Below are 121,896 nucleotides of genomic sequence, written 5' to 3'. Positions count from 1 at the left end.
TGGGGCTTGACCCCAGGACCGAGATCATGATCTGAGCCGAAGGCAGATGCTTAACCGACTGAGCTACCCAGGCGCCCCTATTTATTTTTAAAGATTTTTATTTATTTGAGGGAGAGGGAGGAGTCCGATGCCAGATCCATCACAGGACCTGGAGATCATGACCTGAGCCAAAGGCAGTTAACCCACTGAGCCATCTAGGTGCCCCTCATGCAAACTAATTTTTTAAAAAAAATTGGCCAAAGGGCTAGTGGTGACAGGTGTAGGAAAACCAGCATTCTGGTGAAGGTACATTTTCTGGAGAGTAACTTTGCTCTCTTTTTAAAAATATTTTATTTTTTATTTATTTTAGAGAGAGTGGGAGAGTGCAGGAGCCGAGGGAGGGGGCCAAGCACACTCCATGCTGAGCATGTAGCCTGGTGCGAGGCTGGATCCCAGGACTCTGAGATCATGACCTGAACCGAAATCAAGAGTTCAACACAACTGACTAAGCCACCGAGGTGCTGCTAATTTTGCACTCGAGTGAAAGTTTTAAAAAATAGTGGGGTGCCTGGTTGGCTCAGTCAGCTAAGCATGACTCTTGATTTGGCAGCGTTGTGGGGCGGAGGCCAAGCTGCACTCCATACTCAGCAGGGAGTTGGTTTGACATTCTATCTCAACATCTGCACCCCCCCCACGTGCTGTCAAATAAATAAATCTTTTTTAAGATCTTATTTATTCATGAGAGACGCAGAGAGAGGCAGAGACACAGGCAGAGGGAGGAGCAGGCCCCATGCAGGGAGCCGATGTGGGACCCGATCCTGGGTCTTCAGGGTCATGACCTCAGCTGAAGGCAAACGCCCAACCAGTGAGCCACCCAGGCATCCCTGAAATAAATAAATCTTTAAGAAATAGTAAATATTTAAGCAAATAATTCTATTAACCTATCTTAAGGAAGCGTCATTCATGCCAAGACTCACACGCAAGAGTTGCACTGAGTCCTTACTCTAATCTGGCAAAAAGTCGAAGAGAACGTAAACGTTCAGTCAAGATAGTGCATGTTTCACGCACCCATTCAAGGTTTTCAAAGAGTTTTTACCGCGAAGTTTACGTTGGACGGAGACTCTCCGGGGACACGCACACAGTACACGCCGCGTATTCCTGTGGGCGTGGGTATAGCGCCAGGGGTAAAACCAAGGGCGCGTCCCAACAGGTCGGCAGCCGCCGATACTCAAGGACACAGCCCACGGGCTGCCGTTTCCCCGAAACGGTCTTTTTAAAGAGATTTACTTATTTGCGAGGGTCCGCGCCTGAGCGGAGAAGCCGAGACGCGGAGCTCCCGCTAAGGGGCGCCGGACCCCGGGACCCCGAGACGGGGACCCCGGGCCCAGGCAGCCGCTTCACCCACGGAGCCAGGCCCGCCCCGCCCCAGCTGCGTCCCGTCACCTTCGGCTCCGGGGTGTCCGCCTCCCAGGGGCTCCTCCGAACCCTGAGGTCAAAGGGAGGTGTACCCGGAGGCGGGGCCGCGGCCCAAGGGACACTGCGCGGATCTTAGCAAACATCACATTTATTTTGTGCAGTCACAAACACTGGGGCGCCCAACGAAACAAAGGGACCCCGCGGGCCGCGGGGGCGGGACGAACAGAAGGGGGGGCTGCTCTGGCAATGGCTGCCCCAGGAAAGGGCAGCAGGTGAGGCCCCTGCCCCGGCCCCGGCCCCTCGCGGGCTCAGCGGGTGGCCGGAGGCCCGAAGCGCTGCATGGTCCGCATCACCAGGGAAAGCTGGTCCAGAAAACTGATGATGGAGATTCGGAGGAGACGGGGGTTCGTAGCTCTCCAGCGGCTGGAAGCGCAGCGGACACGGCCTGTGGGACCTGGAGGCGCCGCCCCCCGCGCCCGGACACCCGCCGGGCGCCCCCGGCCCAGGCCCGCACCGCAGCCCGGTCCCCGGAAGAAGGCGGCACCCAGGCGGGGTATCCGCGAGTCCAGCGGCGCGCCCGTCCTGGGGACCCGTCCTGGGGACCCGCAGCCCGCTGCCCCTTCCCACACTTACACCGCCAGGACGCTGCCCCTCACGGTGAGCTGCTTCTCGACGGCCCCTCCGTGGGGCTCGGCGTCGGGGGCCAGGGACCCGCAGGCGATCTCTGCCTCCACGGCCGACGGGAAAGGCACGCAGAGGGCACTGGGGGCATCAGTCAAGGGACCTCCGGCACGACCTGGCGCCCCGGACCCTGCTCGGCCGCGACCCCTGCCCTGGGCCACCCCGCCCCCTCCTGCCCCTCCCCCCGCCACGCGATCGCCCCCCCCCACTTTCCCTCCTCCCCCCCCCCACCCCTGCAGCCACCTCGTGGGCGTCCCGCTCGCAGCTCGGCCCCCCGCGCGGCCCCCCTGCGCTCCCACGTGCTGGGCTGGCTCCCTCCACCGCAGCCCCGACCCGGCCGCCCCGTCCGCCGCTCAGGCACCGCCCCCCCGTCCGCCCCTCAGGCACCGCCGCCCCCCGTCCGCCGCCCCCGGCCCGCTCGGGCAGGATACAACACGTAGGTGGGGCCGCCCGTCCTTCCAGCCGTGGCGGCGGCGTCTCCGCCGGGCCTAGGGGCGTGCCGGGGCCGCGTGACAGGCGGGGCTCTGCCGAGGGCAGCAGCAGTCGCCTCGCCCGCCCCGCCGGGAGAGCCGGGGCCGTCCGCGCCATCGTCCGCGCCTTCCACGCCGCCTCCCGCGCCTGCGTCTGCCGCCTGCATGGCCGCCGCGCCCCGCCTCCGACTCCGCCCCGAGCGCCGCGCCGCGCCGCGCCGCCTGCCCGCCCTCCACGCCGCCGGCGACGGACTGAGGAGGCTCCCGGGCCCCGCCCCCGGCCCCGCCCCCGGCCCCGGCCCCGCCCCGCCCCGCGCCTGCGCACACCGGCCCGAGGGGCTGCGGGCGCGTGGCCGTTTCCCGCCAAACCGAGGCAGCGGGGGCGGCGGGGTCGCCGCGCTCCCTCCCGCAGCCCCGCCGCTCGCCGCTCGCCGCGGCCCCGGGGCGCCTGCCCTCCCCGCGGGGCTCGGGGCCCGTTGCCCCCCCGACCCCGTCCCCGCCCCCGTCCCTTCCTGGGGTGCAGTGCCCCCGGACAAGCGCTGTGCAGGGGGCTGGCAGGTGCCCCCCTGAGCGGTCGGAGGCCTTCTGGGGCTCCCCCCCCCCGGAGGCCCACGGTGACCTGCCAGCACGTTCAGGGCTCTGGGGTTTCTACGGACGCTCTACCCCCGACGGGGGCCCGAACCTCAGCGCCCCCAGGCCAAGGGTCACATGCGCCCCCCCCCCCCCCCCCCCCCGCCAGGTGCCTGCGCGCCCCTGCCCGGCAAAACGGCTGTGTAAAGGGACACGAAACGGCCCTGGCGGAGTGTTGCGTCCGTTTTCTGTGTTCCTCCTTGGGGAATCCGGACGGGGGACACGCAGCGGACCTGTATCATCCTGCTGGATGGCCCCCCCACACAGCCTGGACGGCCACCGCTTCACCCCTCTCCATTGCAAGCCCCGAGTGGAAGCCACGATCTTTCCCTCAGTTCCTTCAACAGCTTCCTGACTGCTTTTCTACTATTTTTGCTCCTCTACAGCCTATTTTCTACGCAACAGAATTGCCTCTTAATTTTTTTAAAAGATTTTATTTATTTATTCATAGAGACAGAGAGAAAGAGAAGGGCAGAGACCCAGGCAGACGGAGAAGCAGGCCCCACGCAGGGAGCCCGACGTGGGACTCGATCCCGGGTCTCCAGGATCACACCCTGGGCTGCAGGTGGCGCTAAACCGCTGAGCCCCCGGGGCTGCCCTGCCTCTTAATTTTTGATATAAGTCACAGCACATTGCGTTCTTGTTTAACATCCTAAAATGATGTCCCATTACTCTTGGAATCACATCAAAACTCCTTGATGTCATTTAGAAAATCTCTCTGGGGGGCTGCCTGTGTGGCTCAGTTGGTTAAATGGTTTCAGCTCAGGTCATGATCTCAGAGTGGTGGGATCCAGCCCGGCGGAGGGCTCCACGCTCAGCAGAGAGTCGGCTTGCCATTCTGATTCTCTCTCCCCCTCCCCCGCCCCACCCCCTCTCAAAAATGAATCAGTAAATCTCCAAAAAACCCCAACTCTGTGTGACCTGAGTTCCCAGCTTGTCCATCCTCTACCCTCAGCTGTCTGCTCCCACATTTTCTATACCCCGTGTGGCCTTTTCTTTGCTCCTGACCAAGGGTGGCCTACCCCTCCCTCTTTGCATTTTGTCTTCTATTTGGAGGACTCTGTCCACAAACTTTCCCATAGCTGGCTCCTCCTTGTCATTAGGATCTTGACTCCAGTGTCGCCTTCAAGCAGACTCCCTGATGAGCAGGGAGCCCGACATAGGGCTAGATCCCAGGACCCTGGGATCACAACCCGAGCTGAAGGCAGACCTTAACTGACCAAGCCACCTAGGTGCCCCAATTCAGGTGACTTTTTAAAACATTTTTTTTTTAAATTTATGATAGTCACACACAGAGAGAGAGGCAGAGACACAGGCCGAGGGAGAAGCAGGCTCCATGCACCGGGAGCCCGACGTGGGACTCGATCCCGAGTCTCCAGGATCGCGCCCTGGGCCAAAGGCAGGCGCCAAACTGCTGCGCCACCCAGGGATCCCTCAGGTGACTTTTAACTCATCTTTCTGCTTGTATATCCCTTCAGGGGCTATATTCTAAGGCCAAAAGAAGGCCTTCTGGGTCACCAATCTAATATATTATCCCCCGGTACCATTCAGTACATTTGCCCATTTCACTCTACTGCATAGCATTCATCATAATCTGAAATGATAACCTTGTTTTCTTCTTTATCGTTCATATATCTCTCTGGTTCCTTTTTTTGTTGTTCTATGCAGTATCTTTTTTTAAAGATTATTTATTTTAGGGAGAGAGAGCCCAAGCAGAGGGAGGTGTGGACACAGAGAAGCTGACTCCCTGCTGAGCGGGGAACCCCCACCCCAACGTGGGGCTGGATGTCAAGACCCTGAGATCAGGATCCGAGTGGAAATCAACAGTATCAAGAGGCAGATGCTTAACTGACTGAGCCACCTCAGCGCCCCCATGAGTGCAATTTCTGTGGTAGGTGGTTTGTTGTTTGTTTAATGAAAGACAGTCCTAAGTAAACATAAGGCATCACTGTCTGGACCCAGCAATCCTACATATAGGCAGCTACTTCACAAATATGGAACAGCATATGCACAAAATCACTCACTGTAACACAATTAGTCCTAGAAAACTAATGGACAAAATGTACATGCCCATCCGCAGGGAACTGGTGAAATCAACTATGGGGCATTCATACAATAGTCCTAGGCAGCAGTAAAAAAAAAAAAAAAAAGAAGGAAAATCCCTAATGAAAAATGAAATGATTTCCAGGATATATTGTTGTGTAAAAAAAAAAAAGGCAAAGTGCAAAGGAAACAGACACACACTTATTAGAAACTTAAAAAAAGGAAAAAAGAAATTAAAAAAGGAAGGAGAAACCTGAAACTAATGCAAATAGTCACCTATAGGGGGTTAGGATAGGGTAGGATTTCTTGGATCACACCATTTTGTATAGTTTTGGTTTTGGACAGAAAGTACATTTGAAAGAGTTAAAAAAAATCAGGGATGTCTGGGTGGCTCAGTGGTTGAGCGTCTGCCTTCAGCTCAGGGTGTGACCCCTGGGTCCCGGGATTGAGTCCCACATCGGGCTCCCTGCATGGAGCCTGCTTCTCCCTCTGCCTGTGTCTCTGCCTCTCTGTGTGTGTCTTTCATGAATAAATAAATAAAATCTTATAAAAATCAAATGTGAAAATTGAATAAAACCAAAACCGAATGAAAACAAACAAAACAAAACAAATTAGCCTAACTGCATATTGAAATGATAATAAAACTACACAGAGAAAATAATTCAGGGATGCCTGGGTGGCTCAGCGGTTGAGCATCCGCCTTCAGATGAGGGTGGATTCATGAGAGACCTAGAGAGAGAGAGAGAGAGAGAGAGAGAGAGAGAGGCAGAGACACAGGCAGAGGGAGAAGCAGGCCCCACGCAGGGAGCCCGACGTGGGACTCGATCCCAGGACCCTGGGATCACAACCCGAGCTGAAGGCAGACCTTAACTGACCAAGCCACCAAGGTACCCCAATTCAGGTGACTTTTAACTCAGCTTTTTGCTTGTACATCCCTTCATGGGCTATATTCTAAGGACAAAAGAATTGACCTTATTCTTCATAGGTTTGCTGTTAGAAATGATGGTGATGAGGCTACAGCAAAGCTACTTGGGGTGTACTTCCAGGTAGACTATCTGGTGCATCAGATGAGAAATATATTGATGTTGTCAAGAACCAGAATTTTCACCATTGAAGGTGAGGAAGGATTGTGATATTGGGTTGGAATTGAGGATTGTGGTGTGAACTTCAAAAATATGTATTTCCTAGTTTTGTCTGGTAGAAGAGTCTAGAAGCAGCAACACTTCGGTAGCAATGAACACACCTTACACCCAAACCTTGGCTTCTCAGTACCATCCTCTAGTAAAAGGAACCAGAGTTTCTTGGAGAAATGGCTGATGGCAGAGCCGGGGCAGGAGAAAATACAAGATAAGCCCGGAGCACTTTGCAGTGCCAAAAAGTAACTTTCTTACTTTAAAAAAAAAATGTTTTTTTGGCTTAAAACCCAAAAGGATGAGGCATGGCAAAGGACACAGGAACCGGGATCCCTGGGTGGCGCAGTGGTTTAGCGCCTGCCTTTGGCCCAGGGCGCGATCCTGGAGACCCGGGATCGAATCCCACGTCGGGCTCCCGGTGCATGGAGCCTGCTTCTCCCTCTGCCTATGTCTCTGCCTCTCTCTCTCTGTGACTATCATAAATAAAAAAAAAAAAAAAAAAAAAAAAAAAGGGACACAGGAACCAAGTAGGAAGAACCACACCTAGAACAATGTGATCATCCGAAAGAATATTAGATCTTTCAAGGAGGAGTGTGACTGGGAAGGGGGCGCCAGGGAAGGTGCTGGAGTGCTGGCGATGCTCTATATTTTGATCCGGGTGGGACAGAAAATGGGTGTATTTACTTTAAATTCCATTGAGCTGTACACTCATGATTAATGCACTATAGTCCAATAAAATTGCCCCCCAAACCAATATTTTTAGATTCTAAGGTTTTTTTTAAAGATTTTATTTATTTATTTGAGAGAGAGAGAATGAGTGGGCACAAGCATCAGGGTAAGGGGCAGAGGGAAATGAAGAAACAGACCGCCTGGCTGAGCAGGGAGCCGGACGTGGGGCTCGATCCCAGGACCCAGAGACCATGACCCGAGCCGAAGGCAGATGCTCAACTGGCTGAGCCACCCAGGTGCCCCCTAAGTTGTCGAATAAAGAAACATAAATAAATAAATAAATAAATAAATAAATAAATAAATAAATAAATAAATAAAAAGGGGGATCCCTGGGTGGCGCAGCGGTTTGGCGCCTGCCTTTGGCCCGGGCTGTGATCCTGGAGCCCCGGGATCGAGTCCCACGTCGGGCTCCCTGCTTGGGGCCTCCTTCTCCCTCTGCCTGTGTCTCTGCCTCTCTCTCAATCTCTGTGTGTCTTTCATGGATAAATAAATAAAATATTTAAAAAAATAAAAAAGGAAACCTGATGCACCCACCATGATAATGAAGAAAAGAGAGCAGGGAAAGCGGAAAGTTCTTGAAAGAGAAATGCTGCCCACTGATAATCACAGGAAGCAAGCAAGCATCAGCAAGCCCCCCTCGTGGAGCCGTCGGGGCGATTCATCCTTGCGTGGGAAAACCACTAGACTGAGGTTGTTGGGGACTAAGAGAGTCCCCCACAGATGGCCTCAGGGCATTACCCCAGACTGACTACTTGTGCTTTAGGAAAGAAAAACGCAACTTTGCGAGGCGCGACAGACAGGGTCTTGACCATGTGACCAATGTGAGCCTCCCCAGCAGGCCTGACCCCAGTGCCTCTTGGAGGTGCTGGAGCGGGGAGGGCAAAGGACCCAGCAGCTTGTCAGAGCGCTTAGGCTGAATCTAACGAGGAAGGAATCAGGCAAATCTAGACTCTGGAACATTCTACAAGGAAAGCCCTTTGGACTCTTTCAAAAATATTGTTGCTTGATTGCTTATGGAGAAGGGACAGTTTTTTTTAAAGATTTTATTTATTCATGAGAGACACAGAGAGAGAGAGAGAGAGAGAGGCAGGGACACAGGCGAGGGAGAAGCAGGCCCATGCAGGGAGCCCGACGTGGGACTAGATCCTGGGACCCCAGGATCCTGCTCTGGGCTGAAGGCAGGCGCCAAACCGCTGAGCCACCCACAGATCCCCCGAAAAGGGAGAGTTTTGAGAGACAACGGTGGTCTCCTGCTTCCTGTTGGGAAGTCTGGCTGTGCGCTATTGCCATCCGCTGAGGCAGGCTGTGGGGCCAACGTGCTCGCTGAGGGGCTGCCGTAAGGGCACCGGGGAGGGCCCTGCGTCTCCCGGGGCCCGTGTTGCCAGCACTTGGGCCATGCTGGGTGCTCAGGAACGAGTACTGAAGGGATGGAGGAGGTGTCGGCCAGAGGGCCAGGAGCTGCCTCACCCTACAGATGCGGTGTGGAGCTCGGCAGAGGGGGTGACGCACAGAAATGGGAACGGGGGTACGCAAGCTCCCGTGGGGAGTGACACAGAGAGGAGTGGTCTGGGGACAGGGCCCTGGAGCCCCCCACATTAAGAGGTCGGGTGTATGGGGGGAGGAAACCAGCAAAGGAGCAGAGGAGGACTGAACCCCGAAGGGGCGTGCAGACAGGGCGGCTCCCCGGGAGCCGGGAGGTGGGCAAGGCTGGCTGTCGGGGCCCGGAGGTCTGGGGCTGGTCACAGGGTCAGATCTAGTCCCAGGAGCGCCCGGCCCAGCTGAGCTGCACCCCTGTTGGACCTATCAGAGCTGGCGAGGCCCAGGACTTTAGCCAGGCCTGCGCAGGAGGCCTGAAGGCACCAGCAAATTGTGGGGACCGCCCAGTTGCTGGGGTACCTCCAACTCCGCGAGCCCCACCCCGGAGCAAAGGCCGCCGTCCTGAATCTGCCCCTAGTCCCGTGTGCCCCCTGGGAAAGGGCCCCACAGACATCGGAGCCCGGTGCCAGAGCATTTCCGTCTGAGAGGCCCCTCGAGCTGGGCCCCTCAGGGCTCCTGTGCTCCCCTGGTGTCATGTCACCGCAGGACGACACCGGCGCCCCCACCGCGCCCCAACCTGGGGGCAGGCAGCGGGCCTCGGGCCGGCCGCAGTGGCCAGGGTACAAGCCCAGCGGGCGGCCGCTTCCCTCCTCCTGGGCGGACGCAGCGGAGCCTGCAGGTGCGCACGGGCGAGGCAGGGGCTTCGCAGGGGTTCAGCAGGACTCCCCGGCTCCTCTCCTGACAGCACAGGGCCCTGCTCCCCGCGCCTCCCACTCCCAGCCCCGCAGCAGCCCCCCCCCGCCCTCCCTCCCCAGCCTTCCTGTCCGGCCCAGCCACAGCTACCCGCCTCTGCGCAGACAAGCTTCCAGAACGTGGGTCCCGGGTCACTGTCACCACCTCCTCCCCTCCGCACCCTGCCGCCACCTCTTGCTCCCCAACATCAGCAACGACCTTCTTGTTATCAACGCCTCTTGGCAGTACCAGACACCCGCCCCCTTCTGGAGGGGTGCTCTTGGCTTCTCATACGGGGCTCCCCTGTGGCCTAGTGTCAGGAAGCTCCTTGCCTTCTACCGTGTTCCCAGCAGGCAAACTGCCTCCAGGCCCAGTCCTCTCTTCTCTTTCCTGCACTCCCGGGGAAGCCACCTCATCCGCCCTCAGAGATTCTGGGACATCCCGTGCCCACCCAAGTCCTGATGGTCACTGTAGAGGCTGCACAGCGCTCTGGAACTGGCCGGGCCGGGGGCCCAGTCAGCTCTCCCATCAGGCTCCCAGCACACCCTGAACACCCCACTCCTGTCTCCATGTCTGTCCTCACCTCCACGTCCAAGTGGCCCGTGGATGGCTCCTCATCACCAGAGGGTTCTTGTCACTCGTGGGCCAGGAGGCGCTGGCACAAGGGACTCGACGACCGTGTCTAGGGCCTGTCGGATGCCCATCTGTGTCACTCCCCTGCAGCTAACGGTTGCTGCCTGGGGTCGCCACTGGGTCCTGGCTTTTGCAGAGAATCGCCCTCTCCTCCCTCCCGCCCACCACCCACCGCAGCCGTGGCCAAAGTGACTGGAGCATGAGCTGATTCCGACCAGTAAAAGGCCAGCGGTTATTTGCTGGGGCATCAGAGGAAGGAGCCACACTCCAGGACGGGAGGCCTAACCTTGCTGGCTGTGACCCAGGGAAACTGCAAAGAGCCATCTTTTGATCCTGAGGCAGCGGCCCGGGACGGAGGGGACACTTCCGAGCGCCACGGGAGGTAGGAAGAGACTGGGTATTTGGTGAAATGGTCCTTCTGCTGCCAAGACCCCGGGACTTCTCAGTTTTGTAAACCAATGTTTCCTTTATTGTTTAAACCAATGTCTTTCATGGTCCGACCAACTATTGGAAACCGAAAGCTGCCTGGCTAACAAAGTTCCTTTTGGATCGGAGTCAGTCTCACATTCACCTTCAGTGGGATTCAGAATTGGAGCAACAAAAATTCTCCGGACTCAAAATAAAACGAGCGCACGGGCGAGCGTCACGTACATTGGCACACACATCAGCTCCCGGGCGCGGGGGCCGAGCACTGCGTTCCCCTGTTCACAGTCTTCTGCCCACGAGGCCCAGGCGGGAGGGCAGCCCGAGGTGTCCCCCGCCAGGGAGTAGGCTCCTAGATGACCTCTAGTGCCCACGCGCCAGGCGAGGTGGGAGGATCGGTGCTGGCAGCCCATGCCCCCCGCCCCAGCACTCTGACGCCTCCTCTCAGGCCGTGAAGGGTGTGCGGCGTGAAAGGCTGGTATCCATGTGGCAGGGGAAGGGCCCACTTCCACACTGTGGGTGAACGCAGGGTGTGGGGGCCCGGCCAAGGCTGAGCGACCTCGACTCAGTCACCTGTCATCCCTAAGAGGTGAGAAATGCCCACGCCCAGAGGGACACAAGCAGGCGGAGTACCCAAAGAGCTGTGACACGAAGGGCCAGGAATCGCCCTCTGGGCCATGCTTGCTTGGCCATTCATCGGGTTTTGGCCTGTGTGCTTATGGATCACAGGGGACGGGTGCTGCAGACTTGTCACCCGGGCTGGGTAAGGATGAAGGAAATGGGAGGTTTCAAGAGTCATCCCCACTGTGCAGAGTGAACCAGGGACCAACGTGGCACCAGGAATTGCCTAAGGTCATACTGCAGAGGTCCCTGACCCCTCAACCTGCTTTCCCTTGTCAAGTGCACACTGGCCGCAGCAGCCGGGAGAGGGGGCCCAGGGTTTGGCTGTCACTTGGCATCCACCAATGCCAAACCTGTCAGAGGTCGGGTGACAGGACTGGGCAGCAGGGCCCAGCTGCTTCCCCTTTCAGGCCTGAAGAGGAGGTGCTGGAGGGCTGATTCTCAGTGCGCTAAACATGATATGCCAAAGGCCGTCTCTTGGAACCCGACCAAACAGCCCCCTTTTTCCTTTGCACCCTGAGGCATTTCTAGAAGCTGACTGCACTCAGATGCTGGCTCCCCCACCTCACTGCTGGGTACCTCGTTGTCTAAGCTTTTGCGGGAGGCATGGGAGCAAACCCACGTCAAATGCTCTGAGCTGTACCTGGCACCTAGCAAGAACCAGGTATGGGTACCCAGGTACCTGCCATTACTATTATTATTATTATTATTATTATGAGTCAAATTGCAACAAGAGAACACATTTAATGCTACATGCAGCTTGCAGCCTGGCCAGGCTCCTCCCCACGCTCTGAGGATCTTATTTGGAGAACCCCTTCTCCATAGCTTCAGTCACTTCAGGGTGCAGAAAGCGGCTCGCCAAGCGTTCGATGTCATCCAGCGTCAGGCGATTCAGGGACCTCTCATAATCCTGCGGACAGAAGGCCAGAAGGACTCAGGGGGGTGCAGCTGGGGGTGCACTCTGCCGGAGGCAGGGGATGGGCGCGGCTGGGCGGGGATGCCCCCGGCTACCCTTCTCACCCTCTGTAGCTGGTCGAGGACTCTGCTGGCATCCGCCGCACTGAAGTGGCGGGCCAGGACTTTGGAGACCAGCTGCCAGGCTGGGGCGGCTGGAGGCGGCGCCTCGGCGAGTCTGCGGGCAGCGCTTTCTTCCAGTAACACCTTCTCCAGAGGTTTGACCACTAGGTTCAGCTTGGAATTGGGCCCCACGCTGTAATCCGAGAGTCTTTTCCCATCTGCCAAAGAAAGACCGATGGAGGCGTTCCCCGCGGCGGGGTCTGCGGCGGCCGTCCGCGGAGGCTTCGGTCAGCGCCCCGAGGGCGGAGCGGCCAGCGCCCCATCCATCACCCGGCCCAGGCACCCCGTCCCCCGAAAAGCTGCGGGGCTCCCTGGGCGGCTCCGCTTCCCGGGTACCTGCCAGGGCCTTGCCCTTGAACAGCAGCCGCTGCTGGCGCACGGGGACGTTGAGTTTCTCGGAGACCAGGTGCTTCAGCGTGGACACGGGCTCGTCCTCCGACACCTGGCCGGGCCGAGGGTACGAGGCGGGGGTTGAGTCCGCGGCCCCCCCCCGCGAGGGCGGCTCTCCCGGCCTCCCCCTCCCCGGCCCGGCCCGGCCCCGCGCCCGCCGGTGGGGAGTGCGCAGGCCGGCGGGGCGGCGGGGGCCCGGCGACGCTACCTGCAGGCTGCACTCGCGGCCCTGGAGCGCTTTCACTGTCAGCTGCATGGCGTCCACTGCGGCGGGCGCGCACCCCAACCGCCCCCCGCTGCGCGCCGCCGCCCCGGGCGCGCGCCGGAACCGCCCGCCGCCGCCGGAAGCAGCGCGAGGGGCGCGCCCGGCCCCGCCCCTCGGCCCCGCCCCCGGCCCGGCCCCGCCCCGCCCGCCCGCCGGCTGCCGCGGAGGAGTCACCTTGGAGCCCGCGTCGCCGACGCCCGGGGCCCCCGGGGCCGCCCGCCGCGGGAGGGGCGGGGAGCGAGCCGGGCCAGGTTGGTCGCTCGGGAGTCCGCATGATGGCCCGGCCCCGCCAAGCCAAGCCCGCTCACTGCCCCCGCGGGATCGACGGAGCCGCCCTGCCCCTGCCCTCCTCGTCCCACGCCCATTCTAGAAGGGCAGGACAGCGGATGCATGGGGACGGGGGGCTGAGACACTGTGGTGCAGAGGTTGCCAGGCCTGCACCCCAGTCCTCCACGCCGGCCCGCGCCTTCCCACCCCACCCCCAGGCCCCAGAGGGCAAAGACTGCAAGGCACCACAGCTTGCTTCTCTCTTTTATTGAAATATATTTTCTGAGCAGTGCCCACCTACCTAACTCAGCATGGCCTCTTTGGCACTGAAAGCTGGAGAATAAAAAACGAGTAAAAAAAATAAGCCTGGATTTTTTCGTTTTTTCTGAGTGCATAGTGCATGAGAGCTGAAGGCCTTTGGTACACAAGAACTGTGGGGACAGTGGCTGGAGGCTGGGGGGCGAGGGGTGGTGAAAGCTCGACCCAGCGGCCTCAGGGGACTGAGCACAGGCTGCTGTAGATGAAGTGGCCAATCACCAAGGCCAGCATCTCCGAGGTGCCGCTCAGTGCTACAATGAAGGGGGCCTGGGAGGCGTAGTCTGCTTGAAGGCGCCGGAGGGACAACTGCAGCATGGCCAAGGCCAGCAGGCTGTTCTGCACCCCTACCTCAATGCTCACCGTCCGCCGCTGGGCCACTGGCAGCTTCAGGCAGGTGGCCAGACAGTAGCCCACCAGGAGGCCAACCAGGGGCACTGTGAGGCCCACCAGTACGATGGGCAGCCTGACGCCAGCCAGGATGAAGACCCCCATGCGGTAGGCCAGGAAGAGGCCACCCAGGAGAAGCACAAAGCTGAAGGGCTTGATGACCTGCAGCAGCAACTGGGAGAACTTTGGGAGCTTGGACTTGATCACCACGCCTGCTGCTATGGGGATAGCGATGAACAGCAGGGTCCCCAGGATCTTGGAGATGGGCACGTGGAGGGTTTCGTGGATGCTGAGCAGATGGCTGTAGATGGCGGAGGACAATGGCAGGAAGCCAGTGGCAGCCACTGTTGAGATGAAAGTCATGGAGATGGCCAGGGTGACGTCCCCTCCAAGGAGGAGGCTGAAGAGGTAGCTCCCCCCGCCGCCGGGCGACGAGCAGGTGATGATGAGGCCTAGAGCCAGGGCCTTGGGCAGCATGAAGACCTTGGCCATCAGGAAAGCATAGAAGGGCATGACCAGGAACTGGCCCAGGAGGCCCAGCAGCATAGGCTGGGGGCTCTGCAGGAGCCCCTTCAGAACCTCGAGTTCTACTTTGCACCCAAATGAACACTTGTTGACAAAGATAAGAGGCAGGAGCAAGTAGAGTATTGGGTTCTCCGAGAAGTGGACCATGTCAGTGCCAAGGGCGGTAGGGGTGTCTTCGGCAGGTGACACCTTGATGCAGAAATCTCTCCGTTCCTCAATTAGCACGGGCGGAGTCTCACGGGGGTCCATGAGCTGGATGTGGAGTGGGGCTAGCCCAGGCAGGCCTGAGTGGATGCTCACCACAAAGCCGCCCCCACCGCCCCAGGTTATGGCACTCACGTTCTTGATGGTCAGCACCTCTGTGTCCAAGGAGGTGACCTTCAGCACCGGCCTGGGCCCTGTCCTGTTGCCCTGGCCCGGGTACTGGCTGGAGATCACGATGATGCCCTCGCTCTCCTCTGGGAACTCAAACTCCAGCACAGAGCCGTCCCCAATGCTCAAGTATCGGCCCCCTGGCAGTGGCACCGTCTGGCTCACAGCTGTGCTGAGGTTGGCACTGGCTGTTCCCCGGGCCCCCAAAGGCAGGCTGACAAGCAGCAAGGAAGCCCTGAGCAGGCCTAGGGGGCCTGGGCAACCTCCCCCGACTCCCAGTCCAGGCCACCACCGACAGCTGCCCCTGCCCCTCCTGAACACCATGGCTCCTCCCAGAGGACCGTGTGTCCAGGCCCTCTGTGGCTCAGGAGAGCAGCCCTGCTGGTGCTGTCCGGTTGCCCAGAGAAGGGTCCATGGGCTGGGCTTGGCCCTGGGCTGTGTTCTCAGATGGCAGAGCTCTTCCTGAGGAGAGAAGGGACACAGAAAAGTGGCTGGTAAGGGTGAGCACCTGTTGAATGCAGAAGCAATGGGATCCGCAAGCCCATGGCTGGGAGCCCCAGCAGAGCCCGTCGGCCTCCCAGCAGAGCCCCTCGCCCCAAAGCTGGGAACAGAAAGGCAGTGCCTAGTGCTGGCCCTTGAGAGCCATTTGGCTGTCCCCTATCCCAGCACATCCTCCTCGTTTCCCATTCCTGACCCGGAGGGGCCGCGGGCAGGCCGGACCTCCAGGTCAGGCCACTGGCACCTGCCCCTCTCCCTGTCCTTTTCCAGCATAGCCAACAGGCACCAGTGTTCTGATACCGAGAGACTGAGGAGATCAATCTTTCCAGTCCTGTCACCACTAGCCTGCCCCCCACGGGCTCTGAGGGAAGGACACAGAAGGGCCACGGTGACACTGCAGCCATGATGACATCTCTGAAAGGCTGCATGGGAATGGCAAAGAGACAAGCCTGCTGAGAGCTGGGTGCTGAGGGCCGCTGACACCCTGGCTTGGGCCTGCTGTGAGAGGCCAGCAGGGCGTTTGGGTGTCCTCGGCCAGGCAGAGGCAGCTGGCAAGGTAGTGTGGGCAGCGGGTAACCATCCGGCCGGAGGCCTCGGGGGCTGACCTGTAGCACCGCCATGCAGTGGTGAATGGTGCTGCTGTGGCTACCTGGCCTCCCCCGCCTGCTGACAGTGTGAGGTAGGGGTCCTGGGCGGGGAGCAGGTCCTCTCTCCCCAGGGAAACTGCTCGAAGGGGAAGTGGGAGGTGGTTCAGATGGGACCATGTGTTTGCTGCGTGCTTTTCTTCCTCCTGTCCGAGCTCTGCCTCCCCTGGCAGCCCCTGGAATGTGAGCTTCTAGAAGCACTGTGTCACATGTGAGAGGCTCTGCTTGGGGTCCAGGGGCTCCTCCCCATGCTCACATGTGGCTCTACCAGAGCCCAGAACTTCCGGTGGGACCATGAGTGTTTGTGGTGTGGGGAGGGTGCCTCAGAGGTTCGTCCGCTTCCACTTGTCAATCTGGGCAGCCACCGTCAGCTGCTGGGCCTGGGGCCACCAGGACGGGGACACAGCAGTTTGTCATCGCCACTGTTGGCTGCCGCACAGTGCTTGTCTGCAGTGTCCCAGTGCTGGAGGAGGCCCTTGCCTCTCCGGATCCTATCAGTCTTTGGTCCTGTCCGCCTCACGTGAGACTGGAGGGCAGGGGAAGTAGGGGGTGGAGGGCAGGTCAAGCCATAAGCTCAGCCCTGGGAAAGTTCTCTCACGCCCGCATGCCGTGGCCTCTGCTGGTTTGGAGTTCGGGTCACTTACCCGGGAGGCCTTGGTCCAGCTTTGCATCCCACCGCTGAAGAGGGAGGCAGGAAAACCAGAGGGAGTATGAGAAGCAAAGCGGAGGGGAGTCACAGGGAAAAGATGACAGCGGCCGGGCCTGAAGCCGCCGGGGTGGTGAGAACCAGTTCAGAAGGGAGAGGAGGCTAGGGGCCATCCACCCTGTCCTTGCAGTACGGCTGGCGGCTTTGAGTCACTGCCAGAGGGTTCTGGCCCAGATCCCACACCGGTTCTGCTTCGGGGGCTGGAAGAGTCTGAGCCGATCCGCCCCCAGGCAAGGGAGGGAACCCCGGGCCGGCCGCTTTCGGCAGCGCGGCCGCGCGTTCGCGGTTAGGGCAGCGGGCATGCCGGCCCCGGGGCTCCTCCCCGCCCGGGAGTCCGGAAGTTGCCGGGCTGGGCACGGGGCCGGGGCGCGAACCGAGGAGGGAGGGAGCGCCGCACCGCCGCCGCCGGGCTCGTGCTGCCGTCCTGCGGTCGCGGGCGGGCGGGCGGCCCCCGAGGTCCCCGGATCGCGCTCGGGGCCCTCACGCCACTCCCAGGCCCCGCGGCCGCGCCCGTCCCCGGCCGGGCCCCGCCGCCCGGGCAGGCGAGCACGGCGCCGGGCCGGGGCCGGAGGCCGCCTTCCGCCCGCCCTTTCCGGCCCCACGCTCTCACCTGCCGCCTAGGCCCGGGAGCTCGGCGCCGCGGCCAGCGCCTGCCCGGCCGGCGGACGCCTGCGAGCTGGGCCGCCGGGGCCCCGCCCCGCCCCGCCCCGTCCCGGGGCCCCGCCCCGTCCCCCGCCGAGGCCCCGCCCCGCCGAGGCCCCGCCCCCCGCGGGAGCCGCCTCACCTCTCGCCGCGGGGGCCAGTCCCGAGCGGATGTGACGGCTGCGGGAGCGGAGCGTCGGGGACCCGGAGCTCGATGCCTTCCGGGTCGGGGGGCGGGGGCGGCTCCCCTCGCGCGGCGGGGCGTTCCGGGGCGCGGCGCCGGTCGTGCGCGCTCTGCGGCCGCGGGACGGTGCGGGCAGCGGCTGAGCCGTCAGCAGGGCCGGGGGCCCGGGCTCGGGCTCCGCCTCGGTCCACATTCCTTCGCTCCGGCCTTGACCGAGGGTCTCCTTCCACACCGGGGCACACGGGTGGGCGTGTGCGCCTTTCCCAAGTGGCGCCGCTCGCACGGGATGCAGGCCTCCCGGAAAGGGGTGCGAACGGATGGCACGAGCTGTGCACACAGGCGCTGGGGGTGTGGACGGGACACGGGGAGACAATAAGCGACGGCTCGGTGTAAGGGGACGGGCATGTCCCGACCGTTCGGCCGCAGGGCAGGTGCCCGCAGTGCGCCCGCGGGGACGGTGGCCGCCCGCTGCTCGGCAAAACCCTGTCCCGGCTGCAACGGGGACTCGTGGTCCTGAGTCACAGGCACTGGCCCGCGGGAGGGGCTGAAGACGCCTCCCTGCGACCGAAAATGAAACAAATTAGCACGTGCAGCGTACTTCACTTTTCAGACACATAATAACTAATAAAAGCCTATTAGATGAACCTTAGATATATTTTGCTTAAAAAAAATGGTTTTATGGGGGATCCCTGGGTGGCTCAGCGGTTCAGCACCTGCCTTCAGCCCTGGGCATGATCCTGGGGTCCCGGGATCGAGTCCTGCGTCAGAGCCTGCTTCTCCCTCTGCCTGTGTCTCTGCCTCTCTCACTCTATCATGAATAAATAAAGTCTTAAAAAATTGTTTTATGAAGTTCACAGGAATGCGTGCATGTCATACATAAGCACACAGACACGCAGCGGGGGAGTATGTGCAAGATGCTGATTGATGTCGGTGATGAAACCGAGTCAAGGCCCTAGTTCTAGGCTCTTCTGTAGCCTCAGAGGGCAGGTAAGGCATAAGCCATCAGTGTGTGTGGACTCTGGGCCTCAGAACATCCCCCTTACTACCCCTGCCAAATGACATTGGGGGGGTCGGAAGCAGCCTGGCACGGGCGAGAGGCCTGCGTTGGGCACAGCACAGCAAGGAACAGTGCGGTTTGCAAAAGAGCAGTGCGGGTGTGGCTGCGTGAGGACCAGCTACTAGCGGCCACGTGGAGAGGGGAATGGGTCACCCGGAAGAGCTGGGGAAGGCAACCCTAAAAAATTGGCCCTGGACAAACTTCTGTTGTAATCAGCTAAATGGAAACTGGTGCCAGGGGTCAAAGGGAGCAAATGTACTTAGGAGGCTGCTCCCCGTTACTGCCAATCACCTCTGCCCTCCCTGAAAAGCCACACTGGGCTGCTGAGGTGTCTGGCATGCAGGAATTCGGGGGCCCCTTCAGGAAAAAAAAAAAGGACGGTGAAAATTAAAGGGAAGAGAATGTTCCTAGTTGGTTTAGGGGACTGATCATTTACCCCGGAGGAGGAGGAAGGGCTCTACAAATCAGTCAAGGATTCCCACTTCCAGAAGAAAAGTCATCTGGACAGAGGGAACATAGAGAACAGATGATGGTGACAGCCTGAACAGAGACACAGTTCAGAAGGCCGACCTGCCACTGGACCGCGGAATAGGGACACAGTGGTGACCCTGGGACGTACGCTGACCTCCTGGTCTCCAGGACTTCTACGTGATAATCGGCACACGGAGGGCAGGTTCTATACGAGGGTAAGTATGGCACACATTGGGTATTGACTGAGAAGGAGTGACAACTGTCATTTTGGCCTGCCCAGCATCAAGTGACAGCACCTCAATTTTGGTGGCAGGAACCGACCCTCCTCCACACTCAGTACACAAGCTTTGCCTGTGGATCACCCCGCACAGGCCTTGGGGTGGGCACACACCTGGGGTAGCCAGTCAGAGCCAGCCACGCCGATACAAGGATCGGCCCAGATGCAGTTGGACCAACGAGACTCCGTTCCCAGGGCCCTGTACGAGGACTGTCGCGAAGGTGGGGGCTCTTTCTTCGCTGAATTATTGCTCCCCCTCTGTGGGGGAGACAGCATGCTAGAAATGAAGCGAATACAGGCAAAAGTAGAGCCAAGAAATGGAGAAAGCCCATGTCCTGATAATGTAACTGGGGCTAGAATCACTGGGGAGCATTGGGGTCCCCTATGGGAACGCTGAGGGCCCCCTCCTCTGTCATTACTTATTTTTGCTTAAGTCAGTTGGAGTTGGGATCCTGGCATCCATGACCAAAGGTGACAGAACTCATAGAGGGGGTGTGTGTGGGGGGGTGGGGTGGGGTAGGGGCACCTCCCTGGTGGATGGGGACGCAGGACAAAGCTTTATTTCTGCTGGGAAGGTCGGGCAGCCCGCGCCACACCACCACCGGCTTCCTAGCCCGGCTTGGGCCGAGTGGACCATAGAGCTGGCTTGCTGTTTCCATGTGTGTGACTGTGGCGACTCCCGGTGAGGGCACAGCCCCCCGAGGAATTAGGGACCGTCAGTGGGGCTCCCTCTTTCACTCCCAGTATGTAACCCAGTCCAGAGCCGGCCCGTGGTGGAGGTTTGGGGAAGGCCGGGCGACGGTAGCAGTAGTGTGAGAGGCACAGTGGAGCCCCCGCCTCCCAGCCTCGCAGTGTGGACTTTCAGTGAGGTTCTGTTTCACTGGGGACAGGCTACCAACCTTGGGGAACCCCACTTACTGGCTTCTAACCTTCCGGTCCCAGGGAAATTCTTTTGAACCCACCAGGGACTTTGATCTGTCCCATAAATGGGGATGGGGAGAGGCCTTTCCTGCTAGGGTCATCCTGAGGCCAGGGGAGGGAATGTGTGACGGGAATGACAGTGGCAGCATTAAGGTGAGAGGTGCCGTGGGGGGTGCAGATGGAACAGGGGCCACATGGTGGTCTCTGTGGCCCAGTAGGTACTGTTGTAACTTCGGGGGACGCTCGAAATGTTCTATAATAAAAGGTTTAAAAGGGAATACACGTAGGATTCCGCAGTCGTAGACACATGTCATTAACCATTTGTCAAACCCACGGACTGCGTAATGCCAGGAGGGGACTCGAATATCAACTCAAGTCTGGGTGATGACAATGTGTCGGTGTAGGCTGGGGACGTGGGACCTCTGCACTTTTTGCTCAACTTTCCGTGAACCTAAAACTGCTCTAAGAAAGTCTATAGGTAATGAATGTGCATAAAGCCCTCGGGTCGGGGTGAGGCTGGGACTTGACCTCTACGACCACCAGCTCCTGGGCAAGCACCTGGGCCTTCCTCGTGCCTCCGCGTCCCTGACCTCTGGGGGCCCGGCGTCATGCCTGCAGCCTCTCCTCCCGGCCTGGCCCTGGGCCTCTCACTCCTCCTCGGCTTCCCCCCTCGATACTCTCCTTTCTTGACACTTCGTTCACACGCTGGCAGCACTGGACTCCCCACATCGAGGGACTTCCAAGTGGCTGCCTCCTTTTTCTGACCGCAGGCCGGCCCTCTGCCCCTGGATGTGCCTCTCCTGCAGCCTGGTTTCTTGCTGCTTCCCACTTCATGAAGCGAAACAGCCAGAATCTTCAAGAAATGCCAAGAAGCTCGTATCACTTGAGCTTGGGAGCCCTGATCTCCTGATCTCTAAGGCGTCGGAAGCCAAGTGTTGCAGGTAGACCCCCGAGCTCTTGGGGAGGCTGTGGGGAGCGGGGGAGCACCCGGGTCGGTGGGAATCCTCACCCCTGTCTCCGCCGGCCTTGGAGGTGTCTGAGGGAGTTGGTGGGTCTCCTGCATCCCTGGAGGGCAAAGGCCTCTCTCCCGGGCAAGGCCATGGGAATGCCAGCTGGGGAGTGTCCCCGTGCCCGTCCGTGGCAGGAGCCCTGCAAACGATGGCTGTGGGAGCAGGTCCGCCAAGCCTCCAGGAAATGTCCCGCCCCGCCAGGACAACGCCACCCCGCTCCCCACTGAACGCACTTGACTCCATTGGGGCCACTCATTTATTAAGAGGTCATCTAGAAGGCGGGCCCCCTGGCAAACTGCAGGAACCATCGTCTGCTGCGCTAAGGATGGTGATGAGGCTCACTGCTGGCGCCGAGGCCCCTCCGTGCGGAGCCAGGCAGGAGCCGGGCAGGAGCAGGCAGGAGCAGGCAGGAGCCAGGCAGTCGGCCGGCTTCCCGACGCGGCCACCGGGTGTGGCGCATCGGAAGGAATCACACTGGAAACAGGATCAGCCCAAAGAGCAGCGGGTGGCTCTGGGATGGAGAGATTCTGGAGGATGTCCCAACCTGCCGCAGAGCCACTACCACGTCTGTGCAGCGTGGCGGGCGAGCACCCCGGGCCCCGGTGCGTGGCTGCGGGGGCTTGGGATCAGGTTAGGGCTCCCCCCGGGGAAGCAGCTTTGGACAAAGGAGATGGGTACCCGGCTTCCCCTGGCAAAGTGAGCCGGGGCTGGCCCCTGCAGCCCTCAGCACCTGTCACACTTGGTCCCCGGTCACTGCCTCGAAGCCCCGATGTGGTGGAGCAGGACGGTGCTCCCGGCTGGGCGTGGGCTCAGGCCTCAGCCGTGCACTGGCCCTGGCACACGCAGCCTCCCTCAGCCTGGTCCTCGCGCTCGGCCAGCTAGCCGGCCACGGTCCTCCTCGGGATGCAGCCTCCCATCTCCAGCGCCTCGGGCCATCCTTCATACTTATTGGTGTGCTTACTGTTCTTCACGTGCTGTGGGGTTTGGGGAGCGGAAGTCATGGCCTCAGCCCTCGGGTGTGCGGGACGGACAGAACTGTCAGTGCCCTTGCGCTGCTGTCACGCAAGCCTGCGGGCCCGGGGCACTCACCCTGTCTGCCCCAGCACCCAGTTTTCTCATCCGCACAACAGCGATCGCCGCACAGGCCTGTGTCCCTCACGGGTGGAGTGTGAGCACGGCACACACCGGGAAGGTAAGGAGGGACCGCGTACGTTCCTGCCCTACTTGGCCCTCAGGGAGCGCTAGAAGCTTCAGGGAGAACCAAGCCAGAGGGAGCATTTATTCTCAGGGTGCTGAGTTGCTCTTTGTGACAGAGCACAAAAAACGCCTTCCAGAAAGCACTGGAACAGCCTATTTGCCTGGTTCGGCTGTGGGGGGTGGGGCTGAGGGGGCAGCATGGCTGTCACCAGGCTAGGAGGCTCCCAAGCATGAGGATGGTGCCTGGGGCTCCCCAGCCCCTCACATGGGGCTTGACAAGTGTGGCTCCGGAGGAGCAGTGGACGAGAGGGCAGCAGGGGCTGGTGAGAGAAGGAAGTGCAGTGTGAATCGGGGCACTGGGTGGCAGGGAGCGGGGACAGGATGGAGCGTCTTGGGGGTGTGTGGGAGAAAGCTTTCTTAATTGTGAGTCTTGCCACCGTGAAAGCTCTGCCATTTACAGACCCTGGAGGGGTCCGAGTTACTGGTCTGGGTTGGGAAGTGGGGGTGCCAGGCTCTGCACCCGTACCTGCTCAAAGGGGCTCTTGTTCTGCACGCCCTTGGCCCCCACAAACACCCAGCTGTCCCGGAAGGCCAGATCCTTCACGTTCTTGCTGCCCAGATCGCTGAAAAGCTTCCTGGTCTCTTCGTTCATCCTGCCACACAGAAGGAGGAGATAGAAGCAGTCGCCGTTGGGAGGGTGAGGCTGAGGCTGGCCTTAGCAGTCACTTACTTGGTGGCCGGGTCGTCGTAGGATGCCACAAACACCAGGGTGCCTTCATGCAGTGGCCGGATAAACTTCAGCAGATCGTTGACATCTGGGGCGACAGGTCCCACGGAACATGGAGCGTCAGGCACCACAGAGCACCCCTTCCCCATCAACCCCTGTTCTCCAAACAAGGAAACTAAAGCAGGGATCGGGCCAGGGACGCACCCACCAAGCGTCACCAAGTAAGTGAAGGGACCGACTGGTGTAAGAGGCCAGGGCCATCCCTCTGACCACACGCCTGTCCCTCTCCCTGCCTTTCCCAAACCCAGGCAAGTGCTCAAGCCACAGTGAATGGACAGAGGGCGGTGCTTCAGGGGAGAGATGCTCGGTCATTCTGCTGCACAGGCAAAAAGCAGGAGGCCATGGCGGCCACTCACCTCCTGCCCACATGTCGAAGGCCCGGGCCTCGATGAGCTCACCGCTGACCCCTGGGTTGAGAGGGAGAGAGGGGTCCTGCTGGGCGAGCCGCCAGGGCAGCTCCACCCTACCACCTCAGCCCCCTGAGGTGAAGCTAAGGACACAGCGGTGGCCACTGGTGCAGACCTTCTGGAAGCTTTTCAGACACGCCTCCATATTCATGCCCACTGTGCCCCCTTCTTCGGACGGCTGCAGCCCACCCAAGGCTGTGCCGGTTCTGTGTGCCATTGGAGGCTCTCCAGGGGCTCCCTAGGAAGCACCTCCAACCTCTTGGAAGCTTCTGGTTCTTTAGGGATACTGTGCTTTTGTTTCTTGGGTCACTTCTTCTGGGGAAGCTTCTGCTGGCACAGACCGTTTCCCAGGCCTCCCTGGGCATTCCCAGCAGGGAGGCGGGGGGAAGACCAAGGCAAATATCCAGACACCTGCTCACGGGGAGAGCACGGGGCGGGGGCAGGGTGGCAGGTCACGGGCTGGCTCTGCTTCTGTGCTCTGAACCTTGATCCCACGTCACAGGGACTCACCATTCACGAGGGCGATGTTCAGTCCCCGGCCCACGTTGTCCTTGACACTGCTCATGAGCCTAGCGGGGGGAGCGGGGAGCGGGGAGGCAGGGCCCTCAGATGGCACATTCGCTCCACTCTCCCTCACAGATCCAGCTTCTGGTCCCCCCCGCCCCGGCATCCCCCGTCCAGCCCACAGAGCTCACATCCTATCTTCGAGGCAGATCTTTGGTCCGATGACATTGGCAGCTCCGCTGACCATGCGGAAGGCCAGGTGCTCCTCGGGACATGGCTGGGGCAGGCCGCATTTGTACTTCCGGGCTCGTGGCTCTGGGCAGGGACAGCAGGGGTGACCCATGGGCCTGGCCCCGGGTCACCTGAGATCTGAGGGGGGGAGGTCAGGACCGGCCCACAGGGGGTAAGAGTGGCCACAGAACAGGGATACTTCCACCGACACCGCATCCTCCTGGGGCTGGCCTCAGGGCAAGGCGACAGGACCTCAGGGGGGCTTTTCTGCCACTGGCGGGAGACAAGAGGTAGGAAGGCTGGCCTTGGCTGTGGCCCTGGCAGGAACAGAGCAGAGGTGGGGAAGGGAGCAGCTGGGAGGGCGACCGCAGGAATGCGGTGACGAGGAGAGCACCTGACCCCCATGGGCAGAGGTGGCAGGGCAGGAGGAGGGTGGCCTCCGTCACAGGTTGGACTGTAACCCATGAAACACGTGTTGAGGTCCTAATTCTAGCACCTACGCATATAACCCTGTTTGGAAATAGAGTCACTGAAGATATGATTTGTTAAAATGAGCTCATCCTGGATCAGGGTGGCCCGAAATCCAATGACAAGGGTCCTTATAAGAGGCAGAAAAGAAGACACCGAGACAGAGAGGACTGAGCGCAGACAGAGGCGCAGACGGGAGGGATGCAGCCACGAGCCAAGGATCCCCTGGGGCCCCCGGAAGCCCGAAGAGGCAGGAAGGACCCTCCTCTGGAGCCTGCAGAGGGGCTGTGACCCTCCAACAGCTAGATTTCAGGCTTCCAGCTTCCCGAACATTCCTGAGACAAGAAATGTGTGGCGTTTAATCCATCCAGTGTGTGGTAGGTTATCCCAGCTGCCCCAGGAAACGGAGACAGATCTTCACCGCAGGTGTTGGGGGCTGCTGCCGTTACAGGTCCCCCATGTGGGAAATGGCTGCAGGATTCCGAGGGGCAGCTAGGCCAGGCCGAGACTGCCTCATGGGACTGCCGGTACAATACGGACGGACAAGGCGGGCCTTGTCAGAAGGGGGCCAACGACTCGGCCACATCCTATTCCAACGTTCTGTGTAGAACGGGACTTGTAAGTGCGGACCTTGGATATTTAGGTGAGGACACCTCCCCACGCAGCGTTGAGGGCACAGCCTGGTTTCTCCCGTTTGCTCCCAGGAAGAGCCGTTGAAAACAGAATTGCCAAGCACAGAGGAACCAGAATGTGAACGCTTGGAAAATACTCGGTCTAGCGCTAGTGCGAAACGCGAGAAAGCAGGCTCTGGATAGAAGAGCAAGGCTGTGGTTGGAGGGCCGGGCATCGAGCGGGAGCGTCCAGGAGAGACCTGCAGGGCCCTCCTGTCTCACGGCTGAGCCTCATGAATCGCAACAACACAACAACAAGGTTTTTGAGGATTTTATACCGGCGGAAACGCTGCCATCGTGGGCCGACAGGGACAGAAACAGGATGGAAAGAAGCAAGGAGTGCTCTGAGGGCAGAGCAGCGGCTGCAGAGGGCAGGGACAGCACGGGCCCAGATGATTCTTCTCGGGCCCTGAATCCTGATGGCATTGGTCCTGCTGGGTTTCAGACTGGTGGGGACCGGTGATCCCTTCATTCCTCCCAGGGAATGTCTATCCTACACTTGTCTCATCAGTGTATCCTGACAGCAGGTAACTGGTTTTCTAGGTTCACAGCATGCCAGCAGCTCCAGTGGGCTGTGATGGCCAGTGTGGGGAGGGACGAATGGAGAGCAGCGGCGGTGTGAGGGCTAGGTACGGGGCGGGGCGGGGAAGTGGCAGGGGCCTTACCTGGGGTCGCTGAGTTGTCTGGGCCTGTGGGAAGAGAGTTGTTTGTGTTAGGGTGGAGGCTTCCAGGGGCTGGCCCCATACCATGAAGTCAATGTGGAGAGCCGGTCAGGCCCAGGGCCCAGGGCCTAAGCCAGACGCAAGACCCTGCTCCAGGAAAACGGTCAAGTGCAACTGTTAACAGTACTTGGCCAAAGTGCTACTAACATCAAGGTACGGAGTGCCCTCCCCATCCCAGAGTCCACCGAGGCCTGCAGGGAACAGCTGGGATGTCGCCGTCCCTAAAACTCAGCAGAACCCCCCTGTCCCTCACTCAGACTCTGACTCCAACGGGGCACAGAGTCCTATTCAGCAGGGATGGGAGTTCCCAGCTGATGCAACAGGGTGGGAGGGGGAAGACCAGGCCGGGTGCCAGGAGGCAGACTGGGGGCAGCTAGATGTGGCCTGCCAGGAGACAGAAAACCCAGGCCACCCCCACTGCACTCTGAGCCTCTGACCAAAGGCCTGCAGTGCCCACGCTGGTGGCCTCCGCAGCAGAGCAAGGCAGTGTCCCACACTCACTGATGAAGAGTTGCTGGATGCGAGGAAAGCCACTGCCAGGTCCACCCAGGAGGATGCTGACCACGATCCAGGTGAGGCCCACGGCGACAATCAGGGCCACAATGCGGAGGGGGCCTGGAGGCAGACAGACAGGGGCAAGGCCACTTCGGTTGCCAGTGAGTTCCCGGATGACCCTGGGGCCTCTCAGGACTGAGTCTCTCTGCCGCTTGGGAAGAAGTGAGCAGAGAACAGGAAGGTGGCGACTTGCCAGGCACCGTCCAGCAGGACTGAGAGGGGGATGTGAGCTCCCAGGTAGGTGGACGGGGGACACTGAATCCAGGGCTCTTGGCTTGGTCCTCTGTGGCAGATGCGGAGGAGCCTTCCAGACCTCACTGCTCGAGATGCACCAAGCATCCTTCAGGAGCCCCCTAACTTCCTGCCTTTGTGGCTACCAACCCAGGCAGATCCCACCTGGCCTGTCCTCTCTTTGTCCTGCTGGGACGGAGGACGGTATCCCTACTTCTGAAGAGCAGTTCCGGCAGCTTCTGTGAGCTGGACCCTGGGCTCTCCTCCCAGGAATCACCGTCCTCTCTCATTCGTTCGCCTCTACCTGCAACACCTCCCATTGTAAGAAAGCACAAGAGCGGCCCTTCCTCTAATCACATCCCCATGCAGCCACTGACCCGTCTCCTCTCCGTCTGCCGCTCCCAGTGTTCCCATCGCTCTCTGCCAATGTACTCCAGTGTGGCCTTGTCTCCATCACCCCACTGAAGCAGCATGTGGCCAAGGCCACGTCTGACCTTCTTGGGGCCAACTCCCTGGGTCACCTGTTGGCCTTCCTGACCTCTGTTGGCTGCGCAGGTCCTCCTGCTGGAAACACTTCCCCAGTGGCTTCTGTGACAGCAGGTTCTAACCCCTTTGGGTGGACAGTTCCCTTTCCTCCTTGCTTACATCGTCCTCCTCTATTCTCCCCTGAAAAGTTGGATGTGCCCTGGCTTCCATCCCAGGCTGCCTTGTCTGCGTGCAATGTGCTCTCCCTATAGGTGATCTCTGCTCCCGGCCTGGAATTCACCCACAGAGCAGTGAGGGTTTTCTCGCTCCAGCCCTCACTGACTTTTTTTTAGATTCTATTTATTTATTCATAAGAGACACAGAGACGGAGGCAGAGACCGAGGCAGAGGGAGAAGCAGGGTCCCTGTGGAGAGCCCGATTTGGGACTGGATCCCAGGATCTGGGATCACGACCTGAGCGGAAGGCAGAAGCTCAATCACTGAGCCACCCAGGTCTCTGAGCCCTCACTGATCTTGAGGCCACATCCTCGCAGCCAGTTCCTCGTGGGTCAGCTCTACTGGGATACGTTTTACAAAGTGCAACATCAGCAGGTGCAAACCGGCAATTCTTGAGTTTTGCTGTCCATCGTCCACCCGCAGCTGTCCCGCCCTAGCCCCGCCGTCTGTGGCTGTGGAGCGGCCGCGGGTTTGGCCCCGGTTCTTAGCCAGCCCCGTCCAGCCACTCGGGTCGGCTTCTCCTCCGAGACCACGCCCCTCCGCCACACCCCGCCCCCCTGTCCACCTCGTCGCCGCGCTCCCAGGAGCCTCCCCCACAAGTCCTCCTTTCCAGACAGCCGCCGGTTATCCGACTTGGCAAATACCGACTGCGGGAATCCTCATTTCCCAGCTGTGGAAGTCCTGGGAGGTGAACGGGTTCGCTCAAGGTCACAGAGTGTGTGAGCAGCGCCCCCCGTTCCAAACCCACTCTGTGGTCCACCCGGGCCCCCGCGGCCCCCTGGGCCTCCAGTGCGGTCCGCTCTCCAGCTGCCTCCCGTTCGCCGTGGAAGTCACTCACCTGCCAACCTCATGTCCACTGCTCCCGGTGGGTGGGGGCCGCCGGCAGGTGCGCTGCTTGGGGACGGTGCGCTCCGGGGCCCGCAAAGCAGCAGCGCAGCGCTGGCTGGGACCCAAGGATGCGCGGGGGCTTGGCGATCGCTGCGCCGCGAGCTCGGCCCAGCAGCGGGCCGGCCCTCGGGCACGCGCACAGGGGCGCTGCCAGGACAGGACGGTCCTCGGGAACCCGTCGGCTCACGGTCGTGCCCACCGGAGCCTCCGGGCGGGGAAGTGAAGGCGGTTCTCCCGGACGCGGGCCTCCTCCGAGGGCGCCCTGGGCTCGGGCCGGCCGTCACCCCGCAGGCCTGGCTGGTGGAGCGCTGCCCCGGCCGTGGGGGCGGGCGCAAGCTGGGCTGGGGCAGCCCCGTCAGGCCGGCCGCCCGGCTGCGCTCGGCGAGGGGACGCGACGGAGGTGCGCAGCGCTGCCCGGCAGGCCTGGCAATGGCGGCCCGGGCGGGGCCACGGCCCGCAGGCTCCGCCCCCGCCGTCCGCCCGGGCCCCGCCGCCGGGCGCTCAGAGGACGGGACGCGGCGAGGCCCCGCCCCGGCCCCGCCCCGGCCCCGCCCCGGCCCCGGCCGCCGCAGGGGAGGGGCCGTGCGCCTCCGGCCGGATCCCACGTCGGCTCCCGCGGGGCTCCCTCCGGCTCCCCAAAGGCGGCGGATGCCGGCCCTCCTGGGCCTCCGGGCCTGCGGCTGCGCTCGTGGCCTGCGGTCGGGGTTCTGAGGCCTGGACGAAGTGGATCGATCTGGGGGCGTAATTAGAAAGTGATTGCAAATTGAGAGGTGTGTACTGTAGACACTGGGAGGCTCGGGTCGGGTAGGGGGGACACAGGGGCAAACGGGAACGCGACGAGCCCGACGCGCCGTCACGGGGGCCCACCGTTCTGTCTGGAGGGCGGCTCCCGTGCCCTGGGACCCAGCGATCCTCCCACAGGGACCTTGTAAGGAAAGAGTCTAAAATACAGAGAGCTCTAGCGCCACGACGGCTCCGCTTAGACTCCAGGAGCCTCCCCGTTGGCAGACGCAACTTCCAGATCGAGGTAACCGGTTTCAGGTCTCTACTGCTGCAATCGGGGCTTCGTTTTTTTTTTCTTTTCCTCTCTCTCTCTCTCTCTTTTTCATGGGGTTTGGGATGGGAGATTAAGCGGACCACCCGTCAAACTCTTACACGCTCGTGGCTGCGGTCCGCGCGCCGCACCGGCGGAGCCCAGGAGAGGGAGCCGGTGCGCGCACACGGGCCGCCGCCGGACCCGGACCCGGAGCTCGGAGCTCGGGGTGTTTACATCTGGCTCCGAGCAGGCAATTCGGAAAGATCGGCTTAATGAGTCCTCCTGAAGGTCCACTGGCACACCCCGCGTCCCCACAGGCAGCACAGAAGTGATGGGATCCAGTGCCAGGCCTTCTGGGCCCCACCTGCACGACTCCCTTATTGTCCCTGGGGCTGTTTTCAATGAGGACGTAGACAGGATCACGGCCTCAGGTCCCTCCTGCCTGCGCAGCCTGAGGTGGCACTCGTCTCTGCCAGGCCCACGTACTCCCCGTACCTCAGCTGCCACTGGCTGTCCCCAAAGGATCTCATCTGCCTCTCTCAGTGTAGACACTGAAGCGGGTTGTCAGTCAAAGGGGATGGTATAGGCCCGCATGCCTCTGCTGAGTAGGCCCCCACACGGCTTGCCTCTACTCTAGGCCACCAAACCTCAGGTGACAATTGGTTTCTCCCACCTGGTCTATCATGCCTCTGCCTTTCACAGCCCACAGCTTAAATGACAGCTGGAATGACCTCAAGGACCCCTCGTCCTGCTTTCCAGGACAGGCACCAAAATGTCGTTTTCATGTCACTGTCGTCATCAGGGCCCTCGTGTGTCTACCTAGTGCCCCATTCTCCTTTCTGGCCTTCCAATGGGACCCGGGCCCCAAGGCCCTCATGTCTGGGACTCATGTGCCACATGGGGCAGGGGAGGCCCGAGTGCCCTGTCATGTGGCTCCAGCCTCTGCTCCCGGGGAGCTGGCGCCGCTGCAGCAGGTGGGCGCAGTGGCCTGGCTTCTGGAGGAGCCCAGGTCCGAACTCAGTCGGAGGCCCTCACCCCTCCGCCTGAGGTGAGGCACCAGGAGCTGACACCTAAGGGAACACTCCCCTCCCGGCCCCAGGCCTTGCCCTGGCGTTGGCATCCAGGGGTTACATGTTAGTTGAATGTTGAACCGGGCCCAGAGCCTCTACCCCAGCTTGGGCACCCAGAGCTGAAGGGACTGTGGGCTGTCCTCGCAGGGGCCCTCCTGTCCCGTCCCCATGCAAGGATCTGGAGCCAGTTCAGAGCCCTCATGCCTCACAGCTGAGGTGACAGACGTCTTTCCTCACCTGGGATTGGTTGCATCTGCCTGCTGTAAACACAGGGATGCGAGGTGACAGACGTGTCTCCTCACTGGGTCTGTAGGACTCCAGAACTGAGGTGTCACTTGTCTCACTTCAGCAAGGCCCTAAATTGTGTGTCAGACTGTATTCACTGAGAGCGAGCTGAGGTGACAAGCCACTGTCCTCACCTGGCCCCTCACGCTTGTACTTCATCGTGGAGGGGACAGCTGATCATCATGACCTGGGACCTCATGCCTCTTCTCCACCATAGGTTCCTAGAGCTGACAGCTGACTGTCCTCATCGGGTCCCTCTGTCTTTGCTCCTCAGTCACCCAGGGGTCAGGTGACAGTTGAGTGGCATCACCAGGGCCCTTATGTGTATGCCCCAGGGTGGCACCCAGTTCCAAGGTGTCAGCTGACTACCCTCACCAGGGTCCTTGTGCCGGCCACAGTAGGGACCCTCAGAGCAGGACACGGGGAGGTCCCAACCCTCCTCCCTCCCCACTCACACATGGTCAGTACGTGTCAGGCGCCCCGGGGGAGCTGGGTCCCTCTCCTACTTTGGGCTCCTGCTGCCCCCCTTACGTGGATCTCCCCACAACTTCAGGGTAATCCTCCCTGGTGAGGCCACGCCAGCAGGTTCCCTGGGGACCCGAGACCATCCCCAGAACACAGCCCTGCTGGGTCCCCAGGGCCCACGAATGTCTGTGGGGCTCTGGAAAGGACTCTAAGCTTGAAGACACCTGCCAGGGTCAGTAAGGGCTCTTCCCGAACCCCAGGGGATTGAAGTCACCCTCTGGTCCCCAGCCCGAGGATGGGAGGTTCCAGGACACAGGCCACAGCTGCTGGGAATGGAGGCGGCCCCCAGCCCGACGTGGGCAGAACAGCACCCTCTGGTGGCAAGCAGGGGATGGCGTGGCCACTTCCGCAGAGCCCCCCCCCCCCCCCCCCCCCCCCCCCCGGCGACCCCACTCTGGGCCACCATCCCCTTGTGTCGTCCAGGGCATGTAGCCGCACCGCAGTCAAGGGTAAGCCCCTCTGCAGCTACGCAGGGGGCCCGGTTGTCCCAGGCTGGTCCCACCGGCCCCTGGGGGCATCTGCCGCGGTGCCCTCCCCAGAGGCCACGGGCACCAGGAAGGACCAAGGCTGCTGCCCCGGGGCCGAAGCCCGGCCTCCCATCCTGGCCACGCGGGATCCTGAGTCCACATCCCACCGAGCAAAGTCCACACTCGAGGGTGTGGGATGCATCCCTACCCCATCAAGCTCCTTCCTTCCCTCTTCAGGTGAACTTGGTCCTCTCCCTCCTTCCTTAATCTGGGGGCACCACCTCCCCTGGCGGTGGTGGGGACGGGGAGAATGGAGATGGCACCCAGGGGTGCAACTTGTGTGCACAAGGGTGACACCTGCTGTTAGTCTCTCCTCCACCTACGTATTGCTCGTGGGTGGGACCCCGCCTCACCCCCACAGCCGGCGCTCAGCCAGCCAGGCACACCCTGGCCTTCGTCCCCCTAGCCAGGCCCCCCAGCTGTTGCCATCCCAGCCCAGAGGGACAGCGCAGGAGCCCAGCTGGTGTTCAGTGGCGGGCTGAGGCCTGGATGGCTGGAGCAAATAGCTCTGGGCAACTGGTTCCCAAGCAGGGGTGGGGGACCAGAGGGGCCCAGGGACAAGCTGGAGGGAGGACTCGTGGCGGCCAAGTCCTTGCTAACAGCCCGGGCTAAGTCGCCACCTCGCCGGGAGCAGAGCCTCCCCACCCTGGTGATTCTCTGGGTTGCTGGTCCCTCCGTAAAATGTACCACCGTCTGACCATTCTGGTGCTGGGGGGCTGCGTCTCCCAGGACCCAGGCTCCTGCCGTGTCCCCAGAGCTCAGCTGAGCAGAGCTGGGGGACGGCAGGACAGACACTCAGGGGCTGCTGCCTTTGTTGGGCTGTGCTGGGGTGAGCAGTGCCCCCCATCTGTGTGCGCCCGGGTCCTTGGAGCGTGGCCTTATTTGGAAATAGACTTTACAGAGATAATCAAGGTAAGTTAGCCTGACGGAGCGGAGCGGAGCGGGCCCCTGATCCACCGTGACTGGTGTCCTGAGAAGACAAACCAGGAGACACGCAGACAGACAAGGCAGTGCGTGCAGACGGCAGACAGAGACCGGGGTGCTGTGTTTACCAGCCAAGCAAGGCCAAGGACGCTGGCCACGACCCGCCGCGAGAAGAGGCAAGCAGGTCCCCAGAGCCTTCGGAGGAGCTCCGCCCTGCCAACACCTGGGTTTCTCACCTCTCGCCTCTGGAGCTGGGGGAGGACGGACGACTGTTGCCTTAAACTCCCTGTCCCCCGCACGCGGTGCCTTGTCACAGCTACCCCCCACCCTGGCGCCAAGGTTGGTCACAAAAGCCCGCTCCCTTTCCTTCCTAAATACTTCTTGCCTCCACGGACCCTCCACGGCAGGGAGTGTACCTGGCCCTCAGCGATTCTGTGATGTGACCTCGCTGTGGCAGGGTCGGGGCTGGGGTGGGGGCCCACGTGGGCAGCGCATTCAGTGGAAGCAATGCTGGAAGGTGAGAATCAACGTGACCCCATCTCGTACCCCTACGTGGTCTTGTGCCCAAACCCCCCCCCCCCCGAGTGGAGCAGAGTGAAGAGCCCACGTGGGGGGCGGGACTCAGTGGTGCCTAGATGTGGGGTCAGGGTGAAGGCAGCCTGGACTGCCACTCCCAGCGGGTGAGGGATGGGTGGCCACGGGCCGGCCTCAGGCGCAGGCGGCCTCCTCCACGGTTACAAGTGGCAGGAAGGAAACAACCAGGGAACAGGCGGGTCTGTTTGTGGATTTAATGGCAGGGGGCTGAGATGGGGTGTGCCACTTGCTGTTTCTGCATTTCTGGTGGCGAGGGATCCCCTGTAGGTGCGCTGAGGTGGGCGGGCCATGGAGTGCAGAGCTGGGGTGGTGGGGGAGCTGGTGGGGCAGAGGGACATTCAGGGGGCTCAAGACACAGGGGACTGACTGCTGGGCAGCATGGAGGTCCCTTCCAGCGGGTGACCAGGAATGTCGAGTGGCACAGAGACTGCTGTGAGAGCGCTTGACCCCTTCCCCCCAGTTCCGAGGTCCTTGCCCACAGCCAGCAGGAGTGTGGGGTGGCCACTGGCCCCCTCCCCGCCCCCAACGTCACCCCTTCTTCCTGTCCTAGGTGGAGGAAAAGTGGAGAAGCCACTCTACTTGCTTCTGTTGGGGTTCAGTCCTGGGGGCAGAGGCTGGCTCAGGAGGGGCCAGTGGCAGCTAGGGATGGTCACGGCGCGAGTCTCGAGTGCTTGGCGGTTGCGGAATGTAGCTAGGCCCGGGGTGACCAGGGACCAGGAATGTGACACTAAGGCCTATGGTCCTGAAGCCCTCCCGACGTGGGGTTAGGGTGGTAGGCAAGTGGGACGAACAAAGACGGATGGGGCCAAGGTGGGTGGGGTGGGGACCTGGGGCCCGGGGCTCAGAGCTTGTGGGGGTTCACCCACTTGTAGGTGCCCTCGTACTGGAAGCCCACTCTCTTCATCAGCTCATCTGCCTCCGGGGGGCCTCGGCTGGGAGAGTGACAGGCAGAGGGGAGATGTGAGGGAGGCCCTGGGCTCCCGTGCCTCCCCCCGCCCCCAGGGTCCCGTCCTTCCCTCCCCACTCGGCCCCTCACCTGCCGTAAACGTAAGGGATGGGCTGTGGCTTCTCGCGCTCGATCTTATGCAACAGTGGCGTGAAGATCCGCCAGGCTTCCCGGAGCTCGTCACTGAGGGGGACACGGTGTGGCTTGGGGGGGTGCTTCTGGGGGGTATGGGGGGAGCGAGGGAGGGAGAAGACTGCCCCCTGACCTGGAGCCCAGCTCGGTCCCCCCGCACACCCAGGGCACACAGGTGCCCCTCACCTGCGTACAAAGTGCATCTGGTTCCCACAGAAGACGTCCAGGATGAGGCGCTCGTAGGCATCGGGGAGCTTCACGTTCTGCAAGGAGGAGGAGGGGTGAGGCCGCCTGTCCACGCGGACCGCAGCCACCCCTACCCCGGGGCCGGGTGCCCACCTTGTATCTGTTGCCGTAGGTCAGGTCCAGCTCGGACTCCTCAGGGTTGAAGAACATGCCGGGCTTCTTGGTCATCATCTTGGTGTACACGGCCTCGTTGGGCTGCACGCGGATCACCAGCTCGTTGCGCTTGCACTGCTGCTGGAAGATGTCGCCGGCCACGTCGCGGAACTGCAGCCGCACCTCAGCCTTGCGCTCGTTCAGCGCTTTGCCGCAGCGCAGGATGAAGGGCACCCCTGGTGGGGAGGCTGGCGTCAGGCCCCACGGTGCCGTCCCGAGGGTGGGAGGGGCAGGGGACGGAGCGTGGGGACGGGCGTGCAGGTGTGTGCACGTGCACGTGCGTGTGCAACGCGTGGCCACGTCCCCCTGACCCGGGGCCTCTCCTGTCCAGCATCCCTTCCTGGGAGGGGCTCGGACCGGAGGGCAAGGGCTCCACGGGGCCCCCGAGGCCCTGCCCGCCAGGCCTGGTGGCGTCCCGTCCACATACCGTCCCACCTCTCGTTCTCCACGTAGAGGACGACGGCTGCGAAGGTGGCAGTGGTGGACCCGTGGGGCACTGTGGGGTCATCCAGGTACCCTTTGGTGGACTCCCCCTCTCCACTGGGGTTCCCCACGTACTGGCCCAGGACCACGTTGTCAGCCTGCACCTCCGAGATACACTTTAACACCTTGACCTGGAAGAGGATCAGGAGACGGGGTCCGTGGGTAACCGGGTGGAGCAGCCACGTACGGGACCCAGCGGGGTGGGCTTCCTGGAGGTGGGCGACGGGTCAGCACAGGCAGGGGGCGGTGGCCAGTCAGCGTGTTCACCCTCCTGAGGGTACGGCCACGGCCCTCCTACCCAAGGGCTCTGTGGGGCCACCTGGAACCCCCCCCCCACGAAGGGGAGGCTGAGAGCTAGACGCCATGAGTCTGCCTGGGGTCCCCCAACAGCCACCGCAGGCCTGGCAGCAGGGCCCAGGAGGGTGCGCCTCTGCCCACCTTCTCGTCGCGGACGTCGTCTGAGTCCGTGGAGGCAGGCTTCTCCATGGCCACCAGACACAGCATCTGCAGGAGGTGGTTCTGCATCACGTCCCTGCGGAGGGAGAAGTGGGTGGAACTCGGCTCGGGGGGCATTCGGGTGGTGAGGAAGGAGCGAGGAGGGCTCACCTCGGCCCCGTCCCTGTTGGCCAGGCTCTGGGGACTCAGTACCTCAAGTGGGGCTTTCTAGCAACAAGCTGTGAAACCTGCTTCCTGAGCCGTGTCTGGCCCTGGAGGTCCCCTCGGGGAAGGCAAGGGCCGGGACCCCTTCCTTCACAGCCTTCACAGCCACCACCGAGCACTCACACCCACCCACGAATCTGAACCTTGGCGTGGAAGGAGCCCCCCAGAACAGGGAGGGGTGACCCTGCAGAACGGGAGGATGGCACCCGTCGCTCGTGCTGACTCCCCAGGAAGGGACACAGGCTCTCACCGGATGATCCCAAATTCATCGAAGTAGCCCCCGCGGCCCTCGGTGCCAAAGGGCTCCTTGAAAGTGAGGATGACGCAGGCGATGTTGTCTCGGTTCCAGATGGGGCCGAAGATCCTGTTGGCAAACCTGCAGGAGGGGCAGGGCGGAGGGTGCTGCCGGGCCCCCCGGGCCCCCACCCCGGCCCCAGCCCCTCTGCCCGCCGCCGGGCCGGGCCGCACCTCAGCACCATGAGGTTCTGGACCATCTCCTTGCCCAGGTAGTGGTCGATGCGGTAGATCTGGTCCTCGCGGAACAAAGACGAGATGTGGTTGGACAGCCTGTCGGAGCTCTGCAGGTCCCTCCCGAAGGGCTTCTCCACGATGACACGGTTCCAGCCTCTGCGGGGGCCCAGCGCTGTGTCACCCCACACCCTCGCTGGGCAGCAGGGCCCCGAACCCCGTAAGTCCCCCTCCTCGAGAAGAGGTAGCGCCTTCCCTGCCCCTGCGCCTCCTGAGGTGCCCAGCAGAGCCCCCGGCACCTCGTGTCCCCCAGAGCCGCGCAGACAACTTGCTCAGAAGCCTCCCTGCCCGACCCGCTGGTGCCGCCCCTGGGTGGCCCCACTCCCTTCCAGCCCCGTGCAGGGTCCTCAGTCAAAGGTGGCCTGGGTGCGGGCGGGACAGCTGGGGAGCCTTTCTCTGCTGCTCCCCGCAGGCAGTTAATGTGGCATTTTGCCTTCAAAACCAGGACACTCCTGATTCTAGGAAGCAAAGGGTTGCAGAAAAGGAGGTGGTGGGGGGCTGGGGTGACTGGGTGACGGGCACTGAGCACGGCACTTGATGGGATGAGCGCTGGGTGTTAGACTGTATGTTGGCAAACTGAATTCAAATTAAAAAAATGTAAGAAAACAAAACGTGGGACAGCTCTTAGTCCCGCGGCCAAGATGACCAAGAAAAGAAGGAATAATGGTTGTGCCAAAAAAGGCCGCTGCACCAACTGTGCCTGTTGTGTGCTCAAGGACAAGGCCATTAAGAAGTCCGTTATTTGGTGGGGCGGCCTAGGTGGCTCAGCGGTTTAGTGTCGCCTTCAGCCCGTGGCGTGATCCTGGAGACCCGGGATCGAGTCCCATGTCGGGCTCCCTGCATGGAGCCTGCTCCTCCCTCGGCCTGGGCCTCTGCCTCTCTCTCTCTCTGTGTCTCTCATGAATAAATAAAATCTTAAAAAAAAAGTTCATTATTCGGGACATAGTGGAGGCTGCCACCGTTAGGGACATTTCCGAAGTGAGTGTCTTCGACGCCTATGTGCTTCCCAAGCTGTATGTGAAGCTCTATTATTGCGTGAGTTGTGCCACTCACAGCAAGGTATCAGGAATCGCTCTCATGAAGTGCGGAAGGACCAAGCCTCCCCCCACTCCGATTTAGACCCGCGGGTGCTGCTCCACGACCTCCACCAAAGTCCGTGTAAGGAAGTAAGTCCTTAACGACTGGAGAAAAAGTGTTCTCCAGAAAAAAAATAAATGTCGATGATACTTTTAAAAAAAGAAAAAAAAACCCCAAAACCTGAGGCAAAGTGAAACATGACTGTGGCTTTGAGAAAAGCACGGCCGAGTAATATTCCATTGTCGGAAAAGAATAAACATTATATGGTCTCATTCATTTGGCGAATATAAAAGTTAGTGAAAAGGAATTAAGGGGAAAGGAGAGAAAATGAGTGAAAATATCAGTGAGGGTGACAAAACATGAGAGACACCTAACTCTGGGAAACGAACAAGGGATAGTGGTAGGTGAGGTGGGCGGGGGGTTGGGGTGACTGGGTGACGGGCACTGAGGGGGCACTTGGTGGGATGAGCACTGGGTGTTATGCTATAGGTTGGCAAATTGAACTCCAATAAAAAAAACAAAAAGAAAAAAAAAGAAAAAATAATGAAAAAAAGAAAGAAAAAAGAAAAAAGAAAAGAAAGAAAAAAGAAAAAAAGAAAAAAGAGAAAAGAAAAAAAAGAAAGAAAAAAAGAGAAACAAAAAGAAAAAGAGGAAAAAAAAAAAAAAGCAGCAGCAGGGCCAGCAGGGCCAGGGCTGGAGGAGGCGGAATCCCGCGAGCGCCGCCGCCACCTCGCGGCCGCCAGGGCACCCAGCGCCCCCGAAGGACCGAGAGCGCCGGCAGCAGGTTCCAGGTTCGTGGAGCAACAGCGCCCCCCCGTGGTCGTCGCGGGAGCAGCTGGGGGAAGGGGCATTCCTGGCGCAGGGGCCGCAGGATCGCCAGGAGGGAGCCGGGGAGGGGGGGCGCGTCCCCCCACGGGGACCCCATCAGCGCCTCGGAGGGCTAACGCAGGTAGAGAGCAGACGGGTCGCCACCTGCTGCGGACTCCGCAGACGCTCGCCCCGGGGGCCCGACAGGTGGGGCCAGGGCCGCCTAGGAGGCAGGAGGGCAGAGGACAAGCCTTACGTGTGGCTCATGCAGGTCTCGCGGATGTTCTTGGTGACCGCCTCGTAGACCGTGGGGGGCAGCGCCAGGTAAAACAGGCGGTTGGTGTGCGGCCCCTGGTGGAGCGCGTTCACGTGGCTGTGCAGGCGCTCGTAGGAGGCCACGTCGTCATACTGGCCGGCCACGTAGGAGTTGCGGGCAAAGAACTCCTCCAGCTTGGGCTTCTCGTCTGCTGTGGCCTGAGACAGTGAGAAAGGTGGACACAGGGACGCGGCCCGGCCCTCCCTCCCGCCCCACAGCCCAGCCCCCTCCCATCAGCTGTGCGCGCCCACGGGGTTGGCGGCGGCAGCACCACGCGGGACACGGGCTCCAGCACTCCCAGGCTGGGCCCTCGGCCTGCAGTCACCCCCCGGGGGGCCTGGGGCCCTGACACAGCGGTGGCACTTCAGGAGGTGTGACCCGGCGGGACTCTCTGAAGTCACACCACCAGCCTCTGGTGTGTGGGCAAGAGGCAGCTCTGTGATTTTTGTGGGATGACGCTGTTTCAGCTCCTGGCCCTGGCAGGGGTGACGGTGTGGGGGGCACGGCAGGGAGGACCCTGGGAGCGCTGGGGAACGGGGCCTCAAGCTGGCAGGGTCCCTGCGCCGGGCTCCATGACACTTGGGTCATCAAAGTGGCAGGGGCGGGCGGCGCACGGCTGTGTGGGTTGTGGGCAGCGTGCGTGCTCGGGGTGCGTGGGGGGGCGGGGGTGAGAAGCGCCAGGGCGGGAGCACCTCCACCAAGGCAGGGGAGGGGCGCCCCTCACGGACACCCCCGGAAGCCGCTCACTTTGAAGAAGGGCTCGCTCTGCTTCCGGATGTCGGCCACGGTGAGGCGGGAGCGCGCGAAGCCCACGACGTAGGTGTCCTCAGGCAGGAGGCCGTCCCGGAAGAGCCACCTGAGGGCAGAGCATGACTCGGGCCGGCCGGATGGGGAGGGCTGGGGACACGGGGACTCGGGGCGGGCGCTGCTTACCAGATGGTGGGGTAGATCTTCTTCTTGGCCAGGTCGCCCTGCAGCAGAGGGAACGGGGTGCTTAGGAGAAGCGTGGGCACGTCCTCGACGGTCTGCTCCCTTTCAACCTGGGCACTCGCCCAGGGTCCCTACTGGGCCGCAAGCGTGCCTGTCGTGCCCGTGCAAGCAGCAGGAGGAGCTCGAATGGGAGCCTGCGCTGGCACTTCACCCTGACTCAGGTGACAGCGCCCGCGTCCCGCGGTAGCCACCTCGAGGTGAACGGACCTCATGCCAGGAGGCCTGTTGCCCGACCTGCAGGCCCTGGGATCACGCAGACCACGGTCTCTGGTCACAGTGTAAGCAAGGAAAGCACAGCCAGGCCCCAAAGCCCACCTCCGAAGGCCCACGGGCTGAAGAGAATCTGAAGGAAGACTCTAGAACTGAACGGCAACAGAAATAGCAAAGAGCAAAACCTATGCGGTGTGCCCTGGGCTGCTGCCTCTAGGTCGGGGCCAATGACCTTATTAGTGTCCGATTTAAGAAGTCACAGAGGGACGCCTGGGTGGCTCAGTAGTTGACCATCTGCCTTCGGCCCAGGGCATGATCCTGGGGACCGAGTCCCACGTCCGGCTCCCTGCGTGGAGCCTGCTTCTCCCTCTGCCTGTGTCTCTGCCTCCCTCTGTCTCTTGTGAATAAATAAATAAAATTCTTAAAAAAATTTCAGACAAAAGAGTAGGATTAGAAAGCCAAAGCCAAGCAAGTTACAAGGCAGAAAATGATGAAAAAATATAAATTAATAAAATAGAAAATAAGCCAAAAGAAAATATCAAGAAATCCAAAAGCTGGTGTTTGAAAGAGCTGAAGAAAAACCGACAACCCTCTGGTGAGACTACTTTTTTAAAAGGTGCCAGGAATTAGGGGTGCAACAGAACACAAGTACAAGCAGGAAAACACAACTTCAATGAAATGGGCAAAATTCTAAAAAAATGCCACCTACCCAAACAGAGACAGGGACCCGAGTGGGCAATGGTCATGAAGGAAATTGGATTGTGACCACAAACCTTTCCACCAAGGCAAGGGCAACACTGACCCTGGCACTAGATCGCTTTCCCAGGGTGGGGGTGGGGGGGCTACCACAAAGCCAGAAAGATGGAACTCCGTTCTGAGGCCGAGTCCGTCTGCAACCTGGAAACATAACCTACTCCTGCAGCAAAATTTAAAAACCCACTTAAAAACTGATCAAATAAAAAAAAAAAAAAAGAAAAAAACCTGATCAAATACTTTGCGGGGAAGAGAAACGAATGGCTAACAAACACACGACAAAGTTTTCAAGATCTTCAGTTGTCAGGAAAATGCAAACGAAAGCAGCACACCTAGTGTTGGAGGGGATGCGGAGCACACGTCTACACATGCACGTGCACAGCAGCCTCAACTCAGTGTCCCCGCGGGGGAGACAAGCCAAAGGCTCCAGGTAGGTGGACAAGCTGTAAGTGAAGCTCTAGGATACGCAAGACGAATCTATTCTGGTAGAGATGACATCGCTGGTTGTCTGGGGTGGACTGACTGGGGTGGCCGTCTAAGAACTTTCTGCAGAGATGAAAAGTCCTATGTTGATTTTTTTTTAATTTAAAAGAATACATTTATTTGAGAGAGAGAGGAGAGACACGGAGAGACCGCGCACGTGGAAGGGGCAAAGGGAGAGGGAGAAAGGGAATCTCAAGCAGACTCGTCACTGAACGTGGAGCCCGACGCGGGGCTGGATCCCAGGACCCTGAGATCGTGACCTGAACTGAAACCAAGAATCGGATGTTTAATCAACTATGCCACCCGGGTGCCCCAAAAGGTCCTATGTTGTGATAAAGGTGTTTAACCTGCACCATTAGGATTCGTGCATTTCAACACATTTCAGTTTTGTCCAAGAAAAAAAACCCTGAAAAACAAAAACAACAGTTGAGCGGAGAGTGGGGAGTGGGCGAAACAAGAGGCGGAATGTCGTGGGAACTGGGTAATGGACAGCGGCCATTCATTGTACTTTCTTTTTCTTTTTTTTTTAAGAGTGAGCAAGTGAGCGAGCAGGGGGTAGGGGGAGAGGGAGCGAGAGAATCCCAAGAGGCTCCACACCCAGCACGGAGCCGATGCGGGGCTCGATCCCACGACCTGAGATCACGACCTGAGCCGAAACCAAGAGTCGGAGGCTCAACCGACTGAGCCGCGCAGGCGTCCCTCATCGCACTATTGTGTCAACTTCGTGGATGTGTGAAATTTCCCAAAATAAAAGGGTGTGAACATATGGCAGCTTCTAGTGACAACACAGCGGAGCCCACAAATTCAACAGAGGACTCCCTCGAAAGAGTCACAGGCTTCCTTCTCCCCGAGCTCCAGTTCGGTCACTGCAGCCATCGCAATATGCTGTAATTTTGCAACCTGACAAAGGCACTGTACTCCAGGTGGAAGAGGAGGGGGCGGGAGAGGTCACCGGCTGCTGAAGAACAGGAGGCCGGGGCCCTTTCATCTGCCCACCCCGTAACTAGAGCGTGGGATGGGCCTGGGGTGCAAGCCCACGCGCGGCGCCAAGCTCTGCCAATCGGCGGGGAGACAATGGGCCGGGCTGGGGTGGACTGGACTTGCCGTGGGCAGAGCTCAATCCACAGATGAACCTGAATGTTCAACACGAAGTGACCTTTCGGAAGCAATGTGACCCCTGGGTAAGTTCGTTTCCATGAACGACTGCACGACGGAAGCCTCGTGACCAGAACGAAAGCAGCTCCTGCCTGGTTCAGTGCCCCCCAGAGACAAGCACTTCGGACAGCACCAGGGGGCTCTGGGATGGGAGATCCCTCCCCTGGGGGGTGCAGGCTCGGGGGGGGCCCTGTGCCTTGAACGCTCGAGCTCCCTTCTGTCGTCTGCTTCACCTCGAGTCTCCCTGGGTGAGCCCATGTTCCCCCGGGGCTATAGGTGGGGACCCACAGGGGGACCCCTCCAGGAGTCTGTCCCTGCCCAGACCCTAGTGAGCACTGGGCCCACACAGTCAAGTGTCCGCTGGTCATCTCCAGGCTCCCCTGGGACCCTGGATGCCCGAAGCGGGTGGTTTCCAAACTCGGGTCCCCTGGCTTGGCGCCCTGGCTCACTCTGCTGTTCACAACTGACCTCCCAAGGACCCGGAGTGGGTCCCTGTGGTAACCACCACCTTCACAGGGCTGCCCTCCTGGCCCTTCAGCGTGACTCCAAGCCTCAGCCTGGGAAGCGAGCTGGCTCCCTGCCCGCGACCCTCACTGTCCAGGGGCCCCCACTACGGCAGAGTGCCAGTGCCCGCCTCGGGCTTCTCCCATCGCGGGGCTGGAGGGAGACCCCTGCTCAGGGCACCTCAGCCCCGCAGCTCCAGGGAGGACAGGCCTGCTGGGGACAAGCACCCCGGAGAAACCACCAGAACCATGGCCTGCAAACACGTCCTCACCTCCCTTGTGGCAGGTAATGTTTGCTTCCGATCACATTCCAGGGGCTCAGAGGACCCGTAGCAGGGGCCTAGTGTCCCTCTGCTGAGTCACGGAGCCCAACACCCCAGCTGTTTGTTCTGCTCCCCTCGGGATTAACTACCGACAGAACCTGCTTGCCTTGTTCAGCTCAGCGCCGCGGCATCCCCGTCATCGGGGGAGGGGGATGTGCACCCCGGGGCGGTGGGAGGGGGCCGCGCTGCTGCTCCTCCAGTGGGGAAGTGGGGCGGCCTGCCTCCCGCCAGCCTACGCCAAACACTTGCAAGAACCAACACGGAAAGACAGGGAGCAAAGCTGAGGGCGGCAATCCAGGAACAGCGGGCGACACGCAGGCGACATGCGAGTGGGACGCCTCCTGACTTTGTCTGGGGAGCACAGTGGGGAAGAGCCGCGGGGGACATGTGACAGGCAGGAGAAGCAGGACCTCAGGAAGACCCGAGCCGCTGTATCCCTCCCGGCTGGGGCAAAGGGCCTAGGGCCACCGCCTGCCTGTCGCCGCCTGGCTCTGACCTCGGCTGCCAGTTGTACAAGCCCCAAGCACTGGCGACACCTTTGTGTGAGGATTTCAGGGCGTCGGAGGCTGGCGGCCAGCTGTAGGCCTGGGAGGGGTGGGCCAGCCCAGTCCCCCGAGGGTCACGGGGTCAAGGATCTGCCCGGCCTCCTGGGGTGGGGCCTGGGCCCTGGCTGGGGCCCAGCTGGCTCCTGGCAACTGGGGAGAGAGAGCCTGGGGGCTGCTGATGTAGGCTCCCTCCTCCACCCTGGGGCTCATGAATCATCAGGCCTTTGGGGAAGTGCCAAGGTCATCATGACACAGCAAGAATCTTATCGACCCAAGGTGGGAAAAGTGGCCCTGAAATATCCCCAAAAAAGTGAGGGGCCAAGACAGCTCGGTCACCCCTTGTCTGGGCGCAAACTGGGAGAAGGCCTGAACACCCATCAAGTCCATGGCCCTTGTGCTCCAGGTGGGGAGACTGAGGTCCAGGGGGGTGAGGGGCTTGCTGAGCAGCCTGCAGCGAGCCCATCCTGCCCCCCCCACCAACTCCCCATCCTAGTCTCTGCCCAGCCCTCCCCTCCTTCCTTCGCTCCCTGTTGGGGGAGAGTCCTTCAGCCCACCCGAGGTCCTATAAGATGGGGGAGGCCAGGATCTGCCAGGATCTGCCAGGCCCAGGGTGGCCCCTTGCCCCCAACACTGGTCTGTAAGGAGAAACTGGTTTCTTTAATTCCAGAGCTTTCCAGATGGGGACGGTAAGTCTCTCTACTCCTTTCCTGGCTGGGGGCAGGAGTCCTGAGGAGGTGGTAAGTGGCCACATAGGAGGAACAGAGAGCAGCTCAAAGCCTATTGGGCAACCATGAGCCAGCACCAGGGCGCTCTCAGGGAGGAAGCTGGGCCTGAGAACGAGGCTTAGGTAAGCAGGTGAGGAAGGAAGGAGGGGCAGAGGAGGGCCATGTGGGCCCAGCCTGCCCCAGGGCATCTGCCAGCCACTGAGGGCTCTGAGTCTGCTCTGCTCTTTGCACGGAATGCTCCCTGACCCTGGCTCTGCACATCTCACTCCGCAGGCTCTCCTCGTGGGACCTGTGTGCTGGAGGCGGCGGGGCCCAAGGGCCCGGTTCTGTTTTCTGTCACATGTGCCACTACGAGCTCTTATTGGGTGACTGACTCCCCTTGGGTCCCTTCCCTCACCACCCAGATCACACAGGGAAGGCAGGGCCGACGCTCACCAGCTTGCAGAGGAGGCACTTGATCACTGAGCGTTGGACGAATGAGCAGTGAGCTTGCTGGGTTCCCAGAAGGGTAGGTTCTGGGACAGTGCACCCTCAGCACCACTGTGCCTACCTCCTAACAGGCAGGAGCAAGCCTCAGGGGCTGGAGGGTGGGAGCTGTTCCAGATGCTGCCTGAGGACGGGAGGCCCACCTGCCCGGCCCCAACCCCCTGGAGCAAACAACTCCTGGACAAGGGGTCCTCCCCCACCCCACCCTGCTGTATGAGCACTTCCCATTTCTGCTCTGAGCATCTGGTTGTCACTCTTGGAGCAGAGGAGAGCAAAGGGGAACCCTACCAATTGCAAACAAAAGTTGCCCAACCCCAAGCTGGCCACAGGCGAAGGCAGTGAGCAGTCACAGAATCAGCTCAGCCCAAGGTCCCTTGGCATTTGTTTCAAAAGTCCTCATTGGCTCCTTAGAAAAGCTGAGGTGCAGAGAAGGAAAGACACTTGCCGGTCACACAGCAAGCTTGGATGCTCTCAAGAAAGTACCTGACAGTTGAGATCCTAGGGTCCTAAGTCATTTATTGTGGCCTGGACTTCTCTGGGGGAGCATCCTCTGACGGCCTGCTATGGGGGCGGGAGGAAGAGGAGTAATAATCCCAAGTAAATGTCTCCTCCAACCTGTTTCTTGGAACTCATGGTCAGAATCCTAGGTATGAGGGTTTGTGGCCAACACAGGCATGGCTCCTCTGAAGAGAACATGCTGGGGCCAGGGTAGAGACTAAGCCCGCTTTCCCTCCCCCATGTCCCTGGGTCCCTCTACTCTCGGGATTACGGAGTCAGAGGACAGCGCTTGGGGTGGCCCGCTGTCCCTGCCTCTGGCAGAGCCCTATCTGCACCCCCAGCACTGTCTCCAGCCTCCTGCTCTCCTTTGCAGAGTTCTGATCAGACTCCCAACAGCTGGCAGAGAGCAGGCTATGCAAAGGCAAAGGTAGTGGCACCTTGATGCACAAAGAAGCAAGTTCCTCCAAGGCTAAGTGCACCTTGACATGGGTGCAGAGACACGATGCCTCCCCTGTCCACAGATAGCTAGTTTTGGTGGAATTCTTCCTTAAGATTATACAGCAAGTTACCAGCAGAGACGTCACAAGACAGTTAACAGGTTGTTGGTCCTGCCCAGGGTGAAAGCAAAGAGCGAAAGCTTTTACTTGGAGACAAAACCCTGGCAGCTCATCTTGCCGCCCCACAGATCCTGTTTCCATGTGGCGCACCAGCAGGCTGCTTTAGTCCGGGGGTCATGGCTCCACTAGGACTCACTCTCCCTCTCCTGTCCCACCCTCCTTCACCTCTGGTCCATGTGCTATACCTCTGCTTCTGCTTGTACCCTTTGATCTTCTAGAACGTGGCAGTTCCCCAGGGTATATGGTGGGGTGGGACAGGTCATAGCTCCTGGGCAGGCCTTGGAAGTTGGGGTAATGACATGGTATTCACAGGAAGGTTGAGTGTTCCCACGGAACTTGGGGTAGAGACAGACAAGGTGGAGCTCACACCTCAGATCCTGTCTTTGGAATTAATCAACGTGTAATCTACCAAATTACAAACAAATTTGAAAAAGATACAGTATTTCCTTTTTTTTGCAGTTTTCCCTGTGAAAGAAGAAGTCCAACCAGATAGTCTTGACGGCCCTCCCAGCTCCAAGACATGGGTCTACAATTAATGGCCACAAACAGATTTCAGAACGGCCTGGCAGTGCACGTATACTGGGCGGTACTGGGATGATAGTGGTGCACAGGCAGGACCAAGAGGGAGAGACCAACCGAGCGGGGCCCTTGGGGCCCCAGGACAATCAGTTGGGAAAGTCCAGGCACCCAGCAGGAACGGACGTGATGCAATGGCACACTCTGAGCTTGGCTCTTGAGATGTGGGGCCTGGGGGAGACTCACCGATGCACCCATGATGATGAAGATATGGGTATCAGATTGATGGAAGGCATTGCCCTGGTACAGCTCTTCCCGCAGGATCCCGCACACCTGGGTCCGGCTCAGGGCCACCTGCTCTGCCATGATGCTCTCTGGTTAAAGAAAGGCTTGTTGACACACCAGAACAGGAGAGCATGGGGAAGTTGGCCTCCTTTTGGAGGGGTCCTTTGGGGTCTCACCCAGTGATGCCTGCTTATTAAAACCGCTGAGTGGCCGGGGAACAGGATGGTTGGGAGATTAGGAACTGCAGGATTTGGGCTCCCACCATACTCTCTAGGCGGCTTTGTTGCACGGCGTACTTTACGGAGTTACTCAGAGCACTAGTGGACTCCGGCTGGAGGCTCTGCAGGGCCAAGTGGAACTGCTGGAGCATTGCACAACCTGCCCAGGACCACCTCACCCCAAACTCCAGCGCAAACTCCACAATGAGCTGGAGCACGTTAGACCGGGAGATGACGGAGGGCAGTTCCGGCGCTCCTCCTGCTAAGCTGGGAGTCGCCGGCAGGTCGCGGCCCCTCTGAAGGGTCTCAGTCCCCCCAGGGGGTCAACGGAGGGATTGGGGGGGACATTGGGATCAGGTAAGCGCTTTCGATTTTGCTCCGCTCCCAAGCTGGGCAAATCAAAGGGCCTGGCGGGACCGCACGCCCCTCCGCTGGCCCGGCGCCTGGCCACTACGTTACCTGCGCCCCGCCGCCGACGAACGCCGCGCTCAAAGCCCCGGAATTCCCGGCCGTTTCCGGGGGCTGCGCCCCGCCGGCTCATTTAACCAGCGGGGGCGGGCGCCTGGGCTGAGCTGACCCGCCTCAGGCGAGGCGCGTGGGCGGGGCCGCAACAGGCCCCACCCCGTGGGCGGGGCCGAGCCCAGGCGCGGGGAGGTGCGCGCGCAGCCCGCGCTGGGGCGGAGGGGAAAGCCCGCCCTCCCGCCGCGCAAAGCCTCCACCCTCGGCCCGCCCCGCCCCTTGGGCACCTGCGCGGGCAGCTCGGCCGCCGGGTGCCTTCTGTTCCCGCTCCCTCTGCGCCGCGTCCTCGGTGCCTCGCGCGTCCTCGTGCAGCTCTGCATCGTTCGCCCGCGTACTCATCGCTGGCCTGGCCCAGCCCTACGGTCCAGCTTTCTAGCCCGCCCCGGGCGGCCCTGCGCCCTCGCGGAGGGCTCCACTTCCGCCGGCGGTGTGGCCACGCCTCCTCGACCCTGTTCCTGGGCGGGGCCTCCCACAGCCCGTGCGCCTCTCTATTAGCTCCTCCCCTGGCTGGGGGCGGGGCGGCCTAGCCCCCGGGAGACGAGTTGGAGATTGGGTCGCGACGCCCCCGAAAAGTACAGGTGCTACAAATCACTAGGAACGTCCTGCGGGCCGCCCAGGGCTGGCGGGCTCGGGCTCCCCTCCGGCACGGCCTCTGGCACGCCTCCGCCGGTTCCCGTACAGGGGCGGGGCTTGTGTGTTTTACTTCCGGATCTCACAGCTACGACACCGGAAGCCGGAAGTGTGGGTTTCGGCAGCGGGACAAGGGAAGGGTTCTCGGACTTTCTCGGAACGCCAGGGTCCGAGGAGTGCTCGAGGCTCGCCGTTCCTGCCCTTTTCACGTCGGACCGACGCTGCTGACAGGTGTGGTCTTCTTCCCGAAGACAGGGTACTATTGGTGGGCGTTCCGCCGCCTCCGACACTCGCTCGGACGTCCTTGCTTCCCCCTCTTGTTGGGCCCTGGCTCGTTTCTGCCGCCTGCTTGTAGAGCCCGCCTTGGCCCGATGCAGGAGCCGGGTTACCTTGGGGCTGTTTCTGCCCCTCCCGCCGCCGTCGCGGAGTCTGACCACACCCTTGCTTCGTGGGTGACTCTTCTATAGTTTGGAGACATTTTCTGTTCATCAAACTTGACTGCATAAGAGCTTGTTAAATTCTTTTAAAAGGTCTCAGATGTAGTTTGGCAATTACATATCTTCATGTGCCTCAGTTTACTCACCTTGCAAAAATGATTAATGTTTACCCGAGCTCAGACCTTTTCTGTGACCCGAGGATGGATGAGCCCTCCTGGCATGTTCGAGGAACAGCAAGGAGACCACTATAGCTGGAGCAGAGTGAGTGAGCGGAGAATACTCGGAGAGGAAGCAATGAGGGACAACTTCGTTCAGAGCTTGCGGGCCATTTTAGAACTTTTGGCTTTTACACGCGGGGCAATGAGGAACTGTGGTAGGGAACAGTGTAGAGGACGGACATGATCGGAATTCCCTTTTAGGCTGATCTGGCCCTTGTGGGGAGAACAAACTATAGGGGACAACGATAGGAGCAGGGTGACCTTTAAGATGTCACTGCAGTAATCCAGATGGGTGGATGCTCGAAATGCTTTGAGCATTTTATTATGAAAAATTTCAAAGATGTTCGAAAGTAGAAAGAATAGTAGGGTGAATCTCATGTCCTCACTCTCCAGCTTTGACAGTTGTCAACTCAATGTTAATTTTGTTTAATTTGTACCCCTTACAATCCTCTTCCTTTATTATTTTCAATAGCTTTGTTGAGATCTAATTCTCAAACCACACAGTTCACCCATGTAAAGTGTACAGTTCATTGGTTTGTAGTATATTCAGGGTTGTGCAGCCATCACTACTCTCTCATTTCAGAACACTTTCAGGACTCCAAAAAACCCGGTGTCTCTTTAGCTATCACCCCATTACCCCATCTCTCCCAGCCCTTAAGTATCCACCAATGTTTCTGCCTCTATGGATTTGCCTCTTCTGCACATTTCATGTAAATGGAATAATATTATATGCGGGCTTTTATGACTTGCTTTTGTTTTTACCATAATTTTTGCAAGATTTGTCCATCTTGTAGCATGTGGATGTACTAGATTTTGTTTACTCATCAGTTGATGGGCATTTGGGTCATTTCCATGCTTTGGCTGGTGTGAATAATGCTGCTACGAGCATTTGTGTGTACACATGTGTTTTCGTTTTTCTCAGGTACATACCTAGGAGTTCCCACATTATTTGAAGCAAGTTCCTGACACCATATCATTTCATCTGTAAATATTTCAGCACGCGTCTGAGAAAGAATTAACAAACAACCACAACACCACTGTCACACTTAAAATACTTAACAATAATTGCTTAGTGTCATCAAGTAGGTTCTGGGATACATTTTGACAGGATTTCCTGATGCATTACATGTGAGCTGAGAGACACAGGAGTCAAGAGGAGGCACAGGAGTCTGAGGTTTTTGTCCTATAGCTGGACATCAGCTGACAATAAGGAGGGCTGTGGGTGGAACTGGCTTTGGGGGGCTGTCAGGAGTGTGATTTTAAGGTTAGTTTGAGAGCAATGCCAGCTAACCAAGTGGAGATGTTGAGTTTGCTAGGTGTCTGGAGTTGAGGAAAGGTGTAATTTGGAGCATCGTCAGCATCATTACACCTTGAAGAAAGGTGTAATTTGGAGAGTGGGGGGTTAAAGCTGTGAGGGTGAATGAACTGTGTACTGGAGTGACTCTAGGTAGAGGAGAGACCCCAGAACAGAGTTTGGGGGGCACCACAACATGATGGGCTGGGTTAGTGAGGAAGAGCCAATGAAAGGGTCTGAGCAGGAGCAGCCAGTGAGGCAGGGGGAGAACCAGGGAGTGGGCTCTTCTGGAAGCTCAGAGAAGGATCAGTGGCTCCCCAGATACCGCCGATGGGTTCGTGGGGGGAGTTCAGTGGAATCCAGTGGAGCAGTATAAATGTAACAGTTTATGGCATTAAAGCCATCCTCTCTCAGCTCAGGGCCTGCTCCTGCAAGCTTGTCTTAGGATCGGCCTCCTCCTCCAGGTAGTCTTCTTGGGCAGAATTTAAAAGGCCTTTAGGCTAGTGATGTCCCTCATGGCCAACTTCTGTACTTTATAGGACAATGCAAACAGCTCTGCATGTGTCTTTGCCCTGCTGTCTTAGGCTGGGCAGCTCCCACTTTCAGATTCCTTTTTATTTTTTTTATTTTTTATTTTTTTAAATATTTTTTTAAAGATTTATTTACTTATGATAGACATAGAGAGAGAGAGAGGCAGAGACACAGGAGGAGGGAGAAGCAGGTTCCATGCCGGGAGCCTGACATGGGACTCGATTCCGGGACTCCAGGATCGCGCCCTGGGCCAAAGGCAGGCGCCAAACCGCTGAGCCACCCAGGGATCCCCCAGATTCCTTTTTAAAAATATTTTATTTATTTATTCATGAGACACACACACACACACACACAGAGAGAGAGAGAGAGACAGACAGTGACACAGGCAGAGGGAGAAGCAGGCTCCACGCAGGGAGCCCGACGTGGGACTTGATCTTGGGTCTCCAGGATCACACCCTGGGCTGAAGGCGGCCCTAAACCGCTGAGCTACCCAGGCTGCCCCACTTTTAGATTCCTTGGCACGCATCAGATACTATATATCCCCTTCAGGCCCTCAGTTCCAGCAAACACTCATCAGGTTCTGAGTGGTGTCCTTGAAGCCCCTCATCCTACGTGGATTAATTTCCTAAAGCTGCTGTGAGAGATGAGTGTAAGCCGAGTGGCTAAGACAACAGACCTTTATCCTCTCCAATTCTGGAGGCCAGAAGTCTGAAATCAACGTGTCTTCAGGGCCACACTCCCTCAGCGGACTCAGGGGGAGGATCCTTCCTGCCTTTTCCAGCTGCAGGTGGTTCCAGGCCTTCCTTAGCTTGTGGCCACTGTCAGTCTAATCTCTGTGGTCATGTGGCCTCCGTGTTTGTGCCTCTTCTAAGGACACTTGTCATTGGATTTAAGGCCACTCTAATCCAGGATGATCTCATCTCAAGATCCTTCACTTACTTAGACCTGCAAAAAAATCCTTTTTTCGAATAAGGTCACATTCATAGGTTTTGGAGGTCAGGATTCAAGGTACTACAGGAGATGGGGGCTAGCATTCTTCACTCCAGCTTGGAGGTGTATGTAGCAGGTAGGATCCACAGCACACTGACACCTCCCTACGAAAATAACCCTCTCCCTAATTTCTGTTCTCTTGTGAAATTCTTAATTTTAGTTTGCAGCCTGGAGACAGGTGCTTGGTAGTTTTTAACAAGTGCTGCAGCATGGCCTTTCTGACCCCACGTATGGGACTGCAACTCCCTTCGGAATGAGAGTATATGCCACCTTGTAGACTGAAAAAGCCTGTTTTAGCTTTCTATCACACTTGATAAAGTGCTCAGCATTCTGCTTAAAGTGTAGCCCCAGAACTCCACAGACTGCACCCCTTGTCCTGCAAGGTAAGAGAATTCTGCGGGGGTGTCATGTGAATCCTCTGCTGCCTTTCTCTTCTAGACCCTGACTTGTTGGATGAGCAGGGCCCCCTGGAAGAGTCAGCCAAGTGAGATGGTGCAGCCCAGTGGCGGCCCGGCCGGGGACCAGGACGTGCTGGGTGAAGAGTCTTCTTTGGGGAAGCCAGCTATGCTCCACCTACCTTCCGAGCAGGGCACTCCTGAGACCTACCAACGCTGTCTGGAGGAGAATCAAGAGCTCCGGGGTGAGGAGGGCAGCAAGTGTGCGGGGTAAAACGTCAGAGATCCCAGCCCTGTTGGGTGGGGGGAGGCTTAGTCTACTCATCTGTGTCTGCTTTTGCTGGGTCTGGGTGGGGGTGTACCTGAGAGCCAGCTGGTGATTCAAACTCGACCACCTTCCCGCTTGTTTCAGGTGAGATTCCCTGGAAATGGACTCTGAGGTATAGATTGACGTCCAGGAAGTTTTTATTTAGAGTGCTCTCAGACCCCCACTGGGGAAGGGAAGGGAGGGAGAGGACAGGGAAGAAGCGGGAGTGGGCACAGGGAGAAGCGGGACTGCAGCGCCCGCCGACCCTGCAGGGAGCTCAGGGGCTGCAGCGAGCCCTGCGAGTTGCCCCAGTGGGGCCACCGTGGCCGGGCTCTTGTGTCTCCATCCCGGTCCCTTAAGCGCCAGGCTGTCCTGGGAGCGGCCCAGCGGCTCCTGGGGGGCGTGACCGGCCCTGGGAAGGGGCGTGGCCTGTCCTGGGAAGGGGCGTGGCTGGCCCTGGGAGGGGGCGCGGACTCAGGGAGCTCAGGGGCTGCAGCGAGCACTGCGAGTTGCCCCAGTGGGGCCGCGGTGGCCAGGCTCTTGTGTCTCCATCGGGATCCCTTAAGCGCGGCCCTTCTGGGAGCAGCCGTGTGGCTCCTGGGGGGCGTGGCCGGCCCTGGGAAGGGGCGTGGCCTGTCCTGGGAAGGGGCGTGGCCGGCCCTGGGAAGGGGCGTGGACTCAGGGAGCTCAGGGGCTGCAGCGAGCCCTGCGAGTTGCCCCAGTGGGGCCACCGTGGCCGGGCTCTTGTGTCTCCATCCCGGTCCCTTAAGCGCCAGGCCGTACTGGGAGCGGCCCAGCGGCTCCTGGGGAGGGGGCGTGGCTGGCCCTGGGAAGGGGCATGGTCGGCCCTGGGAAGGGGCGTGGCCGGCCCGGCAGGAGGCTGGGTCAGGGGTTGCGTGCCCGCGGTGCTGGGGCGAGAGCGCGGCCAGGGGTCCCATTTCCGTCCCCACCTCGACCTCCGCGCACTCACCTGCCTTGTCCTCACGCGGATGGGGCGCGGGCAGCTTCTCCTGTTCCCAGGGGGGCGGCTGGCGGCCTTTGCGTGGGCCACATTTGTGCCCGCCTTCACCCGCCCCCCACCTTGTCATCATGCTTAGACATCTACGGCTGTCCTGGCCACTGCATGGTGTTGAGCAGCATCCCTGGCCTCTACACACTAGATGCCAATAGCACTCTTCCGGTTATGACAGCCAACGGTGTCCCTAATGTCAACTGTCTTGGGGTCACATAGAGCTGGGAGTCAGGTTGGAGGTGGGGAGGGCGCACACTTTCAATGACTGTGTGTGTAGCCTCTGCTGTAAGAGAGGGTACTCTGGCAAGGGAGACTTGGGGACAAGAGTGTGGCAGGTTGGCTGTAGAGGGATCACGGCACCACCAGCTCCCCATGCAGGGAGCTGAGGCTTTAGTAGCCCATGGAGACCTTGAAGCTGCATGGCCTCCAGCTGCGCTACCTGACGCTCGGTTGTGCAGTGTGTTGCCCCCACACAGTGTTGGCTCTGCACATCTCTGTCAAATGGGTGCCATGTGTCAGGCCCTGGGTTAAACCCCCCGGGGCCCTGAGGGTGTCCACCCCCAGCAATGCTGATGATTGTGCCTAGGGAGGAGGGGGCAGGGGAGTGGATGTAGACTTTGCTTGCAATATTTCGGGGGGACGTTAGGAAAGAAGTTGCATGTACCTAGTACAGGAGTCTGTTGATGAGATGTTTCTAGGAGAGGCAGATCCGGAGAATCCGCTAAGTGGATGCCAGAGGCTGGGGGTGATGAGGAAGTGACTGCCACTGGATTCAGGTTTTTTTGTTGGGGGGGTGATGGGAATGTTCTGGAACTAGCTAGAGGTGATTGTGCATAGCTTTGTGAGTACACAGAAACCCCTGAATGACTGTGTACTATAAAATACTTAAAATGATGAATTTGGGGTTATGCGAATTTTACCTTGATAGAAAAAGAAGTTGCCTATGAGTTGAGGCTCGGTGGGGGGGGTGGAGGTGGGTGGCAGAAGCATGCCTGAGGCAGGAGACCCTGTTTAAGGGCCACACTCAGCTTGCCTCCCCTGCAGGGGGGGTCACATGGGGGCAGTAGAGTGAGCTGGGCTCAGAAGCCACTGCTACTGCCTTTTGAGTAAAAGAATATTCCGTCAACAGGCACTAGTTAGCTAGTGAAGGGTTTTGACTAGAGAGTGACATGAAGCTACTGCTCTTTCTGATCTTACACAGTTCTGTAGTTGTGAGAACCTTTGTGTGTCACCGATCAGTTTTGTCACCCCTCGATGGTCTTCTGCCCAGGGTGTCCCTGAGTGTGTGGCTCTCCTTTCCTCAGCCTCTGCTGACTGCCTGGCCTTGGCACATACTCATCCTTCAGCCTGGTGATGGGGGGACTGGTGGTTTCTCGAACGTTCATTGTGCCCAGAGCACTTTGCTTTTTCATTTAACTCTTGTGATCCTGTGAGGTAGGTGTGATTATTTCTGTTGAACATGCAGGTGGGGACAGTGAGGCTCAGGGAGGCCACTCACTGGGGCACTTCGAGCCTTCTGGTCCTTCCAGGCTGTGGCCAGCGATGCCAAGGGGCCATTTGCCCTGGTGGCCTTCCCTGAGTCTGTGGGTAGCCTGGGGTTTCCTGATTCTGAAGGGGATGCCTGAGCGCCCCAGGGCAGGCTGGCGAGCCCTGGACCTGGCCAGGATACCAATGGGTTTGAGCCACTTACAAAGAAAGTGGCACTGGGCATATACTTTTATATTTTATTTGACTTGAAGATCTTATTTATTCATGAGAGATCCAGAGAGAGAGGCAGAGGGAGAAGCTGGCTCTCTGCAGGGAGCCCGATGTGGGACTCGATCCCAGGACCCCGGGATCACGCCCCAAGCTAAAGACAGTCGCTCAACCACTGAGCCACCCAGGTGTCCCATTGGCACACACTTGTAAACAAAGCTGTTGTATTCAGTCTCTCTGGAGAAACTTAGGGGCTTTATCAGTGCCATAAATAACTTTGAAAGTGTTATGCAAAATAGGAAGAAGTGTTTCAAGGCCATCTCTGTGTGAGAGGCTGCACAGCGCAGTAGGGAGGGCGCCGTGATGGGCCCACCTGCCGAGTCTGACCTCCCTCCCATCTCCTCTGCCACAGATGCCATCCGGCAGAGCAACCAGATGCTCCGGGAGCGCTGTGAGGAGCTGCAGCGTTTCCAGGGCAGCCAGAGGAAGGAGAAGGAGTTCCTCATGCAGAAGTTCCAGGAAGCCAGGAAACTGGTGGAGAGACTGAGTCTGGAGAAGCTCGACCTGAGGACGCAGAGGGAGCAGGCCCTGCAGGAGGTGGAACACCTGAAGCGATGTCAGCAGGTAGCCAGAGGGGCGGCCTGGGTCCCTCCCCGGCAGCCGGGGCTTCTGGCCGCCTGTCACACCAGCCACCTACATTCTGAAAACCACGGGGGTCCCAGTACGCTCAGGGCTCCCCGAGTGCGCCCTGAGGCTCGGTGCTCCACCAGGGGGGCTCCCAGGACTCAGAAGAGCCGTAGATCGGCTCACAGTTATGGTGGTTATGGTCACTCACGGTGAAAGCACACGGGTTGGAACCAGCAAGGACGAAAGGAGCTCAGGGCAGGGTCTGGGAGAGAGCAGGGACGGCGTCTCCCGTAGTGATGTGTGACAACCTGCACGGGGTACTGGTTCCCGGGGCCTTGGGTGTGGAGTGGGTCCCGGAGACCCGGAGCTCCTGCGGGTGACCTTGGATATCCAGGCCCTGCCCCCCAGACGTGAAGCCCAGAGGTGTGTTCCCCCCCCCCCCCCGCCCCCGCAAGGAATTACACCTTCTGCACTTGGGAGGCTCCTGGTGAGTGTGCCAGGTTCCTGGGGTTGCCATAACAAAGGATCACAAACTGGGTGGCTTTGAGAAACAGAAACATATTATTTCCCAGTTCTGGAGGCCAGAGGTCCAAGAGCAAGATACAGGCAGGGTTGGTACATTCTGGATGCCCCCAGGGAGAACCTGTTCCTGAGTAAAAGAATGCTCCCAGCCTGGGCTCTGCCTGCCGTCTTTGGCCTCCTCTGGCTTGTAGATACATCGCTCCACCTCCGCGTCAGTCATCCCAGCGCCTTCTCCCTGCGTGTCCCTCTCCGTGCGTCTCTCCTTTTACAGAGACGCCAGCGTTGAAGAGAAATACAGCTGGACATAGTTACCGTGGTGAGAAAAGGTCTTATTTGGTAATTACTGACAGCAGGGGAAAGAGCTGAGCTCCATGTTGACATACGTGTATTCTCAAGGAGGAGAGGGGGAGGAGGGGGAGGAGGAGGAGGAGGGAGCAGGTGCTGAAGCGAAAACTCGCAGAGGGTCGGTCAGGTCAGCGTCAATGCGGAGGCGAGCTGGCTATGGAAGTTAGGGTTCCCTCTGGCATGGGGCCTGGGCTTCTGAGGCTCTGTCCTTCATGGGGAGTCCAGCTCAAAGGAGGGCTTCACAGGTCCTTGAGAAAGACCCTCCTGGGTTGTAGGAGGTACATAGACGTTTCAAAGGCGCAGAGAAGGGTTCGAGTTGGGAGCCCTCTTAGCAAATGCTCTGGGGAAGGGGTGGGCCCCTGTGTCCAGTGGTGGCTGAACCGGTCAGATTTGGCATCGTTGAACTTTGCCAGGTAGACATGCCTGTGGGGGGCTGGGTCTCCCAGGATGGCAGCCTTTGGCTGCTAGAAACCGTGTTCAAGCGTGGTCAGGTCACCGAGCGCAGGGGTTTGGAAGGAATCCAAGTCTTTTGTGCGGATTTCTTTTGTAATTCTCCACAGTCACTGTATCTCCCACCCCCGCCTCTTCCAGCATGACTGGTCGTGACCTGACTGCATCTGCAAAGCCCCTGTCTCCAGATCAGGTCCCATCTATGGTACTGGGGGTTAGGACCTGGACATATCTTTTGGGGGCCACCATTCGGCCCATCCCAGCCTTGAACAGGTGGACTCCGTGCTCTCTGCTAAATGCCTTCAGGGCATCTGTCCGTGCGGCCCGGGATGGGATGCTGGTTTCAGAGCAGAGCAGGGATCAGGACCGCTGCCGCAGTGCTCTTTCTTGGCTGACACGCCTGGCAGTAGCGGCTATTGGAGGGGACCTGGCTTCATGTTGCTGGTGGCAGTGGCAGTTGGCGCCACTACTTTGAAAAACTGTTGAGCATTTTGTCTTCAGGTTGCAGACTCAGCAGCCTCACCCCAGGTGCACCTCTAAGAGAAGCTCTTCCATGTTGACTGGCACAACAACCCAGGCACCAAGCAAGTGCCCATCACTTGGAAGCCAGTAGAACCATAGGTTGGAGTTTATTTTATTTTTTTAAAGATTTTATTTATTTATGATAGACATAGAGAGAGAGGCAGAGACACAGGCAGAGGGAGAGGCAGGCTCCATGCCGGGAGCCCGACGTGGGACGTGATCCCGGGACTCCAGGATCGTGCCCTGGGCCAAAGGCAGGCGCTAAACCGCGGAGCCACCCAGGGATCCCCTGGAGATTTAAAAAAAAAAAAAAAAAAAGGTTTACTGAGATAGAATTCACACACCATAAAATAACCCTTTTATTTATTTATTTTTTAAAGGGCTCCCTGGGTGGCGCAGCGGTTTAGTGCCTGCCTTTGGCCCAGGGCGCAATCCTGGAGACCCAGGATCGAATCCCATGTCGGGCTCCCGGTGCATGGAGCCTGCTTCTCCCTCTGCCTATGTCTCTGCCTCTCTCTCTCTCTGTGTGTGACTATCATAAATAAAAATAAAAAAAAATTAAAAAAAAAGATTTAATTTATTTGAGAGAGTGAGAGGGCACAAGCAGGGGCAGGAGCAGGGGGAGAAGAAGCAGGCTCCCGGCCGAGCAGGGAGCCGGACGTGGGGCTCGGTCTCAGGACCCTGGGGCCATGACCTGAGCAAGGAAGACACTTCACTGACTAAGCCATCCAGGTGCCTCAGAATTCACTCTTTTAAAGTATAGAATCCGGGGGCTTTTTAGTATATTCATAGACTTGTATAACCATTGCCACTCCCTAGTTCCAAAACATCCACCCCTGCCCCCACCAAAGAAAGTGCATCCTCATTAGCAGGCACTCTGCGCCCTTTCCCTCAGCCCCTGGCACTCTCCACTCTGCTTTCTGTCTGTGGGCTTCTTATTCTGGACATTTCGTACCAGTGGAATCATACAGTACGTGCCCCTCGCATCTGGCCTCTTTCATTCAGCGTAAATATCTTCGAGGTTCATCCATGTTGTAGCCTGTAGGAGTACGTCCTTCCCTTTTATGGTGGCGTCCTGGTCCAGTGTATGGAGAGGCCACGTTTTGTTTAGCTATTCACCAGTTCGTGGACATTTGGGTAATTTTCACTCTTTAGCTGTTGCAAGATTATGCTTGTTAGAGAGTGACCGAGCATGGGTGCATGAGCAGAGGGCAGAGGGAGAGGGAGAAGCGGACTCCCCACTGAGCAGGGAGCCTGACTCGGGGCTGGATCTCAGGACCCGGGATCATGACCTGAGCCAGAGGCAGACTCTTAACCAATCGGGCCTCTCTATTTCTTTTTTTAAGTTTTTTTTATTTAAGTAATCTCTACACCCAGTGTGGGGCTCAAACTCATGACCCCGAGCTCAGGATTCTCCTACCTCTCCCACTGAGTCAGCCAGGCGCCCCCAGTAATGCTATGAATATTTGCGTGTGGACATGTGTTTTCATTATCAGGTAAATATCTAGGAATTCCCCCTTTAATTTTTTCCCCCTTTAATTTGAAGCAAGTTCTAGACACCATGATTTCATCTGTGAAAATTTCAGCGTACATCTCTAAGAAGGGATTTAAAAAAGACTAACTGCAAAACCGCTATCTCACCTTAAACAGTTAACATTAATCATTTAGCGTCATCAAATGGATACACCATATTGTGCCATCAGTATATTTTGACAGGATTTCCTGATGCGTTAGATGTGAGCTGTGAGATACAGAGAGGAGTCAGGAGGGACTCCGAGGTTTTTCTCCTGGTAGCTGGACGATGGATTTGCTCTCAGCTGACAAGGAGGGCTGTGAGTGGAACTGGCTTTTTGGGGGCTGCCAGGCTTGCAGTTTTTTTAAAAAAATATTATTTTTGAGAGACACACAGAGAGAGGCAGAGACATAGGCAGAGAAGCAGGCTCCCTGCAGGGAGCCCGATGCAGGACTCGATCCCAGGACTCTGGGATCATGCCTTGAGCCCAAGGTAGACGCTGAACCACTGAGCCACCCAGGCGTCCCGAGCATGCAGTCTTGAGAGCACTGCTAAATATCCAAGTGGAGACATTGATGTGACAGGCCAGGTGCTGGGTGGTATTTGCACTAGTCAGTGGGGAGACCTTTGCTGAAGTGCATTCTAGTAAGGACCAGAACACAGTGAGGGGTATCTGGGGGCAGCATGTTTTAGGGGATGGGAAAGCATATGCAAAGGTCCTGAGGCGGGGACACGCCTGTCATTTTCAGGGAACACCAAAGAGGCAAACGTGGCTGAAAGCCGTGTGGAGGTGGCTAAAGAGTGGGTGGGGAGAGTCATGGTAGGAGCTGGTTATGTGGGCTTAGTAGGGCCAGTGGAAGGAGTGAGGCTTTGACTCCAGCGTGCCAGGGACCGTGGGGGCTGCTGTGATAGCGTGAGACCTGATGTGGTTTCCTGTAGGCTACAGAGTGTGCAGGGGTATTACGGGATTAAATGGTGTCTCACGAAAAAAAAATGTCCACATCCTAAACCCCGTACCTCAGAATGTGTTCTGGAAAGAGAGTCTGCAGAGGTAACGAAGTTGAGATGTGGTCGTAGTGGATTAGCCTGGGTCTAAAACCAGCAATTGCTGTCCTTACCGGAGGAGAGACAGACGCAAAGACACACAGGGAAGACAGCCACGTGATGATGGAGGCAGAGGTTGGGGTGATGCACCCACGAGCCAAGGAGCGCCAGGGACTGCTGGCAGCCTCCAGGAGGCTGGCGGAGCCCTGGCACAGACGTCCCCCCACCGCAACCCCTCAGAAGGCACCAACCCTGCCCACACCTTGCTCTCGGACTTCTGGCCTCCCAAACCGGGACGTGCTATGTTAGTGTCTCGAGCTCCCCACTCTGTGATTCTTCATAGAAGACCCAGGAGTGGATGGGAGCCCAGGTGGGAGTCACTGCAGCTCCTGGCGAGGGCCTCTGAGCAGGGTGGGCCCGCACCCCCGGGCCTGCTGAAGGCACAGATGTGGAGGCAGGGGGCAGGTAGCTGCATAGCTAGGCCGGGGCGCACGGCAGGAATCTGTCCTGGAGGTGTGATTTTGGAAGCTGTCAGCCTGCAGGGGATGGCAGGCGTCGAGGGCACACCCAGGGACGTTGGGGCACGAGGGCCCGGGCCTTGGGACTGCGCTCGCAGGGCAGGGAGTGGCCGGCATGGTGTGTGCGCGCACAGGAGGCCGCGGCAGGGGCTCGGGGGCCGGGAGTGGCCGTTGCTGCCGAGGGTTCTGGATATGGAGGGCTGGGCGCCGAATCTGGGCCGAGTGGCCGGAGGTCGCCAGGGACCTCGTCTGGATGGTTGGATGAGGGGGACCGGGCATCGGGGAGTTCGGACAACTCTTGAGTCTTGTCACTGCTAGAGAGGCCTTCTGGAAGGTGTCAGGCTGGCTCTCTCCTGGTGGCCTTGGCCTGCGGAGTGGAGTGTGTATTTATTCATGAGCGACACAGAGAGACAGAGACACAGGCAGAGGGAGAAGCAGGCTCCCTGCAGGGAGCCTGATCTGGGACTCGATCCCAGGACCCCAGAATCCCGCCCTGAGCCAAAGGCAGACGCTCGACCACTGAGCCACCCGGACGCCCCTGGAGCGTGTGTTTAGACCCATGAGGTCTAACCTCCCTCGGCACCACGTCCTGCTGGACTCCCTCTTCACAGCCTGCTCGTCAGCCTCATAGGACTCGAGGCAGCTCTGCGCCCCTGTGTCTGCAGGCATGAGGAGGGCTTGGGGAGTGTGGGGTCATGGGACGGTTCCTTGCGGGGGCCTGGGAAGCTTCCAGAGGTGAGTGGTGAGACGGGTGGTGGTGTTGGGGGCAGGACAGAAGCCCTCAGGTGACATGTCTTAGTACCTGCCAGCTGCCCTGGGGTTCGGGGATGTCGGGGGTGGGTGGCAGCTGGCAAGAAAGCATCACTGACAGGAAGTGGCTTTTTTTCATGCAGCAGATGGCTGAAGACAAGGCTTCCGTGAAAGCCCAGGTGACGTCCCTGCTGGGGGAGCTCCAGGAGAGCCAGAGTCGTTTGGAGGCCGCCACCAAGGAGCGGCAGGCTTTGGAGGGCAGGTGAGTGGGACGGGAACGCCCCCCGGGGCTGCCGTTGGGGTGCCCGAGAAGAGAGAGGCAGCTGAGGGGCGTCTGGCGGCCTCGTCCGCGAGGGCTCAGCTGTAATGATCCCGGGAAAGGGTTTCCCGCCTCCCACGGGAGAGCAGGCGCTGCACAAACTCTCCTGTCGTGCGAGCAGTCCGGGCACAGGGACCATCCTTTGCAGTATGGGGGTCACGTTGGCGTAGGGGACTCGCCGCAGCCCGCAGCCCGCCGCCCAGGTGCCCCCCGAGGGCCAACTTCGCAAGTGGCCCGCTGAAGCCAGCGGCCGGCCAGTTGCTCTTTTCTGCGCGGCGGGGTTCCCGTAAGCGGCTCCCCGGGTCTGAGGCACCAGTGCTTCCTCGGCTCTCACGGCCCCGGGTGCTGCCCTCCAGAGAGAAAGGTGGACCCCCGTGGTGGCGGCAGGGCTGCCTTCCCCCCAGGGGAGGGGGCAGGATGGTGTTGGCCGTCGTCCACGCTGGGGGGACCTTGTGGACGTGCTTCCATCTAGAAATCGGAGTGTGAGCAAAGGTGTCACAAGGTTGTGCTTGCTCGCCTTGGGCTTGTCGCGTTGCTGTTTGCCCCTGTGTCCCCCCACCCCGCCCCGGCCTCCAGGTGTCTACAATCCCATGTGTTGTTTTTAGGACAATTTGGTGTCCTTTCTGCCTGTTTTCTGTGTACGTGAAAGAAACCGCTGGGGTGGGGCGTCCGGGTGGCTCAGTGGTCGAGTGTCTGCCCTTTGGCCCAGGGCGTGATCCCGGGGTCCTGGGATCGAGTCCCACATTGGGCTCCCCACAGGGAGCCTGCTTCTCCCTTTGCCTGTGTCTCTGCCTTTTCTATGTGTTGCTCACGAGTAAATAAGTAAAATCTTAAAAAAAAAAAAACCGCTGGGGGCAATTTTGGTCCATTAGCGACCATGCACAGACGTCAGCAAGTGTGGGCTCCCAGGCAGTGTCCTTCTGTGTCCTATCCCCTGTGGCTGGCCATATAGATGGTAAGCTGGACAGCTCGGCCTCACAGCCCTGCTGGTGTCTCAGGTCCTTCCGTGTGGCCCTTTGAAGAGCTTCACGCCTCTGACACACGGAGGTCCCCCGAGCCTGGGGTCTGTCCTGCGGGAATGGCACTCACCCTTGCGCCGCGCCCCGGGCAGGCAGCGGGCCCACCTGGTGATGACCACGTCAGCTCACAGATGGAAACGTGCTCAGTCTGTTTGGACAGGTGTGGAGAAACAGCGAGACCAGCGATGATCCCCAGCAGGCCCCACCCCCTCCCGCCCTAGCAGCCCCTGTCGCCTCTGCGGTGGGGTGGGGACCGTGCAGGGCCTGGGGCCAGCAGGATGACATGGTTAGAGATCTGGGGAGCTGTGAGAAGATAGGAGACTGGAGATGGGAGATTGGGGGCTAGGGGGTGCTAGGGCTTAGAGCATGGAGGGCCTGGTGAGAAGAGACGAGCTGTGGCACCATTGCTGTCACCCAGCCAGGCTGGGGAGGCTCCTCTTGCAGGCGGATGCATTTGGGACTGCAGCTGAGCCATGGAGGTGGGTCAGCCGCCTTCTTGCCGCTTCTAGAACAGTGACTGGGAGGGAAAGAGTCGCCCCCAAGCTGGCTCTCTGTGGTTGTCCCATCTCTGGTAACCGTGTGTCCCCCCTGCCCCCCTGACATCCGAGAGCCACATCCTTTCTCACGGCAGATCGGCTGTGCGTTGGCAGGATGTTCTGAGCAACTCCTGCCCCCGTGACGGCGCTCTGCCTGCAGGCCGCAGAGCTTCCAGGGCCGTCGGGCTTCGAGCTCCTCCTCAGTGCCGCGGGGATCCTGTGAACGCCCCGACACCCTGCCCCCCACTCCTGCCGAGGCCCTCCCGTGACCTCCCCCTTCCCCCGTGCCAGGGCCCGGGCTGCCAGCGAGCAGGCCCGGCAGCTGGAGAGCGAGCGGGAGGCGCTGCAGCAGCAGCACAGCGTGCAGGTGGACCAGCTGCGCATGCAGAGCCAGAGCGTGGAGGCGGCCCTGCGCATGGAGCGCCAGGCTGCCTCGGAGGAGAAGTGAGTGGCTTCCTGCCCCCGGGGGGACAGAGACCAGAGGGCCATCGGGGGCTTTCTGCCTGTCAGCGAGCCCGTCTGCGGGCCGTCCCTTACCGTCATCACACCTACACGATCCATCTCTGATGCGATGGTATGTGCTCTTCAGTCCACGTCCGGACGCCCCCTTTGGGCCCACGTGGCAACAGCGTCTGGTCCCAGGCCCTGCATTGCATCCGTTGGTGTGCCTTGGAGTCTCCATTAATCTAGAACACTTCTCCCACATCTCTGTGTTTTTCACAGAGTTCACTTTTTTGAAGAGCCCAGGACTGTTCCACTTTATTATAGACGGTTCTTATTTTTAAAAACGTTAGCCTTAAACAAAGGGATACTAAGCATTTAGTAAAGCCTGTCTTAGGGCTGCTGGCCTTGAAGGCACAAACGCACCCTGCAAGCAAGCCCCTTTCTGGTCTGTGGACATGAGGAGGAGGACCGTGGAGCGGGGTCAGGACAAGGTGGTTTCTCCAGCAAAGGCTCCTCTTCCTTAGGCGGAAGCTGGCCCAGCTACAGGTGGCCTATCACCAGCTCTTCCAGGAGTATGACAACCACATCAAGAGCAGCATGGTGAGCAGCGAGCGAAACCGAGTGAGTATGGTGGGGCTGTCGCGGGGACTGTAGGACTGACTTTGCTTCGCTTCCTCTCCCTGCCGCCTAGAAACAGCAGAGCTCGGGACCTGCTGCCACTGATTTAGGGCCATGGGAGCTCAAGTTCTTATTTGAACACTTGCCAGAATTTGATTTTGGGGGGGATGTTTGACTTGTCGTAGACCTTTGTCAAGGTCGCAGTGTGACAGCTCAGCGCGGGTGGTGGGAGACTGGGATCCTAGGGCTGTGCTGTGTGTGGCCTACGGTCCCCTGGGCCGGGCCTCTGGCGGCGCTCTGTGTGGCCTGGGAACATGCTTGTCTCCGTGTCCAGTCCTTCCCACCAGCTTGGCTCCTGGCTCAGAGATCCCAGAGCCAAGGTGAGGCGTGGGACACTTCATCACACTACTGGGAGTGGTGCTGGGAGCCCTTTTCTGGTTGGTTTTCATCAGACCTGTACTGGGTGCAATGTCAAGTGATCGCGTTTTAAGAAGGATGCTGTCAAACCCGAATGTACCCAGGGGACATCTCTAAGGCTTGTAAGGGTAACACCTGACACCGACCACACCAGGAAGAGTTAGTTACACAACTGTGGCCTTTCGATCTGCAGGAGGAAGGCTTGCTGGCATGTGTGGCTGTGTCTGTGTGTGCATGCATCTGCGTGTGTGCATGGGGGGCTGAGGGCATCTGGGAGGGAGCAGCAGACCTTTGTAGGATGGCAGGGTGGCAGGACCCACAGGTCTCAGCTTCGTGGCGGCATGTGGTGGACTGTTAGCACGGGAGAGCAGCTGAGCGTGGAGGGGATGGCCTCAGGAGGGAGGATGGCCCTGTCCGCTGAAAGGTTAGAGGTGGGCTGTCCGGCTGGGGATTCTGGGAAGGGAGTGTTGGCCTGGGTGGGAAGTTGTGCCACATGATGTCAAAGGTTCCCTGTAGCCTCTGCCTTTCCTGTGCCGTGCACGCCCTGTCGTCTTGTGCTCTCCACCACTCCAGGGTTGGCCAGCCAGGGCCCATCTTTCATTGATTCCTTTTGGTTCTTCTCACCTGGAGCAGCAGCCGGCCTGGTGGCAGCCTGGTGCCTGCCACGGGCCAGTTTGGGCTCCCGCAGTTCCCCCTTGCCCGTTCCTAGGGAATGCAGCTGGAGGATCTCAAGCAGCAGCTCCAGCAGGCCGAGGAGGCCCTGGTGGCCAAACAGGAAGTGATCGACAAGCTGAAGGAAGAGGCCGAGCAGCACAAGATCGTGATGGAGACCGTCCCGGTGCTAAAGGCTCAGGTGAGGGCACTTCTCTGTGGCCCGTGTGCGGGTCAGCCGACTGGGCCTGCTGGGCCCTGGGCCCTGGTATGTCCCTGGTGTCATTTTGCGGTGGCTTCACGGAAGCCCTTTGAGCCCCTTGCTCTTCCTTGATCTGTCTGCGCTTGGCGGTGACTCTCTGTGCCCCGGCTCTGGGAGGGTGGGAGCCGGCTGTCCCCGATCCCCCAGCAGGCAGTGAATGGCCCACAGCTGGCGGGCGTGCCCCTCTCTTGGCTTTGCCAGGCGGATATATACAAGGCCGACTTCCAGGCCGAGAGGCAGGCCCGGGAGAAGCTGGCTGAGAAGAAGGAGATCCTGCAGGATCAGCTGGAGCAGCTGCAGAGGGAGTACAGCAGGCTGAAGGCCAGCTGTCAGGAGTCGGCCAGGTGGGCCTCGGAGGGCCCGCCCCACGGGGGGTGGGACTGGGTGCGGGGGTCCCGGTGGTGACCGCGTGCGTGTGTCAGGTTAGGCTGAGCCGGCCCTCCCTCTCCGCTCTCCCTCTCCTGCCCTGTCCTGCCCCATCCTTCCGTTGGCTCCGTGCATACTTTTTTTTTTAAAAGATTTTATTTATTTATTCATAAGAGAGAGAGAGAGAGAGAGAGAGGCAGAAACACAGGCAGAGGGAGAAGCAGGCTCCATGCAGGGCGCCTGACATGGGACTCTGTCCCGGGACTCCAGGATCAGGCCCTGGGCCGAAGGCAGGCGCCCAACCGCTGAGCCACCCAGGGATCCCCTCCGTGCATACTTTTGATCTGACAGTTTCTCTTCTCAAAGGATTGAAGATCTGAGGAAGCGGCACGTGGAGGTCTCCCAGGCTCCCTTACCCGTCACCCCAGGTGAGTGAGCGGTCGGAGAAGGGATGGAGAGGGCAGGGTGCCAGAGAAGGGCCCATCTCGCCTCCCCAGAGTCACTGTCCCGAGTGCAGTCCCCTCCTGGGGACGGGGCGGGCTGAGAGGGAAGACGCAAGCGGCGGTGACCCCAGTGGCCGACCCGACAGGCCTAGCAAGTCTCAGTCCTCTCTGATGCTTCCTCTCTTTCTCCAGTTCACGCCTCCTTTCACGTGCCCGTGTCCATCCAGAGGAGAAGCCCCCCCGAGGAGCCACCGGACTTCTGCTGCCCCAAGTGCCAGTATCAGGCCCCTGATATGGACACCCTGCAGATACACGTCATGGAGTGCATCGAGTAGGGCTGCCTGCCAGTAAGCAGCACAGGACGGCCCGGTGCGAGCTCTCCTGCCGCACGGTCCAGAGTTACGGGCTAGGTGACACAGAACAGGCCACTTCTGTGCGCCCCACGAGCTAGCTCTAGGACCTTATGCTTCAGCTCCCCCATCTGCTGGTTTGCCTCTTTTAGGGCCCATGGAACCCCGGTTAGGCCTGATGCTCTGCTCCTTTTGCTCGTTCTGTCCGCTTGAACTGCTTGCCCTGGGGCTCCCTCTGTTTCCACGTCCACTGGGGAACTCAAGAATCAAGGCCAGGGCTCTCAGAGAACTTCTCAAGCCAAGACGGGCAGAAGCCTTGCCTCCCGCCCACGCTTCCACACACCGTGGCCCCAGCACCCTCGTGGGCCGCGTGGTATTCCATTTGGAGGCTGCACCGCCGGCCCATTTTACCAGTCAGCTTCAGATGAACACTTGGGCCCTCGCCACTCACTGTCACAAACGATGCTGCACTGAACATCCTTGGGCGTCACTTACGTGTCTCTTTGGGTCAGGGTCTTAGAAGCAGCACCGCTGAGCATCGAGCCCTGCCCACACGAGGGGTGCCCGGCCTGCGGGCTTTTGCCATTTGTCGGGCACGGCGCTCTCTATTGAGCCTGAGCGTGTTTGCGGAGCTTGAAGGACCTTTTCGAGTTCTGCTCTTAATGGCTCATTTGTACGTTTTGCCCATTTTTCTGTTGGGCTGTAAGTCTTTTGTTCCTCAGTGGGTTTGAGCTCTTTGGTCACTGGTGGGATGGGCTCTTGTGTATGATAGAAACTGCCACTGTCTTCTCTTCCTCTAACTTTGTGTGAGTGTGTTTTGGGCTTGAAGTTGGTCATCCTTGCGTGGCCACGTCTGTGCACCTTCCCTTCCCTGCTTTGGGTTTACCATTGTTGTGACGGGCTCATGGTTTGACAGGGAGGTGCTTCCACATGCGCACTTTTCCTTTCCTTTTCCGACCGACCACCACTGCGTGCTCTTGTCCTCCCAGAGAGTGTTGCTGCTCTGTGTGGTGGCTGCCTTTCATCACGTTGCAGAAGCTTGTGATGCTGCTCCCCACACCAGCCCCAAATGCCCCAGCCTTGTGAAGGGAAGCCACTTGGTGACAATTGGCAGGTTCTGAACGCTAGAGGGCCCCTTACTGTTGCTTTGCAAGATTTCTGGCTGTTTCCTCGGATGCCAAAGCCAAGGGCTGCCAAAGCCAAGGGCGTTAAGCCCGCAGTTGTCAGCAAAGGACATCAGAAGTGGAGGAAGAATGCCCTGGCCTCCCCTGGTTGGGAATGGGGTGTCGCCGAAGACAGCCTGGCCGGCAGCCCGTTCTGGAGACGAGACTGGCCCGGGGGGCGCCTGGCGTGTGCAGCAGCGGGAGCACCTTTTCCAGTTCCCGGAGCCCGGGTGTCTCCTCGCAGATGACTGAACTTTGGGAAAACGTTAAAGGCGCAGACAGGCTCCCCACTCCCGGGTGCTGTGTTTCAGTCCTGACCTGCAGTTTTCTGCATTAGCACTTCAGTTTCGGGGGATATATTTATTTCCCGTGGCCACTGTGACAAATGACCAGCTTGGCTTAGAACAACAAGAATTCATTCTCTCATGGTGCTAAAATCAGGGTGACAGCAGGGTTGGTTTCTTTTGGAGGCGCTCAGGGAAAGATCAGCTGCAGGCCTGTCTCCCAGCCTCCGTGGGTGGTGGCCCGTGGCATTCTGGGCCGGTAGACGTGTCACTCCGTTCTCTGCCTCTGTGGTTACGTGGCCTCTTCTTTTTCCTGACTGCATCTTCTCTTCTTGTCCCTTACAAGAACACCAGTCACTGGGTTTAGGGCCCACCTCCATCATCTAGGTTAACGTCATTTTGAGGTCCTTATCTTCATTATATCCACAAAGACTTTTCCCAAATAGGGTCGTAATCACAAATTCTGTGCATTAGGACATGCATATGTCTTTCGGGCCACCATTTGGCCCGGCACAGGGATATCTCCTGGGGCCCACAGACTAGGGCAGGTGCAGTTGAGGACCGGTGTCTCCAGGACCAGCAGCTCCGTTGCGGGGGCTTGTCCCCTGGGGTGAGGGTGGCCGCTGGGCTGCAGAGGCACTTGGCGCTCCGTGGGAAGGAAAGCTGGTGTGGTGTGGGGCAGGCCCTTGCAGGTGTGGGGACTGCCGCTCCTCGGGACATCTCGTCTCCTGCTGGACACTGTGGTTAGGGCCGGTGGCTGCAGGCAGAAGGAAGGGTGCAGGCTGCCTGCAATAGGACAGAGCAGTCGGACTGACCGGGGCCCTGGGTGACAGCCACCAGCGGTGTAGGGCTGGGCTTCGAGTCCTCCTCTGGCTTCCTCCTCTGAAAGGGAGTTGAAAGGACGAAGATGAGATGCAGGTGCAGTGAGAGGCAGATGGTGACTTCCTGGGGAACTTTCCTGGGGTTCCGGCTGTGGCGTCCATGCGGGCCATGCAGCAGCAGCCGCCAGGAGCTGTGCAGCCTTTCGTGCCTGGGCCCCGGGCCGGCGGAGCCACGCTCTGGGGGCAGGGCCTGGCAGCGGCTGAGCGCCACGGGTCTTCCGAAGCTTCCGTTCCTGGGGTGCGCTTGCTCCCTGCCTGCTGCTGATGGCACCCCGTGTGACCCGGTGTGCCTCAGGCGGCGTGGGCTTTAAGCCAGACCTTTCAGTCTGAAGTGGGGGGTTCCGCTTTCTTCCCTTCTGGCTTTCCCTAGATCGGGCTTCCAGAATAAGCGTCTGGATGCCTCCTGCGGGGGAAGCAGCCTGCCTGCCTCCTTCGCTGTGGCCCCTTGACCCTCCTGGCCCTGGCCTTGCCGATAGAGACAGCTAGAAGCACCTCCTGCTGTACCTGTGTCCCCTCTTGTTGCTCGCACACGCGTGCCCTCTGTTACCCGCTCGTCGGTGCTTAAGAGAAACCCAGGTGAGCAATAAAGTCGCCAATGAGAACGCTTCCGGCCCTGACCTGTACCTGAAACACGCAAACCAGGCGAAAAGGGGTGTGAGCCAGGAACAGAGGGAGACCTCTGGTGGGCCGGGGGGCCGGCGTGGCAGGATGGAGGGCGTGGTGGCCACCAGGGCCTGGGGTGACCGTGGTGGTGCCTGTGGGTTCTGCTGATGTGCGGCCGGTGCGGGAGCCCTGCTCGGGGGAGCCCTGCTGGTGGGGGCCCTGCTCGGGGGAGCCCTGCTGGTGGGGGCCCTGCTCCGGGGAGCCCTGCTCAGGGGAGCCCTGCTTGCGGGAGCCCTGCTTGCGGGAGCCCTGCTGGTGGGAGCCCTGCTCGGGGGAGCCCTGCCCGAGCAGCTGTGCTGGCGGGAGCCCTGTTTGGGGGAGCTCTGCTCGGGGGAGCCCTGCTGGTGGGAGCCCTGCTCGTGGGAGCCAAGCTCCGGGGTGTGCCGCCTGCGGCCCGCAGACACAAACCTTGCGAAGCGTGGCTGTGCAAGAACGGCCAGGGCCGCGCGTGAGTGCACGTGGGCGCCAGCCTTGGCAGCAGTGACGCGGCGCTGGGCTGTACGCGGGTGGCCTCGACCTGGCAGGCGGCGCGGCCGCGGGGGGGGGGGGGCTGCCATTGCCCAGCAGGGAGCGCGGCCGCCTCGCTGTCCAGGCACTGCGCGAGCATCGGCCGGGGCGGCTGCGACACCGGCCGAGCACCTCCGGGGCCGCGGGGGTCTCCGGGCTGAGAGTGAGGCGGTGCGGGCCTGGGTCCCTGGCTCGTGGGTGGCAGTCCTCGCCCTGCGTCTGCCCGTGGCCGCCCTCTGGGGGTCCGGGGGACCCCGTGATGTCAGGAGGCGGGCCCGTGGGACCGGGGCGCAGCCCCCCGACCTCGGACAGCGGGCCCCTCGGGAAGGCCGGGGCTCCCAGGAGGCCCGGGGGCGTGGGGGTCCGCAGTCCCTGGGGAGAGAGGGACACACGTCAGCCCAATCCCCTTGTACACTAGCCCGGCTTTACAGGGGGCCTGACACGGCGGGCGGCTGTGCCCCAGCGGCCTTCAGGGCAAAGGGCTGCTCTTGCTCCCTGACACGTGGACGCGGGGGGGGGGTGGGGGGCAAGGCCGAGCAGCCGCTGACCAATGACTGGGAGCTGCAGCAGGCGGCAGCCAAATGCACGGGGCTGCCACCAATCCTATGCGCTTCGCCGACCCACCGACCCACGGACAGGAGCTGCCAAGATCCCCCCGGGAAAGAGAGCACTAGGCTGTGCCCTGTGCGGGAAGCGCTGCCTCACGGGGATGCCTTACGGCGATGTGCTTTCTTTTTTTCTTTTTATTGGAGTTCACTTTGCCAACATATAGCACAACACCCAGTGCTCATCCCGTCAAGTGCCCCCCTCAGTGTCCGTCACCCAGTCACCCCCACCCCCACCTCCTCCCCTTCCCCCACCCCTAGTTCGTTTCCCAGAGTTAGGAGTCTTCATGTTCTGTCTCCCTCTATGATATTTCCTACCCATTTCTTCTCCCTTCCCTTCTATTCCCTTTCACTATTATTTATATTCCCCAAATGAATGAGACCATATAATGTTTGTCCTTCTCCAACTGACTTACTTCACTCAGCATCATACCCTCCAGTTCCATCCACGTCAAAGCAAATGGTGGGTATTTGTCGTTTTTGATGCCTGAGGAATACTCCATTATATACACAGACCACAGCTTCTTTATCCATCATCTGTCGATGGACACCGAGGCTCCTTCCACAGTTTGGCTATTGTGGACATTGCTGCTGTGAACATTGGGGTGCAGGTGTCCCGGCGTTTCATTGCATCTGAATCTTTGGGGTAAATCCCCAGCAGTGCAATTGCTGGGTCGTAGGGCAGCTCTATTTTTAACTCTTTGAGGAACCTCCACACAGTTTTCCAGAGTGGCTGCACCAGGTCACATTCCCACCAACAGTGCAGGAGGGTTCCCCTTTCTCCACATCCTCTCCAACATTTGTGGTTTCCTGACTTGTTAATGTTCTCCATTCTCACTGGTGTAAGGTGGGATCTCATTGTGGTTTTGATTTTGATTTGTATTTCCGTGTCCATCTCCATTTTATTTTATTTTATTTTAATTAATTAATTAATTAATTTATGATAGTCACAGAGAAAGAGAGAGAGAGAGAGGCAGAGACACAGGCAGGGGGAGAAGCAGGCTCCATGCACCAGGAGCCCGACGTGGGATTCGATCCCGGGTCTCCAGGATCACGCCCTGGGCCAAAGGCAGGCGCCAAACCGCTGTGCCACCCAGGGATCCCCTAGCCAGTGTTGATAATAAATTAATACTCACGTCATGTGACTTGAATAGAGCTTCGAAAACTAATTCACAGTTCCTTCTGAAAGATTATCACAATACAGTAAGTGTGTACTGGGGGTTAGGCTCCTTTTTTGTTTGGGGCCAAATTTTTCTAATAGACAAAGCTAGTCTGCTTTAGGAAATCTTTGCCATAGTGAAATATAAACTTCATTGCATTTCTTTCCAAAGGCAAGTTGCCAAGGGAAGATGCCACCCCTTGAATTAGTCATGTTATTACCTGTGTGACATGTTACCAAGGTGTTTATAAGTTGAAACAATATTTTCTCTGACATTAAAGAAGTCTGTAAAATTTATAGGCCCTAGCTGAGGTGGATTTATTTTGAAAGGACCAAAGCTTGAACTTCAGGGCACCTCACTTCCATAGGCCCCTTCCAAGGTCTTGAGAGAAGTCCTAGCAATTTTTATACTCATGATTTTGCATGTTTTTATTAGACAGGATTTTCCAAAGTAGATGAGGTTCAGGCCCCACAAGACCTTGATTCACCCTGGGTTTCAGGTAATTATAACTCAGTAAGCTTCTTGAATGAAGCCTCTAAGTTATTGATAAATACCGAGTGAACAAGTTAGCAGTGTGGTAAGGTCTATTTTGAATCTGAAATCCACCTCAAAGACATGCCAAGAGCTTATTAATAAAGTACCACCTTTGGGTTTTTTTTTAATAATAAATTTATTTTTTATTGGTGTTTAATTTACCAACATACAGAATAACACCCAGTGCTCATCCTGTCAAGTGCACCCCTCAGTGCCCATCACCCAGTCACCCCCACCCCCGCCCTCCTCCCCTTCCACCACCCCTAGTTCGTTTCCCAGAGTTAGGAGTCTCTCCTGTTCTGTCTCCCTTTCTGATATTTCCCACACATTTCTTCTCCCTTCCCTTATATTCCCTTTCACTATTATTTATATTCCCCAAATGAATGAGACCATATAATGTGGTTTATGTATACAATGGAATATTCCTCAGCCATTAGAAACGACAAATACCCAGCATTTGCTTCAACGTGGATGGAAATGGAAGGTATTATGCTGAGTGAAGTAAGTCAATCGGAAAAGGACAAACATTGTATGTTCTTATTTATTTTTAAAAGATTTTATTTACTTATTCGCGAGAGTCACAGAGAGAGAGGGGCAGGGACACAGGCAGAGGGAGAAGCAGGCCCCACACAGGGAGCCCGACGCGGGACTCGATCCGATCCCGGGTCTCCAGGATCACGCCCTGGGCCCAAGGCAGCGCTCACCCGCTGGCCCCCCGGGTGCCCTGAGTGCTGTTTTATGCCGTCGCTCCACATTTCCCGAGCTGCCTATTATATGCCATGTGGTTCCGTAGGAGAAACCATGTGTATGAATAGACATCGCGCAGGCTCCGCCCCTTTTCTTTCTTCTCCTTTTCTCCTTTTCCTCTCTCATTCATCCTCTCCCTGTCATTTACTGGAAGTCTTCGTCGAGGATGGAAACAACCCGTCGTCCTGTTCTTGCCAGTATTAACCAGCCCGGGGCGTCAAAGCAAGTGGATCGGAATTGCTCAAGTAAGTGTGGTGGGGTAGGGTCGGGATGCACTACGGATTCAAGGGAAGGGTGTCACGAGGCTTCCTTAAACCATCCCGGGGAGCTCGGCTGGTTCAGTCGGAAGAGCACGCGACTCCTGGTCTTGGGCCGTAGGTTTGAGCCCTACATTGGGTGTAGAGATCACTTAATGGTAAAATCTTGGGGGGCACCTGGGGGGCTCCGTTGGCTCAGTGTCTGCCTTCGGCTCAGATCAAGATGTCAGGGTCCTGGGATGGAGCCCCGCAGTGGGCTCCCTGCTCCATGGGCTGCCTGCTTCTCCCTCTCCCTCTGCCTACACCCCCCACTCATGTCATGCTCATGCTCTCTCTCTCTCAAGTGAATGGATGGGATCTTTAAAAAGAAATAAAATAGATTCCTGGGACACCTGGTGGACTCATTTGACTGTGCAGCTGGCTTGGTTTCTGCTCAGGTCATGATCTCATGTGTTATGACATCGAGCCCCATGCCTAGCTCCATGCGCAGGGTGGAGCCCACTTAGGACTCTCTCCCTCTGCCCCCGCTACTCAAAAAATAAATAAAAATTTGAAATACTCTGATTCTTTAAAAAAAATGCCCTGATTCCTTAGAATGTATTATGTTGGCAGTGGAAGTGACGTGATGTTTCCATGATCTATTTGATTGAAGATCAGTTTTTACCAGTGAATTTACATTTTACAGCAATTTTTACTTGTGAGCTTAAAGATGCAGTTGACAAATTGATATTTCGGAAGGCACTACGAAGGACGTAAAAGCCATGACAGTCTGTGCTTCTGGATGACCAGCTACCAGTTAACATTTAATTGGAGTATATATACAAGAGGGAATGAAAAGCTAGGAAAATACTTGAAATCTTTCCCTATCAGATGTTCCCTCCTAAGCTTCAATGTTCCTCTTTCAACAAAAGAAATATCTTAGGAGAATATTTATGCCTGGACCAGGAGTTAGAGGAGTCTGGGATTTTTTTTCTGAAATCGAGTAAATTGTATTTTCTTTTTAAATGACTTTGTGAATTTCCAAGACTCTCGAAATATCTTTGTATCTCTTCCAATTTGCTGTCATTTCACCTGAAATCCAGTTGGAATGCTTTTATTTCAGCTTTATCCCATTACTGGTTTTCTAATCTAATAGTTCATGGTGACCAAACTTAATTTGAGACATGGTTCCTAGGACATTGGGACCTAATGCCGGATGCTGGAAGTCCACATTGTGCTCTGTCCCAAAAGAGCATCTATTAGGGCCTCACTCTGGGCTATGTGGAGCCACCTGAGTGTGGTGTGGATGTTGGAGAATTGAGAAGACATCACTGCAGACCCTAACCCTGTTACACCTGAGAGAGAAAAGTTGTGAGAGGGGTGCCTGGAGGGTTCATTCAGAGCACGTGGCACTTGATCTTGGGGTTATGAATTTGAACCCCAGGTTGCTTGTACAGATTACTAAAAAAATAAAAGAAAAAAAAGAAGAGCTGTGAGAATATTTATTATTGCCCCTACATAATGCACAACTCTTATTATTGAGATCTTAATCTCTGTCTCAAGCCTTTTTTTTTTAATTTTTATTTATTTATGATAGTCACAGAGAGAGAGAGAGAGAGGCAGAGACACAGGCAGAGGGAGAAGCAGGCTCCATGCACCGGGAGCCCGACGTGGGATTCGATCCCGGGTCTCCAGGATCGCGCCCTGGGCCAAAGGCAGGCGCCAAACCGCTGCGCCACCCAGGGTTCCCACAAGCCTTTTCTTTCCTTTGAGAATATGTCTTTTTTTATATATCTGCAGTGGTATTAAATTGTCATCCTTAGGATATGTTTATTGGTAAGCTATGAACAATGTGATTATTAATAAAGTGATCTCGAATTCCCCCATTAAAAAAAGAGTCCTAACAGAATATGAATAGTTGTATGCCAACAAATTAGGTAACTAAGATGAAATGGACAAATTCTTGGAAACACAAACTACCAAAATGGATTCAAGAAGGAATAGAAAATCTCAACAGACCTTTCATGAGTAAAGAGATTGAATCGTTGCTGTGATCTGAATGTTTGTGTTCCCCTAAAATTCATATGTCAAAATCCTGACCGGCACCGCCCCCCAAAAAAGAAAAGATGGGATTCGGAGGTTGGGCATTTGGGAAGTGATTGGGATGGGATCCATGAATGGCATTAGTGCCTCTTGGCACCAGGGAGCTTGCTTGCCCCTTCCATCATGCCCCTTCCATACCACGAGAAGTCTGCCGCCAGGAACAGAGGTCTCACATGACCATGCTCATACTGTGGTCTCAGATTTCTAGCTTCCAGAACAAATTTCTATTGTTTATAAGCCACTCATCTGCGGCTTTTTGTTAAAGCAGCTCAGATAGACCACAGAAATCAGTGATCAAAAACATCCTAACAGACCAGTCTTGGACTAGATGGCTTCATTTAAAGAATTAACACCAATCCTTCCTAAACTCATTCCAATTATAGAAGAGGAGGAAATACTTCCTAATCCACTCTAGGAAGCCTGTCTTTACCTTATTCCATGAGCATCACCTTGATACCAGAGCAAGACAAAGACATTACAAGAAAACTAGACCAATATCCCTTTTGAGTGTAGATCCAAAAAATTCTTGACAGAAAAAGCATTTCACAAAATCCAACACCCTTTCATGATAGAGCACTCAGAAATCTGGGAATAGAAGGTAACTTTCTCAACATGTTAAAGAGCATTTATGAAAAACCCATGACTAACATTGTACTTAATGACTTTCTCCCTAAGATCAGGAATAAGGTAAGGATGCGCACTTTTACCACTTCTATTCAACATTGTACTGGAAGTTCTAGCCACAGCAATGAGACCCTAAGTAAATAAATAAATAATTTGGCATATATATATATATATATATATATATATATATATTCGAAAGAAAGAGGTGAAACGATCTCTTTGCAGATGGCATGATCTTATATGTAGAAAATCCTAAGGAATCCACAAAAAACTGTTAAAGGTAATAAATGTATTCAGCAAAGTAGCAGGATACAAGATCAACATGCAAAATTAGTTGTTTGTAGACACTAGCAAAGAACAATTTGAAATGAAACTAAGAAAACAATTCTATTTAAAATAGCACCAAAAAGAGCAAAAATACTTAGGAATGAATTTAGCCAAGGAGGTACAAGCTTCTCAGCTGAAAATAACAAAACATTCCTGAAAGAAACTAAGGATGATCTAATTAGATAATTAAATAGCAGCTTTGTTTATCATAGCCAAGGGCTGGAAACTATCCAAATGCCCATCAACAGCAGAACGGATAAATCGGAGCGATATAAAACCCAGCCATAATGTCAGAGAGAGCTTGCAAGAAATTCAATCACATAAAATGTGAAATTGTGTCATTATGGGATTAAGAACATGAATGGGGAAGCCTATTGGGCCACCCAAAACTGTTCTGATCCTGGCTGGGGTTTGGCGCCATCGGGAGGCAGGTGTTGCTCTGGCATCAAGATCCCGGCTTCCATGGTGGGGACTTCCAGGACAGGGGCAGTAATCCGGAATCTCCCAGATAGTTGGGACTTTTAATGACTTGATCTGGGGATATTGGGTGTGGAGAATACGGGGCAGACCCTCCCTCCATCTGGCTTCCTGATGGAAGGAATATGTGCCTCGACTCCTGGCTTTCCCCTCCCTTCCATGAGCTCGTGTCGAAAGTAAAAACCTCAGTCCGCCTCTGTTGGAGACTGGAGGCTGCACAGAGGAGGAAGGGCAATGACCAGTTGGGTTACGTCTGACTTTCAGCTGCTTCAGGTCTAATTGTGTGATCAGGTTGTGTTTCCTGTTTATACTCCTGTGCTATCAGTTTCTGGAGTGTTGTGCAGCAGTGAAAATAATGAACTAGAGATACACACACCAGCTCGGCTGATTCTTTCTTAGCCTTGTATTGTGAAAATATAACACACAGCCAGGTGCACAAACATAAACGTACAACTTAATACATTATTATAACACCAGTGTAACCCTCACCCAAGGCAAGAAAGAAAACATTGCCGGAACTCCAGAAAGCTCCTTGTACCTTGTCCCAATCATGACTCCACTTCCTTCCTAGAGGTAACCATCATCCTGAGTTTTTTTTAAAGATTTTATTTTTTTATTTATTCAAGAGAGAGAGAGAGAGAGAGAGAGAGAGAGGAGACAGTGGGAGAAGCAGGCTCCACGAAGGGAGCCCGACACAGCACTCGATCCTGGGACTCCAGGATCACACCCTGAGCCAATGGCAGGCACTAAACCGCTGAGCCACCCAGGGTTCCCCAATCCTGACTTTTATGTTACTCTTTTTTTTTTTTTAGTTTTGCTCCTGTTTTAATCACCTACTATTGTGTAATAATTCTTCATTGTTGTCTTTTTCTCCTCTTCCTTCTATTGCCTTAAAAAAACACTGAAGTATAATTGACATAAAAGCTGTACGTCTTTAATGTATGCAACCCATTGAGTTTGAGGACTAGTATACTTGTGAAACCATCACCATAATCTGTGCCGTAAAGTTTCCTCTTGCCATCACCATCATCATCATCATCATCATCATCATCATCATCATTGTGTGTGTTGACAACTTAACATAAGATCTACCCTCTGAGCAAATTTTAGGTGTATAATACAGTACTGTCAGCTATACTCTAGGATTTTTTGAAAATATTTTATTTATTTATTCATGAGAGGCACAGAGAGAGAGGCAGAGACACAGGCAGAGGGAGAAGCGGGCTCCCTGCAGGGAGCCCGATGAGGGACTCAATCCCAGGACCCTGGGATCTCAACCACTGAGCCACCCAGGCGTCCCTAATATCTTACATAACTAAAACTGTATCCTTTAAACATCATCTCCCCATTTCCCCCCTCCCCCCAGGCCCTGGCAACCACTGTTCTACTCTCTGCTTCTATGAGTTTGACTATTTCAGATCAACATATGAGGTCAGATAGTAATTGTCTTTCTGTATGTGGCTTATTTTACTTAGAATAATGTCCTCCAGATCCACCCGTGCTGTTGTACATGGCAAAATTTCCATCTTTTTTTGGCAGAGATTGTGCTGAAACTTCTTGAGCCCAACACACTTTCTCTACTTGCAGATTGATCTGTGAGAGGGTTGGGAGTGTGGTGTCTAAATGTGGTGTCCCTTCCGATTGGATGGGGGCCCCCAAATGTGGGGTGATAATCAGATGGAAGCTGGTGCCGGGGATGGTGAAAAGAATTCACCTGAAGCAGAACAAAAGAAATAGGAGTTTATGTATATACTGTAAGGGAGCTTTTGGGCAGGACAGCAAAGGAGACGCTGCCTGCAACAAGCCAGTGGGTAGTGGTTGTTTTTAAAAGGGGAAGGTGGGGCAGCCCAGGTGGCTCAGTGGTTTAGTGCCACCTTCAGCCCAGGGCCTGATCCTGGAGACCTGGGATCAAGTCCTGGGTCTGGCTCCCTACATGGAGCCTGCTTCTCCCTTTGCCTGTGTCTCTGCCTCCCTTTCTGTGTGTGTGTCTCTCATGAATAAATAAATAAAATCTTTAAAAATTTTGTTAAAAAAATTAAGGGGGAATGTGAGGAAGTATGGTGACATGGAATTCTTCCTTTTTTGGTAACTGCCTGGTTGTGAGTACCCCACTGGATAGTTAGGGCCCATGGATATATCTTGACATGGGTCAAGATGGGCCTGTCTGTTCAGCTAGGTGGTTTCTGTGGACTTTAATTAATTAATTCACTACTATTATTTTCTCCCAAGATTTTTAAAAACATTTTATTTATGTATTCATGAGACATTCAGAGAGAGAGGCAGAGACACAGGCAGAGGGAGAAGCAGACTCCCTATAGAGAGCCTGACGCAGGACTTAATCCCAGAACCCCAGGATTACATCCTGAGCCGAAGGTAGACGCTCAAACACTGAGCCACCAGGTGCCCCTCTTCCAAGTTTTTATTTAAATTCAGGATAGTTGCTATATAGTATAGCATTGGTTTTAGGAGTAGAATTTAGTGATTCATTACTTACATATAACACCCACCCAGTGTTCATCACAAGTGCCCTCCTTAAGGCCCATCACCCATTTAGCCCACCCCCTGACCCACCTTCCCTCCAGCAACCCTCAGTTTCTTGTCTATAGTTAAGAGTCTCCTTTGGTTTGCTCTTTCTACATCCCATTGCTCAAGCCTGTTTGCCTAAAAGTGGCCTCTACAGGGAGTGCATTCCAAGTTTACACAGCTTTCACAACCTTTTTTTCTAAAGTAGGCCCCATGCCTAATGTGGAGCCCAGTGAGGGGCTTGAACTCATGACCCTGAGATCAAGCCATGACTGAGATCGAGAGTAGGACGCTTTACCGACTGAGCCACTCAGGTGCCCCTTAGACAGCTTTCAAATCTCCCGTAGCTTTCACTTTCTGCTGGGCTCTTGGATCTCCCCGGCTCATGTACGTAATTTCCTAGTCAACTAAGGATGAGTGAAATCTTATTTTGACCTTTTAGGACTGTTAAATATCTGGGTGGCTCACTGCTCATCTAACCCATGATCACAAAGTTATTCAAACTCTGGGTTTTCCCATTTGTTTCCTATCAAATTCTCCACTTTCATCCAATAAAACCTTGACTTTTGCTCCCTTCCCCCAATTAAGACCACCACATGTGATACCACAACTGCCTAATTAAAGGGATGAGAGATTGAGAGTGGCCCTGGGCAAGAAGGCTGCAGACTCCTCTGTTTGTAACTGAAGTCCTAATAGTTTGTTGTCTACCTTTGGTTGCTTTTCAGAACCCTGCAATAGTTCGGGCAATATTTTTGATAATATTGTCTAGTTTTGTACTTGATTTTTGTGGACAGGATTTGTCAACCTCTTCATCATACTGGGGATTCCACATACATCACCTTTATTTTTAAAGGATATTTTCACTGAGTCTATAGAGTTCTAGGTTGGAAATGATTTTCTTTTAGCACTTTGCATGATTTTCTTGTTTTCTGGCTTCTTCTGTTTCTGTGCAGAATTCAGCTGTTCATTTTAGTGTTATTTCCCCTTCTTTTTTCATCTGGCTCCTATTAAGATTTTCTCTTTGTCTTTGTATTTTATTTTTAAAAATATTTTATTTATTCATTCATGAAAGACAGAGGTAGAGAGAGAGGCAGAGACACAGGCAGAGGGAGAAGCAGGCTCCATGCAGGGAGCCGGACTTGGGACTCAATCCCAGGACTCCAGGATCACACCCTGGTCTGAAGGCAGCGCTAAACAGCTGAGCCACCTGGGCTGCTCTTTGTTTTTTTTTTTTTAATTTTTTTTCTTTAATTTTTAAATTTATTTATGATAGGCACACAGTGAGAGAGAGAGAGGCAAAGACACAGGCAGAGGGAGAAGCAGGCTCCATGCACCGGGAGCCCGACGTGGGATTCGATCCCGGGTCTCCAGGGTCGCGCCCTGGGCCAAAGGCAGGCGCCAAACCGCTGCGCCACCCAGGGATCCCCTCTGTCTTTGTATTTTAGCAGTCTTAGTTCAATGTGCCTAGATATCATATTCTTTGTATTTATCTTGCTTGACCTTCACTGACCTTTCTTGTATCTGTGACTTGATATCTTTCATTAATTTGAAAAATTTGAATTCTTTTTAAAAATTTATTTATTTTATTTATTTATTTATTTATTTTTATTTTATTTATTTTTAAGAGATTTTACTTATTTATTCATGAGAGACACACACAGAGAGAGGCACAGACACAGGCAGAGGGAGAAAAGCAGGCTCCATGCAGGGAGCCTGACATGGGAATCGATTCCATGTCTCCAGGATCATACCCTAGGCCGAACGTGGCACTAAACTGCTGAGCCACCCAGGCTGCCCTCTTTTTAAAAATTTAAATTCAATTAATTAACATTTAATGTATTATTTTCAGAGGTTGAAAAATCTGAATTCTAATATTGATGCTGCTCCATTATCTTCCTCTTCTTCTGTAACTCCATTTACATGTATATTAGACTTCTTAATCATGTCCTACATGCCTTTTATACTGTTCAGTTTTTCCAAAATCAATTCTCTGTGTTTCAGTTTAGATATTTTCTTTTGGCCAGTCATCCATTGACTTTTTAAAATATTTATTTATTTTAGAGAGAGAGTGTGAGCAAGGGGAAGGACCTGAGAGAGAGAGCAAGGGAAGGACAGGGAGAGAGATAATCCTCAGGCAGACACCTCACTGAGCACTGAGCCAACACAGGGTCAATCCCAGGGCCCTGAGATCACAACCTGAACTGAAATCAAAAGCTGTACACTCAACGAACTGAGCCACCCAGGCGCCCCAAACCATTGGCTTCAAATTAAAATATTGGCATTTTCAGTTCTAGGATGCCCACTTAATTTTTTTATCATCCAACTCTCTGTGAAAATCTCCTTCTTCTCTATTTTTCTGAACATATTAGTGATAGTTATTTTAAAGCCATTTTTCTGCTCATTCTAATACCTGGGTCACTCTAAGTCTGCTTCTCTTGGTTATCTGTTTTTCCTCTTGGTTATCTGGTCGTGTGGTCTTGTCAGTTCTCATGGCTAGTAATTTTAATTGAGTCTCAAACATGTATAAAAATACTATAGATGCTCAAAATGAACTTATATTTCACCAGAAAGGATTAAGCATTTTTTTCTCCTAGGTAGATAGAATTTGGGGGCTGATCACCATACTCTAATTAAGACTGGTCCATGTTGATGCCAGGTTGCAGTCTACTTCTGGTTCACTAGGGCTTGCAATTGACAGCCTTAGTGGGTCTAGTGGGTATGGATCTTTGACTACACAGTACTGACAAGACTGTAGGAATTTCTACTCGGATACTTTTTTTTTAAAGTTTTATTTTTTTAAAAAATTTTATTTATTCATTCATGAGAAACACACAGAGAGAGAGAGAGAGGCAGAGACACAGGCAGAGGGAGAAGTAAGCTCCATGCAGGGAGTCCTATATTGAGACTCGATCCCGGGAATCCAGGATCACACCCTGGGCCAAAGGCAGGCGCTAAACCACTGAGCCACCCAGGGATTCCCAATAAAAAAGTTTTATTTTTTATTTTAAAAAATTGTATTTATTCATTTGAGAGAGAGAGAGAGAGAGGGAGAGAGAGCGTATAAGTGGCAGGATGGGCAAAGGGAGAAGCAGGCTCTGCTATTTAAAAAAAAATTAGCCATTTTACAGTATACAATTCAGTGGCATTTAGTATACTCATAATGTTGTGCAATAATTACCACTCTCTACTTCCAGAATTTCTTCATTACTCTAAACGGAAACCTTATATCCATTAAGCAGTTACTTTCCATCCTTTCACCTGCCCCCCAGCTCCTAGCAACCACTAATCTGCTTTCTATCTCTATGGATTTATCTGTTCCGGATATTCATTTAAATGGAACCATATACTATGTGGCCCTTTGTGTCTGGTTTCTTTCACATGATGTTTTCAAAATCCATCTATATTGTAGCATATATCAATACTCTACTCTTTTTATGGCTGAAGAACACTCCATTGTATGGATATACTACATATTGCTTATCATTCATCAGTAATTGACATTTGAGGTATTTTTACCTTTTGGCTATTGTAAGTAGTGCTGCTATGAATATTCTTATACAAGTTTTTGTTTGAGTATCTATTTCCAATTATTTTCAGTATATACCTAGGAGTGAAATTTGGGGGCCATATGGTAATTCTGTGTTCAACTTATTGAGAAACTGCCAAACTGTCTTCCTTTAGTGGTTGCACTATTTAATATGCCTACCAGCAATGCATGAGGGTTCCAGTTGATCCTTATCCTAGCTAACATTTGTTATTGTCTTTTTGAAAAATTTGATTTCTTTTTTTAAATAAGCTCTACTCCCAACATGGGGCTTGAACTCACAACCACAGGATCAAGGGTCCCACACTCCCCTGACTGAGCCAGCCAGGCACCCCTAAACAACCAAATTTTTAAAAAGATTTTATTTATTTATTCATGAGTGACACAGAGAAAGAGAGAGGCAGAGACATAGGCAGAGGGAGAAGCAGACTCCCCTCAAGAAGCCTGATTCGAGACTGGTTCCTAGACCCCGGGATCAAGCCCTGAGCCAAAAGCAGACGCTCAACTGCTGAGCCACCCAGGTGTTCCACAACCTAATTTTAAATGGAGGAAAAAGTCTGAATAGACATTTCTCCAAAGAACCTACAAATGTCCAATAAACACATGAAAAGATGCTCCAAATAACTAGACATCAGAGAAATGTAATCGAAAACCAGAATCAGATACTGCTGGAGTCCAGCTCCAGCTGTGGTGGGTCTCTTGAAGGAAAGGACAGTGTTGGTGAGTGAGGAGATGCACACACACAGTCAGGGTGCATACATCTCCTCTGGATCATTTCAGAGGGGCTTTATTTCTATCATTTTACATTGCCTTGTTTTTCCAGTTAGTAGGTAATTACATTTTACGTTTTATCGCAAGCATCTTAGATCATTCTAAACCTCTTTTTCATACGAAATGTTTTTCCTTTCAGCTTCTACTGCTATAATTAACACGACCTTTATTGATTTCTTGAGAAAGCAGTGAATGCGACACAAAAGACAAAGGTGCTAGACAGAGCGTGACCTACTCTAGTGGAAGAACAAGTCTATGGTACTATGGTTACATGAAATGGGTTAGTATAGTCTAGAGGTTATATGCAGAAGTGTTTAACTTTCTTTCGTCAGTTTACAATACCTACAACCTACCATAACCTATTTTATTAAATATTTGTTCCATTGGTTAATTAACTTCATCTCCTTGTCTTGACGCTTAAGAGGTGCCTGAAGGACTTCTTCCGTGACAGCTTTAACTGGGCTAGGTTCCCAGATCTCTTTTAACCTTAAGTAATTAAAAAACTCAGCATTTCTCATAGTAGAGAAATTACAGAGCCCGGGGCATTGGGTTTTATTCTAAGAAGCCTGTTAGAGATTTTGATTATTTTTAGACTCCATATTTTTTATGAAAATTCCCCGATAATATTATAATGATGCTGAAGATGGCCCAAAACAAAGTGAAAGGAACCAGTGGGAGCCAGCTGTGGCTTCTCCTGATTTTTCAGGATTAGCCCTTTTGCCTGGATTTTGTCAAACAGCATGAGTCGCTTGGCTCGCATCAAGATACCACTTCATATCCATCGAGATGCCTATATTTTAAAAGACGATAACAGAAATACCTGGCTGGCTCAATCAGTGGCCTCACATTGGGTATAGAGATTACTTAAAATACTAAAAAAAAATTAGGTCATTTTCTTTTTTTTAAAGTGAATTGTAATAGTTCTTTATATTCTGCATAGTAGACCCTTATTAGATATATGATTTGCAAGATGATCCACCATCCTGTTGATTGTATTTTCATTTTTTATGATGTCCCTTGAAGCAGAAAAATTTTTAATTTTGATGATGTTTAGTTTATCTATATTTCTTTTTGCTTGTACCTATGGTGTCATATCTATGAAACCATCATCCAATCCAAGATCATGATTTTACACTTTTGTTTTCTTCTAAGAGTTTTACAGTTTTGCCCCTTAAATTTTTGGTCCAAAATCAATTAGGATTTAATTTTTGTGCATGGTATGAGGTAGGGGTCCAAGTTCATTCTTTTGTATGTGGATATTCAGTTACCCCAGTACTATTTGTTGAAAGATAGTTCTTTCCTCATTGAATTGTCTTGACATCCTTGTTGAAAATCAATTGACCATAAATATGATGGTTTATTTCTGGATTCTCAATTCTGTTCCAATTGATCTTCATGTCTGTCCTTATGCCAGTACCAAACAGTCTTGATTACTGTACCTAGTCCTCTAACTTTGTTCTTTTTCTTTATTTAAAAAGATTTTATTCATTTATTCATGAGAGACGGGGTGGGGCAGAGAGAGAGAGAGAGAGAGACAGGCAGAAGGAGAAGCAGCAGACTCCACGCAAGGAGCCTGACACAGGACTTGACCCTGAGACCCCAGGATCACGCCCCGGGCGGAAGGCAGGTGCCAAACTGCCGAGCCACCCAGGGATCCCCACTTTGTTCTTTTTCAAGATTGTTTTGGATATTCTCAGTTTCTTTATTTACCATATGAATTTTTAAAAACCTTTTACTTATTTATTCATGAGAAACAGAGAGAGACGCAGACACAGGCAGAGGGAGAAACAGGCTCCATGCAGGGAGCCCAATGTGGGACTCGATCCCAGAACCCCAGGATCATGACCTGAGCCTTGCTGGATAAAGGATTCTTGGCTGCAGGTTCTTCTCATTTAGGACCCTGACTATATCCTGCCAGCCCTTTCTGGCCTGCCAGGTCTCTGGGGAGAGGTCTGCTGTTAATCTAATATTTCTCCCTATAAAAGTTAGAGATTTATTGTCTGTAGCTGCTTTAAGGATCTTCTCTTTATCTTTGGAATTTTCAAGCTTCACTATTAAATGTCAAGGTGTTGAGCGGTTTTTATTGATTTTAGGGGGGGAATCTCTCTATTTCCTGGATCTGAATGCCTGTTTCCCTTCCCAGATTAGGTAAGTTTTCAGCTATGATTTGTTCAAATACATATTCTGGACCTCTGTCCCTTTCGGTGCCCTCGGGAACTCCAATTAAACATGGATTTTTGTTCTTGCAGCTCTCATTTATTTCCCTTAATCTATCCTCATGATCTTTTGATTGTTTTTCTCTTTTTTCCTCAGTTTGGCTCTTTGCCATCAACTTGTCTTCTATGTCACTCACGCGTTCTTCTACCTCATTAACCCTCGTTAGGACCTCTAGTTTGGAATACATCTCATTTAATTGATTTTTAATTTCTGCCTGATTAGATCTAAATTCTGCAGTCATGAAGTCTCTTGAGTCCTTTATGCTTTTTCCTTGATGCACCAATAGTTTTATAATTGTGCTTCTGAATTAGCTTTCCGACATTGAATTGTAATCTAAATTCTGTAACTCAAAAAAAAAAAATAAATAAATTCTGTAACTCTGTGGGAGAGAGGACTGTTTCTGCTTCTTTCTTTTGAGGTGTTTCCTTCTAGTCATTTTGCTAAGTGCAGAGTGGCAAAAACAAGTTGTATTGGGAAAAGGAGAAAAAGAGAGAAGAGAAAGAAGAAAAGAAAAAAAAAGAAGGAAAAAAAGAGAAGAGAAGAAAAGAAAAAAGGGGGGGAAGCAAAGAGAAAACAAAAAACAAGGGGGAGTATCCTCTGATTCTATATACTGTAAATCCCTCGACTTCCCCTGGAACTTTCCAGTGCTGCGTGGTCAATAACTTGCTTTTCCCTCAACTGTCTAGCTGGTCACCCCTGGGGAGGGGCCTGCTGTACTGATTCTCAGGTGTGAGCACCTGGGGGAGCTGCTCAGCCTCGTGCCTGGTGGACGGCTCATGGGAGTTGTTTCTTCTGTTTATCCTTGAGGCCACTGTGAGGCTCAGTGGGGGTTGTTTACCCCGTGAGGCTCCAGGAGGAACAACCACAGTGGAGGCGGCCAGCTCTTCAGCCCTAGAGTCAGCTCCCACAGCAGCTACAGAGCTCTCTGTTTGCAGGGCCTGGAGGCTCCAAGGCGGGGCCGCTGATCTGCTCAGCTCGGGGCAGGAGTGTCCTTGCTGTCCTGGGCCCTCCCGGCCTCTGCCTGTCCCCAGGGGAGGCCGGATCCTGGGCTGTGTCCCTGGCGCCCTAAACTCCCGGGCCTGCGCTGTTGGATTCCCGCTCCCGGCTGGGCAGCCCCCTCTGCGGAGCTGCCGCCTGAACCCCTCCGAGCTGCTCCTGGGTCCAGCCGGGCACGTGCTGCAATCCCTATCAAAATACCATGGACTTTCTTCAGAGAGGTGGAACAAATTATTTTAAGATTTGTGTGGAATCAAAAAATACCCGAATAGCCAGGGGAATATTAAAAAAGAAAACCATAGCTGGGGCCATCACAATGCCAGATTTCAGGTTGTACTACAAAGCTGTGGTCATCAAGACAGTGTGGTACTGGAACAAAAACAGACACATAGATCAATGGAACAGAATAGAGAACCCAGAAGTGGACCCTCAACTTTATGGTCAACTAATATTCGACAAAGGAGGAAAGACTATCCACTGGAAGAAAGACAGTCTCTTCAATAAATGGTGCTGGGAAAATTGGACATCCACATGCAGAAGAATGAAATTAGACCACTCTCTTGCACCAGACACAAAGATAAACTCAAAATGGATGAAAGATCTAAATGTGAGACAAGATTCCATCAAAATCCTAGAGGAAAACACAGGCAACACCCTTTTTGAACTTGGCCACAGTAACTTCTTGCAAGATACATCCACGAAGGCAAAAGAAACAAAAGCAAAAATGAACTATTGGGAATTCATCAAGATAAGAAGCTTTTGCACAGCAAAGGATACAGTCAACAAAACTCAAAGACAATCTACAGAATGGGAGAAGATATTTGCAAATGACCTATCAGATAAAGGGCTAGTTTCCAAGATCTATAAAGAACTTATTAAACTCAACACCAAAGAAACAAACAGTCCAATCATGAAATGGGCAAAAGACATGAAGAGAAATCTCACAGAGGAAGACATAGACATGGCCAACATGCACATGAGAAAATGCTCCACATCACTGGCCATCAGGGAAATACAAACCAAAACCACAATGAGATCCCACCTCACACCAGGGAGAAGGGGAAAATTAACAAGGAAGGAAACCACAAATGTTTGAGAGGATGTGGAGAAAGGGGAAGCCTCCTGCACTGTTGGTGGGAAAGTGAACTGGTGCAGCCACTCAGGAAAACTCTGTGGAGGTTCCTCAAAGAGTTAAAGATAGAGCTGCCCTACGACCCAGCAATTGCACTGCTGGGGATTTACCCCAAAGATACAGATGCAGTGAAACGCCGGGACACCTGCACCCCGATGTTTATAGCAGCAATGTCCACAATAGCCAAACTGTGGAAGGAGCCTCGGTGTCCATCGAAAGATGATGGATAAAGAAGCTGTGGTCTATGTATATAATGGAATATTCCTCAGCCATCAGAAACGACAAATACCCACCATTTGCTTCGACGTGGATGGAACTGGAGGGTATTATGTTGAGTGAAATAAGTCAATCGGAGAAGGACAAACATTATATGGTCTCATTCATTTGGGGAGTATAAAAATAGTGAAAGGGAATAAATGGGAAAGGAGAAAAAATAAGTGGGAAATATCAGAGAGGGACACAGAACATGAGAGACTTCTAACTCTGAGAAACTAGCTAGGGGTGGTAGAAGGGGAGGTGGGCGGGGGGTGGCGGTGACTGGGTGACGGGCACTGAGGGGGGCCTTGATGGGATGAGCGCTGGGTGTAATTCTGTATGTTGGCAAATTGAATACCGATAAAAAATAAATTAAAAAAAGTTTCCCACTGGAAAAAACATTGTTTTTAAGTGTTTTCCTTAGATTTTTCCACATGTTGGATGATGTCATCTACAAATAGAGATGATTTTACATCTTCTTTTCCATTATGGCTGACTTTTACTTCTTTTCCTAGCTTTACTATACCGGCTGGAACCTCCAGTACAATATTTGTCTTTTGTTTGTTTGTTTGTTTTTAGTTTTATAAGTTCTTTATAGATCTTAGATACTAGCCCTTTATTATTTATTTATTTTTTATTGGAGTTCAGTTTGCTAACACATAGCATAACACCCAGTGCTCATCCTGCCAAGTGTCTCACCAATCCCAATGTGGGATTTGAACCTGGGACTCCAGGATCATGTCCTTGGCCAAAGGCATACACTCAACTGCTGAGCCACCCAGGTGTCCCTCCACCTAGGTTTTAAAAGACAAGGTTATCCGGCACAACCTCAGGCATGCAATCCCTGCCCAGGAGAGCTTCAGGGCCCCAGCAGAGAGCAGCTTCAGGGCCATCCCACCACGTTACGTGGTGACACTGCCATCCCAGTGGACATGGAAGACAGAGCATCAGGCCAAAGAAGATTATTCTTGAGCCTTAAGGTCTACTGGAATTTGCCCCATTAAGCTTTGGACTTACTTGCGATCTGTCAGTCTTTTCTTCATTCCTATTTCTCCCATTTAGAATGAAAAGGTCTATTTTATGCCTATCCCACCATTGTATTTTGGAAGCACACAACATGTATAGTTTCACAGGTTCACTAATGGAGAGGAATTTGCCTCAGCTCATACTTTGAGTCTTACCCAATCTGATTTAGATGACATCTACATAAGACTTGGCCTTCGACTTTAGAGTTCTTGCTGTAACTGGTTAACATTTTTGGGGCAACTACAATAGAATGAATGCACTTTGTGTGCAAAGAGGGACATGAATTTCGAAGAGTCAGAGTAGAATGCTATGGTCTGAATGTTTGTGTCCCCCCAGAATCCACATATTGATCCCTAACAAGCAGTGTGATAGTATTAGGAGGTGAGGTCTCTGAGAGATGATTAAGTCATAAGGGTGGAGCCCTCATGAAAGGGATTAGCGCCCTTATGGAAGAAACCCGAGGGAACACCCTCGTCCCAGCTGCCATGTGAGAACACAATGAGAAGATGGTCATCTATGGACCAGGAAGCAGGCCCTCGCCAGACACTGAATCTGCCAGCACTTGATCTTGGACTTCGAGCCTCAAGAGCTGTGAGAAATACAAGTCTGTTGATTATCAGCCACCCAGTCGGTGGTATTTTTGTTATAGCTGCGTGAACAAACTAAGACAGGGAGAAACGTTTAGATATGAGCTGAGGAACTGCAGCTGCTTTTTGCTTAAGGATATGCTGGCTCTAGTTGAAGGATAGATGCTGAGAATCTGAACTTGACACATACAGAAACCTACTGGTAAGGGTCAGAAAAAACATGAGACTCTCGGGTCCTCAAACCAATAGCTGCTCTCCCCCAAGACATGTGCATAGTTCTAAAGCTGCACAGGGTTAGAGGCTACAGACCTAAGCTGAGCAGTGGTAGGCATTTTCTGTAGTCTCACTGTGCTTGGGAAGCAAAGGCCTGCTAAATGAGAGGCCCTGGAAACACAACAAACAAAAGTGAAAGCCCTAGAAGCAGTGATGATTTTACACTGTTGATCGGCAACCACTTTTTCCCCAGGAAAAATTTCAGATCTCAATGCAGATAGAGGCTGATGATTGATGTTAGTGGGTAGAAAAATCAGCAGAACTTTAAGTGGTCAAGTGCAACTAAAGTGACAACATTGGAGAGTTGGGGGATATGTTAGTTTGCTAAGGTGCCATGACAAAGTACAAGGAGGGCAGCCCGGTTGGCTCAGTGGTTTAGTGCCACCCTCAGCCCAGGCCCTAATCCTGGTGTCCCGGGATTGAGTCCCACGTGGGGCTCCCTGCATGGAGCCTGCTTCTCCCTCTGCCTGTGTCTTTGCCTCTCTCTCTGTGTGTGTGTCTCTCATAGATAAATGGGTAAAATCTTTTTTAAAAAAGATTTATTTATTTTTTCGAGAGAGAGAGAGAGAGAGAGAGAGAGAGAGAGAGAGAGAGGGGCAGAGACACAGAGGAGGAAGAAACAGACTCCATTCCGGGAGCCTGAGGCGGGACTCGATCCCGGGACTCCAGGATCACGACCTGGGCCAAAGGGAGGCGCCAAACCGCTGAGCCACCCGGCTGCCCTTGAACAAATCTGTAAGAGTAAAGAGATTAAATTGAATAAAAGATTCCCCAGTGAATGAAAATACATGGCCGAATGGCTTCACTGGAGAATTCTACCAAACATTTAAAGGAGAATTAACAAATTCAAAATACAGAAGAGGAGGGAACAAGTAACCCACTGTATGAGGCTAACATTACCCTGATCCCAAAGCCAAATCAAAGACCACAAAAAACTACAGATCAACATCCCTTATGAATATATATGTGCAAAAATCTTCAACACAATCCTAGCAAACTGAATCCAGTAACATATTAAAAGAATTGCATACAGGGGTACCTGGGTGGCTCAGTTGGTTAAGGGGCTGACTTGATTTTAGCTCAGGTCAGGTCATGATCTCAGGGTCCTGAGACAGAGCCCCATGTCAGGCTCCCAGCTCAAGGATTCTCCCTCTCCCTCTACCCCTCCCCTCAATCCTGTCCATGCTCTCATAAATAGATAGATAGATAGATGAAAGATAGATCTTTTTAAAAAAAATTTTAAAAATTTATTTATGATAGTCACAGAGAGAGAGAGAGAGGCAGAGACACAGGCAGAGGGAGAAGCAGGCTCCATGCACCGGGAGCCCGATGTGGGATTCGATCCCGGGTCTCCAGGATCGCACCCTGGGCCAAAGGCAGGCGCTAAACTGCTGCGCCACCCAGGGATCCCCTAGATCTTTTTTTTAAAAAAAGAATCACACACAGAATCACCAAGTGAGATTTGTTCTACGAATGCAAATGTGGTTCCATATGTGAAACCTACCAGTGAATCAATAAAACAAAGGAAACAACCCAATCATCTCAATTGGTATAGATACATTTTTTGACAAATTCCAACACCCTTTCATGATAAAAAACATTTAAAATCCATAAGAATTTAAGAGAACTTCCAAGACATGATAGAGGGAATGTATGAAAAGCCCACAGCTAACATCATACTCAGTGGTAAAAGACTGAAAGCTTTCCCTGTAAGATCAGGAGCAAGAAAGGATGCCCACTCTTAACACTGATTTTCTTTTTAAAAATTTTTATTTTATTTAAATTGGACTTGCCAACGTATAGTACAACACCCAGTGCTCATCCCATCAAGTGCCCTCCTCAGTGCCTGTCACCAGTTACTCCATCACCCCATCCACCTCCCAGCTTCTGCAACCCTTTGTTTGTTTCCCAGAGTCAGGAGTCTCTCATGGTTTGTCTTCGTCTCTAATTGTTCCCCACTCGGTTTCCCCTCCTTCCCTCTACCTTTTCACTACTTCTTATATTCCACATGAGTGAAACCATATAATTGTCTTTTTCCTATTGACTTATTTCACTCAGCATCCACATAGATGTAAATGGGAGGCATTCATCCTTTCTGATGGCTGAGAAATACTCCATTGTATCCACAGACCACATCTTCTTTATCCATCATCTTTCGATGGACACTGACACTCCTTCCACAGTTTGGCTATTTCGGACATTCCTGCTATAAACATTGGGGTGCAGGTGTCCCGGCGTTTCACTGCATCTGTATCTTTGGGGTAAATCCCCAGGAGTGCAATTGCTGGGTCTTAGGGCAGGTCTATTTTTAACTCTTTGAGGAACCTCCACACAGTTTTCCAGAGTGGCTGCACCAGGTCACATTCCCACTAACAGTGCAAGAGGGTTCCCCTTTCTCCACATCCTCTCCAACATTGTTGTTTTCTGTCTTAATTTTAGTCATTCTCACTGGTGTAAAGTGATATCTTTGTGGTTTTGATCTGTGTTTCCCTGATGGCAAGGGATGGGGAGTATTTCTTCATTTGCTTGTTGACCATGTGTAGGTCTTATTTGGGGAAATTTCTGTTCATATATTCTGCCCATTTCTTGACTGAATTGTTTGTTTTTTGGGTGTTGACTTTGATAAGTTCTTTATAGATCTTGGACGCTAGGCCTTTATCTGATAGGTCATTTGCAAATATCTTCTCCCGCTCTGTAGGCTGTCTTTCGGTTTTGTTGACTGTTTCTTTTGCTGTGCAGAAGCTTTTTATCCTGATTAAGTCCCAATAGTTCATTTTAGCTTTTGTTTCCCTTGCCTTAATAGATGTGTCTGGCAAGAAGTTGCTGTGGCCGAGGTCAGAGAGGTTGCTGCCTGTGTTCTCCTCTAGCATTTTGGTGGATTCCTGTCTCAGATTTAGATCTTTCATCCGTTTTGAGTATATCTTTGTGTGTGGTGTAAGAGAGTGGTCTAGTTTCATTCTTCTGCACGTGGATGTCCAATTTTCCCAGCACCATTTATTGAAGAGACTGTCTTTTTTTTTTCCGGTGGATATTGTTACCTGCTTTGTCAAAGATGAGTTGACCATAGAGTTGAGGGTCCATTTCTGGATTCTCTACTCTGTTCCTTGGATCTGTGTGTGTCTGTTTTCGTGCCAGCACTACACTGTCTTGATGATCACAGCTTTGTCATACAGCTTGACGTCAAGGCATTGTGCTGCCCCCAGCTTTGGTTTTCCTTTTCAACATTCCCTCAGCTATTAGGGGTCTCTTCTGGTTCCGTACAAATCTTAGGATTATTTGTTCCAATTCTGTGAAGAAAATGCATAGTATTTTGATAGGAATTGCGTCGAATGTGTAAGTTGATTTGGGTAGCATAGACATTTTCAATATTTATTCTTCCAATCCATGAGCTGGAATGTTTTCCCATCTCTTTGTGTCTTCCTCCATTTCCTTCAGAAGTGTTCTGTAGTTATTAGAATACAGATCCTTGGGATCCCTGGGTGGCGCAGCGGTTTGGCGCCTGCCTTTGGCCCAGGGCGCGATCCTGGAGACCTGGGATCGAATCCCACATCGGGCATCCCGGTGCATGGAGCCTGCTTATCCCTCTGCCTATGTCTCTGCCTCTCTCTCTCTCTCTCTAGCATAAATAAATGAAAATTGAAAAAAAAAATAAAAAAAAAACGTTTTCTATTAAAAAAAAAAAGAATACAGATCCTTTACCTCTTTGGTGAGGTTTATTCCTTGGTATCTTATGGCTTTTGGTGCAATTGTAAATGGGATCAATTCCTTAATTTCTCTTTCTTCAGTCTCACTGTTGTATAGTGTATAGAAATGCCACTTATTTCTGGGCATTGATTTTGTATCCTGCCAAATTGCTGAATTGCTGTATGAGTTCTAGCAATCTCGGGGTGGAGTCTTTTGGGTCTATGTCCAGTATCATGTCATCTACGAAGAGGGAGAGCTTGACTTCTTTTTTGCCAAATTGAATGCCTTTTATTTCTTTTTGTTGCCTGATTTCTGAGGCTAGGACTTCTAGTACTATGTTGAACAATAGTGGTGTGAGTGGACATCCCTGTCTTATTCCTGATCTGAGGGGAAAGGCTCCCAGTGTTTCCCTATTGAGAACTATATTCATTGTGGGCTTTTCATAGATGGCTTTTATGATATTGAGGTGTGTTCCCTCTCTCCCTACAGTGTGAATGGTTTTTATTAGGAAAGGATGCTGTATTTTGTCAAGTGCTTTCTCTGCATCAATTGAGAGGATCATATGGCTCTTGTTTTTTATTACTGTAATCTATTACATTGCTTAATTTATGAATGTTGAACCACCCTTATATCCCAGGGGTAAATCCCACTTGGTCTTCAACCCCGATTTTCAACATTGTACTAGAAGGTCCATACAGAGCAGTCAGGCAAGAAGAAGTGATAAAAGACACCCACATTGAAAAGGAAAAAGTATAACTATCCGTATTTGCTGAGGACACGATCTTATATAGAAATCCCCCAAGGAATCCACAGAAAACTGCTAGAGCCAATAAATGAATTACGTAAAGTTTTAGGTTACAAGATCAACATGCAAAAATCAGTTGTTTTCCTGTACACTAAAATGAGTAATTTGAACATGAAATTAAGACGGCAATTCCACTTACAATAGTCTCTAAAAGAAAAAAATACTTATAAAGTTAACCAAGAAGAATATACATGAAAACTACAAAACATTGAAGAAAGACATTGAAGACGACCTAAGTAAGTGGAAAACATCCCGTAGGCTGCTGATCCATCTTGAGTCAATTTTTGGAACGTTGACTATATTGGACCCCTTCCCTCATGCAGAGGGCAGCAAGTTTTCGTCTCTGAAATGCAGGCTTTTTCTATATCTGTACCTGCCTTCCGTCCTGGCAGGGTTTTGCCAGCAGTACCATCCATGGACATACTAAAGTCTCATTCACCATCGCAATGTCCACACAAAGGCTCTGCTGAACTGGGTTTGGGGCAATTCCCTGGCCATGTGGGGCTACCTGTGCTCTTGAACCGATAAGCTAGAGGAGGTTATTGTGCTGGTCAGGGAGAGGTGTCCTGATGATCCAGAGGACAGAGAATGGCTGCTCTATATTGGGGTTGGGGAGAAGTGTGCCTGAGACCCAGACAATTTGAGGGGCACCCTCCTAGTAATGCCATGCAGGAAGGTCAGATTTAATGGAAGATGACAGCAAGTCCTTATGGACAGAGCCAGAAAGGCTCAGCACCCTTAATGATGGGGGCAGGGGTCACCTCAACCTCATCAGCTGGGAAGTTGGCTGAGGGCAAAGGGAGCAGAGAGGGAATGGATGTAGATGAAAGAAATGAAAAATGCCAACTTGGGCCTATGTCTAACGTAGAGATACTCATGTCTATTTTATTTCTTTGTCATTTTACACGTTTTAATTTGTATTAGCCAATTTTCTCCTATGCCACATTCCCCCTACTATTTTATTCCAGTTAAGTCGGTGGAAGTGAACTTTATAATGTAGTCCATAGCTTCCAGGACATCCACATGGTTTTACAAACAGACTAGAGACGCAACAAACATCACCCTGAGATGGATGGGTTTGGAGTCTCTGCAGTTCTGGAGAGAGTGTGTGTCCTTTTATTTGTTTAAAGGACAGTCGCATTATGGTAGGCAGGAGATCGTTGTTGCTATTATTGCCTGAACACTTACATAAGGGATTAATGTATGTAAAGCACTAGAAAGAGTGGAACGTACTAAATGTTAGCCCTTATGCCATCTTATGAGATGAGTACGAGAGTATATGAGAAAAGTACATTTGGATGCCAAGCGGCACAGGGAAGGTCAGTGGTGGAGTCTGTGGCTTGGCCACACCACCCACTGTAACCTCCCTCTGGTGAGCCTTCTGCTCCTGTACAATTGCTCTTACCTATGTCACTACAACCTGATAGGAAATTTCTGGGGGAAAGCATGTATCTAGACATCCTCCTGGGTTCCCAGGGCCGAATAAGCAGGGAGAGAGAGGCATCGCCCGGGTCCCCGCAGGCCGGCAACGCAGCCAGACAGCGAGGCCCGGACAGCAAGTGGGGGAGCCGGGGTGGCCCCTCACTGACAAGGGACAGTTGCCGCCTGGGCCTCTCCCCCGAGGGAGGGAAGGCTCCCGGGCTTGAGCGTGCAAGGGGGCCGGGCCCTCCAGCCACAGGTGGGGATCCGGCGGCCTGGGTTCGACGACCCGCGCCCTGCTCAGGCCCCGGGCCCCCTCCCGTTGCAGCAGTGGACCCTGGCAGGGGCGCCCCTTCTCCCCCCACACCCCCACCACGGCCATCACCCCCAGCCCTGCCAGCCTCCGGCCATACCTTTCCCGTCGACTTGACCCCCTTCCAGACACAGAAGTAGACCAGCACCCAGCAGGCCAGCAGACACAGGGTCACCTCCCAGTTGAGGGCCCCTGGCACCTCCAGGCCCCTGGAGAGCCGCAAGACTTTGTTCCTGGGGGAGGAAGGGTCCATGAGGGGTGCAGGCAGCGGGCAGTGAGGCTGGGGGCGGCCCCGGGGGCGGTGCGCCCCGTCCAGCCCCCCTCCCTCCCACGCCTGGGGCCCGGAGGTGCTGCAGGGTGTGAGCCTGAACGGGCCGGAGGCCGTAGGGCTGGGAGCCCGCCCCCGCGGCACCCACAGCACCCACAGCACCCATAGCATCCACATCGTGCCCGCGAGCCACCCCCTCCCAGGCTGGCGGGCACGATGGAGTGACAATGCCTGGGACTGAGACTTGAAGGAAGCAGGTCCACCCGTTCCCGCTCCTCTAGGGGCTGTGCTGGGGGCTCCCCGAAGACAGGCCGGGCGCCAGCACACGCAGACTCCGGCCATATGTAGAGCCCATGGCAGGGGACAGGCAGGGCCTGTTGGGGAGACCTGCCCGACCGCCTCTGGATGCTCGGGAACCCTGATCAGGTGATCAGCGGGCTGGGGACTCACGGGGCTGGGCCGGGAGGGAGTCACGTGCCAGGGACCTCTAGCCGGAGGGCTCAGGAGGGGAGGTAAGGGCTGTAGGGCTGGGGAGGGTAAAGGAAACCCTTGGAGCCATGCAGGACACAGAGTGAGGCCCAGGTGGCATGGCCAGCAGTGTAGGAGTCAGGGTGGCCCGCATGACCCTGGGGGTACAGGTGGTCACAGAGGCACAGGTGGCCCGGAGGGAACAGGAGGCACCGGGGGTGAAGGTGGCCCTGGAGGCACAGGTGGCTCCGGGGGTGCAGGTGGTGTCAGAGGCCCAGGTGGCCCTGAGGGCACAGGTGGCCCCGATGGAGGTGGTGAGGGAGAGGAGAGTGCTGTAGCCATCGCAGCGCCACAGGTGACGCAGGCAGCACAGGCTGCTGGCCCGGGCGGAGACGCCCTGCCGGGACCTGGGACACCTGCTGTGGCAGGGCCAGGGGCTCCCACCAGGTGATGCCCAATGCACCGAGCCAAATGCAGTCTGCACCGGGGCCGGGTACCCAGCCAGGGAGCCAAGAAGCCAGCCACTCCAGCTGTGTCCTGTCTAAGGGGTGGCTGGGGGCCAGGGTATGGGACCTGGGGAGGCTCTGGGACAAAGAGGTTAGGGGGCCAGCCTTGGGGTGCAGAGGAAGGAGGGGCAAGGGGGTTCAGGGGCCTGGAGGGGCCGAGGGCCGGCGGTGGGTGGCAGAGACGGTGGGAGAGAGGGTCTGACACCCGGCACCAGGGGGCAGGCCTGGGGGCACTGAGGGCTGAGAGTGGCCAGAGGGGAGCAGGCCCTGGAACAATCAGGAGGCCTGAGGTACAGACGAGATTGGTATGGGGGGGCCTGACCGAATGACCACCAGCTTCCTCACAGGGCCTTTCCCATCACCGCTGGAGATAGAGGTGACCCCAAGCCTGGCTCCAGAGTCCAGCCCCAGCAAGGGCCCCTGGGAAAGGAGTCCATGGTATCCGGCACCATCGTCACTGAGTTGGTTCCCAGAGGTCCGGGGTGCGCGTGGGGGAGCAAGGGGGCTGGGGGCAGTCGCTGTTGTGCCGGGGGATTGGAGACTCCCACAGGGTCAGGGCCAGGAGGTACACGTGGCGCACGGGGCGGGCCCCACGTTAGGGGGCAGACACACATAGGGGCAGGAGGACCGCATTTCATCTGATCTGCTTGCTCGGTGCCCGCGTGAGGCCGACTGGGGCCGAGGACCCTGGCCACCTGCACATTGGCATGGCCTCTGTCTTGAGCAGCTTTCCCTGCTGGTGCGCACCAGGCAGCCCGTCGGGCCCCACTTTGTCCATAAGCCGAGGCCGGGAAAGGGGGCTCCCCCCGACCTAGTGCCCCTCCTGGGCGGTGCGTCCTTCCCCAGGGCACTGAGTCCTATGCCAGTGGCCCCTGGATTGTGGCCTGAGGGCTCGTCCTGGGCCCTGGGCCCTGTGGGCCCTATTGGTTCCCCGAGGTTGGAGGGCAGGGGCTGCTTGCTGTTTCCTAGAGAGTCATGCGGGGAGGGGCAGAGGGTGGAGGAGACTCTTAAGCAGGTCCCACGCGCCACGCGGAGCCCCCCACGGGCTCGACCTCGCAACTCTGAGATCATGCCCTGAGCCGATAGCGGGAGTCACGTGTCACCGACTGAGCCACCCAGGCCCCGTGGACGAGGGCGGTTCCCGAGGTCTGTTATCACACAAAATAAAACTTAGTCGCCTCTGACTTTATGTCCAGCTACTGCGTCTCCACGTTCTCTTTGCCCTGCCCGTGGGGGTGGAGGCCCGGGACACACACACTCCAGGAGGGGCGCCGGGCAGGTGTAGACGGGCCCCGACGGGAGGAGCCGCACTGTGTCCTGTCGCTCGGCCCCCACTCCCCAGCCTGGGGCACAGGGCCCGGGCTTCAGGGTCGCCTTGTGGTTGAGGCGCCGGACGCCAAGGCTGAGGTCCCACCCCGAAGCTCGCCGTTCCATGCTTTCTGAATTCTTTTCATTGAACAGACAAGGTCTTCCTGTTCCTGAAGACCCTTCCATGGTAGGACATGGGACGCGTAAGAGAAGGACCCGGCTGTGACTGCTGGACGCTTAGGCTCTTCTCCACCGAAGGCAGGATCCCGGGGAATTTGGGGCCAGTCTCGCCCGAACCGTGAGCTCCTCAAGCTGGGATCCACCAGGTGCAGTCACTCAGTCCAGAATGTACTTTTCTGGCTCTTTTTCAAGGCCGTGGGTCTAGGGTCCCTGCTTGCTGCCCAGAAAGCAGCCCCCCCCCACCGGAATTCTAGTTTCCCCGCTTCCTTGTGCCAACAGGTGTGACTCCTGCCAAGATAGTAGCCTGGGTTTGCATGGGAAGCTCCAAGGGCCCCGAAACACTGGAGCTGCAAAGTGGTGCTTACTGACCTTGTTTGAGGTCAGCAAAGACTGTCCGGAGACGGTGGGGCTGCGGAGGGCGGGCTGGCATAGACGGAGGGGAGGCAGGGGCCAGAAAGGCGAATTCCAGAGCACCAGAGGCTGGGCCCTGCCCTGCCTGAAGACAGAAAGGGCTCCATACCTTTCCGTGACACGGACCCAGATACTGCCCCTGTGACGAGGGCCACAAACCTGGATGTTATCATTGCTTCGGTTTCTTGTTTTTTTTTTTTATATAATTTTATTTATTCATTCCTGAGAGACACAGGGAGAGAGAGGCAGAGACATAGGCAGAGGGAAAAGCAGGCTCCATGCAGGGAGCCCGACATAGGACTTGATCCCAGGTCCCCAGGATCACGTCCTGGGCTGAAGGCGGCGCTAAACTGCTGGGCCACCCGGGCTGCCCAATTTCTTTGGGTTCCTTTTTCTTTCTTTCTTTCCTGACGTGCAGTAGGAATGTCTCCCCTATTATTGGACTGACGAACCATGGTCTGATTCATTATTTAACCCCCTGCCATGACCTGAGAACTTGGCCTCCTTCACTTCAAGGGAGACATGGGCCTGTTTCATTGCTAAGGGATCGGCTCCCTCCCGATCAAGCCACATTATGGTAGAAAAGCTCAGCTCCGTGGGCCTGGCCTCCTCACCCACTTCTCCCAGGACCTCCCCCGCCGTCCAAGCTCTCTTGCTCCCACACACGGGCCCCCGACATTGCTGTGTTCTTCTTCAGTATTGCGGTGGTCGTCACGCCCCGGGCCCTGCTTGTGCCCTGGAAGCATTTCCGTCCTGGTGTTTGATCCGAACACGTTGTTTCCTATTTACGGAGGCGAAACACGGTCATTGGCTGAGCTGTGCACTTCCGGAAAATTATAAAGTGACACCCGGAACCTGCCCTCTGGGGTCTCACCACCCAGAGAGACGCCCTGGGAACATCTTGCTGGGAGCTTCCAGGCTTCTTTGAGAACTAGGAAGTTATGCGCGTGGTGCAGAGTTCCAGGGAGGGCAGCAAAACCCGAATCACAGTGTGTTGACACTTCCCGGTGCTTAGACATGTTGCAGGTTTTCCCACTAGGATACACACTCACTATCAAATCATTCATGCCTTACGCCAAGGTGTGTTGATAGAAATTAAAATTCCTCATCACCTCAGGGTCCGTGGTAACCACGAGGAACAGTTTCATGTGCGTTCTTGCATCTTTTCCCCCAGGATATAGTGACCTGCACCCCTGACTCTTTTTTACATCAATAGGATCCTACTGATAAAGTAGGCAGGTTAGACCTGAGCTGCAGGCAGGGGTGGTGACAGTCGGGGACACTTTAGAAGCCTGCGCGCACAGCATCCTGATTGTGGCTTTGAAGGTCTTGGCCTCCAGCTTTCCAAGGGGGAAGAGGAGGGGAGAGGCAGGAGGGGAGGCAGAGGAACTGGGAGGAGGAGGAAGGGTACTACGAGGGGGAAGGGGGGAGGTGAGGGGGAGGGCTGCTGACAGACCAGGAGCCACACGTGCAGGCTACGTGCTCTCCTCTTCCACCTCAGCCCCAGGTCACCGATGGCTTCATTATCACAGATGTACACTGGGTTTCACCCCCACCCCAACCTCTAGGAGCCCCTTAGATGATGGGACACAACCTCGGTCGGAGACCCCGCCGCCAGCCATGACCCGTGAACTCTCCATACATACAAAGAAAGCCTCCCCCCAGCCCGGGTGCAGTCGCCGGCTCTGGACCTGCGTCCCCTCCCGCCTTGAGACTGTGGTGTCCTTAATAAGCTCCTTTGTGCTGTCACCTTCCTCCTGGCTGGCTTTCTGTGAGTGTGGGTCCTCCCGTCACTCTTTCCTGGGGGATCCGAGAACCCAGACCCCCGTGCACACAAGGCAGAATCCCCCACCCGCAGGAATACCGTGCCCCAAATTGGCTGCTTCTGATTATTTTCCCAAGGATTCCACATTCCCATCTTTTGTACAACTTCCTGCTGGGCTCTTTGTCTTCTTATGTCCTTATTTCTAGGGGTTATTTGCATTTTAAAGGCATTAGCTTTAGTCTACCATGTGGGTTACTGACGTTTTCCTGACTTGTTGCTTGTCGTTTATCTATTTATCATGTTTTCATCCATAACAGAGCTCAGCACCTTTGTGTAATTAGACATTGGTGTTCTTTGTTGTTTATTCGATTTTTCCTTCTGGATTTTGCATCCTGCTTTGTTTACTATTTGACTCATGAATGCTTTGCTCACCTGAGTCCCAGTTGGATGCTTTTATGGTGTCTCTACCACAAATCACTTGACAGACACTTCCTTGTATCCAGACACTGGTTCATTTTTGTTCACACGTGGCTTCTGGGTTTTGTATCCTGCATACATTTCTTCATCAGTGTTTTCTCCCTTTATTTTAATGCTTTCATATTTCCTATTTAATTGTGTGCTCTCATTTTTTTTCTCCTACTTCAGCTTTGATTCTTTTGGAAATTTATTTTTCGGTAAAAGGCAATTCAAGACCAGCTTTCTTTCTCTTCTGTTTTGAATAATTCCAATAAATTCCCCATTGTTCTTTACATACTCTTTCTCTTTAAAATAGATTTATGTATTTGCTTGAGGGGGAGGGAGAAGGAGAGAGTCGTCAAGCAGACCCACCGCTGAATGCTGAATCCCATGTGGTGCTTGATCTCACATCCCCAAAACCATGGTTTGAGCCGAAACCAAGAGTCGGATGCTTACTCAACTAGGCCACTCAGGGGCTCCTTATGGACACTTTCAAGCTTGGTGTCACTCTGGCTCCTGACTCCTAGTTTTACATCTTTTTCTCCAGTCACATCTCTGGCTTGGTTCCTTAGAGCACTGCTTGTGTCCTGGCTGATAAACCCTCACTTCCCATGAGAACATGGGTCCTGCTTTGGATTTTGGACATCAACTTTGCTGCCCCCTATCATGGCCTTTCTCCTCCTATCTTTCACGTTACTGTATAGCAGAGGAATGTTCCCTCATCCCCTAACTGGGTAATATGCTATCGTCACAGAAATCTGGATAGATATGCCATGGAGGAATTTACAGTCCCTACAAAATTAGGACCTCAATAACCTGAAATCTCTATCACGACTAAAACTAGGACTGTGTATAGTTACCCATATCTGTGTGTTTGCAATCTTTTGAAACAAATTATTCATAATAGCATTATTAATAAAGGCTTTTTTATTAAAAAAAAGAAGTAAAGGAAAAACCCAAATGCTGTTTCCCAATGCAACAGGCCTGTAATCTACCCACTGATGGCCTAACCTTTTCTCTCTCATCCCCTTCTTGTCCTCAGGTTTCTCCTTGCACCCTTGCGAAGGCAATCCCAGCTGAGCTGATCAAGTCTCTCTGTCTGTCTGTGTGTCTTCCTCCGTCTCTGTCTCTCTCTCTTCTCCCATACCAATCCCAATTTTCTCTACTGTATCCTTCAGGACATTTCCTCAGGGAGGCCATCCCAGAGCGCTCTGTGAACTGGCCAGAGAAATAAGTGTGCAAGAATAAAGTCAGATGTGGGCTTAGACTTTGGTGAAGATGACATTTCGATTCAGTAGGGATATATGGATAATGTGATAAATGATGTTGGGACATTTGATTAACCTTGGGCAGGGGAGGAGAGAAAGTTAGACCAATGGCATATTTCACACCAAAATAAATTCCTGGTTTATTAACATTTTAAAGTGCCAAAAGATGTTATGGATGACAAATTTTACACTTTTACAGTGGGTAAGGCTTTCCATTGGACACAAACTGCAGAAATCATGTTGGGAAAAAAAAATCTCCCACTGAAATACATCTCAAAATTTTAAAGATGCTCTGTGTGGAAAAGAAGTGAAGAAGGATGCAGGGAAGCAATGAGGAAGGAAAGTGTTTTCAAATGATGACAAGATTTGGTATCTTTAATATGTAAAGAGCATTCACCGATCAATAAGTAAAACGTGCCTATTTGAATTTAAAAACACAATTAAATGATATATGAATGGACGGTTCTCAGAAGAGGAGATACCCCTGGCTCAACATCATAAGACTGGTTGTCAAGCCCCGTTAAAGATCAAAAGAAAGTGAAACCATATTGAGGTGTGATTTTAGTGAGCATATGGGCAAAGATTTAAAAGACTGAAAGTGTTGTGTTTGGGCTGAGCTGTATCTCCCCACCTCCACAAAGTCCTGTGTTGAAATCCTCACCCCTAATGGGCCTGCATCTGGATGGAGATAGGGACTTTAAGGAGGTCATTAAGGTTAAACGGAGTCCTAAGGGTGGTCCCCTACTCCAACAGGACTGGTGTCTCTGTAAGAGGAGGAACAGGCACCAGAGAGGTCGCTTCCTCTCTCTCCACACCCTCAAGCAGGAGGCCTCGCCAGAAAGCAATGGTGCTGGCATCTTGCTCTTGGACTTTGAGTCTCCAGAACTGAGAGAAATTATATTTCTGTTGTTTAAGGCACTTAGCGTGTGGTGTTTCGTCATGGCGGCCTGAGCTGACAAATACAGGGAGGGGGGAGGTCAGAAGATGGACACTTGCCTCCACAGTTGGTTGGAGTCGAATTGGCACGACCTTTTTGGAGGACAATTTGGTAATGCGCGTCAGATGCTTTCACAGGCCGTTCCCCAGAGGCGCCTGGCTGGTTTAGGCACTACAGCTTGTGAGTCTTGACCTCGAGGTAGTGAGTTTGAGCCCCACATTGAATGTGGAGTTTATTTAAGAGGAGAAGTAAACAAACAAACAAACAAACAAACAAACAAAAAAAACCAAGATGAGAAGGAGGAGAGGGAGAAAACCAAAGAGCTTATTCCCTGACCCAACACTTCCCCTTCTGAAAATGTACTGTACGTAATATGTTAAGCAACAACAAATGTTCTGGTTATTCATTTCTTTCAGCATAGTTTATGATACTGAAACATTAGAAACAACCTAGAGGGAGGCCGACCTACAGGAGACCGGTTAGCATAGTCGTGCGACGGACCTCTTGGGGAAGGTCGTGCAGCCGCTGAGAATACGGTGGAAGCCATGGGCTTCTCCATGTCCACCCAACGGTCTGCTTCTGGGCCAATCTTGGAAACACCATCTGGAAACGGGTGGCCCTTCCTCTTGTCCCTCTCCTGCATCTGCCCCGTGCTGTCCCTCCCCTCCTCCTTTGGAGTCTTACACACAAAGGTCTCATTTTTCTCCTTTTTCTTCCATAATGTGGCTTGACCGGCAGGGAGCCGATCCCTTAGCAAGGAAACAGACCCAGGTCTCCCTTGAAGTGAAGGAGGCAAAGTTCTCAGGTCATGGCAGGGGGTTAAATAATGAATCAAACCATGGTTCCTCAGTCCAATAATAGGGGAGACATTCCTACGCACGTGGGGAAAGAAAGAAAGAAAGAATGAAAGAAAGAAAGAAACAAGAAACTGCAGCAATGAGAACATCCACGTTTGCGGCCTACGCCACGGGGGGTTTCTGGGTCCGTGTCACCGAACGTTATGGAGCCCTTTCTGTCGTAAGCAGGGCAGGGCCCAGCCTCTGGTGCTCTGGGATTTGCTTTTCTGCCTCCAGCCTCCATTCCGTCTACGCCAGCGTGTCCTCCGCAGCCCCGCCGCTGTCTACAGGGGATGTGTGTCTGACAGGGAATGATGTGCTGTCTGACCGGGGATGACCTGTCTGACGGGGGATGTGGTGTCTGATGGGGGATCACCTGTCGGGGGATGCACTGTGTGACGGGAGATTTGCTGTCTGACGGGATGACCTGTCTGATGGGGGATGTGCTGCCTGACAGGGGATGTGTTGTCTGACGGGGAATGACTTGTGTGACACGGGATGCCTTGTGTAACGGGGGATATCCTGTCTGACGAGAGGTGAGCTCTCTGATGGGGGATGTGTTGTCTGGCGGGTAATTTTTTGACTGAAGGGGGATGTGCTGTCTGATGGGGATGTGTGACTGGGAATGTGCTGCCTGACGGGGATGTGCTGTGTCTGACGTGGAATGTGCTGATGGGGGATGTGTCACCTGACGGGGATGTGCTGTGTGACCATGGATGTGCTGTCTGATGGGGGATTTGCAGACTGAAGGGTGATGTGCTGTCTAATGGGGGGTGCACTGTCTGTCGGTGGATTTGCTGACTGAAAGTGGACTCGCTGTGTGACGGGGGATGTGCCGTGTGACAGGTGAGGACCGGTCTGACGCAAGATGCCCTGTCTGAAGGGGGATGTGCTGTCTGACGGGCGATGTGCTGACTATGGGGAATGTGTTGTATGATGGTGGATATGCTTTCTGATGGGGCCTGACGTGTCTGACGGGGAATGACCTGTCTGACGGGGGATGTGTTGTGTGTCGGGGGATATGCTGTCTGATGTGGGATGACCTTTCTGACAGGGGATGACCTGTCTCAAGGGGGTTGTGCTGACTGACGGGGGATGCGTTGTCTGATGTGGGATGTGCTAAATCACGAGGAATGTGCTGTCTGATGGAGGATTTGCTGTCTGACGGGGGATGACCTGTGAGATGTGGGATGACCTGTATCAAGGGGGTTGTGCTGACTGACGGGGGATGCGCTGACTGAAACGGGGATGTGCTGCTGTCTGATGGAGTGTCTGCTGTCTGACAGGGGATGCGATGTCTGACGTGGAATGACCTGTCTGGTCGGGAATGACCTCTCTGACGGGGGATGACCTCTCTGTCAGGGGATGGACTGTCTGACAGAGGATGTGATGTCTGACGGGGATATGCTGTCTGATGTGGGATGTGCTGACTGACAGGGATGTGCTGTCTGTGGGGGCTGTTCTGACTGACGGGGGATGACCTCTCTAATGGGGCATGCGCTGTGTGACAGGGGATGCGCTGTCAGACGGGAGATGTGCTGTCTGATGGGGAATGTGTTGTCTGACGGGGGATAGGCTGTCTGTCAGGATATGACCTGTCTGACAGGGGAAGCGCTGTCTGACGGGGGATGTGCTGTTTGATGGGGGGATGTGCTGTCTGACAGGTGATGCTCTGTCTGATGGTGGATGAGCTGTCTGATGAGCGATGCGTTTCTGAAGGGGTGACCTATCTGACGAGGGATGGACTGACAGTGGATGACCTGTCTGAGGGGGATGTGCTGTCTGACAGGGGATGACTTGCGTGATGGGAGATGACCTCTCTGACGGGGGATGATCTGTCTGAGAGGGGGATGACCTGTCTGATGGGGATGTGCTGTCTGACAAGTGATGCATTTCTGGTGGGATGACCTATCTGACGGGGGATGAACTGTCTGACGGGGGATGTGCTGTTTGACGGGCTATGCTCTGTCTGATGGGGGATGCGCTGACAGTGGATGACCTGTCTGACACGGGATGGTCTGTCTGATGGGGGATGTGCTGTTTGGCGGGCGATGCGTTGTTGAGGGGGGATGACGTGTCTGAAAGGGGATGCATTGTCTGACAGGGGATACGCTGTCTGAACGGAAATGAGCTTTCTGATGGGGGATGACATATCTGATGGGGGATGTGCTGACTGATGGGGGATGCGCTGTCTGACGGGGGATGCCATGAGGGTGGATGACCTGTCTGATGGGGATGACCTGTCTGACAGGGAATGTGCTGTCTGACGGGGATGACCAGTCTGTGCTGTGTGATGGGAGATGTGCTGTTGGGGGATGTGCTGTCTGATGGAGGATGACCTGTCTGCGGGGGGATGTGCTCTGACGGGTGCTCTGCTGTCTGACAGGGGATGACCTGTCTGTCGGTGGATATGCCGTCTGGTAGGGGATGACCTGACGGGGGATATGCTGTCTGACTGGGGATGCGCTGTCCGATGGGGGATGACCTGTCTCAAGGGGGATGGATTGTCTGACGGGGCATGCGGTGTCTTGCGGGCGATGACCTCTCTGACAGGGAATGTGCTGACTGATGGCGGATGCGCTGTCTGATGATGGATGACCTGTCTGATGGGGAATGATTTGTCTGAGAGGGGATGACCTGTCTGACGGCGGATATGCTGTCTGATGGCGGATGACTTTTCTGACCGGGGATGCACAGTCTGACGGGGGATGACCTCCCTGATGCGGAATGGACTGTCTGATGGGGGATAAGCTTTCCGATGGGGGATGCTCTGTCTGACGGGAGATGGGTTGTCTGATGGAGGATGCGCTGTCACACAGGGGATGACCTGACGGGAGATACGCTGTCTGATCGGCGATGACCTTTTTTTTTTAATTTTTATTCATTTATGATAGTCACAGAGAGAGGGAGAGGCAGAGACACAGGCAGAGGGAGAAGCAGGCTCCATGCACCGGGAGCCCGACGTGGGATTCGATCCCGGGTCTCCAGGATCACGCCCTGGGCCAAAGGCAGGCGCCAAACCGCTGCGCCACCCAGGGATCCCCTAGGGGATGACCTTTCTAATGGGTGAAGACCTGTCTGATGGGGCATGTCCTGTCTGATGGGGGATGTGCTGTCTGGCTGGGGATGTGCTGCCTGAAGGCGATGCACTGTCTGATGGGGGATGTGCTGTCTGACGGGGGATGCGACATCTACGGAGGGATGACCTCTCTGATGGGGGATGAACTGTCTGACGGGGGAAGAGCTGTCTGACGGAGGATGACCTTTCTGACGGAGGATGACCTGTCTGACGGGGATGTTCTGGCTGACGAGGAATGACCTGTCTGATGGGATGCGCCTACTGACTGGGGATGTGCTGCCTGATGGGGATGTGCTGTCTGACGGGGCAACACCTGTCTGACGGGGGATGTGCTGTGTGATGGGGGATGCGCTGTCTGATGAGGGATGACTTGTCTGACGGGGGGATGCACTGTGTGTCGGGGGATTTGCTGACTGACGGAAGATGTGCTTTCTGATGGGGATGTGCTTTTTTGATGGGGGTTGTGAGGCCTGACAGAGATGTCCTGCCTGACGGGGGATGACCTGTCTGACGTGGGATGTGCTGCCTGATGGGTGATACCCTGTCTGACGGGGGATCGCTGTCTGACGGGGGATGTCTGACTGGGATGTGCTGTCTGATGTGGGATGTGCTGACTGACGGGGATGCGCTGTCTGTGGGGGCTGTTCTGACTGACAGGGGATGAACTCTCTGACGGGGCATGCGCTGTGTGACAGGGGATGCGCTGTCGGATGGGAGATGCGCTGTCTGATGGGAATGACCTGTCTGAAGGGGAATATGTTGTCTGATGGGGGATTCGCTGTGTGTCAGGGATGATCTGTCTGATGGGGGAAGCGTCAGTCCGAAGATGTCTGTCTGAAGGCGGATGTGCTGTCTAATGGGAATGTGGTGTCTGACGGGATGAGCTGTCTGACGGGGGTTGACCTCTCTGACGGGGGATGCACTGTGATGGGAGATGTCCTGTCTGACAGGGGATGACCTTTCTGACGGGAGATGCACTGTCTGACGGGGGACGACCTCCCTGACGGGGAATGCGCTGTCTGTTGGGGGATGACCTCTCCGATGGGGGATGTGCTGTCTGCCGGGGGATGACCTCTCTGTCGGGGGTGCACATACCCACGGGGGATGCGCTGTCTGACAGGGGATTGGTTGTCTGTCAGGGGATGCACTGTGACGGGAGATATCCTGTCTTATAGGGGATGACCTGTCTGTCGGAGGATGGCCTGTCTGACGAGGGATGTGCTGTCTGAGAGGATGAGCTGTCTTACCGGATATGCACTGGCGGTGGATGACCTGTCTGATGGGGGATGTTTTGTGTGACGGGTGATGACCTGTCTGTTGGGGGATGTGCTGTCCGACAGGGGATGACCTGTCTTACGGGGGATCACCTGTGTGATGGGGGATGGACTGACAGGGGATGTGCTTACTGACGGGGGATACGCTGTCCGACCGGGCATGACCTTTCTGATGGGGGATGACCTCTATGATGGAGGATGTGCTGACTTACGCGGGATGTGCTGTCTGACAGGGGATGAGCTGTGCGCGGAGGATGACCTGTCTGTCGCAGGATGACCTGTCTGACGGCGGATGTGCTGTGTGTCGGGGGATGATTTGTCTGAGAGGGGATGTTCTGTCTGATGGGGTATGGGCTGTCTGACTGGGGATGACCTGTCTGACGGGGGATACGCTGTCTGATGGCGGTTGACCTGTCTGACGGTGATGGGCTGTGAGGGGGGATATCCTGTCTGACGGGGGATGTCGTGTCTGATGGGGATACGCTGTCTGATCGGGGATGACCTGTCTGATGGGGTCTGTGCTGACTGACGGTGGATGCACTGTCTGATGGGGGATATGCTCTCTGACAGGGGATGAGCTCTCTTACGGGGGATGCGCTGATGGTGGATGACCTGTCTGACGGGGGATGTTTTGCCTGACGGGCAATGGGTTTCTGACAGGGGATGACCTGTCGGGGGATGTTCTGTGTGATGGGGGATATGCTGTCTGACGGGGGATGACCTGACAGGGGGTGCACTGTCGATGGGGGATGCACAGTCTGATGGGATGACCTGTCTGACGGGGGATGTGCTGATGGGGGATGATGCACTGTGTGACGGGGGATGTCCCGTATGACAGGGGATGTGCCGTCTGATGTGGGATGTGCTGACTGATGGGGAATGGGCTGTCTGACGGTCGATGACTTGTCTGATGGGAGATGCGCTGTCTGCTGAGGGATGTGCTGTGTGACTGGGAATTTCGTTTCTGCTGTGGGATATGTTGTCTGAAGGGTGACGTGGTATAGGAGGGGGGATGTCCTGTCTGCTGACAGAGGTGCTGTCTGGCGTCCGATGTGTCAGGAGATGTGACGTATCCTTACTGGACCTTTTGCAGCCTCAGCGTCCATACCCATAAAATCCCATGATAGTGGGATTTTGCCTTCTTGGGAACAGCTAGAGGGAGCTCAAAGAACAATTTGACATGAAACTAAGAAAACAATTCTATTTAAAATAGCACCAAAAAGAGCAAAAATACTTAGGAATGAATTTAGCCAAGGAGGTACAAGCTTCTCAGCTGAAAATAACAGAACATTCCTGAAAGAAACTAAGGATGATCTAATTAGATAATTAAATAGCAGCTTCGTTTATCATAGCCAAGGGCTGGAAACTATCCAAATGCCCATCAACAGCAGAACGGATAAATCGGAGCGATATAAAACCCGGCCACAATGTCAGAGAGAGCTTGCAAGAAATTCAATCACATAAAATATGAAATTGTGTCATTATGGGATTAAGGACATGAATGGGGAAGCCTATTGGGCCACCCAAAATTGTTCTGATCCTGGTTGGGGTTTGGCGCCATCGGGAGGCAGGTGTTGCTCTGGCATCAAGATCCCGGCTTCCATGGCGGGGACTTCCAGGACAGAGGCAGTAATCCGGAATCTCCCAGATAGTTGGGACTTTTAATGACTTGATCTGGGGATATTGGGTGTGGAGAATACGGGGCAGACCCTCCCTCCATCTGGCTTCCTGATGGAAGGAATATGTGCCTCGACTCCTGGCTTTCCCCTCCCTTCCATGAGCTCGTGTCGAAAGTAAAAACCTCAGTCCGCCTCTGTTGGAGACTGGAGGCTGCACAGAGGAGGAAGGGCAGTGACCAGTTGGGTTACGTCTGACTTTCAGCTGCTTCAGGTCTAATTGTGTGATCAGGTTGTGTTTCCTGTTTATACTCCTGTGCTATCAGTTTCTGGAGTGTTGTGCAGCAGTGAAAATAGTGAACTAGAGATACACACACCAGCTCGGCTGATTCTTTCCTAAGCCTTTTATTGTGAAAATATAACACACAGCCAGGTGCACAAACATGAACGTACAACTTAATACATTATTATAACACCAGTGTAACCCTCACCCAAGGCAAGAAAAAAAACATTGCCGGAACTCCAGAAAGCTCCTTGTACCTTGTCCCAATCATGACTCCACTTCCTTCCTAGAGGTAACCACCATCCTGACTTTTTAAAAAAGATTTTATTTATTTATTTATTTATTTATTTATTTATTTATTTATGAGAAAGAGAGAGAGAGAGAGAGAGAGAGAGAGAGAGAGAGAAGCAGAGACATAGGCAGAGGGAGAAGCAGGCTCCACGAAGGGAGCCCGACACAGCACTCGATCCCAGAACTCCAGGATCACGCCCTGAGCCAATGTCAGGCACTAAACCGCTGAGCCACCCAGGGATCCTCCATCCTGACTTTTATGTTACTCCTTTTTTTTTTTAGTTTTGCTCCTGTTTTAATCATCTACTATTGTGTAATAATTCTTCATTGTTGTCTTTTTCTCCTCTTCCTTGTATTGCCTTATAAAAAAACACTTATTGGGGATCCCTGGAAAGGGAAAATTGGGGATATTGGAAAATTGTTTCCTTTGCTGTGCAGTGTTTGTTTTATTTTATTTTATTTTTTTTTCAGTGTTTGTTTTAGATTGATCTAATCCCGCTTGTCTATTTCTGCTTTTGTTCCCTGTGCCACATTAAAAAAACTGTTGCCATGAGCAATGTGAGGGAGCATTCCCCCTACATTTCCTTCTCATAGTTTTATGGTTTCAGGTTTTATGATTAAGTCTTTAATCCATTTTGAGTTGATTTTTGAGTATGGTGGATCGAACAGGGGTCAAATGCATTCTTTTGACTGTAGATCTCCAGTTCCCGACATCATTGATTGAAGAGACCATTCGTTCTCTAGTGTGTGTTCTTGGCACCCTTGTCAAAGATCGACCATAGAGATGGGAGTTTATTTCTGGACTCTCTATTCTGTTCCATTGATCTATGTGTTGATTTTTATGTTAAAACTACGTACTATTTTATTGCTATAGCTTTTTCTTTAATAAATGGTTTATTGATATTACATTACAAAGAATGACAAGATTGTATTATCTATCTATCTATCTATTGTATTATTGTATTTCTAGACTTAATGGCCACCTCATAGAAAGCATCTTCGGAATAGAAAAAAAGTTTTTTTTAAAGATTTTTATTTATTTATTCCTGAGGCACACACACACAGAGAGGCAGAGACACAGGCAGAGGGAGAAGCAGGCTCCACGCAGGGAGCCTGATTGTGGGACTCGTTCCCGGTGCTCCAGGATCACGCCCTGGGCCGAAGGCAGGCGCCAAACCACTGAGCCACCTGGGCTGCCCAGAAAAAAAGTTTTAAGAATTTGTTTTCCCATAATCATCAATATGTCATAGTGTGGGCACAGCTAGTGCAACATTTTCCTCAACCCACTGGCTCCCTTCCTTTTATCAACTATTTATATAATATCATTGGGTCACTCACAGGAGAAAAACACTGCCAGCATCAGTATTTAGCAGCATTTCAAAAGACATTTTTTTGTCTTGAATAATAAGCTATTCTTTTAGTGCAGGAATTTCATATGTTCTTATTGCTTCTATACACAAGACATGATCCTTTAACATTTATGTAGGTAAGTCCCATTTTTTTTGAAGACTCCCAAAGACTTTGAGGGTTTTTTTTTTCACAAAAAAAGTAAAAGGCAGTGTCAACTCATGAGAGGCATCCCAACTACGTAAGTAGACCCTTTGCAGGATTCAGTTCCTGGTAAAGGAAGTGATTTGACACCCTCCTCTCACTCTCAGCTCTTATTACAAAGGGACTTGAGAGGGATAACAGCAGTAACTATCTGTATTACTTCATAGCCTAGGAAGGGAGAGAACAAATATAAAAAAATACACTCTGATAAAAATAGTAGAAGCCAAATCCTTTCATCCCAGGATGTCTGCAAAGGAGAGATTCTATGGTGCATGGATGCAGAAAAGGTATCACTCGTAACAGAAAAAATAAGTTGCGGACTGTCACTCAAGGCCAGAGAAGGAACCACAAAGAACAACTGGCTTCGATCGCATGGTCACCAGGAAGGGCACCTACCACAGAACTTGGGACAAGCCTCCTGGTGCTGTGGTTCAACAGCCTTCGGGGACGGGGAACCAGAAGCCGACACCGTCATGTGTGAAAAGGCTACTATAATTAGATTCCATTTGAAATCCAGCCTGTACTTGCTTTCTTGTGAAGGGTGTGAGACGTGCAGAGTCATCTTAGACGCATGTAGGTGACTGCCTTCTTGTAAAAGGCAGAGAACAGCCCCTTCAGGAACTCATCCTCCTCATTTGTTTTTGTTTCAGTTCCCCATTTAAACTAGAAAAGACACTGCAGCAGCCTCCAGTAGCTTCTAACTTGGGCACAGCACCAATACTACACATACAACAGAATGAACAACATTTTCCCGCTTCTTCCACTGGGCGGGCTCACTGTGCTTCTTTGGACTGAATAGGTGTGGTCTTGCTCAAGAAAAACACATGAACATAGGGTGAGATTTTGTTAGTCTCTGTTCCAGAAAGTTGGTGAAGCACTCCTCGGCTCTTATGTGATTCAATGACTGGCTTTGCCACATCCTTGTACTGCCTTAGCCTGGCAGCCACTGCTTCAGGCTAATCATCCTCCTGCTGGACTAATGGCTCACCCATGATGTCATCAATCCCATGTACATAAGGTGGACTGAAATCCAGGGGCTATGCCCTTCCACTAGGAGGGTGAATTCAACATCTGCTGACACAATCTTTGAGTGTTTCAAATGGAATGCTTAAAGTGATCACTAGATCCAGCTCACAGATTTTGTCCAGGGCTTCAGCCTGAACTAATGTCCTAGGAAAACCATCCAGTAGCCAGTGCTGGCCGCACCTATGCTCCAGCTCCGACATCATTAGATGTGTGCTCACATGATCTGGAACAACAAAACCTTCCTTTATGTACTGCTTTGCCATATCACCAACTTTGGTGTTGGCTTTGGTGTTCTCCTGCAAGAAGTGGCTGCTGGAGAGATGCTAGAGGCCAAAGCTCTGAGCGCTCCTGTGGCACATAGGGCCCTGGCCAGAGCTGGGTGGCCCAAGGATGACTGCGTGCGCAGGAATTTGGAAGCCATTGCCTTTGCCAGGCGGGGAAGGGGTGGCCAAACAGGCAACCCAGACGACAGCCTTAGAGAAGCTCCGGGAATTTTGTTGCTTCTGCTTCTGCCTCTGAGACTCTCCACTCGCTCGGGGACTCCCGGTTGCTATAGCTTTGTAATGTTATTCGAAATCAGCCAAGTGTGATACCTCTAGTATTGTTCTTCTTGATCGAGATCGCTTTAGCCATCTGGGGTCTTTTTTGTAGTTCCATGTAAATTTTAGGAGTGTTTTTTTCTAATTCTGTGAAAAATACCATTGGAGTTTTGATAGAGATTGCTTTAAATCTGTAGATTGCTTTGGGTAGTCTGGACATTTTAGCAGTATTAATTCTTCCAATCCATGAACGTGGGTTATCTTTCCATTTATTTGTGTTGTGTTCAATTTCTTTCATTAATGTTTGATAGTTTTCACTGTACAGATCTTTCACCTTCTTTTTTTATTTATTTATGATAGTCACAGAGAGAGAGAGAGAGAGAGAGAGAGAGAGAGAGAGAGAGAGAGAGAGGCAGAGACACAGACAGAGGGAGAAGCAGGCTCCATGCACCGGGAGCCAGACGTGGGATTCGATCCCGGGTCTCCAGGATCGCGCTCCGGGCCAAAGGCAGGCGCCAAACCGCTGCGCCACCCAGGGATCCCGATCTTTCACCTTCTTAGTTAAATTTAATCCTAAGTATTTTATCATGCTGATGTGATTGTAAGTGGGATTATTTATTTAATTTATGTTTTGGATAATATGCTGTTTGCGTATAGAAACACAACAGATTTTGTAGTGTTGATTTGGTATCCTGCAACATCACTGAATGCATTTATTAGTTCTAACAGTTTTTGGGATAATTAGGGTGGTCTTTAGGGATAATTTTACTGCTTTTTATATGATTTGGATGCCTATTATTTCTTTTTCTTGTTTACTTGCTCTGGACTTTCAGTAATATGTTGCATAGAAATGGAAGAGTTGGAGAGTGCCTTGCTGGCTCGGCTAAGCCTCTGACTTTGGCCCAGGTCATGATCTCAGGATCCTGGGATTGAGCCCCACATAGGGCTTCACACTCAGTGGGGAGTCTGCTTCTCCCTTTTCCTCTCCCTCTGCCTTTCCCCCTGCTTGTTCATGCTCACTCTCTCTCTCAAATAAATAAGTAAAGTCTTAAAAAATTGTTAAGAGTGGGCATCTTTGTCTTTTTGTTTTGTTTTGTTTCTGATCTTAAGAGGAAAAGTTTTCAACCTTTCACCACTGAGCATGATACTAGCTGTGGGTTTGTCATGGATCACCCTTATTATGTTGAAGTACATTCCTTGTATAAGATAATATGTTGAGATATTTTTTATCATGAAAGGATGTTGAATTTTGCCAAATGATTCTTTTTAGATTTTTATTTTTTTAATAAAATAATTTTTATTGATGTTCAATTTACCAAAATACAAAATAACACCCAGTGCTCATCCCGTCAAGTGTCCCCCTCAGTGCCCGTCACCCACTCACCCCCACCCTCCGCCCTCCTCCCCTTCCACCACCCCCAGTTTATTTCCCAGAGTTAGGAGTCTTTATGTTCTGTCTCCCTTTCTGATATTTCCCACACATTTCTTCTCCCTTCCCCTATATTCCCTTTCACTATTATTTATATTCCCCAAATGAATGAGAACATACACTATTTGTCCTTCTCCGATTGACTTACTTCACTCAGCATAATAACCTCCAGTTCCATCCACGTTGAAGCAAATGGTGGGTATTTGTCGTTTCTAATGGCTGAGGAATATTCCATTGTATACATAGACCACATCTTCTTCATCCATTCATCTGCCGATGGACACCGAGGCTCCTTCCACAGTGTGGCTATTGTGGCCATTGCTGCTAGAAACATCGGGGTGCAGGTGTCCCGGCGTTTCACTGCATCTGTATCTTTGGGGTAAATCCCCAGCAGTGCAATTGCTGGGTCGTAGGGCAGCTCTATCTTTAACTCTTTGAGGAACCTCCACAGAGTTTTCCTGAGTGGCTGCACCAGTTCACTTTCCCACCAACAGTGCAGGAGGCTTCCCCTTTCTCCACATCCTCTCAAACATTTGTGGTTTCCTTCCTTGTTAATTTTCCCCTTCTCCCTGGTGTGAGGTGGGATCTCATTGTGGTTTTGATTTGTATTTCCCCGATGGCAAGTGATGCAGAGCATTTTCTCATGTGCATGTTGGCCATGTCTATGTCTTCCTCTGTGAGATTTCTCTTCATGTCTTTTGCCCATTTCATGATTGGATCGTTTGTTTCTTTGGTGTTGAGTTTAAGAAGTTCTTTATAGATCTTGGAAACTAGCCCTTTATCTGATAGGTCATTTGCAAATATCTTCTCCCATTCTGCAGATTGTCTTTGAGTTTTGTTGACTGTATCCTTTGCTGTGCAAAAGCTTCTTATCTGGATGAAGTCCCAATAGTTCATTTTTGCTTTTGTTTCTTTTGCCTTCGTGGATGTATCTTGCAAGAGGTTACTGTGGCCGAGTTCAAAAAGGGTGTTGCCTGTGTTCTCCTCTAGGATTTTGATGGAATCTTGTCTCACATTTAGATCTTTCATCCATTTTGAGTTTATCTTTGTGTCTGGTGAAAGAGAGTGGTCTAGTTTCATTCTTCTGCATGTGGATGTCCAATTTTCCCAGCACCATTTATTGAAGAGACTGTCTTTCTTCCAATGGATAGTCTTTCCTACTTTATCAAATATTAGTTGGCCATAAAGTTCAGGGTCCACTTCTGGGTTCTCTATTCTGTTCCATTGATCTATGTGTCTGTTTTTGTTCCAGTACCACACTGTCTTGATGACCACAGCTTTGTAGTACAACCTGAAATCTGGCATTGGGATGCCCCCAGCTATGGTTTTCTTTTTTAAAATTCCCCTGGCTATTCGGGGTCTTTTCTGATTCCACACAAATCTTAAAACAATTTGTTCTAACTCGCTGAAGAAAGTCCATGGTATTTTGATAGGGATTGCAGTAAACGTGTACATTGCCCTGGGTAACATTGACATTTTCACAATATTAATTCTGCCAATTCATGAGCATGGAATATTTTTCCATCTCTTTGTGTCTTCCTCAATTTCTTTCAGAAGTGTTCTATAGTTTTTAGGGTATAGATCCTTTACCTCTTTGGTTAGGTTTATTCCTAGGTATCTTATGCTTTTGGGTGCAATTGTAAATGGGATTGACTCCTTAATTTCTCTTTCTTCAGCCTCATTGTTAGTGTATAGAGATGCCATTGATTTCTGGGCATTGATTTTGTATCCTGCCACGCTACCAAATTGCTGTATGAGTTCTATCAATCTTGGGGTGGAGGCTTTTGGGTTTTCTATGTAGAGTATCATGTCATCGGCGAAGAGGGAGAGTTTGACTTCTTCTTTGCCAATTTGAATGCCTTTAATGTTTTTTTGTTGTCTGATTGCTGAGGCTAGGACTTCCAGTACTATGTTGAATAGCAGTGGTGAGAGTGGACATCCCTGTCTTGTCTTGTTCCTGATCTTAGGGGAAAGGCTCCCAGTGCTTCCCCATTGAGAATGATATTTGCCGTGGGCTTTTCGTAGATGGCTTTTAAGATGTCGAGGAAAGTTCCCTCTATCCCTGCACTCTGAAGAGTTTTGATCAGAAATGGATGCTGTATTTTGTCAAATGCTTTCTCTGCATCTAATGAGAGGATCCTATGGTTCTTGTTTTTTCTCTTGCTGATATGATGAATCACATTGATTGTTTTACGAGTGTTGAACCAGCCTTGTGTCCCAGGGATAAATCCTACTTGGTCATGGTGAATAATTTTCTTAATGTGCTGTTGGATCCTATTGGCTAGTATCTTGTTGAGAATTTTTGCATCCATGTTCATCAGGGCTATTGGTCTGTAGTTCTCCTTTTTACCATATGAATTTTAAAAAAGATTTTACTTATTTAATGATGAGAAACAGAGAGAGAGAGAGAGAGAGAGAGAAAGAGAGAGAGGAAGAGACACAGGCAGAGGGAGAAACAGGCTCCATGCATGGAGCCCAATGTGGGACTCGATCCCAGAACCCCAGGATCATGACCTGAGCTGAAGGCAGACGCTCAATCACTGAGCCACCCAGGAGTCACCATATGGATTTTTGAATCAGTTGTACATTTCTGCAAAGAATTCAGCTGGCATTTTGATAAAAATTGCACTGAAGCCTATATTAATTTGGGGCGTATTGCCATCTTAACAGTATTAAGTCCTTCACTTCACGAACATAGGATGTCAATTTATTTAGATCTTATTTACTTCCTTTCAACAGTATTTTGTAGTTTTCAGAGTAAGTTTTTCATTTAATTTGAAAAATTTGCTCATGCATTTTTTTGGAGAGCGAGAGAGAGCAGAGGGGAGGGGCAGAGGGAGAGGGAGAGAGAGACTCTTGAGCAGACACCATGCCCAGCACGGAGCCCGATATGGGGCTTGATCTCACAACCCTGAGATCATAAACTTAGCTGAAATCAAGAGTTGGATGCTTAACAAAGTGAGCCACCCAGGTGCCTCAATTGCTCATAAATATTTTAAGGTTTTTGATGGTATGTGAATGGAATAGATTTCCCATATAATTTTCAGATTGTTCATTGCAATTTACTTATTTAATAATTAAATAAATTTAAAAATTTATTTTAATAAATAAATTTATTAACTCATTTATTAGCTTTAATAGTTTTTTAGTGTTTTCCTTAGAATTTTCCACATGCTGAATGAGGTCATCTGCAAATAGAGATAATTTGACATCTTCTTTTCCATTATGGCTGACTTTTATTTTTTTTCCTAGCTTGACTATACGGCTTGGATCCTCCAGTACAATGTTTAATAGAAAACAAGTACTGATATCCTTTGTTTCTGGTCTTAAGGAAAAAGATTTCAGTCATTCAATATTAAGTATGATGTTAGCTGTGAGTTTTTCATACGTGCACTTTATAATGTTGATGAACTTCCTTTCTATTTTTTAAAACATTCTGTTTTAAAGTAATCTCTACGTCTAACATGGGTCATGAACTCATGATCTGGAGATCAGGAGTCACATGCTCCACCGACTTAGTCCACCAGGCACCCCTATTTTTAGGTTAGTGAATATTTTTATCATGAAGGGTGTTGGATTTTGTCAAATGCTTTTCCTGTGTTTATTGAGATCGTCATGTGATTTCTCTCCTCCATTCTATTGATATGTAGTAAATAAAAATATGTCTTGAGGTGAGGACCAACTGAGTATTTGAGGCCCCTTGTTATGAACTAAATTGCGACACCCCCCAAAAAAATATGCTCAAATTCTAACCCCTATTACCTCTGAGTATGACCTTATTTGGAAATAGGGTCTTTGCAGACGTAATCAAGTAAAGGCAAGCTCATGCTGGTGTACAGTGGGCCCTAAATCCAATATGACTGATACCCTTATTAGAGAAGAAGAGGAGCACGTGAGTGGCACAGTTGGTTGAGGGTCTGACTCTTGATTTTGGCTCAGGTTGTGATCTTGGGCTCACAAGATTCAGCCCCATGTCAGGCTCGGCACTCAGTGGAGACTCTGCGTGGGATTCTTTCCCTATGCCCCTCCCCCTACATGCAATTTCTATCAAATAAATAGATCTTAAAAAAAAAGAAGAGACATAGACACTGACACAGAAAGAGGAATGCCACGTGAAGATGGAGGCAAAGATTGAAGCGATGCATCTATAAGCCAAGGAATGTCAAGGATTGTTGGCAACCATCGGAAACAAGGAGAAAGGCATGAAACAGATCATTTCCTAGAGCTTTCACAGACAGAATGGCCTGCCAACATCTTGATTTTGGTCTTCTGACCTTGTGAAATGTGAGCGAATCAATTTCTATTGTTATAAGACAGTAAGTTTGTTGTACTTTGTCACGGCACCTTAGCAAACTAATATATCCCCCAACTCTCCAATGTTGTCACTTCAGTACCACTTGACCACTTAAAGTTCTGCTGACTTTTCTACCCACTAACAGCAACCATCAGCCTCTATCTGCATTGAGATCTGAAATTTTTCCTGGGGAAAAAGTGGTTGCCGATGAACAGTGTAAAATCATCACTGCTTCTAGGGCTTTCACTTTTGTTTGTTGTGTTTCCAGGGCCTCTCATTTAGCAGGCCTTTGTTTCCCAAGCACAGTGAGACTACAGAAAATGCCTACCACTGCTCAGCTTAGGTCTGTAGCCTCTAACCCTGTGCAGCTTTAGAACTATGCACATGTCTTGGGGGAGAGCAGCCATTGGTTTGAGGACCCGAGAGTCTCATGTTTTTTCTGAACCTTAGCAGTAGGTTTCTGTATGTGTCAAGTTCAGATTCTCAGCATCTATCCTTCAACTAGAGCCAGCATATCCTTTAAGCAAAAACCAGCTGCAGTTCCCCACCTCATATCTAAATGTTTCTTCCTGTCTTAGTTTGTTCACGCAGCTAAAACAAAAATACCACCGACTGGGTGGCTGATAATCAACAGACGTGTATTTCTCACAGCTCTTGAGGCTCGAAGTCCAAGATCAAGTGCTGGCAGATTCCGTGTCTGGCGAGGGCCTGCTTCCTGGTTCATAGATGACCAACTTCTCATTGTGTTCTCACATGGCAGCTGGGATGAGGGTGTTTCCTGCTGTCTTTTCCATAAGGGCAGTAATCCCTTTCATGAGGGCTCCACCCTTATGACTTAATCATCTCTCAGAGACCTCACCTCTTAATACTATCACACTGCGAGTTAAGGTTCAATATATGGATTCTGGGGGGACCCAAACATTCAGATCATAGCATTCTACTCTGGCTCTTCGAAATTCATGTCCCTCTTTGCACACAGAGTGCATTCATTCTATTGTAGTTGCCCCAAAAATGTTAACCAGTTACAGCAAGAACTCTAAAGTCGAAGGCCAAGTCTTATGTAGATGTCATCTAAATCAGATGTGGGTAAGACTCAAAGTATGAGCTGAGGCAAATTCCTCTCCATCTGTGAACCTGTGAAACTATACATGTTGTGTGCTTCCAAAATACAATGGTGGGATAGGCATAAAATAGACCTTTTCATTCTAAATGGGAGAAATAGGAATGAAGAAAAGACTGACAGATCCCAAGTAAGTCCAAAGCTTAATGGGGCAAATTCCAGTAGACCTTAAGGCTCAAGAATAATCTTTAGCTTGATGCTCTGTCTTCCAGGTCCACGGGGATGGCAGTGTCACCGCATAGCTTGGTGGGATGGCCCTGAAACTGCTCTCTGCTGGGGCCCTGAAGCTCTCCTGGGCTCGGATTGCATGCCTGAGGTTGTGCTGGGTAACCTTGTCTTTTAAAACCTAGGTGGAGGGACACCTGAGTGGCTCAGC

General features: G+C 54.0%; 6 protein-coding genes and 1 pseudogene across 18 annotated transcripts; 1 reads left to right on the top strand and 6 right to left on the bottom strand.

The window, feature by feature from the left end:
• Nucleotides 1–1,527: 1,527 nt before the first annotated feature.
• LAGE3 (L antigen family member 3) lies at nt 1,528–2,779 on the bottom strand. Its single transcript, XM_072815575.1, has 3 exons — nt 2,508–2,779; nt 2,029–2,157; nt 1,528–1,818 (listed from the first exon to the last, which is right to left on the bottom strand). Exons 1-3 carry the CDS (start codon nt 2,711–2,713, stop codon nt 1,704–1,706), a joined length of 450 nt encoding a protein of 149 aa, XP_072671676.1. The 5' UTR covers nt 2,714–2,779; the 3' UTR covers nt 1,528–1,703.
• Nucleotides 2,780–11,750: 8,971 nt separating this feature from the next.
• UBL4A (ubiquitin like 4A) lies at nt 11,751–12,836 on the bottom strand. Its single transcript, XM_072816317.1, has 4 exons — nt 12,702–12,836; nt 12,440–12,545; nt 12,047–12,261; nt 11,751–11,936 (listed from the first exon to the last, which is right to left on the bottom strand). Exons 1-4 carry the CDS (start codon nt 12,747–12,749, stop codon nt 11,826–11,828), a joined length of 480 nt encoding a protein of 159 aa, XP_072672418.1. The 5' UTR covers nt 12,750–12,836; the 3' UTR covers nt 11,751–11,825.
• Nucleotides 12,837–13,277: 441 nt separating this feature from the next.
• Nucleotides 13,278–17,283, bottom strand: SLC10A3 (solute carrier family 10 member 3). Of its 3 annotated transcripts, none has more exons than XM_072816316.1 (2): nt 17,260–17,283; nt 13,278–15,089 (listed from the first exon to the last, which is right to left on the bottom strand). In XM_072816316.1, the coding sequence occupies exon 2, from the start codon at nt 14,949–14,951 to the stop codon at nt 13,518–13,520; it is 1,434 nt and encodes a 477-aa protein (XP_072672417.1). In that variant the 5' UTR covers nt 14,952–15,089; nt 17,260–17,283; the 3' UTR covers nt 13,278–13,517. The 3 variants fall into 3 exon arrangements, with proteins under 3 accessions (XP_072672417.1, XP_072672415.1, XP_072672414.1); XM_072816314.1 differs by lacking the exon at nt 17,260–17,283 and adding an exon at nt 17,086–17,167; XM_072816313.1 differs by lacking the exon at nt 17,260–17,283 and adding an exon at nt 16,414–16,888.
• A 3,992-nt stretch (nt 17,284–21,275) lies between these two features.
• Nucleotides 21,276–28,802, bottom strand: FAM3A (FAM3 metabolism regulating signaling molecule A). Its single transcript, XM_072816399.1, has 9 exons — nt 28,350–28,802; nt 26,526–26,639; nt 25,968–25,991; nt 24,124–24,247; nt 23,939–23,997; nt 23,378–23,428; nt 22,965–23,049; nt 22,761–22,887; nt 21,276–22,011 (listed from the first exon to the last, which is right to left on the bottom strand). Exons 1-9 carry the CDS (start codon nt 28,360–28,362, stop codon nt 21,916–21,918), a joined length of 693 nt encoding a protein of 230 aa, XP_072672500.1. The 5' UTR covers nt 28,363–28,802; the 3' UTR covers nt 21,276–21,915.
• Nucleotides 28,803–28,864: 62 nt separating this feature from the next.
• G6PD (glucose-6-phosphate dehydrogenase) lies at nt 28,865–47,983 on the bottom strand. 4 transcript variants are annotated; one of them, XM_072816386.1, is made up of 13 exons: nt 47,762–47,983; nt 46,759–46,886; nt 39,642–39,679; nt 39,456–39,564; nt 38,649–38,866; nt 36,449–36,607; nt 36,231–36,356; nt 35,759–35,852; nt 35,265–35,451; nt 34,778–35,013; nt 34,625–34,701; nt 34,397–34,489; nt 28,865–29,132 (listed from the first exon to the last, which is right to left on the bottom strand). In XM_072816386.1, exons 1-13 carry the CDS (start codon nt 47,871–47,873, stop codon nt 28,901–28,903), a joined length of 1,809 nt encoding a protein of 602 aa, XP_072672487.1. In that variant the 5' UTR covers nt 47,874–47,983; the 3' UTR covers nt 28,865–28,900. The 4 variants fall into 4 exon arrangements, with proteins under 4 accessions (XP_072672487.1, XP_072672488.1, XP_072672489.1 ...); XM_072816387.1 differs by lacking the exon at nt 47,762–47,983 and adding an exon at nt 47,475–47,633; XM_072816388.1 differs by lacking the exon at nt 28,865–29,132 and adding an exon at nt 33,541–34,292 and having other exon boundaries at nt 47,762–47,980.
• Nucleotides 47,984–48,256: 273 nt separating this feature from the next.
• IKBKG (inhibitor of nuclear factor kappa B kinase regulatory subunit gamma) lies at nt 48,257–69,689 on the top strand. Of its 8 annotated transcripts, none has more exons than XM_072816397.1 (10): nt 48,257–48,395; nt 52,073–52,274; nt 55,456–55,667; nt 61,478–61,596; nt 63,500–63,652; nt 64,177–64,273; nt 65,397–65,540; nt 65,802–65,944; nt 66,333–66,394; nt 66,602–69,689. In XM_072816397.1, the coding sequence occupies exons 2-10, from the start codon at nt 52,088–52,090 to the stop codon at nt 66,742–66,744; spliced, it is 1,260 nt and encodes a 419-aa protein (XP_072672498.1). In that variant the 5' UTR covers nt 48,257–48,395; nt 52,073–52,087; the 3' UTR covers nt 66,745–69,689. The 8 variants fall into 8 exon arrangements, with proteins under 8 accessions (XP_072672498.1, XP_072672499.1, XP_072672497.1 ...); XM_072816398.1 differs by having other exon boundaries at nt 48,270–48,395; nt 65,406–65,540; XM_072816396.1 differs by having other exon boundaries at nt 48,270–48,862.
• Nucleotides 69,690–113,885: 44,196 nt separating this feature from the next.
• Nucleotides 113,886–114,559, bottom strand: LOC140627872 (adenylate kinase 4, mitochondrial pseudogene; annotated as a pseudogene).
• Nucleotides 114,560–121,896: the final 7,337 nt, after the last annotated feature.

Source organism: Canis lupus, chromosome X, assembly GCF_048164855.1.
Source record: "Canis lupus baileyi chromosome X, mCanLup2.hap1, whole genome shotgun sequence".
NCBI classification, from domain to species: Eukaryota; Metazoa; Chordata; class Mammalia; order Carnivora; family Canidae; genus Canis; species Canis lupus.
The sequence above is the reverse complement of the archived record's forward strand: the minus strand, read 5'-3'. Positions and strand labels throughout refer to the sequence as shown.

Coding starts and splice junctions, on each gene's coding strand:
- LAGE3 (XM_072815575.1), bottom strand. CDS start 2,713: ATGCAGGCGGCAGACGCAGGCGCGGGAGGCGGCGTGGAAGGCGCGGAC. Junction 2,158..2,507: donor GGCGGCCCCACCTACGTGTT/GTATCCTGCCCG, acceptor TGATGCCCCCAG/TGCCCTCTGCGTGCCTTTCC. Junction 1,819..2,028: donor AGGGGCAGCGTCCTGGCGGT/GTAAGTGTGGGA, acceptor CTGCGCTTCCAG/CCGCTGGAGAGCTACGAACC.
- UBL4A (XM_072816317.1), bottom strand. CDS start 12,749: ATGCAGCTGACAGTGAAAGCGCTCCAGGGCCGCGAGTGCAGCCTGCAG. Junction 12,546..12,701: donor GCCGCGAGTGCAGCCTGCAG/GTAGCGTCGCCG, acceptor CGGCCCGGCCAG/GTGTCGGAGGACGAGCCCGT. Junction 12,262..12,439: donor CAAGGGCAAGGCCCTGGCAG/GTACCCGGGAAG, acceptor TTTCTTTGGCAG/ATGGGAAAAGACTCTCGGAT.
- SLC10A3 (XM_072816313.1), bottom strand. CDS start 16,440: ATGCAAAGCTGGACCAAGGCCTCCCGG. Junction 15,090..16,413: donor GCTGGACCAAGGCCTCCCGG/GTAAGTGACCCG, acceptor TTCTCTCCTCAG/GAAGAGCTCTGCCATCTGAG.
- FAM3A (XM_072816399.1), bottom strand. Junction 24,248..25,967: donor AGACAACTCAGCGACCCCAG/GTAAGGCCCCTG, acceptor GTCCCTGCCCAG/AGCCACGAGCCCGGAAGTAC. Junction 23,050..23,377: donor CTTCGACATGTGGGCAGGAG/GTGAGTGGCCGC, acceptor CTGTCGCCCCAG/ATGTCAACGATCTGCTGAAG.
- G6PD (XM_072816386.1), bottom strand. CDS start 47,873: ATGAGTACGCGGGCGAACGATGCAGAGCTGCACGAGGACGCGCGAGGC. Junction 38,867..39,455: donor AGAGCGAGCCCTTCTTCAAA/GTGAGCGGCTTC, acceptor TCACTGTCTCAG/GCCACAGCAGACGAGAAGCC. Junction 36,608..38,648: donor GAGACCTGCATGAGCCACAC/GTAAGGCTTGTC, acceptor GGGCCCCCGCAG/AGGCTGGAACCGTGTCATCG.
- IKBKG (XM_072816396.1), top strand. CDS start 48,764: ATGTTTACCCGAGCTCAGACCTTTTCTGTGACCCGAGGATGGATGAGC. Junction 65,945..66,332: donor AGCTGTCAGGAGTCGGCCAG/GTGGGCCTCGGA, acceptor CTCTTCTCAAAG/GATTGAAGATCTGAGGAAGC. Junction 66,395..66,601: donor TCCCTTACCCGTCACCCCAG/GTGAGTGAGCGG, acceptor CTCTTTCTCCAG/TTCACGCCTCCTTTCACGTG.